Source organism: Hetaerina americana, unplaced genomic scaffold (assembly GCF_022747635.1).
Source record: "Hetaerina americana unplaced genomic scaffold, ioHetAmer1.1.p SCAF_10, whole genome shotgun sequence".
Classification (NCBI taxonomy): domain Eukaryota; kingdom Metazoa; phylum Arthropoda; class Insecta; order Odonata; family Calopterygidae; genus Hetaerina; species Hetaerina americana.
In genome coordinates, this window is record NW_027286070.1 from 73,356,641 (window position 1) to 73,478,536 (window position 121,896).

Sequence of the window (121,896 nt, forward strand, 5' to 3'; positions counted from 1 at the left end):
GTTTTAAATGCCATAATTTGTACTATACTCTAAAAACTACTCTTCTTGGGCTTATTACAACTTTGAATGTATACCCAAATTTCACTGCTCCCAGAGGTGTCAACTTTTAAATTATCAGGGACGAGCCATGCTCCCTTGGAAAAGCAGAGAATTAGAATGATACTAGATGGCACTAGCGCCAGCATGTATTGCCATTATGAATCTGTATTCTCTACATCCAACCTTACGCCCGACTTAAAATAGTACAAAGAAAATGCTTCACGATTTCAGCGAAATATTTTACTCAATATAACCTGAGGATTAGAATATTATCATCAGCGTTCTGATTCACTTATTAACCCGCTCTATTGAAGCCCGTATCTTAATCAATGAAATATTTTGCGTAGAATCATTCCTTAATCCGTGAGGAAGGAGTTCTACGAGGTCAACCCTAGTATCTTCAGATTGATTACTGTGGTGGTAGTTATTCATCCAAGAATTACTTACATTTGTGGAAATTTCGAAATCTTAATACTAGTTAATACTATTAATTTCTAAATCTTAATACTAGTTAATGCTACTAATTTCTAAATCTTAATACTACCAAGTAGCATCGCACTAAAGAACCCCGCATTCTCGCGATGACGCAATGGCGCCATCTTGCGATTGCCATATCCACATGATATTGCGCTCCGTAGAGAGATCTAGGATATTGTATTCCACTGGCACGCGATGGACTGCAATAGTAAGAAGTGACGCCGAAGATAGACAGAGGAAGGTGTCTCTAGGCGGAAGTTCTTTGTACCGAAGGAACAAAAAGGGTTGGTTCACTGCTGCGTCGTAAGATTCCTACGAGCGTTCAAAGTCACTTCCATGGAGAAGTGCTGGCCTATCGGTCTTTTCCATTTTCTACAGTTCAGAGCTAAATACACTGACGGCCGATTATCCTCATTGACAAGTAAAACTTTTGCACTCGGATGACAGAGACACTTAATAAGTTATTACGGTGAAATCAATAATTGCAAATGAAGTGAAAATGGAATAGGAATGATGGAGAGGGTATTTCGAGAATCGCACAAGCAAAAGAAGTATTTAAGGAGATAATCGATGACAGATAATGACAGTTCAGAGGGAAATAAATTATTAATGAAGACTTAAGAAATGTTTATAACTCTCTTTGATCGCGTAACGTTTGTACATCTTAACAACTTTATTACAACTTTTCAACACTCTTTGAATCTTAGCTACTTTGATCTTTACAGAAAGAGGAAGTGTAAATTGGAGCCCGAAGAAATGATGTACTTAATGATGCCTTCAAGGGTGAAATTAAATGCATATGCCTTGAGTGTTATTAAATGATTTTATGCTAACCATAAAGAGGTATGAAAGATCTGGTGCTTTCCCGGCGTATTAGTTGGGTGAATTCTTCTCGGGTCTTCCACCGGGTCAATGGCTCCATAGCTGCCGACGTTTCGATTCCCGACTCGGTCATCGTCATCAGGGCTGATTGCCGTTCCGCCGAAAAGTTTCAAATATATTTATTTATTTACCCGTCTCCACGGCTCAGGTGTCATCTGATTGGTCCCCAGACCCACCATTGTCGGGGCGCCTCGTGATTGGCCGAGCGTTCTGCCTTGTTTCCCTGATGAATTTTATAAAGAGGTATACCTTTATGCAAATGATTACAAATATGATTATTTCTTAGGTGGGTTAGGTAGGGACTTAAAGTTTATTTAAGGAGGAAAGCTTTCTTGGCGCTACAGGAAAGGCCACAGTTGGGTGCATTAAAGGCATCTTCGGTGGTGAGTAGATTGAAATATACAATGACACCGCGCCTATATTGTCTAATTAAAGCTGCTAAAGAATTATCACATCACGTTAAGCTGTATGCAAGCTCTCAGACCACCCAAATTGAGTACTAAAGAATACGATTACCCCGTAAAATGTTCATCTTTAAGGAGTGACCAGGAGGCAATGATTCAACCAAATTAAATGCTGAAATGTCCTTTCCTCCGCCCTCATCATCACCGTGCTTCCTTTCTTCTTTTAGCAAACGATTCCTATTAGCAACCGCGCTGAGACTACCGACAATTATTCCATGTTAGGACCACAGGTTTAAAGCTCGTATGATAGAGCAGAGGCGTCGCAGTATAGAGACTCACGGCAAAACGCGAGTGGCCCCAGAGGAGGGGAGTTTACGCGTTACTCCAGGAAATAATAATTTAACCTTTTTAAGGTCCCAGTGATATATTCCGTGAGCCTTCAGATTTTTTTAAGGTGACACACTCAATGAAAGCATAATTTTTACATAATGGGATGTCGTTCCTAGGCCGGGGAGGTAAACGTTTTTCAGTGATCCTGAGATTTCTTCTCGCTGCGAAGAATAGGTGGTTGAAAGATTCAAAGAAACTGCGGGAGATACTGCAGCAGTGATGTTTAACTTAGTCATCCGCTCGTGCGCATTGCAACTCAACAATTGAAAAGTGTGAAAAACCATTCGCTCGGCCAATGCAGTAATTTCCAGGGGCAAGAGTTTGGATATTTGGCAGAAAAAATGCTGAAGCACTATTCGCCACGAAAATTCAGTAATCGACGCATCGGATAAGGGATTAGGCCAATTAAATGCACGTAAATGGTTGCTAGGTGAGGTAATATTATTTTTAATGGACTATCTCGCTCAATATCACTCGTTAAATGTTTACGCTTATTTTACACACATATTCACAGATATCCGCACATATTCCTACTGGATTATTCGTCGGAGGAAATATTAGGAGAAGCGTCATTTTTTATGCTAAACGTTAAGCTTGACAAACCACGATGTTATACCTATTCATTCAAATCATTTTGTCATTAAATTTCATTCAATTGACCGCACAGCCAATCTTATCCCTCATCTCGATCTTATCCCCTCATACGACCCGCCTCCCCCTCGTACCTACACTGGTCGATTATGAGTTTGGAAACGAAAAGATAAACCCTCAAAGGGTGCTGAGCGGTGATACGGATCACCTCAAGCAAAGAACTGTTCGAAGCACGTATCGGTTCTTAATTTGACGAGGGATGACGGAATGAGTCCTTAACTGTACGGCAGTCGAATATATGGTGCTTGGACGTGTTGGTGCTCAGTTCATTCTCATTTGGAATGAATTGACCGACTATACCGACCGAGTCGTCTGAGCTTACTTTTTGAATGAGCATGGGTTACTTCTATGAGAGATCTCATCTCTGGTGTTGAAGAGCTTACATTTCTAATATTTCGATGCTTGAATATCCAATATAAAAAAGATTTTTATTTATTTAATATAAAAAATAATATAAAAACCATAAACACAGTAATCAACCCGAAGGTCGGTTTGGTAGGTGATGGTAGAGTTCACCCAGTACTAAGTCCTATACGGCGTGTGAAATTCACACATCAGGGCCAGATCCCTTTCCCTGTGCCGGTTATGGTTTCCCAGGAAGATCTGGTACCCGAAAAATCATACAGTTTGGGTGCACTTGAGGGTCTCCAGAGATTCGCCCGGGAATCGAACCCGGGACAAGTCACTGCAAGAACGTTCCGATAGGGATATTTGCTCGAGAGACATAAACGCAGCGAATCCATCGATTTTCTGTCATATCTCCACTTCCTTCCATAAGGAAAGTAATAAAAGTTAAAGGAAAGAATCAACGATGAGCAGATATTATCAGAGGTAAGGAAACGGCGATATTGCATGAACAAGGTATTTATTATAAGGGAGGAGGTGACAAAAAGAAGGAAATGCAAGAATCTGAACAAGGCGTTGCGATATAAATATACAGATATTCAAATTTAATTAAAATTAATTTACAAATAAAGTAAGTAGGGGCAATATTCAAACGGATGCTTATTATTCCCTCAACCTCTCATTTCAATCAATTGCTACGGAATTTATAATGAGGTTTCCGCAGTCATTGAAGTTTGTAAAAAGGTGCTTTTAATGGGGAAACTACTACTTCCTTTCCATTATTTGATATTTTTAATGACTTCATTTCGAACGGATTTTTGCACGTCCACAAAAGCCAGACGAGAAAAGGGCAAAAGAATTGAACTTTTTTTACTCGGTTCATGTTGGTCTTTCCGTTAATTAAAAACTTTCTTTTCAAACCAACTTCTTAACGACTTCATCGGAATTTCGACATGATTACCATTGCTGTGGTATTAATGCAGCCGACGCCCCCCCCCCCCCGCAATTGTACGACAAATGCGCACTTATATGTCCGTCAAGTATTAACTAACTGGCAATTTTCACGATCCCGAAGTTCTATTCCGCATGCTATGACTTCTGATTTAACTAATGCATGAAATATACATATGCTCGTAATTGCAAGTTGCAATTGGTATCCATTTGACGTGCATTACCTCATTATTTAAAAAAAAACACTTCCTAATGTTTTACGATCCTCGTATGATAAGCATAATTTCATATCTTAAATGCATTCTAAAGTCAGAAACTGTTGAACAAAAATTCCAGGACTTTCAGATGGCATGATGAATGGGAAATATTGATAATCCTTATTCATTTTGTCCAACTTTCATGTTCCAAATTAAAGCATAAAAGGACGATAAACACATCAACCGAAATTTCTTCCTTCTTTTTCGATTTTAATTAAATTTCATTATTATCTTGGTTTTTTACATTATACTATATGCTCCAATTAATCCATTTTTTTCTGCCATATTCTCGGTCAGTTTTGCGAGAACCATTGGCTCCACCTAAAACCTCACGTCCCATTCCAAAACGGAGATTCCATAGCAGGAGATGGAATTACCCTTTGAAGGGATATGGTGCTATGAATGATTGACAATATTATTTTTGTATTATACTCCAGAAGTCTTTCTGTCGTACGATAATCTTCTCAAGCATATTTACTTCGCTTCACAATTGTTTTTTCCATGTTTGCTTATTTTGGTTGCTTGACGATGACATTCATGACTTTGTTCAAATAATAATCATGTTTTCAACAGTGTTTATATGTTTTTCGAAGCACGAAAGCTGTTAAATAAATACGTTCATAGCAAATCTCATGTTATTGGTGGATCGTGTTCACAGTGTGAGAACACGATCACGAGAGCAATAACTTTAAAACGGTAAGACAATGATATACGTACCTATTTCGACTCTTTAACTAAAATAATTAACTGCACCAATGGCGAAACTAATCGAAGCGAAAAATAGTCAGCATTTACAGGTTATCGACCTGTATATCGACCGCGTAGTTGTTTAACACTTTGGTTAACAAAGTGAGAGAGAGGGAGGTGTTATTAACATGAGGTTAATGTAAGGTATCCGTATTAAACTATGAACATTCCAATCAATACAACAGAGAGCGCAAAAGGAGATCGTGTCTTTCACAGTACATCTTTCCCTCCGCGAATTCTTTCGCCGTACTCGGAAAAACTGATTTCTTTTTTATTCTACTTATTTTTTTAATGTTTAGATAAGTTTACATAATATCCGTTCTAATATTAGTGCGCGCCACCTTCCATATCCGAGCTAAACCTTAGAAGATCATAGTGAATGCTTAATGCAATATCACTCTAACAGCTAATAGTCGGAGGTGATGAGACTGTCAAGTAAAATAACCTATTGAACCATTGTGAAGATGTTCCCCACATTTTTCTTTTAAAGACATATCCTCTCCTGCATTCAATCATGTTCCATTTATCCCCGATTCCAAACTGATTTCGCATTCAAAAAAAAATAGAAGAATGCATTCATTAAACGAGAGTACAGCATTACAATTCTGCAATAATGGTGATTTATAACGCTCTATTTTATATTTACTATCATTCATAGTAAAAAAATCAGTATTTATAAAATGAAAGGTGAACCCCTTGATAATGACGGAACATAGAATTGGTGAAAATCATCTAAAACTAATGTGCATGAACTACAATGATAATTAAACATACTTCGAGAGCATATCTTCAGTGGTTAAATGAATGCTGTGTACTCATGACCAGATTTCATTTGAAGGCGCCCAAGAATACATTTCACGGCGGTGGAAATGGATTCAAAAAAACTCCAAAAGAAATGAACAGCTTGTGTAGGCAATATCAACCCTTATCATTGAGAAAGTATTTGCTACCTAATTTCTGATTTCACTGCTGGATATTATATAATTTTAGAAAATTCTCCTTCAACTGTATTTTTCCAATTAAATCCTACCACCGTTCCCATGGTTTTACTTCCTTGAAAAATGCCGACAGTATAGTCCTCTCAAATTAAAATTAAATCGAATCTGACTTCCCCAACGTGTATTCTTTGAAAAATTCCCATTCATTTGATAATTGTCCCGTTGACAACTCTGCCTTCGAAAACTGAATATTTCACTTCGGTGCGTTTGTTAAAATTATCGGGTAACGGTTTGCGCCAAATGTTTACCACTCAAACGATATTATTTTCGTCCCATGCCTTTTCATTTAGACCCTATAGACCACTCTAGGGACCCAAAAATGGCAATACAATGCATAGTAAATACATGCCTATTTCGTCATCAAAAAAAGGTTTAATCTCGGAATGAAAATGGGAACAGTTTTCTCCGGATAAAAAAAGCAATTTCCGCTGAAAGAAATATGTAAATCTTCAATAAATGTCCACTTATTGTCAAGAAGGAAAATAATAAAAACTCTATGAATAAAAGATAGCATGTATCTTTAACCAGAAAACATTATATGGGTTAGTTTTCATGGTAAAAATTGACAGCCATACAAGCGCACTGTTTTTCATGCCCGTCGCAGATTTTACGCTCCGCCTAGGTTCCAAACAAATTTGATCCGATATTCGTCCTTTGACGCGTTGAATGGGCATGATTCCTTCATCCATATGTATAGTAAACGATGTCAATGATTCATTCGGGTGATTCTCGCTTCAAGTGTTTCGAAGCGCCATCATCAATCATTTGCGTTCGGAGTTTCCATCGTCACCGTCAACCGAAGCGATTCGTGCGATAGATCCATCGAGTTAGATGGACGTGCGATGGATCCAGTAGATAGATCGATAGATGGTCCACATCAATGGATAGATTCGAGGACGTATGAGCGCTCGGACGCCGAGTCACGAAAGTTTTAAAGCGCGCTGATGATGGGGTCAGGGCGGTACGATGCTTCCGAGTTGTACGAAAGGAGAAATTACAAATACATTTAAACGAGCAAAGAGACAAATATATTTTTTTTTTAATATTATATTTCGTAAGGTTTATCATCGAAACACTCGATAGGCGTGTATTCATCTTAAGAAAAGTCGCATATTCCACTAATATACTGATATTTCGCAAGCTACGACAATTTTTCTCTCATATCTATACTTTATTTCTAACCTCTATCACCATCTCCTCCGTCGCATCGTGTTGAATACCTCCTTTATAATGAAAAATATGAAAACTTTGTAACGCGGTCAATTAAGATTTATTTACTGATTGGATGGCACTGTATTAAAATCTGAGAGAATATTATACATATATGTGTTTGATCTTTCTTTTTGACGCTTTCGGGTTTGGAACGGAAAATAATTATTAATATTTTCATGATGGACGATGGTGGGAAATGAACAGGGTAGAATAAGCATGGTGTATTTAATGATGACTTGTCGGTAGCAGAGAACAGTAGACATGCTTTGCGATGTGAGGGAAGTGGGAGGAAGTAGAAAAGGAAACACGAACCCGACCACGAGTACAAGTATTAGGAAAACATTTATTTAAGTGAAAAAGTAAGGGATGGTATACGTAAAATTGAGTGAAAGAGCTTACGTACAGTACAGAGAATGAAAGTAGGGGAGGAGTTGGCTGGGTTAGGGCGATTGAAGCATGATAGCACTCCATTAAGGCAATCATAAAAGAGTGGCGTGACTTTTAGCATTTTAAGGAGATACGCACGTGAATTCATATCATAATAAAACGAAAGTGATGACATTCTCGAAGGCCATGGTTATTAAGCTAATTTTTAAATGGATCAGAGCAAGTGGAAAGACTCGCGCACTTGGGGATCATCCGACGCAACTTCCACGACTTGGTTTAAAACAGTTGAGCTGGAGTGTGCTACGTAAAATGCTCTCGAAGAAAAGAAAATACGCATTGATTCGAATTTTTTGTTCGTGGATACGGAGAAAGATGAAAAGATAGAATGGAAATAAAACGTGGAGAATGAATCTTTTGAAAATAATGGGGAGTACAAAGAGAGAGTGAAGGCCAAATTACAAGGAAGGGCGGAATAGCGAGGAAAAAACAACAGGCATGCAAAGGATGCCACGTGTGGAAAGTAGTCAAAGATAAAAAAGTGGGGATTTATGTTATGCAAATTACGCATATGCGTGATCTTATGAACGATGGCCAAAAGACTTAGTTAGATAAGAATTGATGCCATCGCAAGAAAAGGGGAAACCAGTAGGGTGTGAGGACTACAAGTTTGATTCCACACGCGGGTGGTATACTTACGAGGTGCGTTACAAAGTAAGGCGATTTTATATTTTTATGAAAAATATTTATTCATTCTTCAACATCCAAGTTGTCCCCTTCAAAGTTATCCCCCCCCCCCCCGACACATGTTTACTCTCGTGAAAACGCTTTTTCCAAACCTCGAAGCAATTCTGATATGCACTTTTTGGTATATATTTTAACTCTTCCAGCGACGCGGTCTATATCTCCTCAATCGTTGCGAATCTCCATCCTTTCATAGGTCTCATCAGTTTCGGGACCAGGATAAAGTCGCAGGGGGTCAAATCCGGTGAATATGGTGGCTGAGGCATGACTGTGATGTTGTTTTTGGTCAAAAAATCTCTCACAAGCAAAGATGAGTGAGGTGTATTATGGTGATGCAAAAGCCATTAATTGTTTTTCCACAATTCCGGACGTTATTTTCGCATTGCTTCTTGCAAACGGCTCATAACTTCAAGGAAACACTCCGTATTGACCGTATAATCTTTTGGTAAGTACTCCTGATGCATAACGCCACGATAATCGAAGAAAAAAATGAGCAAAATCGTGCAATTGATTTCACTTGGTGCGCTTTTTTCGGTCTTGGTTCTCCTTGGTTCTTCCATTGGGACGATTGGGTTCTGTTTTCGACGTCATAGCCATGATTCGTCCCCAGTTATGATGCTTTTGAGCAGATCAGGATCATCCTTGACGTCATTCAACAGCTCCTGAGCGATGCTCACGCGGCGGTTCTTCTGGTCAAAATTAAGAAGTTTCGGAACGAACCCCGCTGACACACGTCTCATGCCCGAAATATCCGGAAAAATTGCGTGTAACGAGCCAACCGATATGAAAACATCCTCAGCAACTACTCTAATAGTGATTCAACGAAGTTTCTACACAATTTTCTTCACTGTGTCAACGTTTTCATCTGTAGTTTAAGTGCTGGGGCGTTCAGAGCGAGGTTCTCCATTGGCATCGTCTCGGCCATCTTGGAAGAGTTTGTGCCACTTATAAACTTTGGTTTACTCAGGGCAGACCCACCGCATGCCAATGTCAACATTTCAAGTGTTTTGGAGCACTTAATTTATTTTTTTACTCAGAGCAGGCTCAGCGTATGCCAATGTCAACATTTCAAATGTTTTGGAGCACTTAATTACATTTTTACGCAAAATTTGATACAAATTCTTTGATCCATTTTTTTATAGCAAAGAATCGCCGAGCAGACCTAAACACGTCTAACGGGTGTGTGTGAGATGTGCACATTTCTACCTGTCAATAACTAACTAAATATGCCATATCGCTGAAACTGTAATCAAATATTTGGGTCACGTGTACCAACACAATAAAATTTAAAAAATTGAATGCATGTTGCCCGCGAAATTTGAAAAGTCACCTTCCTTTTTGAAACCACCTCGAATGTGCATAAATAAAAAGTAAGAGGGCAAATCAGAGCTTAGGAGATAGTTTCTATTCGGATTTAGAAAGGAGATGGGTACGCGTGACGCCGTAACAATAATGAGTTAAATATGTAGCAGAAATGAGCATAGAATTCAACCTTCGATGTATTTGCATGTCATGTTGATTTTGAGAAAGAATTTGGCAGAGAAAACTGATCACAATTAATGAAAGTTTTGCTAAATAATGTATAAGGGTTGAGTGGAAAGATAAAATGGCATCCAGAACATGTGGGTCTCTGACAGGAGAAAGGGCGGAGAGTCGGGATGGGCCATGACATGACACTGAGGCGAAAGAGGGTCGAAGGACCACTATCGACTATACATGCGGAGAAAATGGCAGGGGAAACATGCAGACGACTGGAGGCTGGAATAAAAGGAGATGGCGAACTCTTCAAGTCAGATGACGGATTTTTAGCCAGTCAGCCAAACGGTCAAGACTATTAATTGGAGTCTCGAGGAATCAATGCGATAGGTATGGGATGAGCATTAAGCATAGCACAACGAAAGTGATGGGAAATAGAAAGGCTGAGATAAACGTTAAAGTCGGGTGGGACATAAACTTGAACAGGCAGAACAGAGTATCTCTTTAGGGAGTGTTTTAGAAGCTGGGCAAGTAGTGGGTGCATTCAAATGAACACTGATTTAGGTAAAGAAAGGTTTACAGAGAGGAGGGATTCAACGAGCACCTTAAGTAACTGCAAAGAAAGGAAATATCCAAATGAATCAATACTGAGCACTCGGTAACTTGGTCGTTGAGGCATAAGGGGAGAGAATAGATTGGAGGTTTTTCGGATTGTGTTGTGGAAGAGAAAATAGAAAATAAAAATGAAAAAGAAAGGAAAGCAAACTAAGTGGGTTGAGTATGGATGACATGCGAAGAAGGCAGGGTGAGTGGGTGCCGAGGGAGGGTCCCGATACACATGCAGAATGATGGGATTGAGGGAGGAAGGGAATACTCATTCTGGATTAAATTAAGGGGGGTAGAAAGTTTACAGAGCTATGCGGAGCAGAGTTATTTTAATATTTAGGATGAGTTACCAAGACATTTTTTGTTGTGTTAGTTAGGGCTCCAGAATAATGCCGGGGTCCCTCTAAAAAAATAGCCTAACCAGATATGCTTAAACTACGGCTTATAATAGATCAGAGCTTTTTAAATCCATTATGACGCTTAGCAGATTTCACAGACAATACAAATCCTGTTTACAATCGATAAATGAACTAAAATAGAATAATGTAACTTTAACAACTTACCGGCACAAGCCGAGCTCATGGATCAATAGCCTAGATTAAACTATCTAAGGGTAATCCCGTGATTTCGGCGAGAAGGAAAAGGGATCCTATTTCAAGTCTTTTTCGTAATCAGGTACGACGATTGGCAATCTCTTACAGAGTTGGGACGTGCTCATTAATTATCACTAATACTTTTACAGAGTTCGGACAACCCAAAAGTCAACGCGTAGCTCTCTACCAGTGTACTTCAGTAGAGTATATGATCATGCTATACGTTTAATTGACGCATATTTGAATGATAACGTATTATTTTTATTGCTTAACTAATAAGCGCGTGTTTCGTCTCATTGAGCCATTTACAAATCACTCAACTTCTCTTCAATTACTGTTCCAGTGATGTATTCAAATTTTCAAAAATTTATTTGCAACATTTATTTGACGCGGTGTACTGAAATATCTGACGATCTACTGTATACTTTTGACTGTAAATGCGCTCTTGTTAACCAAACACGCTCAGCAGAAAATTATGGGATTTTTTTTTCATTTAATAAGTGGAAATATTCCGCAAACTACGATCTGCAATTTGGCCTTGATGGTTTAGACGAATCTTGAAGGGGGCGCATAAACTACTATTCCAACACTGTCGACCACGCTCGGCACATTCACCGTGCTTATACGTGCTAAAACCAATGACATATAAAATCAAAATGCTGCGCTTCCGAGCACGACAATAAATTACAAATTGCCCATTTCCTTAATCCAGCATAGAAAAGTCCACTGTTCGCGTGATCGTATTGATTAAAAATTTAAAAAAGTTGAGCGGGTAAGATGAAACGGGCAGGAATGCAATATCCAAGGGTTGCATGGGGAAATAAGGCAATGGAAAAGGGTGTCTCTCAATGAACAAAGGCGTTCAAATTCCCGCGCTCAATATGTCGTCACCGTTCAAAGTATGATGCACGAGGGATCGGCAGGGGCATGAATGGCTTTCGTCATTCACTGCTATTGCGACACAAGTCACGGGCAAACCATTTAAGTCGTTTCCTTTCATAAATGTCATTAAAAAATCGCCGCATAAGAAAACAGATTCTGCCCACCCCATTCCTCCATTGGTTTACTCACAATTCGAGGGAAAAACGTTAGCTGTTTCACCTCAGTATAGTCTTCAATATGACGACGTCCAAAGAAGAGTTAATGACGTCATCATACGTCACCGAAAAACTCGCCGGAGCACGGCATTCGTTAGATTTGATTTCGCGGTCGAAATAAATTGGCTGCATAACAATTGAGGACCGCCGCGCGCCTCCTTCGACCGCCCGAGTTCCGGCGCCGCGAACGTGGTCGCGATAGAGATCGCTTGACCATAAAAGCCGTGGGACCATCTGCGCGCGACAGAGTAGAGAAGGGAGGGAAGAGAAGAAAAAAACCTTCCCGAGATCCCCCAAGAATTCAGGGAAGTTGTGAATGAGTGAGTGATGCATAAGTCGGCGGCAGGCTGTGAATAGAATTAACGCGAAACATCCTCTCGGGAGGAGATGACGTTATGAGAAGAGAGCTAGAGCGAAGCGCCGGCAAGCTAAGCAGAGGGCAGGTGGTTGCGTGGGTGGTGTGGGAGGGTCCGGGAAAAGGAAGCAGAATGAAGAGGGCAGAGAGAGGAGGTTGGTTCTGTCGCTCGTTCTCTCGATACACGTAAACAAACCACCGCCAGCCTGTTGCATTCCACCCTTGCCTCTGCCCTTCCCCACCTTTCGCCTCGATGAGGTCACCTGAGGAGCTCCCCGCTCAAGGTCAAACGGAGGGAGAGGGCATTGCGTAATTCCACTCGCCCCGGATTACGCGCGGCTCCCCCTCCATGCTCGCAGAGCCGATCCCTGGATCCCCACACCTCTTCCCATTCCCACCCCTACCCACCGTCCCCCCCCCTCCTCCGCATCTCCGCCTCCGTCACTTCCTTCCTCCAATCCCCGCCGATCCTCCTCATCCCCCATACGCCATTCTTACTCACCAGACTTCTGCATTAACGCCAACTCGCGCGACCGACCCGCCACCTCTCGCGGGGCCTAGGAACGATTGAGCGACTGGTATATTGGACACCCCATCCCCACGCTGCTCGTTTAGTCGACGGTTAACTGTTGAGGAAGTGCGAGTGCCTCTCTGTGGTCGGTCTCCCGAGTCATTCGACTGTATTTCAACGTCTGTTGGTTGCTCCTCTCCACTCTCAAGAATGTCGGCTCGTGCCTGTGGTGCGCCGCTGCTCCTTCTGTTTACCCTGGTGGCTTTGGCTGCGTCCTTTCCAAGCAGAGGTGAGTGCGATCTGGATTTATGTTTTTCCCCTTGACCATTCTCTTTGCAGGAATGTTATTCGAAGCTCTAACTTCACGCCACACGCGGTGTAACTGGCGGTTGCTATGCGAATGGTTGGAGGTAAACGTCGTGTGTTCTATTGTTAATTGTGAGGAAGGAATGGCGATTAGTTTTACGCATAAAATTTGATCAATAACTAATGGTACAAAATGTGCTGCGGTGTTAAGTATTTATTAATGACCGTAAACTGTTCCAGTGATCATGTGAACCTTCAAGTTTTAAAAAATGTGGAATTACCTGCTGTTTTTCAATGAGAAAAAATTTTGAGTTGCGACGTATAAATATATGCGATATATATTATATATAACTCTGTAACTCCAGCGATTAGATATCTACTTGATTGAATTTCGTAATATACTCATCATATTTTTTTAAGTAATTTTTTTTTCGTCACATAACGTAGCTGTCGTAAGAGTGTGTTCCTCCAAATCCAGGCGCGGGTTAAGATTCATGTTCCTTTAGCTGTCGTGCATAAATTTACTTGGACGTTACTTTTGCCACCAAAAGGATTGCGCTACCATATATTTTGCGTGACATGCGTTCTTTGGAATGCGTACTTTATATGTTTAGGCGATCTATTTCTATACGAATTTCATGATGTAAATGGCTGGGGAGTCGCGGCGTATTCGTATTTTCTCAATGAAATTTAGCATTGGGTAATTCTCGAGTATCGCGCATTTAATTTTCAACATTCACGAAAAGTTTCTTTCCTATTCCAAGGTCTCTCGCCTCTAAAATCGTAAACCCCGAATTAATGTTACCCATGGAAACGTATGGCGAGGCGTTGTAAAGATAATATTCACCGCTTCACGGCTGCCATATCAACACCAGATTCTTTAATGAATACCTTAGATTGTCTACACGCAGGAATAATCTCCGTGTACAGTTATGACTATGTATTCAATATAAAATTTATGATATATTCTAAAGGTGTGATTGTATTACGTTCCGTTTCACAAATCGGAGAGTGCAGATTATATTTCCGTGGGTCCTGCCGTTACCTCGTGTCACAGACCCCTGGTGTACGCAACGCTGGAATTTGACCAATCACACGGACTGCCCGCGTTCACGAGAGATTTATCCGCCGCTTGAACTCGACTGTTTGAAATAAAACGTTGGAGGACGGACAATGGCAAGGAAAAATAATCAGTGTTATTTCTTTGCAGGCTGTAAAAAGAAATGCGTTAAACCAATGGATATTATAATAATTTTCCATCTTTCGTAATAGTATTTATCCGGCTTTGGACGATGAATACCTTAATTTACAGGTCCCGGGGCAAATTTCAAAAAAATGTTGTATATTTTTCTTTTCGCGACTCCTCTGTACAATGAGATAAGTTAAAAGAAGAAAGCATTCTAACTTGTCGGAAATCCTTTTAGTTAGTAAGTTTCTATTAGCAAATTGGTTGTATGAGCACCGGCAAATGGTGTTCATTTTTAGAAGACATAACACACCACGTTGCATCATTAGATCGTCGGTACTTTGAAGCACAAATAATTATCAAAATTCAGTTTTAGTTTGACTCGGTGTAACTGATAAATAATGATCGGAAAAATATTATTTACTGCTAGCAGAAAAAATAATCTTGGGCAGTTTCGTTGTGGCATGTAATGTTGTGCCGTAACATTTCAATGTTGGTCATGGTTTCAACGAAAACGTGTGGCATGCCTGGACGGGTAAGATCTTCAGGTGGTTTCTAGTTCTATGGATATTTTTCAAGCGGCGACCTGAACCCTTGGCTTAAGAATTGGCTTAGCTCCAGGGTAGATAATGTCTTCATTCGCGCAAATAAGGGCACAGAGATGAATGTTTTTTTACAAAAGCAATGTTATGCTATGGAGAGCTCGGTTTGCGAGATAAAAGCCCTCGAGCACACACGCACATCAGTCATTCTAGATTTTTCCATTGCCTTGCTTTTGCGCCCAGCGCTACGTGGACGAGAAATTATAAAACGGTTGACAGTTGCGAAACGCCTTCATGCTCGTTCCCGCATAGCTTTCCTCGCTACTATATCGAAGGTCAAAAATTTCCTTGGGTCGTTTAATAATTCACTGATATGGAACATATTCCTCCGGCTTTTTCAATTCTCCGCATTTTTTTCGCTTGGCGACATCTTAGGCAATTATTTCCGTCGTTATAACTTCCTGACGTTGCAAAGCGACGATTTGAGAGACACGTTCTCTTTATATTATTGTTGTCAGTCGTCAAAAGATCAAAATTGGCTGACTAGGGCGGAAGTGGGTGACTGGCCAGAGGGTGCCGGTGGGGGAGGGGGGGGGAGACGAGTGAGACACCATTTAACACTTGCAAGCATCAACAAGTCGGCATCAGGGGAACACTCTTTTTCTGGGTTCCCATTCCGGGCCTTTTCCCGGTGAAGATGTCATTATTCTCCCTCATCGCTTCGCGAGTAATTGATATCTTACCATTACAATTGATACAATTCAAAGAAGTTATTCCACCTTCAGTTTCGATTTTTGCCAGGAACCTCGCGAGCCATGGTCATGACGAACGGATACCGCGACTGAAAGGAACATCGGTTCTCATCGACAATCAAATTATATTCCCGATGCGCGTATCACATTCCTTGGTTCTTCAATAGCAATTGCCCATTTTATCTTTTTTGTCCGGAATTTCCAAAAAGTAATTCTGTGATTCTTGACTTTTTCCCCGACCGGAGGACCACCCTCTTTCCTATGTTGACTCCCATTCGAATAATGTGATCAAGCAACAGTGGATATATAACATCAAACAATGTGATTCGATTATTATTTACTATTTTATAATAGTAACGGATCTTAGTAGGAAAGCAATTCGATTGTATAAAATCATTTGATAATTTTGAATGTAGAGATGATTCCAGAATCGAACTAAGCTAACATCTTGTGTGGGAAAAAACTTTTTAAAATCCTCGATACTTAATTTAGACTTTGCTTTCTTCGCGACATGGGTCGGAATTGGTCGTGATGAAACTTGTTTGGCATAGTTTCAGAACAAACAACAAAACTATTTGAGTTAGAAATCATAAAAAAAAGCCTGAGAATAATGGTAAACGCTCTCCGGAAAGACAACGAAACAATGCTCATCTGGCGCTAGTTAGAATCATTTCATTCAACGAGTCCTTCCATTCAATCATCTCAATGTAATACGACCAACTCGTACCAACCGTGACTGTGTGGGGACGCATTTCGAAAATGGGAAGGAGGGTGAAATGCGACGAAAGGGAAAAGCGTGTTTATTTGGATGGCACACACAGGGCATATATACCTGCTTTCCTTTAACTTAAATAGTTTCATTAGGCTTTTAAAGATGAATAAAAAGGGAGGAAAGCTATAGATGTCATGACTGAGCAAATGAGATGTGCTTATCAACGAATTGGACACACTGATTATTAAATCCAGAGGATAATCGGGTGGGGGGGGGGAATTAATTTCAATGGGTGAATTAACGGAAGTACTTGAAGTCGCCAATCATGTTCCATTCTCAGACCCATATTTCCGCTCATGCGTGCGTCCTTTGTCCTTATAGTACGTAACATTCATGGAATATGATGTCATTTGTCCAAGAGGTAAACTGATAACTGTACTTAAAGATATTTTTCATTTAATCTTCTTAACAGTCAATGTTGAAATCAAACTGGGGATATTTCCCTCCAAAGAAAACGTTCCCTAATTGTCTTACCTTCCCTCCTTGCGCATATATCGGCCAATTAAGGGCTACTGCTGAAGTCTTAACGTATGTCTCGCCTAAGAGAGGACTTAAACTGTCCAAAGAATATATTAATATTCGATCTATAGCCGAAAACTGTACTTCAAAGGAATGCACTGGGGTATAAGAGCCCCGGGGTCGCTTCTCGATTGTACCTCGCCACCTGTTGACCGCAGATTTCGCCTCCAACGTGAAGGTACGAGTGACAGCTGCGATTCCTAATAAGGTGTAAAATATCACTTCCATGTCAAAGAAATTCTTCCGTTTGGGGTCTTAAATTTGTCGATGAAACCTAGTCAAAATCGAGCTCTTTGACTTTTCCCCGACAGTTTCCCTTTATTCGCATGCGTAGGAAAATAGTCACGGTCGTCACACCATCTGCCGGGCACAGGCAAAGTAAAACCTGCTCTGTTCATTCAATTATGGAAAGTTATAAAAGAAGGACTCGACCAATTTCACCTAGACAATAAAACTCTTCCCACATTGTTTTGGCACCGTTTATTAAACTCCATTGTCCACGAACGGTATGGGCGTGCGCAAAAAGATGAATGCGATTCTCCGCGGTGTGCTCGTCTCGGAGCGATTATTCTCCGTGGCTCGCGCAAACAACCATTGCTGTTTGTTGAAAAATTATTTGTAGAGAAATAATTGTCTGAACAACATTTCCTAGGAAGAAGCAACCGTCGAGGTATAGCAAAGCTGCTTAGCGAGTAATGAGTGAAGGTACGGGAAGGATCCAGTCATATTAAGGAATGAAGATAGTGGCGTGGAACGAGATAGGTAGGAGGAGAGAGCAACAAACCATCACTTGGGTTTATTTAGCCCGAATGAATTTGGGTTTCCCGAGTCCCAAGGCATTGGGTTCATTGCAAAATATACCACACGAACGTTGGGGAGGCACAATTTCACTGAAAATATATACGGACTGTGATGAAAATATAAGAATTAAAGAGAATGTGAAGAATTACAAAAGAATCAGTGAGTGAAAAAATACGTTTTTCCATCGCACTGTATAGGATATGATGAAAATGGATAAAATGTATTGGCTGGCTTATTTGGCTATTGTGAGAATAAGGCCCTCCAGAAGCAACGAACGTGTCGGGTTTGAGGAACACGGGTTGTCGGATATCTCGAATCCGTATTAAGCGCTCTCGCCGGCATTAATCGCATTGCCTTCCGCAGTGGCTAGCAACACACCTATCGCCGAACAAATCCGATTCCTCCATTTGACGTCGAATGAATTCAGACTTAATTTAACATAGCCAAAGAGTCGAAGGGCTCGAAGCGCATCCTCTTGGAGGTCCACGGCGAGAGAACGGCTGTAAACGCAGAACATATGACTGAAAGCGTTGAGTAATTGTCTCCGTGAGTAATGGACTCTTTTTACGATGAGTAAGTGCTATAAATATAGTCGTATCCCGTGTCGTTTATCGGGAATCCTGCCTCTCGCCGTCTCTCTTCCACGAGGGCGTCACAGGTTAGCCGTTTACCTTGAATCGCATCCCCATTTGGTAACTTTGCAGCGGAAAATTTCCGCCTGCTGTTCTATTTGGTTGCGCATTAATGCTGTGGGCAATATTAATTAGACCCAAACTCAATTCAGAGCAAAGATATGGGGAGCTAAAGAAAAGATATTTTTTTAAATTTCAACTAACCTAAAATTTTCCAAAACGCATCAGTCACCAACCGCTTGACCAAAACTTTAGTAAGTGCACAGTGAAATATTCAATTCCGTTGAGTTGATAAGGTACCACTCAATTTTTCTGCCGTGTGTAGTTGACCAGCGTTGTTGACCAGTAAAAAATCTCACTCGGCTCACTCACGCATCGCTCCAATTGTTTGTTTGGAGACATTCTGCGTGAAACGAAGTTCATTTCACGCCGCGTCGCCTTGGAGACATTTTCAACCTCGGGAATGTTTGGTCTATCCATTCCTCTGGTGGTCGCACTCGGGAGAATGCGTTATCACTCTCGTAGATTCTAAGATCGAGTCAGATCAATCTTTCTCGTTCCCTGTTGCAGGCTAGCGTGTGCGGAAAAAAGTTATCGCCTGACCTGGCAAGAATTAATAGTAGCCGTATCAGTTGTACCCTCCACGGTCAGTGGGGAAAGCGAAAGAGGAACTCCCGCGATTGGAGTGGAGTTGAGACCGTCGAAATATGAGAGGCGTAAGGCGGGAGCGCAGATTCGTAGCGCGCGACCGTTGGCAAGCCCCTAGCGGATGTTTGAAATACTACGATGGAATTTATTAGTCTCATATTAGGACTTAAGATTCACGATGGCAATCGGAAACCCCTCGCAGTTTCCGCGCAATAAATGTTACGTTCTGAAAGTGAGATTAAGGCTTTATTGATCGAATGAAATCTCCTATCTACTAGTCGACGCTACAGGAAAGTGCTAACGGGTAGCTGCAGTCACTTTTTTTGCCGTAGCATAAGCAAGAATTTTGCTCCGATGAAATTAACATTCTCTCCAGAGAGGCTCCTCCACGGTCCGAGACAAAACACATTCGACTGACCTGACCTCGAGCTGTCGGGTTAACTATGCTGTCCCAGAAGTCGTTTTGAGTTTAGGTGGCCAATTCGTGAAAATATTCTTCCTTACTGCACCTCGTCGTTTAAGGGGTCAAGAGGGCGTAAGTACCGTAATAGCTTAAGTAAGGTCCTGAGGAGACATTTGAAAAATATCAAAGCGATCCAATGTGTGGAATTTCCCATTTTATTCAGCCTTGAAGTGAATAGAGTGAAACGATTAACTATTTTTTCCCTGCTTCCCATCGCTGGCAGACGAGTAAATCTCAGAAATTCCGCCATCTAATATGAAACGTTATCTTCTTGGCTTTCGACACCCAGGAAAAAGAGAGAAATGAAAAGATTTATGTCCCCCACGAAGTTCGGATTCTCCCAAGTATCAAGAAGCGATACGCATCCAAGCACACTTCGGAAATTCTCGATAGACGAGAGTGTATCGATTGTCAACTGTCTCCCTGTGCGCGTTAAGTTATTGATTAGTCGTGGACTCTCAAGTGCATGTCCACGTGTCACGATGTGGAAAACCATGGCTGTTCATTTCCCTTGGTCACCGTAAAAATCCCTAAGAACGCGGCCGTGTTTGGGCCGAGGTGTGGACTTCCGCGTACAAAATGTTGTACGAAATCTCTCGGGTAAAAAGCGTATGTTCAACCAATCTGATGGTTCCGAAGCCAACTCTTGACGGAGAGAAAGCGAAGGGGTTGGCACTCCTGTTCCACGGAGATGATAATGCTATTATTTCGGGCCTTGGTGTTCTTTTAATCTGCCGCTCCCCGGATTTATGGAATGACAGAATAATTCACGGCTTACACAACCCGATCACTCTCGCAAGTTTCGGTGCAATGGAATCAATTTTGAATGCCGAGTCATCCACGCGAATGAAGCGAATTGAATGGTGACAAAATTCCACAGAGCCATAGATGACTCAGAAAAGGCGTGTGAAGTTCCGGCATTCTACAGCGAATCCAGTGCCAACTTTACCTACAGGTCGCTCATATTTTTATTTTATTGGATGGTTCCTAAATAGAAATCAAATTTACTCTCTAGTGGGCAAGGGAGACGAAGAGAGTCCGTATTTTTTCTTTGGTAACCCCGTGAAATTAGTAACGCAATGAGGATTAGGACGAATGATATAATACTCATTTTTAGGTTTTGAATGGCCTTAATACCTCGGCACGTACAGCAGCCACTGCTTTAGACAAGGATCGGTCAATTATACATTGAAAATCAAAGTATTTCATAACTCGCCACTAGCAAAGTCGTAAGAAAAACGTAGCGTTTCTTCATAGAACAGTAACTTCGTTTGATTGCTGCAATAATCCCTTATATTCAGTCTCCTATTTTGCGTACTATTTGCTCGAGGCCATATCCTACTATTCTCTGACCTACCTATTATTTAGCATCCAAAAATATCGGTCATTTAAAGTCCCAAGATTGCGTAAAAGTATAAACACATGAATTCAACCCATATTATTTTCGGCATGAACTACTTTCCCCCCCCCCTCCCACCGCTTCCCTCAGTACTTCCCCGTTTGTCACGCGATCCACTTGTTTACCCTCTTTGCCCACCATATTCGACTGCTTCCGATGAACTTCTCTCTCTCAAGCATACCGACCGGCAAATCCGCGCCGCCGCTTTAGAAAAATGAATCCCCAGCAGGCGCCAGACCCCCGACCGGCGTGTGATAGTCGGCTGAGGGGAAATCGTTGTAGCGCCGCTTTCAAAGAGATTCCGCCTGTAAAAGGTTTCGACAAAATTGCCGACCTTTCTGGAACGGTTCCTCAAGAAGGGATGAGGCGGTCATTTCCGGCACTACCCGTTTCCCTCAATTTCGAAACGGACGGCGATATGTATTCACGTACGTCCAAAGCAACTTGGCGACGAAATAACCCCTGCCGCTCCGGCAGGAGCTGATGCGGTCAAGATGGGCAGTACGTGACCTATTTTGGTTGCTATGAACGAACTGTTAGGTGCATATTTCGATGAAAATGAGGTTTCGTCGTCAAATTTCACGCCTCGCGGCGATAAGATGAAGGAGCAGATCATTGTCAACGGTAAAATACGGCAGCGGGTGAATGGATATCACGTGATACCTCTGCCTTCAAAGACGCCCGCTGAAAGAGTAATAACGTGCAGAACAAATGTGGAATGCGATGATTTTTCGAAGTAACGGTCGTACATTTACAAGTTTTCATCACATGAAGCACAAATTGTCATTTTAAACTGACGTAGTAGAGGGGGAAAATAATTTAAGTCCTAAACATATTCGACGCATTAAATATTCGCCCATATGCATCGCATTTTTGGTCGGATTATGGTGTTAAAAAACTATACTGGGGAGGAAATGACATTGTATTGGTAACACATCAAATCGCCGTTTCTTCCAATTCAATTTCCTGAATATCTTTACGAAAAATAAGACTACGTAGGTTTGGGAAACTGTTGGGCTATCTCAGTATGGATTTCGCTGCACTCTTTTTCCTTTGATGGTAATCGTGCAATTATAATCTTCGGAGCCAACAGTTATAATAATCGGGAAATCTTTGGAGCCAGTAGTTGAGTTTTCGTATTTCATTAATTTTCTCATTCATTTCTATGAAAGTCGACCATTAGCTGCAATTTGACGCACACAGACGGTAACTGGTGTTGATACGCTTGATCCTTGAAAAAGTTATAGTCAACCATGTGTTATTCTTTATCCTACTTACGCTAAACCTTGAAAAGGTTGAAGGGTTGGCTAGAAGTTAGGGAAACGTTCTTTGAAACGCACATTCATCGGCGACGTGTGAAGCCTCGCCGCGAGGGTCAAGTCGGCGAGGTGTCCTTTGCGCAGATAATTAACTCGAGATGTTAATGACTTGCCCTTTCGTGCCCTTCACCCGACTCCCACGATCTCTCTCTCTCATATCCAGGGAATGAACAATCTAGGTTTCACGGACAGAGGGCCGATATGGGTTCACCGGGACGCTCTATCGCTCCATCGGGTAAACATTCAATTCGCCTTATTGTGTGTGAACCAAACCGGTATTCGAGTGGTAGCATAGAGGACGCAACCCACACCGGTTTTCCCCGGCAAAAATTAACCTGGATGCGCTGTTTTCAAAAGGGTTTGAACCGTAAATCATCCTTAGGATTACTGGCCGTGGGATGAACTTGCGATTTATTTTTATCCTAATTATTTGCAAAAATCTTTCGTGATCCTCGTTTGGTAACCACATGTTTTGGCTGTTTTCCACCCCATTGGTCTCCCACGTCAGCTATAAATATTTTGAAGGGGGAAGTGAAATGATATATTCGTGTGGCATTTAAAAGCGGCCGATGTAAGTATTCAAGAGTTCTCAAAGCTCAAGCTGACTTGGTGAGGCCTTCCCCAGTTCCAAATGTTAAGCAGTACCGTACGTAGTGGAACTGAAAATTGCGTAATTATTTTTGATTGCAGAATTACAGTAACGACCTATGCGTGCAAATAAGTGACATGTCCAATTACGTAGTATGGATAATGAATAATCTAAAACGGGCATTATGACAACACTTCCGGTTTAATGTGTGAAACGCTTATTTCATGCATCATCAGCAGAAATTAAGTCACTGACTTTATGAAACAACTAATAAACCCGGACTTTATGTCCAGTTTTCTCCGTTTAGCTCTTTCACGCGTGCATTTAAGAATGAGAACCGAGTCATTGCGTCGTTCGTTCTCTCGTTTTTCTTCGGACGGCGGTGATATTTTCGAAGACTTAAAAGGAAAGGTCGCGGAGGAGGTAGTGACTGATGACAGTCGTGGTCGGTCGCATTTTGAACCCCTGCCAAGTGCTTTTTTGGACGTCACCTGAAATATTTGCTTTTATCAGTAAAATAATATCCACTCGCCACCCAAAGCTTTACTCATAGAAGCAATAATACCTTCCCCATTGACTCCCGAACCGCAGACCATTGCCCGGAAGAGAGACGATGCTTTTGGCTACGTCAGCATTTCTCTGCCACTCCCTGGAAACACCACTTCTAATCTCACCTTGGTGCCGTCCAAAAAACATCCGGGACGGTCGCCAAGGTGGCCTCAGCAATTACCCTGGCTCATTGTCTTCGGAACAGGCGGCGGTACCCGCAGCATCGGGGGGAGTGCCCTAGCCCTAGGGTTGCGTGACTCGGGAAAGCGACTCCCGACGGGGTCGGGCGATAATGATAAAAACATCTCAAACTGGCATTTTTTTTAAGCATCGTCTTCTTTTCCATTAATAGAGGTGGCCTCATATTTCTATTTTTCGACCGTTAAATAAAATGGCACTCTTTGGCTTACGCTGCTGACATGCCGAAGAGTTGTAAAGAGGGCTCGTAATATCCTGATGGAAAAGTCAACACTGCTGTAGAATCAAGCCCTAGTCATGGAAGATAACTTATCTACTAGAAATATTTAAGGGAAGGTGTACGCGGCCATCTAAATGCATCAGTGGTGGTCGTCATTATGTTTCAATATTCGTCAGTTTACCTCTTTAACACAATAAAGTTCCAAGACACGCTTTCCAATTACTATGGAAGTTGTTACCTCAATTTCCAGCTAGAACATGTTTTGTAATAACAAGTTTCTGTCGTATATCTTTTCCAGCTTATTCGAGCTTAAAAATTTTTGTTTGTACTTCACGAAAAATTTTGTTTAATCGCTTAAATGCACTTCTAGATCAAAAGTTTTTTTTTTAATGAATAAATGTATCGCGGGGATTTATAACGAATACTGCGCTGTGCAAGTGCAGATTTCTCAAGTGTACCTAACGATTTATGGAGGAGGTCATCCCTGCCCTGCTCTAAATTCTTCCCCAGCCACAAAATTAATTTATAATCAGTTTTTTGTCCGGTTGCTATTGGCTAGAATGAAATTGTTTCTTGATTACATTCTCTTCGAAGTTAAATAACAGTATTTGGAAAAAATTGAGGTTCTTACATGTTCATGATAGAAGCAAAAATGTTGGTAGGCATTAATTTAGGTTCGCGGTATATTTTTTACATATATATATATATATATATATATATATATATATATATATGTATATATGTATAATAGACCCCGTCGGGCCCCTCCGCCCGCATGCGTCGACCGAGGATCGCGTGCCGATGTGGACCAAGGAGTGTTCGTTGCCCGTCGTTGGATTGGATGCAAATGAAAAACGCTGAACTGCTGGAAGGAAAAACGACGTGAGGCGAGAGGGTCGTGGTGGAAGGAGGGAAACAGGGCGAGGGGGGGGGGGCCGAGGGAGGTAGGGACGGACGACGACCTCGGGGGTAGAAGTGATGACGCACTACTTCTCCCCTGCCGGCCTGACCTCGCGCCTAGAGTTTGAAGGAATGGATGGCGCCGCCGATAAAATGTGCATTCCTAGAATCCCGAGATGTAAAGACGAAGCTGACCTGTTGCCTCTCAGGCAACCGTTGTATTCCTCGGGCGAGGGGGGGGGGGGGGCGGGAGAGCGGTGATTGGCTAACCTCTCAATCACTCTAGTCCAGTGAACGACGCGAATTCCTCCGACCCACATTTGCAATTGTCGCTCCGGACATGAAGTTGTAATTGCGCATCCCCGAAGGTGGTTCAGTTCAAGGGTTCGCATTTCTCACGCAGCTCTCAATGGACGTTAAACGAATTTTATGCGTCAAAACATTGTGATCGCTTCGTGAATGATTACAATTTCATTATGGTCTGAAATTCTTCAATATCGAGTTTTTGAATAATAGTGAAATCCACTTTAATCGAGACACAGGGGCTGATAATTGGAAATTATTTTCCTGATCACGTGGCAACGAATCAACAACAAGTTTTTTGGTGAATTGCAATAAAAAGTTATGAAGAATTTACTGAAATGTTGACAGCTGTTTACGGTGATAATACTCTGAAGAAAACGTCCTTTCTCAAGTGGATTAAATCAAACCAAGAAAATGCAGATCGAAAATCAAAGTCCTGGTTTTCTTTGATGTCAAAGATGTTGTTCATCATGAATTTCTTCTTGAAGGACAAACAGTAAATGTTGAGCTCTATTTTACAGTTCTCAAGCGTTTGAGAATTCGCGTGCGTCGTGTGAGGCCAAGTTTGACTCAAGTCGATGGATGCAGCCTTCACCATGGAAATGCACCTGCACATTCAGCATTGATTGTTCGCCAGTTTCTGGTAAAAAATTCAATCATCTCGATCCTCGATCATCCTCCTTATTCGCCAGATCTCGCCCCCCCCTGCGACTTTTCCCTACTCCCGAAATGCAAAAATGTGATGAGTGGACATCACTGGGAAGATGTGGACACAATAAAGTAAGACACGACGAGAAACCTAAAAAGCCTAACCACCGAGGGCTTCCAAGGGTACTTCATAAACAGTGAAAAAGAAGAAGATGGAATAAGTGTATAGCAACGAATGGAGAGTACTTTGATAGGTAAAAAATCGATGTAGGCTAAATTTTGCAAAATGAAGTTTTTATGGCCTCAGTTCGCGAATTTATTGGACATACCTCGTATATTATTTTAAATAAATGGGCTTGTGGCAAAACAGAATTGGGAAGTTTCATTGTTCATGCATAGACAACGGTTCAAGAGGAATTAAATGATATAAACTTTAAAGTTTTATAAGTTTGCTTTAGTTGTTGCATCTTGACACGCTCACATCGAGTGATTGAGGCTAGTTTAAAATAGTCCGACAGCCCCCGTGTTGACGTGGCCACCTTCAGTCCAAAGATTCCATTCCATTGCAAGTATTGAGGGCTTGATTTGCGAGGCCGAGCACTTTAGTCTGCTCGTGGTTTTGAGATCCTCGAATCGCCAGAGGCCGAAAGAAGGCACGCCAGAAGCGTGGCACATTTGGGCGGGAGGGGGGGCACGCCTTGACCTTGGCCTCAGCAGGCTATGGCTATCGAAATAGGGATTCCCAGTGACGCCAATATCGCTTAGATTGCCAGGAAAAAAATATGTCTCCGTGTGATTACTATTGGATTTTGTCCTCCCCGACGCGGACCAAAACGTACTTCAGCTGACGGATACACTCCCGAACGCTTTTGAGAATTCGGCAAGCCACAGAAGTTCTCCTCACATCCGCGAAACTTCCTGAAGAAGTTGCAGAAGAGAATTGAATGTCACCTGATGATCGCGTCCATCCAGAAGCGAGTTTGCAAAGTGAAAAGAATTGTGCCCTCATTAAAAAAATAATTCCCAAATTTACATGATCTATCATTTTTTCTGAGGAAATCAAATAGTCATCTCGCACGTACCAGAGACTGACGGCGTTCGATTTATTCAGGATACTTGGCTATTCTATCTTAGTCTTAAGTTCATGATGCTGACATAGGATTTAATTTAATCAAGACCTCTGGCAATTTACTGTGCGTTGAATGACAATGAGGCGTGCATTACATGGAAACTGGAAGTTTGTTCTTATGACCCCCCGAACTCCTGAATAACAAACTCTTAAGATTTCTAATTTGATTAATAAGTACCTGCTTGTTTTGTTTGGATTGGGTACACATCATGAGGCCAAATAAAATTTAATTACAAGGTTCAAAAATTTGTGTTGAAATGTAATCATCACTTTTGAGTGCATTGCGGACCACCGACATTTTGCACCAATTGACAAAAGACTAATCCATAACCTCCTCTCTTCTGTTTAATGGACTGCCAACTACAATCCTTCTTGCTTAATCTGGCACATTGTGCAAGTAAAACAGATCTTGCGAGAGAATATGCCCCCGTAGTTGACCATCAGTTCAGTCACAAGCACCCGATTGCTATAATCGTTACAAGACAAAAGCTTTGAAGCACGATCACTTTCGTGTAAATGGCAGCAATTATCTTGAGATAATTGCTCCTGTTTGAAAAAATATGAAAAAGTACCCTAGCCAAAGTGTGGATAAGGGGCAAAATGAATAAGGGTTCATTTTTCTTACAGACCAGCAGTGGTCAAGTCCTGCTCAAGATGATGTGATCATAGTGCCATTGGAGGGTGTGAAACCAAGGGGAGGAGAGGAAAGCGGTGAAGAGGACTTTGGCATAAGGAGAGCCACAGATGATGACTATGAATCACCATGGTCGAGTTCATTTTCTGGCTTCTTCCAGGGCATGCAAGGTAAGCGATCGGGAGTTATCTCGCTGCCTGATCTCATACCTATATTATTATTCCAAACCATTGATCACCTGACAATTGTCAAATGCAAAAACCATCAAATGTAATTGGTGAATCACCTTTCAAGATTTAACCATGGCTGGATAGGATATATTTGCCCTCCCAATCTCAGTTTGGTGGATTTTTCCTTGCTGAATTATTTTCTTTTCATTTATGCAAGTACTTCATAGTCATTACATTACTGTTGAAACAATATTAATCCAAGCAAGGGTTTTCATGTGATGCAAAGATTCCTTGCATAAACCCTGGATTATATCTTAACAAATTTTCACAACAGCAATAATAGAATATTTGATGGTAAAGATAAACAAGTGAGTGATTTCAATATTACTCTATGGTTATTTCAACAAGCCTTAGCTGCACAGCTGCTAGTATGAATAGTTGTAGACCCACTTAAGGCTAACATTTAATTGATATTCATTCACGTGGCATTTTAATTTTTTGTAAGAGTAAATGACCTCTGAAAATTTTCATATCCTATGACCTTTTGGGGATGATGATGAAACATGTGGAAGGCGACTGTGACTGCCAGCATTTGTCAATACACACTTAAGTGCACATTTAAAACAATGGCATCACTGGCATGTACTAGTTTTTCACATTAATTGCTTCATATTTTAGTGAGTTCTCCCTGATCCTATGACCTAATGAGCCAATCTAGGAAATGAAACGCAACCCTTGTCCCATGTCCTGGCAATGGTTGCACACTTTGAATTTGAATGTGCTCAGCCTCTTTCATACTGAAGATGCCTTGGTGTGTATTTCAGCTCAGTTCAATGACACCTTGGTCTTTTCACTACTAATAAACTTGATGTTATTATGATGAGGCCATTAATGAAAGATAGTTCACAACATTACCTGTTAATGCTTTGTAGTACAACAAGTCCAGTATTTCAATTATAATATTTTATATTTTTTTCATTCACCACTAACTCACTCATCTAAATTAATGTAGGGTATAACCCTGTTTTTAACAAGGTCTTGGATGATTAAATATAATGTTGAAATGCTATGATATTCCAAAAGCTGTGAAAATATGTAAATATTCTCTTATTATTGTTGCTTAAAATTTACTCTAGGTAAATATAACCATTCCTAGGGATTTATTTCACAGCATGTATCAGGAGATTACTCCACTTCATTGAATTTTAGCGTTCAGTAACAATTAAACTGTATTTCAGCTATGATGTGGCAGCTGAGAAACCAAATGCAAGAAGTCCTTCGCAGAATCCCTCAAGAAACCCTTGAGGGGTCGAATAGTTTTGACATTGGACAATCCTGGAATGGAATCCCCGGAAACACGACATCTACTACCAAGGTGAGGATATGTCTCAAAACTCAAGTGTAAACCTTCTGCTGTCCAAAAAGCATATTGCGGACCAAGTGAAACACTAGCATGTGTGCATTTATCAGTTACTAAATATGCAATAGACTTTTGAATTTTTCAATGGAAAATAAACAAAACAAGGCCAAGTTATGGATTGCTACCATGTATCTGCAGTAGCCAATGCTATTTTTACAGAGATAAGGTGCTACAAATTATTGCAAGTGCACCGCTTTTGATATCTTTGCTGGTCCACTCAACAAATACAGTTGTAATGGTAAAAAATGCAGCGATCTTTAGGGATAAGCATTTTCTGGCAGCCAGCCATAATGTCTCGAATATATCAGCAACCTAAGGCAATCAATTATTGAGGCCCAGCCTATATATCATAGAAGAATGTTAGCAAGTGCTTTGATAAATTTTAAATCAAGTGTACTCAGATGCAGGCATATGTGCATTCCATTTCACTTAATTAGCTGAAATCATCATGATAACAGTAATGATAATTATGAATGAGGCACCAAAGTGGTCCTACATAGAGAATATAATTATAATGCTAGTAATGACCGATTTCTACCAATTTCTCTGAAAAATATGAAGATAAAGGTTCTCAAGGCTTGCGATTGTTCTTTGTGTGAAGTGGAAAATCAAGAAATAAAATTGTTGAAGTAAAAACAAGAGTCAATACGCAAGATGAATTTTTTGTACTACTATTGAAAGTCAATGAATATTTTTATATTGAGTTCATTCTCATGGCCATCGGTAAAATTTGTTCCACATTTCATTCTTTGTCATAAAAGCTCACATGAACTCAATGTGTAAACCTGATGTCAATTTGTATGACAAGGACTTCAGGACAGTGAACACAAAGGCCGATTGTCTCTTTTGTAATGTGCAAGCCAATGTAGAAAAAGAGAGCAAAACTTGAATTTTCAAAAATAAACACATAAAAGATTTGTTGATAAGCTGATGGTTTGAAGACTTGTAATCAATCTCAAATTTCCTTTGAGTAAGTGGGTATCTATTTTTGAATTTTTCAAATTATCAAAACTTCATGGCAGCTAACCACCTTGATGAAAAGCTTTTCAAAACCAAGTCAAAAGTTTAGGAGCAAGGCACACTGTTTCACCACTCTTTGCCATGACAATAACATTTTGTGCACTGGTGGGCTATTTTTTTAATATTACATTTCGACCCTTAATTTTCTCATTTGCAGGTCATCAATGGGCATGTGGTCACGGTGAATGAAACAACTTACACCAGGGGAAATAATGGCTCATCGGCAGTTTTCCACATCAAAGTTGTGGACATTAAGCCACAGCAAAGTGCGACGGAGGGAGAGATAGAAGGCTCGAATGAAGAGGTGGGTGTGGTGGCGGAGAATCAAGGGCCATCAACTGAATCTGATGAAAAGAATTTTGTTGCTGATACCATATAGGCACTTAGCAACAATGATGGAACCAAACCACAGTTATTATTATTATTATTATGTAGAATTTCTGACGTAGAGCTGAACTACTTGAAGTTATTTTTGAATTAAAAGAGAACATATCTGCATAAAATTCAAATTGAGTTACTACATTAAAATATGTAATAAATAAGCATTGTGTTTTCAAATGCATTTGCTCAAAGCATCCTTGCATTTTGCAATGTCTCCAAAAATGCATGATGGTAATAGTTTTAGTGATAATTTTTGTGCTTTATTGGCAATGCAACATTAATGCTGATCCATTATTTTGATTTGAAATGACTGTAAATTTCATCAGTTTCGAACATTATAATTCTACTTAAATGAGGAATAGTTAAACATTAAAGTGAAAAAGACAATACGATATAATGACTGATGACATCAAAGTGGACACTTAATGAATATATTGCTAAAATACATTGTGACTTCTGCTTAATGATAACATTTGTTAATGATGCATTAATAAATATCATTCTGACGCATTAATTAATAACTCTATTGCTGCATGATGCTTCTCATTTTATATCATTATATTGTCACTCGGCCAAGTGGAAGACTTAATTAACTAGGTGTGCACTTCATGAATATGAATGCCATTCTTTTTTGTATATTGTAAGTTTTCTGCTTGAATAAAAAGCCCTAATCCTTTGGGAGGCAATCACTATTTTCACTTGTGAGCAATTATATTCCACGTTATGAGATTGAAGTCGTATATTCACAGTTTATGGCCATGATCCTGCATACGTGATTTTAATCGAATCCAGTGAATCTGAGCGAAGGACTATCACTAGCTACCCAACAAAAGAAATGTCTATATCCAACGGACAGAATCACAAAATGCCTAAATAGAATATTAATGCTTTCCCTTAAGCACAATTCAATTTAACAGAAAATGTCTAGGTATTCACAAAAGGCATAGTCTAGACTGACATTGTAATTCTGATCAGCTTGACTATGAATAAAAATAGTAGATCAACATTTTATAAGATGGTAAGAGCTACATTAATGAAGAAGTTTAGGGATAACTAGGTGATTATTTTGTATAAAAGACTCAATACAATACTGCATGATAGCATATTATCTTTGGTTACCGGATGGAAATTTTAGAAAAGATGATTTCTACATTCTTTAGTGTACCTTATCAACAAGAAACTGCACAATTATAGAAAAACTGTGTGAATATAGAGGACCTCTGGAAGACTAATGGGAGTGTGCATGACTGCTGACTGTCAAACTATGCGTAGAGATAAACTGCGAAATGTGCTTACTGAAAATATCTTCTGCCAGTCATTGCCTGGATCCAGCTGAAAAGAGTTGTCCAGGACTGAGATAACTGAAGTTAATTGATAATATTTGACTCCCTTGCTCTCTAATCTTGCCTGATTCTAGTACTATGCTTTCTTTCATTATAACCATTCTTCCCAAAGCATGAATACCTCGCCACTAGCAGGTTCTGATTAAGTGCTAATGATAATCTATTCTAATTATAGCTACCTTGTCACAACCCTATTATGAAATATTATTACAGTACCTAAATCCAATGATTATTTTCTCACATATGGGCACATTCAGTTCTTAACCAGCTTATTTCTTGTACATATCAATGTTGCACTTGATAACCCGATCAATGTGATTTCCTGCAGTCATAATTCTATATTTTGTTAGGGCCATTGGTGGTTTGGGATTAAATGAGCACCCAGCATCAAATTACACAAAACGTTTCCTTTTGGAATAAGGATTGGATTTCTCGCTCTCCTGTCCAAAAGAGGGAAGATGTCACGAGAATTAACCCAGTGAGGCAAAAGAATGAGATAACTCCTTTCAATATCAAGGATATGCAAATATGCTCAATTGTTGGACTTAATCTGTTACAAAGATTGAAAAATTGAGAATGAGCATGTATATTGTAGATGACCTTAATTTCAATTTTTTATTCTTCACACAAGGATACTACAATGGGAAATCATTCTATTTTAACAACCTATTCTGGAAACCTAAGATTTTTAAATTATGGCAACCTATCTGTTGACTTTATTAGGTTGAAAAAAATTAGAAAAATTTGAAACATATGCAGATTTATTTATGCTTATTACTCCTGCACATGTGTTAAATAACCAAGTATTTTATCTTTGGAGTAGAATGCTTAAAATCTTTGAATGTTTGCTTTATATATGAAGAGCATGTGTATGTTGTGGTGATGGCTATGAAATGTTGTTTGACTCTTTAAGTGTGCGCAATTCCTTATTATAACTCGAATAGTAATATGCTTGTAATGAAAACAACCAATTTTAAATTTAAGAATTTGACTTGTTCATACCATTAATTTTTTGGCACAAGTTTATTCATGCGGTCTTGTTAGAAGGGGCAGACCTGCTTAATTGTTATTTCAATTTCAATACGCATTCTGCTTTTTCAAATTCTCCATCTTATTACCTTTTGTAAGCTCGCTTTCATGTGCTGCTGCATTATCCAAAACCAGGTGGCAGAAGTTCAGTCATTCTTTCCAATTGTCATTTCAGTCATAACTTCTTGATAGAAATTTCAGATATGTGGGAACATTAAATTGAGAAATGATTATCTTATCCACATAAACTCTCTTGCCTCTCTGGGTGCATCAAATGTCCCCAGTGCTACTACCTATAAAATGGTACTTGAACAGTTTCAAAAAACAGACAAGAGGCAAACAAACTAGAGGCTATCCTCTTGAATCCCTATTATGCGAGAGTTGCAACAAGACGCATTACTGTTAGAATATTCTTAATATTACAATATGTAAATTTAGTAAGAATAATATGGGCTCATGAATTTTAAATTGCTTACTGGCGAGTACATTCTTGAAAACATAGTATGTACACAATATACCTTATGGAAGCAAGCTTAGTTAATTAGCAGTGGTTCTGTGGGGGATTGATTGGTGGCAGTAATTCTGTTTGATTTTTCTGGTATGGTGAATTCAAATGTACATGATTATAATCATCCATTAAAAATAAGAAAATTCCCTCTTGGAATTCTAAATTAACGTACAAAACATACGTATTAAGTGATTTCTGCCTTTTTTCTATCCTGAATGCAATTAGAAGTTAACACGATAGGCTGATACCCTCGTGCATGTTTAAAAATAGAAGAAAAAAAGTTCAAATAATCCCAGTACAGATTTAGCCATACTCTTTTGAGGAAATGTGCCCACTTTGAACTCTTGAATAGCTTTATTCTTGCAACATTTTTTTTGTTTAAGACTTTTTCAAGTCTTTTCTTGAATCATGTTTCCTGCTGTTCCCAACTAAAATGAATGACTTGTTGATCACACCTTTCATTAGAAAGTCCCTCGCAATGCTTATCACTTTCACTGCTTGCAGTCCTTGACTGAACTTATTCTCTTGTTTGACTATTTCTATAATAGTACATAACTGGCCGACTTATTTTGGCCAAAATTCATTCTTAATGCACACAACCAGTCTTTTATATGTTTTCTCTCTTCAAATTCCTTTTGTCTCTCCCTTTTTTTGTGGGTGGCTGCACTGCACGCAGACTGTGGAGGTGACGGATTCTGTGGGGTCACTCCCTCCTTCTATGAACTCAAAATCTTCAGAGGACTCTGATGAGCTCTCTTCGGCAATGACACGGTGGCTAAATGAAATGGCAAGGAGGCCTCTTTATGCCCCAAGGCAACCAAGCATCAAGCACATCCCTGCAAAGCCTGCTTTCCGAAGAGATTTTGCACCCGAATCATTCGAAGATGAAAACTCAGTCAACCGAGTGGACGAGGAAGTGGAAGAGTTTGAGAGGAGAAACGGAGAAGGGAGCAACAGCCCAGTCATTGACCTCAGCAGAGACACGTTGGTCAACCAGTTAATGTCTGACCAGCAGAGTAAGGGTGGGCTTGTTGCTGTGCATCCAGATGCAGAAATTTTGGAGGTGGAAGATGGGAAGGTCTTGGGCACTGTGGATGACATGATCCTTCAGCAAAAGGCGCCCAAACCCTCTTTTGTTAAGCCGCTTCATGAGAAGCTTTACTGGAGGCCTAAATATGAATTCAGAGGTTGAAGACTTCTTGAGTGAACATGCATGCACGAACATGAGGAGATCCTGATTTTTTTTTAGTCATAAGAAAGTTGGAATTACTCCGAATTCTCCTGACAGTCAGTAATGTCAGTGGCCATCCTGAACTTTAAGATAAATCCATTGTTTCTCGGAGCTCTATATAGTTATTCCAGCAAATAATATAGGTGAAGTAATTCGGTTATCCTTTCTTGATAGAATGATGCTTTTGTAGGAGACCAGCGTGTGTTTTAAGTGTGCGCCTATCCACCAAGTAAGAATGCCCAAGCAAACAGACGTGAAGTGCATCATTCAAGGCATTCATTGCCCCATCAAGTTTGGATTTACTCAAGTTTTGAATTCACTGACCAGGAAAATTAATCCATGTTCAATTCAGAAACCATATGTTGAAAAAATGACATAACTTGGAAAAGTGAAAAAAAAATAATATTTGGTCATAATATGCAGAGGATATTTTCATAATTGTCAGTATTTGGAGACTGGCCATGCCATATACTGCAGCTGCTATACTGTTAGGGGCTAATGTCAACCAACATCCATTTTAAAGTCACAAGAATGTCAATATCCATTTCAATGTCACGAGAGTGGTATTTTCAGCTAGTCTTCTACATTCAGTTTCAGATTAAAACTAAGCTGCTCAAAGAAAAATAATAATTTAGCTGCCATCATTGTTGCCATTCATAAGGACATGAGAAGTTGTCTCTCTGTATTCATGTATTTTTGTACATTCTATTTTTTATCAAATACATATATTTATTTGTTTTTATACTTTCCTTGTGCATTGATTTAGCCAGTGTTCATCATTATATCAGGATGCTTTGATCATAATTTTCATGGGCAATCATCTAGAATTTCGGGTGGTTTATTGGATTAGTTTCAAAAGTACTTTCCTACCTGCACACATTTTAAAATTGTGTCCAATAAGACCTTGTCCCACCAGAGGCAATGCAAGTCAATGCGTTATAAAAATATTGATAAAACTGCATGTGCAAATGAAAATGATACCAAAATGAATATGCTTGTTTCCTTATGAAAAGTAGAGGCAAATATTTGAGGGCCCATAGGTTGCTATAATTGAATTTTGAGATGCATGATTGTCATTCCGTGTTTCGTAAATATGTAATACAATGTCAGTGAAAGATGATGAAATGCACTATAAAACTTACAGATATTACATATTTTGCATCATATTTGCAATAGTGGGATGTCATTAATTTCCATTTTGTTATATGCTCATTTGAGTATTGTTTAACTGGCCGAATTATTTATGGTGCATTACATATGTCCTCTTTTTTTCTATTTGCACATTCATGTACCTACTGCAGTATCATTTCCGTAAGTTAGTAGGTATGCCTCGCTAGAACTATAAAAAAAAACAAAAAAAACGCATCGATGCAACTCGCAATGATTGGTTTTCAGTTTTCTTAGTAGCTGAAATGGTTTTAATAAAAATGGGCCCTGAAATCCAAAGTTAACCCAGTTATCCAAACAGGTTATCCCAGTAGGTAGTTCACTTGATTCATCCATCGCAATTTGAATTTATTTGAAGAATCCATCTCAATATAGATGGATTCCCCAAATAAATTCGAACAATCATTTATAAAAACAACCAAATTTTTTAACTGAGTTTAACCTGTTTAGGTTTGACCGTTTGATTTTTTGGAAAGTTCAACAAACATCACAGTAATACAGAGATAGGAACTTAATAAGACATCACAATGAAAGAATAAGTGCCATATATTTTGATCATTGAAAGGACATAGAAAAGCTCCAAGTAAGTATATCGTACTTTATGCTGCAGTAAGGCTACAATATAATATAGCAATGAGATTGTCCAAAGCTGTTTGAAGAAAAAGGCAGCCGCCCTACTAGGTTTGTATCCCTGGACGACATAACGAGGACAAAATTATACATGTAAATCAGTGAAATGAAAGAGACAGGTTTGTATGCCCCTTGCACATAAATCGGCATTCTAATGCAATATTAATTATTAAAACGAATGGCTCTTGAGTTCACCTATGGAAGCTCATAGGTCACCTAGTGAGGTGATGGACGGGTATTAACTCAAGCATAATTTCAAAATCTAGCAGCGATCGAAAGTTTCTATGATTTTTACCAATTTATAAAGTAATCCAGATTATAAATCACAATCTTAGCAGTTATATAAATGCCTTTGAATTTTTTTAAGAAATTGATAAAACACTTGCTCTCACCCAACATTGATGTTGTAGCACAACCACTGAAATATGTATCACACATTCACTTTGTAATGGCAACAAAAACATTTGCAGTCCAAGGTGGGTAAAACTATCGAAGCTGCATTTACTCTGGCCCTTCGATGATAACTAATTTTTAGCTAAAACCAGATAACCTTTTTTTAAACTTGCCTCAAACAGATTTTGCAAATTCTAAAGAATGCGGTGTTTAATAGAAACTCATCAGCACCTCTTTAAGACCGGAAAATGTTCTCCAGCGTTCTGTTCACCGTGATTTCTTAGATTTAGATATTATATTGTGAAATATTCATGCCAAGAAAGTGACTATTTATAAAATGCCATGGCACAGGAATCTCCGAGACTTGAACTTATTCAAAATTATTGGCGCTAAAAAAAGTAGAATAATGATCGGCCTCAATTCTCGAAAGCGAACTGCAATTTCATGAATTAACTTCTCTGTATTTCTGAATCTGTCACCCATCCACAAACAGTCCCATACATTGATATACAGGGGCCAGAGATGAAATTATCAGCATAGGCCATAATCTTGGCAATGTGCTGTGTTCAGGGAGAGATGATAATAATAATAATAATACTTTATTCATTTTAAAAATGGTACAACCATATTAAATGTCGTCAATCGTAATATTACTTAATATATAAACATAAGTTCTTAAATGTGATGAAGATTGTCACAAAAGAATTCATCCAATGAGTAAAGTGGGTGAGCAAGTAACCAGGTATATACCCTATTCTTGAAACTCTGGATACCATCTGATTTCAACTGAGTAGGCAGATAGTTATACAGTCGTATGTTCATATTGTGAAATGTGTTGTAAGTTGATGACAATCTACAATAAGTAGTATTTAGATTCGATTTACCTCTTGTGGAATAGTTATGGAGGTTGGATCTTAATTGGTAAGTTTCTAGATTAACTTTCACATGAATCAGAGCCTTAAAGATATACAAACAAAATACAGTCATGATTCTATACCTAATAAAAAAAGGTTTGCAGGAATCACGTGGTGGTATATTAGCAAGAGAGCGAATAGCTCTCTTTTGCAGTAGCAAAATTTGTTTAACATGAGGGGAATGACCCCATAACTCAACACCATAATTCAAATGACATTGAAAGAAGGCATGGTAAAGTGTTAAACGATGATATTCCAGACAAAGTAATTAAGTTTTCTATCCCCCCCAAATTTCTAAGCCCCTTGTGTATCTCTGTAACCTGTTTCTCTCTGAGTGTAATTTTCAGGTAGGTAATGGAGTCAAGCCAAATAAGTACGTGTAATTTTGAATATATAAAATTAGGAGAGAATATATGGACAACAAAACTGCATCAAATGTACGTTTCTTCACAATGCTGACAGGATTGTAGCAAACTCTGTGTTTCAATGACTTAAACAACGTTTTCTGCTAACTCTAACTGCTCATAGACTACTATTATGAAAACAAGAGGCCACAAGCAATCTTACATTTATGAACACATGTGAAGAAAGTAGCAGGCTCTTTATGGAAACAATTACTTAAATATTGACAAAAATAAAGGACATCCACATTCATTCTTTGTATATCATCGTATTTGTGGTTGAAAGAGAATGATTTCATTCACATGATTCGTATCGATGGAAAATGGCTTGCCGCACATTTGACATAGATCATAGTGATGCCCGATCACCACAGCAATCGCCCCAATGATTTTTAAAATGTAAGATGGGAAAGGCTGCCTCATAATAAACGCAGGAGCCCTAGGGAATGTGAAATGTACTCTAGTTCCTCACAAACTTCTGCAGTTCAGAATCTGCTAATTGATTTTGGGTCAAATTAGCCAGTCACCCAGGTCTGAAGCTAGTTTACAATATAAAGCCAAATGGTCTCCACCCAAGGCTAAACTTCTCTTGCTTGTCAACTTGGTTTTTTAAATTCCCAAGTAATTTGAAATTTCATACTAACTGCACACAACAATACTCGTTTCCTCACCTTCTTTTAGAGATTCCCAAGGGTATGGTCCTTTTCATTTGAACATAAAAATCTTCATATAGTCAGTAAAAACTGCACCATTCCGGTACTCAGAAATCAGCAGAAGGAAATTCCAGAGTCATTCCCAGGTAGCCAGCCTTTCCGGTCCAGTTCATGGCATTGCATTAAAGTCCACTTTATCGGCATGACTCCTTCATACCTTTCTTCCAGATTCATAATTTTTATTACATTTGATGTGGATAGTATCAGTTGCAGATTCAGTTTGCCACAGTACACTTCATCAAAAACTTTGGGAGTGTCGGTCACCAATGCTCCTACATATGCCTTGCTGTCCTTCCACCTCCTCCATCCCCTTTCCATGTCAAATATAGCACATTTCAGCCTTGAATAATATCAATATATGTGTAATTTAACCACAATAAATGCCATTAAAATGATTTGAATATCTTCAGTGAAGTGTACTAATTATTGAATACTATTAAGTACTATTATTTTGTACTATCAAGTGTACTAATATTTGCTCTAACAAATCCCTAAAGGAAGAGACATAACATAGAAGTAAAAATATGGTGGCATACACAAATGCTAAAATGCAAATGGATCCTTTCCTCACTTTTTGAAATCTCCATTGAAGAAAAAAGCCACATGTCTACTTTTCGGAGTACCTAGACATCCAAGTTTATAAAAGAATCTTCATATCCAAATCTCCCATTGTCATTAGGTGCTTGAAAAAAATATGTACATAAATTCAAGGGTTATTAAATTACAAGTTGTCAAATAAATGGTTTTCTTAAGTAATATTTATTTGCCAACACTTCATTGATATTCATATATACCTTATAAAATTTGCCTTTATAAAATATTAGGCTAGAAGAAATTTCATCTTAATTTTTTTCTTTAAAGCAACTCCAAAAACTTATGAACAATCTTAAACAATAGAGTTACATCCAATCACACAACTCATACTACTGAAAAGCCTTTGTTTTCAATTTTTTATTTTGATGTGAAAAAATACAAAATACCATTAAATAATATCACTGTAGAATTATTACTCCACAAGAGGTCATGCACAGCCTAAAATACTTCGATCCTTATTAACATTTTCATAACAATTCAGTCCACTCGAGGATTTTTCCAAAACAGAATTGCAGAAGCTGGATAAGAGAAAAACCCACTATCAGGCCTCTTTTTAACAGGTTCTGCAAACCACACTTCCTCAGGCAGACATTAAGAAATACCCATGGACACATTGCTGTTAACATTGTCTTAAAATGAAAACAAGTGAAAAGACTAATCTTACTTCACTATCAGATGCAATATTGATTTAATTTTCAAATATTTATACAAAAAGTGGACATCATTTTTTTCCTTGTAACATAATTAAATTACCTACCACTATTATGACTTAAATGTTGTAAATGTTTACATATGATAGCCTTTTCACTCTTCTCTGTCAACATAATATAATTCGATAATTTATTCGTTATAGCATTCACAATTCAATAAAAGTCCAATTCCAACTAATAAACTAAGGCACAAGGTATAAGGTTTTCTGAAGCTTATGATACCTTGTTGAATACTATTTGTCACTACACGATTATTAGGAAAATGCAACTTTTGAGTCATATAACAAAAAACATGCAAACAAGAGTTAAAATATATATGCATGGCAGAGTACGTAAAGAGCGACAGCTGGGTGAAAGGAGTCCAAAGGCAAATGGAGGAGTCAATGAAGACCGTGTCAAGTGGTTGACTATGCATGTGCAACTGGTATGATTACAGCTCTGCAACTTTCAATATTCATATAACTTGATAGGGGACTGCAGGAGAGTACTGAGGGGTGAAAAGTGGAGGACAATGATGAGGAAATACTACACCAACACCTCTTTATTCATAAGCACAGTGTCTACCAAGTAATTCTTCTGTTCATCTTTGATTTTCCATATGTTTTCTCATTTTTATATCAAAATGAAATTAGTATAAAAATAATGTTCGATAATACTCAAGCCTTAGAAATACTTTGGCACAAAAAGATAACTAGTTAGTTGTGCTACTTTTTTTATGTACTTTCCAGGTATTAGTTGATATTTTTTCACAACGGAATTAGTAAATGATACTTGAAAGTCTCAGTAGAAGTAAGGGGCTTACATTTGGATTAAGTGAACCTATTGCTACAAAAGTAAAAATGAAATACCTCCCATGCATGCAATGGTATTGAAAAATTTCGGTAATTTTACTAAAACAAATGTGACTAATATGATTTCCTCAAAAATTTAAATCCTCCATTACCATACATAGAGTCCGATTTTTGTACATTATATCAGATAGGTACTGCAAAAATATTTTTCAACGAAAATGCATTACAGCAGAAACTAAGTAATATTCACATAATAAATAAAAAATTGTGCTTCAATGCAAAATTATATACTGCGAAATGGTACGTAAATTTTAATTAATTTTCACCAAGGCAACAAGAGTGAGCTGAATTGGAATTGAATTTTTACTCATGTTACCAGTAACCCATAAATCATATAAGTTTTGATAATTATTCCCAACAATGTGGACTATTGAATTTAAGGACACTAGAAGGTGAATTCAAGTTCTAAGCGGAAAAGAAAATACTAGTTCATACTCCATTCCATACGACCGTTCTATTCATCAAAAGTTCTAAGGAGACATTTTTTCTGATAAACTACTCACACCAGAAAATGGAAACCTTTCTAACGTTTTAACATAATCTCCGAGCAGATAAACACATTTTTCACCCTACCAATGACAAGATTTCATGGCCATGGATAATGATTTTGTAGGTTTTTTTGCCTGCTGGGAAAACTGGCTGGTCCAGGCCTGAGGCTTGTTTCTTGGGTTTGCTGGCATATGGTCTTTTCAACGGTCACACACACACACAAATGCACATTTCTTGAATCCATAACACCATCAATGCAGGCCTCACTCAATTGAGGATGAATTTCAATGGTTTTTTTTCCATTGAAGAGAAATTGGATGATCAAACTATTCCTTTACACTAAGCAATGCCATTTTAAGCATTGAAAATACTCTTACTCTTGCAGCAGCCATACAAATCCTGTGCACGCAATGTTACAGCCATCAACTTCTTGTAATTATTAAGAGACTCGCATGTTTTCAACCAGAGCTTTATATCTACTCACAGTCCCAAGAAAAAAATTACACAGCCTTAGAACTTGAACACGTCTAGTAATTAATAATCATAATTCTTAGATGGCATTGTTGGTTAATACAGCAGAAATGTCTGCGCACCTCCATAGGAAGAGGAAAGAGAGGGTGTAATTAGCTGAAAAGAGAGCATTGCACAGCAGGTACGTACATGATGCTACCAAATGCCCATTCACAGTTTGCTCTTCAAATTATGATGGAATTAATAGTTCATACAAATACCTCGCTGATAATTTCAGGAAGAAATAGCCTACCTACACAGGTCTTCATAAATTAATTGAGCATATGCCAAATGTTTTTAGTAACTCATCATGAGACCTTTGCTTATTGAAACAAAATATCACTATTCATTCTGAGAATTACAAAAGATAAATACAAAGCATTAGAGTTCATTTTCATAGCAAATCAGTACAAATTTCCCATAATTTTCACGGTGATAACATGTTGATTAGCAATAAAAAGAGACCTTTCAGGCGTGATATGGTGGAATATCAACATTAATTAAAAATTGGCAATTAGCCACCAAATAAAATTTAATGCGACCGGTTTCAATGAAACTACATCATCGTCAGGTCTATGATGATGATGTAGTCACATTGAAACCCTTCGCATTAATATTTATTCGGTGGAAAATTGTCAATTCTTAATTAATGTTGATTAGCAAGTTTTGATTACACTTTGGTACCATAATTTCAGTCACGAAAACCAATTTATTAAAAGACTCATGCTGTGGAAAATTGTAAAATTCTAACCAAATTAATTTTTTTCAAATATATCCACAAATCATTGACATCAACTTTTAAATTTATACATCATATTAAATCAGAAAAAGGAATTTCTATGCTAAAAAATTTCCTTCCGCCAATACTTGACTCCTTAGATTGAAAGTCTTTGTTTAAGTTATTAGTTTATACCATAAACCATATAAGGGTAACAGTGGTATAAATTCATAACAACATAAAATGGATTACTATGGTGCAACTTAAAACAGGTCAACTGTTATCGCTATTTTACTTACTCTTCAACAAAACAAATGGTTTCTTATTGAGAGTACTCTTAATATATGAGGAAGAGAAAATATTATATTGTAACACATGAACAGAGTGTAACCATGTAGAAAGTTTGGAAATCCACTACATATTTACACTTTTCTGGAGATGTTTCAGGAATACACTTCCAACTCTCAGAATTCACTGCAATGCCCATGAATACACGAGGGGGAAGCAAACAATGACTATGTCGTGATATGCTTCCAAAGAGTAAGATTAAGAAGCCATCAGAATTGACTGAATGCACGTAATTGCTTCAAAGTTTCCCAACCAAACACCCAATTATCTCTTATTATTAAAGAATGGTGAGCCATCAAAGGTGCATCGATCACCTTTGATCACCTTGACTGCTATTCATCCATTATATAATCATAATTTTTATACATCACTGCATTCAGAATAAATTACATAAATAAAGAACTCAAGGATAATACATTAAGGTTTGTCATAAGAATTATTCTTGCATATTTACAACTTAAAAAATCTCTGTGGAGGAACAGTGTAAACTGTAAAAGGGCTCACGAAATTCAATTGATTACATTAGAGATTCATTATTGAACAATCTTTTTCCATAAGCATAAGTGTAAACAATTGTTATAAATAAATTAAATCATACTTAAAGCATTACAGAAGCTTGATGGACACAAGCCACTAAATACAAATTTAAATATGGCCATATCAATGGGAAAAGGGTAGGCATAATTGGTAAGTCATTCACGTGAAAATGCACTGCAAGGGATTTTTTCCTCTGGATTAAGCCACCACCTCTCTAGGACTCATCTCATCTCCACATAAAATCGCGCTCAGTGAAAGACAAAAACTTGTTACAGTTTTAACAACATGCAAAAAAAAAATATCGCCTACCTCATCAATGGTGATGTCTTTTCAAAAATGAGAACAACAGAATATCTTACGAAAATTTTTCAAGGATGGCTGCTGAGTTTGGAAAAAAAAACTTTTCCAGGACTTACAATAAACAGTAAATTTCTGTAATTTTTTGCCTTTACCAATTATTGATGCAATATTGAAGATTCTAAAGTTAATATATACCTAGATATGCCACTACAAAATCGATTATCATGATGAGAGTATGTTATCAAGATAATATATTGAAATGAAATTTTCCAGTAGTTAATTGATTGCATGTTTCGTTTAGGCCTCTGGACACACTTATTCTTGAGATTCAAACTGTGATGCTTTTCTACTGCAGGGTACCAAAGAACTATTTAATGCGAGCAATACGTAGTGCACCAAAATTTGGCCGTGGAACCACGCCGGGAGAGGGGTGGTTATATTATATGTGATGAAGGGAGGAGGTTACCTGCAAAGTCGCTAACGGAAGGGCCTCGAGTCCCACTGAGTTCCCAGGAGTTCATGTGGGTAGAATTGCCGCCACTTTCACTTTGTAGGTCTTATAAAAAGGTTAAGCCAGGAGGTATGGAATCCCTCTAGATACTCAGGGCACCTGAAGTATTTCCCAGCCAAGTCCATTGGTGTGAAAGGGTTCAGAACTTTAATTGTTTAAAAATGATCCACAGATTTTTCCATGGCTTCCAGGATTTATTTAGGCCAGGGGTCAGTATGTTATAGAATTTTCAGAATTTAGAAGCAGTCAACAACCCAATTGTTCCCTGAGTTAAAAGACTTCAATGAAAACGATAATACCAATATTCAGGTATACTGCTCACACAAATTTACTTTTAAGCACTCTTTTTAAATCAATACAAAAATTACTAAATTATTCAAGAAGGCCTTTTTACGGAACAAAACAACATCAGTCATTCATAACAATTTTTAGGCATACATAAATGGAAGATCATAAAACGCCTTCATCCGATATCACACAGCTGTCAGCCTTATGACAGGAGCAAGTCAGCAAAAAGATATTTTATCACAGTCATTACGAGGTGTGTACTATGTCGTTTTATCCCAAAACAGTTCCAATGAAATTGAAAAATTGTTAAAATAAGAGCCTTACAATTTAATATTTTGAGTTGCTGTACTCTAATTATGAACCCAATTGGATTAAAATAGAATTAGATAATTTAGTTCATGGACAAGTGACAAGATATATTTTTTCACAAGGCAAATGATTTACAACAGATTAAGTATATAGTATAAGAACCACATCTTAGAACTAAATATTCCATTTTAATATTTAGCATTAAAATGTGATCAATTCCAAAATCACACAAGCAAAACATTTTACCCTTACCTTAATTCTTTGGATAACTAGTTTCCTTTCTGCTATGTTCTTTAACTCCAATTAAAACCACACTATGAAAAAATTTACCTCGATCACAGGCTCATTGAGGTGGAATTAGAGAGGTGGTAACTGCACCAAAGTCAATAATCCAGTTTAAAGATAAATTTACATGCATGCTCTGTGAAATACAATACCAAAGATCACAAGCAGTATGATAATATAAAAACGAAATAGCAACACTTGATTAATTCATCTTAATTTCAGGAGAGAATTATTTTAGAAAAGCAGCAGAAGCAAGGAGAGGAAAACAGGGATAGGGAACTCAAATAAATTACAGTTGAAATGACTCTCGATATGACATAATTTCTAAATTAGGCTTAACTGTGCATGACTTCTTTAACTAGTCCCCTATACTTTTTTATGGAATATTGATAACATAGCCACAAAAGTGAGCGTAAAAACAAAGTAGGATTTTCTTGTGTGAGACCTCAATTGCAATTTCCAAAAATATACGTAGAAGTCTGATGCAAAGGCAAAACAAGTGACAATTTACGTGGCATATACATATGTATATAATATTTGTAGATAAGCATAATAAAACATTGCATAAAAATATAAAATAAATTCAACAACAATCATTGAGAATGAAAGCATATTTCCAAACCCAGGAAGGCAAATGGATGGCTTATGATTGACCATTATAAAGAAAGAAGCACCAACTTATACCACAGAATCATGGTCTCTGTCTTGTAGACAACTGCACTCAAGGACAGCGTCATTAACAACAAGTCTAGGACAAAATCTGGGGAGCTTTTACTGGATAAAACTAAAGACACGATTCTGGAAAGAGAATATAACAAAAAAACAAATATTAATCATAAAATTCCATTATTACAATTATTATTAAGATTTAACTTAGCCATATATATTTTTTGTATAAATATGCACCAACATTAAATATTATATTGACTATATACATGTATAAATATGTATAAATATATATATATATATATATATATATATATATATATATATATATATATATATATATATATATATGTATGTATATGTATATATATATATATATATATATATATATATATATAATATTTATCCATAAATACAGCAATCAACCCGATAGGTCAGTTTGGTTGGTGATGGTAGAGTTCACCCAGTACTAAGCCCTATACGGCGTGTGAAAATACACACATCAGGGTACGGGGGCCAGTTCCTTTCCCTGTGCCGGTTATGGTTTCCTAGGATGACCTGGTACCCGAAAAAACACATAGCTTGGTGGAGCTGCTTTTGAGAGGCAATTAGCGTGGGAACGAGGTGAGGGGGCAACGAGGGGATGTAGGGAGAGGGGAGTAGGCATAATAAGAGGACAGGTTTTACATCGGGGGCGGTTGCAAGTTGGGGAAATATTGGGAAAATAAATATTACGCTGTCCTCTTATTATGCCTACTCCCCTCTCCCTACATCCCCTCGTTGCCCCCTCACCTCGTTCCCACGCTAATTGCCTCTCAAAAAATATTATTTATCTTTTGCCATGCAAACATTGCACTTCCTTTTAAATAGTCTAATGCATTACCCCCTTATCCATCCGAATGAATAATCACCAAGTTCCAATATTAACCATGAGAATTCCATACATGCAGTGAGCGATTATTATATGGACAGTGAGTTTTCGCAACTACAACAGTCCACTATGCAAGCAATGCATTTCTTATTTCAACTTTATGACTTCAAAGTGATGGAGATATTTTATCACTTACCAGATGCAAAATGTACAGAGTAGGCATAAGAAACATTTTATCCTTCACCACTCCCAAGGATATTTTTTTCAGCTGTTGCTTTGCTTCTTTCAAATATGTTCGTTCATGATTAAACCCTAAAAACATCCTCATTTGAGTCACAAGAGAGTGATTGCTGATGAATATGTCAACAAGCACATGAATAGTCCGCCCAAGAACAAAGTAAAAAACATTTGGTGGCACAACGAGGCTTAGAGCCCTTTCCATATCACACTTCGTACTGATGAAGAGTTCCGCCGGGCGAGGATGAAGAATTTCGAGAGGGGGATGGTGCGGACACACACGGTAAGAGCCAGAGCAGGGGATGACCTCGCCCACATACTTCCGCCATCAAGGTGTAGCGAGGACGTTTGGGACGACGTTCCATGAGCATTCCTTTCATACGCATCGACTGCACCTGCTCCACACCCGTCTCGTCAGTGAGGATTGCTTGAATCTGGTCAACCAGGATTGCACCAACAAATATGCCAAAGAGGGTGCTCTCCAGTACCAAAATGACAGAATGTAAACTGAAAAGGATCATATAAAGTAAGGATTAATTACAACCAAACAAATCAGCGTTGCATGGCGATTGACTCATCGCTGCACTGAGATCATCTCATTGAGATCACCCGAGAGCACTCATTGAGTCCTCATTTAATGCTAATTCAGAGTCTTCAAATTATTATTTCCATTCAATGCAATTAGGAAGGAAGGAACGAAGGGGCCATCCTATGACACAATTGGCACCCCATCTAATAAAGCTTTCAGAGGTTATCTCTTTCTCAATCTAATCATTCCGCTTTTCTCCAGCGGTGAAGAAAAATACACAAGACATTCCATCGTTTAGTTTTGTGACCCAAGACTTAAGTATCCCTCTAGCCTGAGGAGGGCAATGTAACAAATTAAAAACACTCCTCTCGTACGGGGTATCCTCAAACACTTCCTTTTAAGAGTTTCCCCACATGTACTTGCTTGTATGCTACACATTAACACCAATGTACAAGAAAAAGTGCATCCAAATGCCTCATCAAGGAATGTGACTTTCATCAAATGCAAGTCCAGGCACACCTAACTAAGCACAACAATTTGTTATAATAACATTTCAAAATCACCTCCGATATTCATTCAACCTCATACACACACCAATTCGTTACGTAGAAAATAAAATATGGTTAATTCCCTATTTATGCAATGACACATCTCAAATAAAAAATTCTTATTTTGCACATACAGGTATGCTTTTTATCTCAGTTGGGCATTTCATTCAAGTAAGAGAGTGACATGTAAATACACTATCAACGAACGCAACAGGACACTAATTTGATTACTTTTCTGAAGAAATCAATATTGATAGTAACAAATGGATAATGAATCTTGTAAACAACTGGAATTGGTCTATGCCGATCAGACTTTTGGCCAGGTGTTAGAATGTATAAGGTGTTAGAATTATATTAAGCACAGGGAGGTTAGAAAGAAATCAAGAGAGAATGGAGAAAGGAAGTACAGGTATGCTACAACAGTGTAATGTGGGACAGAGGGGATGATAATGACTTAGTAATTTACAGCAGGAGAAGGAGAATTGATGTGGAGTAGCCATAACACTCAAACGATTACTGTGGAGAGAAGTAAAAGGTAGCAGGGGAGTGATAATATTTTTCTGGTAAAAGAAAAAAACAGACAAACCATTCTAGTGGCAATTCAAATGTACACACTCACTGACAATTTGACAATGGCAGAAAGAAGAAGAGAGTTTTTACTATTAATTGGAAGAAACAATTGGGAACAGGTTCGGAAGGCAACACCTTATAATGATGGGGGATAGAATGCAGGATGTATGAGGGTGGGCCCATAAGTACCCGGCATGACATATAGACGGCAGTATTTGTTTGAAAAATATCACTGTATTAGAAAGTATGCAATCTATAAAGCATGTGCTTCAAGTCTGAAGACACTACGTTGTTTAGTATTTGTTTGGCAGTGAATGTTTTCAGTGAATTTGTGAAAATGGAGAAAATTGGTCATCGTTATGTGATACAATATTTTTATTTGAAAGGCCTCAGCCCAACCAATATAAAAGCTGAACTGGATTCTACTCTGGGTGAGTCTGCTCCTTTGTTTACAATAGTAAAATATTGGGTAGCAGAGTGTAAACGAGGCCGTATGAGCTGTCAAGATGAGCATCACATTGGTCGACCAAATGAGGTGACGACTCCAGAAACGGTGAAGAAAATCCACAAAGTGATGCTGGATGATCATCGAATGAAAGTGCACAAGCTAGCAAACATATTAGGCATTTCAAAAAGTGCGGTACATCGCATATGAACTGAAAATTTGCACATGAAAAAGCTGTGTGCAAGATGATTGCCACGTTTGCTCACACTCGAGCAAAACCAGTGTGGGGAAAATGTTTCAAATGAGTGTTTAGCAAAGTTTCACAGCAACAAAGCAGAATATTGTACATTCACAGCAACTTAGATGATCAAAAACCACAGTTATCAACCCTAAAAGGTTGGTTTGATAGGTAAGGGTAGAGCTATGCTAGAACTAATGGCTCGTGTGAGCCATTTCACAAATCAAAGTAGGAGGAGCAGCTCCTTTCCATGTGCTGCCGATGCTCTCCCAGGAAGATCTGGCACCTGAAAAATTGCACAGCTTGGGTGAAGCTAAGGGGGCTCAGAGGCATCACCCAGAACTGAAACCAGGCCCAAGTATCTATGTGCCCCAACCAGTCGAGTATGATGTCTGCAAACTGGAAGAAAAACACAGAAAAGCCATAATGGTTATTGTGATCACCACTAATTGTAAATGACAAAACTTGGTGGAGGAGGAAGCAAAATTCAGATTCGACAAATATAATCCAATCCTGAAATGTGGAAGAGAGATTGCTCTTTCCCACTCTGCATTGAGGGTCTAAATTTCTCTGAATCAAGGAATCTGGGGTCGTATTACTTCCCCAACCACACTCATACAAGGTCCTAGAGAGAGGAGGACTACCATGTAATGAGCAACACTGAAAAAGAATGAGCAGAGGACTATGAGAGAATTCCCAGGATGATGACGGAATTGCCAGGCATCTCCCAGATCGGTGGACACCCTGAATCAAGACCCAACCCTGTATCAAGACCCAACCCTGTATCAAGACCCAACCCTGTATCAACACCATGAAAAACACCACAATTTTCAGTTTATGAATTGGCATGAACCTTGGCATGCCTCAGACTGCACAGGTGCGAGGGGGGACAGAGAGTCCAGATGGGCAGTGTTGGGAGGAGGTGTAAGGCAGGGTTTTTTATCCCCTATCACCCACTATCACCTGTGCTCTTCAACGTACATGTGAAGGAAATGATTAAAGAGGCATGGGAAGAACTGAAGATAGGAATGAAAGTCGAAGGGGAATTCGAAAAAATCACTTAGGTTTGTTGATGACCAAGCTCTACTTTGTCAGTCAGCCAAGGGGATACAGGTATTGCTGAGTGAATTGCAAATTTGGTGCGATAGATATGGGATAAAATCAATATTAATAAAACAAAGGCTATGCAATTTTCCACTAAGAAAAAGGCTAAGCTTAACATTAAAATTGGAGGGCAAAAACTAGAGCAGGTAGAACAGTTTACGTATCTCGGTAGTACAAATTTGCAAAACAGACAGAGCAAGCATATATACCCTCAGGACAGAGTGGGGGCAGGGAGGGTTGGTCTGTTTTGCAAATTTGTACCTGATGATGCCGCAAGTCGGTGAAACGCGTCGTGCCGTATAATAAAATCTGTGGAAAAGTACGAGTCTTTCTTTCTATTTCAATAATGGATATCAATTACTTCCACGAAGTGAAGCCTGAAACAATAGAATATATTCGCAAAGCTAGTATGGCATTACAGGCGAAACTTTACTTAAAACTTTCGGTGAAATACAGCAGTGCATCTCTGAATATTCTCTTCAATAGCAGTTGCCTCAAAAACGGAGTGTTCCCAGCGTACGTCCAGGTTCGTGCCACTTCGTCGTCCACAACGGCCATCAGAGCGATACGCAAGGCGAAAATCCAGTGGTTAAGGGAGGAACTGAAACTGTGGTATGCAAGAAGGGATTCCTTTGCACATTATTTATTCTGTCTGCACGTAGAGCTTTGCTCTAAGTTACATTTTGCGGAATGGATTACATTTGTGGATGGTGTAAAAGAACTAGTGAGTAAAATCTCTTCTCGCAAATATGTAACCCAGGGGAAAAAACTGAGTGACCTTATTAATAGTCCACCTCAAAATTACCAGTGCACTACTAAAGAAAACAGTCCCCGCACAGTATCGAAATTTGTTCCGGCCGCAAGAGTTGTCAACCTTAGTCATCATACGTTCACTGAGGAGGAGAGTAATATCTTAAAGAAAGGGTTGAAGTTTGCTCCCTCTAAGAAAGTTTCCGAAGCCGACATTAAAAATCTAGCCGCAGATTGCGAGGTTGCCCTTCGGAACCAATCCCTGGCTACCAAACACCAAGTTGCTGAAATCATCATGTCCTCATTGAAGGAAGCAGTGCCAACAACAACCCGCTTTTCCAGCCTTCAGCAACATACATCCACCCTCCGACGCCTGAAGAAGACTATTGGCAAGGAAGACCTCATCATCCAGAAAGCTGACAAGGGATCTAGTGTTGTAGTGTTGGATAAACGAGTGTATGTGGAAAAGTGCCTTGAGTTCATCAACAACAATCCTATTACTTCGTTATCCAAAGACCCAACCGCGAGTTTCCAAAGTGAAGTGAAACGTGCCGTGTTCAAGTGTAAGTTTTTAAATGCTAGGGAAAAATTTAGTTTAATCCAAATGAACCCCTCCACCCCCAGGTTGTACGGACTCCCCAAATTACACAAAAAAGCCATACCTATTCGGCCTGTCATCTCAGCTGTGTCCGCCCCTTCACACCTTCTGGCATGAACATTAGACGTTTTGCTCCGAGATCTCACAGGTTTTAAACCTAAATATGGAGTTAAAAACTCCATAGAGCTAGCCCGAAAATTGAAAGATATTGATGTCCCGGAAAAAGCGAGGCTAGTCTCCTTCGACATTAGCAATTTATTTACTTGCGTACCAATATCGGAAACTTTGCTTAGGGTGGAAGAACTACTCAAGGATTCCACCATTGCCCAAAATATCTCAGACGAATTGGTCCCCCTCATCAAAATGACAGTTAACCAGAATTATTTTAGTTTCAACCACACCCTTTACAGCCAAACGGATGGGTTAGCTATGGGTTCCCCACTGTCCCCCTTCCTAGCCCAAGTCTTCCTCAATTCTGTAGAAGAACATCTTTTTAATGCTGACAATCAGCATAACAAAAACGTGGGCTATTGGTTTCGTTACGTGGACGATATACTATGCCTATGGACCGGAACCAACCGACAGTTAGACTCCTTCCTTAATTTCCTAAACACTCTTCATCGGAATATCTCCTTCTCCATGGAAAAAGACGTCAACGGCACCATCAACTTCCTCGACTTGACAATCACAATTAGGGATAATAGACACGAATTTGCAATTTATAGGAAACCCACATATACAGACCATATAATTTCTAATGATTCCGCACACCACTTTTCTCACAAACACGCAGCCCTCCACTCCATGATCCACCGCCTCCTACACATCCCCCTTTCCCCCAAAAACTTCAAAATTGAACTCGTGAATATCACTAATATAGCTACCAACAATGGTTTCAACCCCAAACTAGTTGACACATTACTACGGAAAAAACAAAAAGCAATGGCCATAAAAAGTATTTTCGTATCTCAGCCCGCAGTATCTAAAGATTTTAAGTGGTGCTCGATCCCGTTTCTGGGAGATCTTTCATATAGGATTTCCAACTGCCTACCCACCTCTCTCAAAGCAGCCTTCTACCCACCCATAACCCTCTCCAAACCTCTAGCCAATGGAAAAGACACCCAGGATAGCCTTCTCAAATCAGGCATTTATAAACTGAAATGCGAGGATTGCAACAGCGTTTATGTCGGTCAGACCGGCAGGAATATCAAGTTACGAGTCAAGGAACACGCAAGGTGTCACAAAAATCAGAATAACAACTCTCTCTTCGCCAAGCATTTACTAGAATTCAACCACAGCAGTGACTTTGTCCCAGAGATATTACACACACTCCCAAAAGGATTAAAAATGGACGCTCTCGAGCAATTAGAGATTAGAAGGCACTTGGTGAACCCCAACACGACACTTTGTAATGAGCAATTATTCCCATACCCCTCCCCACTCCTCTCCGAGAAATTAGCCTGGAAATGGTCAAAACAATCCATCAACGCACCTGCGAGCCCCCACCCCCCTCAAATCCTTCCAACCCTCCCCGCCCCCACTCTGTCCTGAGGGTATATATGCTTGCTCTGTCTGTTTTGCAAATTTGTACCTGATGATGCCGCAAGTCGGTGAAACGCGTCGTGCCGTATAATAAAATCTGTGGAAAAGTACGAGTCTTTCTTTCTATTTCAATAATGGTTATACAAAAATACTTTAGGATGGGAAGAAGAGGAGGTTACATTTATCAAGATTGTTCCATCAGAAAAGTAGGAGAGGAGATTCCATTCGTGAAAACATATGTGAAACTTATAATGGAAGTGTATCATAGTTGAATAATTATAATTGAAACCACTATTGTTATTAAAGCACACATCTACATGCAATTAGAGCTCACATTCGATTCTGCTTGACGAGAACTTCTTCACTGCAATGCGGACAATCACCCAGCCATGAGGATACAACCAGCAGAATGGCATAACCTGACAGCACACTCACGTATATCAGGAACTGAATGAAATACTTTTGGTTCTGCTCTCCAACACAGTTATTAATCCTGTTAAGAGTACAAGAAAAATTTTATGTGAATGATATTTTCACGTTTCAATTGTAACTTCTGGAGATCAAGCCTAGTAATCTCCTGTAACAGTCAATGCACCACCACAAAGTTTTCTGCTCCAATTTTCTCAGACTTTTGATTCACTCTCAGAGCCCCTGGTATGATAATACCCTACTTGTTTGAGCAAGGATGACAATTCATTAACATCATTGGCACTAATGGTTACTGAGTAACTTACCATGGGCAATGATGATCCATCTTCCGGATACATCTTTTACATATTCTACAGTGATGTGCCCTTGGAGGTCGGTATGTTTCACAACGCGTGCAAACTTCCCAGTCCTCAAGTTGTAGCGATACCTGCGAGCCTTAAGATTAAAAAGATAAGCATAAAAAGTGTAATCAGATGGACAGACAAGCACCCAATCTCTTACTCACCAGTATGGATATCAGAAAAATCCAATCTGCTTTGAGGTAATGGAACTATTCCAGGGTCGGAACAAACTGCCTTCATATGGGCCATTGCGAGAAGGAATATAATGGTATTAAATAGAACCACATTGAACGCCCCCCACAAACTGGAATGAATGCAAATGACAGTAAATACTTTTGCCAATACATAAAACATTTACCACTCGGTATCAAAAATGTTATCACAAACCTGTAACGCATTGTTTGCAAAACAACCCACTGTATGACGACATAGTCAGCATAAAATACAGAAATGTATGTTACCAAAATACAAAGAACACCGCATGGATCTTTAACACAGACTGGCATGTTAAGTTATACCATTAAAAATTAAACTATCAATTTGAATTTCATGAAAATTTAAATAAAGGTGGTAAATACTAAGCCGCTAATTAGAGCCTTTTTCACATCCCTCATCACATATTTTCCTTGGCATCTGAGCAAACTTCGCAACCGTAGATAAACCACAGCGCGCTTCTATTTACTTTTGTTGACAAGTGCCGCTTTTGCTGCGTTTGCTTTAGAGCTATTTTTTTACAGCGCGTTTTGCAAAATTGGTAAAATTATCAACGGTTATTTACTCTGAATTCTGAGCGTTGTCGTATCCTCTAAAATAATCAGTCATTTATAGCGAAAAATTAGAGAACTATTCAAAAATACTTCGCCACTTTTGAATTATTTAGACGCACTTAAGCCTTCTAATGAGTAGATTTTTTATTTTCTAAAGCCAACCTCGTCTGATTTAATTTCTTCACATTCGTTCCCCAGTCGGGAGCGAAATCTTTCTGCAAAACCTGGTTTTTATATCACATCTTCTTCTTCTAACGATACGCGCGGGGTCTCTTTAGGTGGGAAAGGGAAGTTGTTGCCATGGCAGCGATCGCCGTGTTTTCAGCATTGAGAGAAGTTGTGAAGGAGTCATATTTTAAGTTTGGGAACTTAAAGCTAACTCTGCAGTTTATTGGTGGTAATTCTAATGGGAGACGAGACAAAAAACATCATTGAAGACGTCTTGGAAGAACGGGAGGCAACTTCTGTAGAAGAAAGCACGGGCCCTCTGGATCTGATTGCCAAGCCCATTAAAAGTGAAGGATGTACAGTCCCAGAGAATGTTTTGGAATTTCAGTATCCTTGAACTTTGTTGCAATGCCTTCATAGTTTTAATTTAATTTTACGACAAAAAATTTATCTAGCATTTTATGCAAAATAATTCCGATTGGGTGGATCTTAGAGCAAATGCCGCAACGATAGCATTGTAAACAATATCAACACAATAATTAAATGAAGAATACAATGTATCTTTCCACTGTCCTTTATTCACCTACAACCGGTTTCAACGCTCAAGTGTCATCATCAGGTACCTGATGATGACGCTTGAGCGTTGAAACCGGTTGTACGTGAATAAAGGACAGTGGAAAGATACATTTTATTCTTCATTTAATTCAAATGAATTTCCTCAAGGTTGAGCCGGGAACAATTGAATAATCAACACAATAATTCAGGGATATATATCACAGCACTTATTTTTTGCGAGCATTGGTGAAAGTTTGTTAACTTTGGTAAATTATTATAATTTTATCAAATTGTTCGCAAGGCTTCATTCAGAAACACTAAATTTATTTCGCGCTCTTATAATGCATACTTTCCTCGTGTCATTATTGTGCACCAGGGTTTTTGGCAGAAAATGGAGGCAATATATAACCATATATAATGGTAATAAAGTAAATCTGCGAATGTATCACACATATATGACTTTCTTCAAAGTTAAAAGATTTTCCACGATTTTTTTGGAGAAAATAATCCAAACGTTTCCAAAAGACTTCAAATGATTATTTGTACATGTCTTTTTCGAGAATTTCTGGCAAATAAACAATGTTAAAAAACAAAATACCTGCTTCTTTAGCGGTAATTCCGCAATTAAGCAAATGTTTGATTTGGCATTATCTGAGAAGAATTCGGTGTGAATTACAAGGAAATAATATCCCAACAGATATCGAAGTACTTTGTTAGGATATTCGTCTCAGGAATTAGGTAATTATTGAAATCCAGATTTGTCTTGAAAATTTGTTAAGGCAATACTGGTTTCAGTTTAAGCAGGCATTTCTTGAAATTTTTGTGACATGTTGTGGCGTCAGAAGATTCTTATCTTTGCTGTCCATCAATTAGAATAGTTTTGTTGTTGAGCACATTGATAATTTGCCCTTTCCATTTGCCTGACTCAAGTGATTTATTTTATTAGTTCTAGATCTATCAATTAGATCCCAATGACTATGATTCATTTTTGGGACCAAAATAATGCTTCCAGTAGTCAAATCACTTCACTTAGTTTCAAAAGAAGCCCGTAACATATATATGAGGCTATTTGAATATTTACATTAGATTACTATCACTTTACACTAGATCTTGACCTGCACACGATATATGTTTAAATATTTAGCAAAGTAAGGATTTTTTTTAATGATTCAGAGGTATGCACAAAGGCAGTCATTTGACCTGGGAAAATTTGAACTCAGGGTGCCACCACTAAGTATATCGCTCCACTTCAACTATTCAACTCCGCTCGATTCAACTTTGTTGGAAATGCTGAATCCTTTGTGTGTGGTTCGCTAAAAACCAAAGGTGGATCTGTTTGACCATCCAGAAACAGAAGATGATGCTGCAAATTGAATTTTATCAGTATGTCACCACGAGGTGTTCTGCGAAGTTGAAGGTCCTGTGCATCACTTTTGTTTCCATCTGCGACTGTTCCAAGTCTGTTCTTTGATATTCTCTTACCCAATCCCACCATGGTCTACAACCTTAATGTGGTGGAAGGGCATGTGTGTTCCCATTTCACAAACAGTTGTTCTGATGGGAGCAATTATAATTGTTCCTAGGAAGCTCGCCCATGCTGGATAGGTCAAAGAGTAGGAGCCTGACAAAAGGAAGGCTCTGCAGCAGCTGTTCCTCAGTGAGGTCATGGAAAAGGCATGTGTTTCAGTGGATAATGTCAGCAGTGGGGTGGCCTTTTTTAGCGATGGTGTCACATTAAAAACACTATTGGGGAAGTCAATGTGCAATGCCCTCACTGATTTATCCCAAGAAAATATTATGTAACCAAACATGAAAATGAATTCCAGCAATATTGAAGCTCAACCCACAGGACATGTGCATGTTCAGCATAGGAGTAGGCAAGGCATCAGGTGTTCTCTTAGCATACAATCCTTACTCAGCCAATCAGATTTGCTATTTCGGTTCTTTATATTCCCCATATTTTCCCATCGTCTGTCTAAGATAGTCTCATTTATTCCTTCTATTTTTCTGCCGATAATTGGGGTGAACTCTTCTTTTGATTGCTTTTCCTCCAGTACCTTTGTGTTCCATTTGAGTTCCTGTTTCACTTTTGTCATCTTGTATCACAGTCAACTCTCCATGACCACCACTTGTGATCACCATTTATCTCTGCACCAAGTTAGCTCTTACATTGCTTAACTTGGTTCTTGTATCTTGCTCTGACTAGGATGTAGTCGAATTGGTATCTGCCCTGTCTCCTGGAATCTTCTTCTCTGATGTTGTTGAAATAGGATGTTTGCCACTACCATGTATTTTCTCATTGCAGAAGTCTATCAGTCTTTCTCTCATGGGGCTTGGTTTTCCCTCTCCAAAATATCCCATGCTGTTAAACTCTTGGCCTTGTCTGACCACAGTGTTCTAGTTTTCTGCCATGACTAGGTTCTCCTTCTCTTTTGCTTTCTTTAATCCTATTTCAGTTGTTCATATATTCCATTTCCTCTTCTTGATAGCTGGAGATTGGTATGTACTACACCTGCTTTACCATTGTGTCCTTAGGTTCTCCTTCTTTCTTTTTAATCAGAATCTTCTCATTTTATTACCAGGACAATTTAACTCTTCTTGTCCATTTATTCTAGAGTATGATGCCCACTCTTGCAGTGTTCTGGGTTTCTCCTGAAGCTATATCACCCTGTACCTGTGATTCCTAATGTAGTCAGCCCCTGCCAACTTAAACTTGCTCGCTCCCAGGATGTCTATCTCCAGGCTATCCATCTCCATTTCAGCATTTTCCAACTTTCCCAAGAACCTAACATTTTTCCACCATGGCTGATGTTCTCCTCCCAGTAGTCCCCAACCAGAGATATGATTTTAGGGACTATTTTACTTCCGGAATATTTTACTGAAAGCATTACCATGATATCATATTTGAATGCATGGCTGCATCTTCTAAGATTATTGATGTGGTTGTTTTCTGTTGCCTTCCATATCATAGTACTTCAGCCGATTCTTTGGCTTTTACTCTCGACCATAGCTGTGGCAATTAGTACCAACCAACCTCAGTATTGGTTCAATCCTAAGAAAGGATAAAAGTGGCATGTGAGGACTATAGGCTTGGTTTCAGGCATGACAAATATAGTACTTAGAATCGTCAACAATAGTATGGAAAGAGACGTAAGGAGTACCTTGATGAAGACCAATTTGGGTTTAGAAATTGGATGAGTATGCATTATGGTATACTAATAATCCTAGTAGGAGAAAACTAGATCAAAAATACATAAAGAGTACAACCAGAATATGTTTAGATGCTTCACAAATTTTTTGATAGAATTTGATGGAGTAAACTAGGCACAATTGATGAAAATTTTGAAGCAGGCAGAAGTAGACTGGAGAGATAGATGAATTATCCGGAACCTGTACATGTTTCAGACTGCACAAGTGCAGATAGATAATTGGGAGTTGGAATACAAAGTGATGGGCAGGGGAGTACTGCAAGGATGTCCATTAGTACTTGTTCTTTTCAATATATGTGCAGGTAAGAGAGGCATGAGAATTGCTGAAGAATGGAATGAAATTAGGTGAAGCACTTGTTTGTCAGTCAGCCAAAGGCTTACAATCATTACTTAGCACATGGCTGAATCAGTATAATAGATTATCTTTGGTTAGTTTGACTTTTCTTGGTGGGTTTTTGGATGGACACAGACCGTACACTCCTGCACTTCTTAGCCATGCCTAACAAGTCAAAGCCTTGCACCCTACGTCACCATAAACTGTCCTTCAATTTCACATTCGTTCTATGATATCTTTATTCTGTCTAACATCCACATCTCTCCCTAGCCCTATCCTGTTCTTTTCCTACCCCTACCTCACTTGCCTAACATCCTCTACACTCACAATCTTCAGTATTCCACGGGCAATCAAAATGCTCTACATCTTCTATAGATTTCTCTGAGTAACACTCTCTCTTCTCCCACAATGCTTAGTACTTGTTCATTTGATTTCCAGTTTGTCCATTTTATTTCCCTCCTCCTCCAAGCCCACCTCTCAAAAGCCTCCAATTTACACCTATCACCTTATCTTCAACAACCTATTTTTCAAAACCGACAAAAAAATGCTTCAGGAACAAGTATTCAGGGATATAAATGTAGAATGAAAATTATTCATTAAATAATTAAGGTAAGGAGATTCTTAAAAAATAAGAATGCTATGGTAATTATTAAATTTAGGGGACGTAGACTAGATGGGGTAGATCAATGTTTTAGTTGGGCAATTAGTACCTAAGTACATAAATTTTTTCTAAATAGAAGCATTGTATGAGATAAAAAAGCTTTTTCCAAGAGGCGGGAATCAATTTCTGATACCTAAATTAAAGACTCAAAGAAAAGACTAGTGAAAACTCTAATTTTGAGCATAGTTCTATGCTGCAGTTAGTTAGTCATTAAGGCGAGATGACAAGTGCTTTTGAGGTGTGGGTGTGGGAAAAGTGGGGAAAGCAAAATGGAGAGGAAGGAAAGCAAAGGATGAAGTTCTAGGTCTCTTAGAGAGTTGCGGCGTGTGTGGAGAAATTTGAAGAAGGTAAGATAAGTGGGTGCAGGAGATACTGAGAGGCAATGGGATGCTGAGGACAATCCTAAAGGGGAGAGTGCTGGAAAATCGAGGTAGAGGTAGGGGAAAAATAATCATTCTGGATTAAATTGAGGGAGATAGATAGTATACAGAGCTAAAAAGTGAGTTATTGTAATATCAATATGGGGTGTGATGATGTTTGGTTTCTCATTAGTTTGGGGCTTATGAGTAAAGTAGAGTGTAGTACAAGTTCCATAGTACATAAAAAACCTTCTTTAACCTAGTAGACTAATGATAATATGTTCATTATTTTAAGTATTACATTTAAATTAGTATTTTCAGTTTCCTCTTCTGTATACCTTCTACTGCCCTCAGCCATGGCTTCTTTCTCTCAAAGATATGACTGATCCAGTTTTATTTTCTCTTCTGGGTAGGTTTCAGTAATGTACCCTGGACCCTACCTTTTTAGCACCTCGTGAGTTCATTATTTGTCCGCCCACTCTCCATCCTCTCACATCTTGAAGGCATCAAAACTGTGCTTCTCTCTCCTTCCCAAGGCCCACGTTTCTCAGCTATGCATTAGAATGCTCTGCGCATATCATTTGGCCAGTCACTGCCTCAACTCTTTATTTTTTATTGTATGTAGCACAATGAGCTTTTATTTTTATTTATATCTTAGTTTCCCTTGGCCATTCTTGTTTTAATTTCTTCACAACTCTTCCAATTTTCCATTGGCATTATAGATCTGTTTGGTGCCTTTTCTACGGCTCCATTTTCCCCTCCATTGGACATGATTTTCATGCAATCCCTTTTGTAAAATCACTCATGTTTAACCAGCATCTATTTCCATCCCATACTCTTACTTTCCCTCCGTCAGTATTGTAATAATTCTTTGATGTACCTGATTGTTATGAACCAGTGTCACTATATTATCAGAAAATCAGATGCAGACTATCTGTCCGCCACAATTCTCATCCTGCTTTCTTCTTCTGGAATGATAAGAAGCATGTATCAAATATTTAAATCATATCAGTGATAGGCAGCACCACACATTTTACTATATCCAGTTATGTACACAATTACACAATTTACAATTTACCAATATATACAATTTACTATATCAATTCTGCTATATCCAATTTGTCAGGCTTCTGTTGAAATTGACGGCCGTCTTTCTTGTTATGTGACACATTTGCTCAGTTATTATTTTTAAATGTATTTTTGATTCCGGATACAAATTTCTGAACCTCTGTAATGGCTTAACTAAAACTCGAAAGAATGCTCCCATATAAAAAAAATGCTATTTTTAAACTTCTGAACCGTTTTACAAATGCTAATATTCAGATAGTTCCAAAGAAACTGCAGGAGATGCCGCAACAGTAACTTTTAACGGAGTCGTCCGCTAATGTGCATTTCAATGCAACAATGTCAGAGTGTAAAAATTATTCGCCGCAAATGATTTTTACACTCTGAAATTGTTGCATTGATTCATATAGCTATTTAACCATTATCCCACTGACTTCAAGAACACATTAAATATTCAGTTACAAATTAAAAGAAAATGGTTGATAATTAGTAAAGTGAAATCATTAGCCCATATATTAATGTCCTGATTTGGCTTTAAATCGATGCTACCATTTATGTATGTTAATTTTCTCGAAAAGTATATAGTTTTATACAAATATGTATACCTAAGAAATTCATTTAGTTTTCACTGATATTTGAAATGGTATTCTTATTATCTCATGATATGCTTTCTTAATTGAATGCAGACACTCTTATGGGTACAATTGCAAAAAGAAGTTTAATCTATGTATTGTTGGAGGCTCAACTATAATCTTCATAGCAGGGAATATATTGACCTTCCTTGACATTGAAACAAAAGAACTTTTATTCAAAAAGAGTGCTGTGGGTGGAGGAATAGGCTTTGTGTGCGTGAGTACAGAAATTGGGTTTTATAATCATTGTTCTGAAAACCAATTCACTGATCAATACTATTATCTATGTTTCATTTAAGGCAAACCCAGTGTCTGGGCATTTTGCTGTGGGTGAGAATGGAACTGCTCCCCCGATCATTGTATACGAGTGGCCATCATTAAATGCCGTGGCTATTCTTCAAAAGGGTACCAAGAGAGCTTACACCTACTTAACATTTAGGTGTGTTTTGAATGAGTGAATTGGATTTTATATATACATTTATCATGTTTGATAGTTGAAAAAAAAATGTAGTGGACAAAATTTAAAAAAAACCAAGTCTCATTTGTTGAAATCACCATTTTTTTCTTCATAAAAAATGCCTGATCTTGCTAGCACTGGTTTCATAGAAGGAGCATGGAAATTTTGGACCCCAAAAGTATGTTTATGGAGTTCTATCATGGTGTCCACAAACTTGAAAAACCTGGGAAAGTCAGAAGACTCTAGGAATTACAATCTTCTGCAAAACACATGAAATTAAGCAAGCGTTTTGGAAAAATCTGTGGCAAACACATTTCAAGCAGGAAATATTCCCATTTGTCATTTTGAGATGCTACTAGTTTGCTTCCACACATTTCTGATCTTCTCACATCACGGCCCTCTTACTGCTTGACTCCCCATCAAGGGAAATTGCAATGAGATTGCACAGATTGAGGTAGTGAGTGGATCATGTTCTATGCTCATGGAAATAGATTCATGAAAATAGAAGGATAGACCTTTGTTGTTGTCTAAATATTATTGTTTTGTATTCTATCAGTTTTATATTGTTCATTTTTAATGTGGTACCTGAATGAATATTCGTGAATTTTGTAGCAAATTTCTTGATTTTATTCATCTGCCATCTATTCATTTAGTTGTGACTTTATTAGGCTAGTGAGTTATTTAAGGTGACCTATTGTTCATTGAGAATGATAAATTTTCAATGTGATTGAAATGATGCTGTCCTTGCTGTCCATAGTTAGTTTCCTTTTTTAGGCTTTCAATTTTAGGGAGACAGTATGTTACTATTGTTTTAAGAATATTGGTGTCATATTTCACATAATCCATGTTCCTCTAAGGGAGGGTCCACTGTCAATACTTAGCAATTGCAAGTGAATTTATGGCCATAATGTTGTACTTATTGATTATCTTTCATGTATTCACATATACTTCCAGCACAGGTTGGACATGTAATGCATTCTTTATACAAATGAGATAATTATAATAGTTATTAAGCCTTATTCAGGAGAGATTGAGAGTGTGGCAGTCGGTGGGTTAAGATATAATAATCATCAAATGCATTCTAATATGTTAAATTTTAGGGCTAAATAATATAAAAAAGAATTAGGTAATGACAGTCAAAATACAATGAATGTGCATTAGTAAAAATATATGCATAATTGTGGGAAAATCTTAAGGAATAAGACTTTTAATCCTTGAAAAAAAAATCCACTGCCGGAAAACACTCACACTTGAAGGGGAGTGGGAGAAACATGTGAGAACCTACTGATAGATAATGCCAATGCTATAAATTTACTAAATTAAAAAAAATAAGAATTGAAAATAAATCGATGCATAAAAAATAAGAGAAGAAACAAAAGAACTGAAGAACTGACACATTTAAATGTGGAGAAAAATTATTTCAAATAAAATTGCTGATTAATACCATAGAGAAGTAAGAAATATTAAAGAAAATTTTTTTAAAAATGATCAACTATTCCTTGTCATTCCTTACATTCTAGTCAATAATTATTACCAGGATATTATGAACAATAATTGCTAAAACATAAACTTGTGTGATGATGTGGACCAAGATGGGAAGCTCAGGGAATTTCTTGCCCAGTTGAATAGTGGACACTGTGCTTTCTGGGTTTCAAGGACAACTGACATTTTAATTGGTCCAAAGTCACGTAATATCTGTGAAATTAATAAAGTTAGTAAAATAATGAGATGTATGTGCTAACATATGAAATGTTTTGGCATTCAGATAATGTGTTTACATTTAAGATTGAAAGAAAAAATTAGTAAAAAGTAATGCAATAATTATTCATTACAGAGCTGATATGGACAAATTACTTCCCAAGAAAATTAGCTGGAATTTTGTTTCTTTTGTACCATGTGCATTGGCAAATATCATTTTTGAAATAGGGCAGCCATTTCGTGACATTTTCATTCTTTGAGATTAATCACTGCTGCTAGTTTTGTAAACAATGCCAGTGTTTCTAATGGAGAATATGTATTTAACTTTTTTAAATCATTAATGGGGAATTCATTACACTGATCCCTTTTAATTTGATATATTGTACCATTCAAAGCGTAATCCCAACCAGAAGCTAAGGACTTTGCCACCTTTTTTATGGATACATTAAATACAGTAAATTTTGAAATTTTAATAAAATTTGAAGCTATTATCCAGTCTAACGACTAGCAAAATTATCATTTCTAAGTTTTCCCCGTGAAATTACAAGTTATTAAGTGTTTGCATATTGCCTAGCTAGGTATATTCATTAGAAAGCCATTTCATCTGTGATATTTATTTTCTTGCAAAAAACTCGGTCCCTTAAACCAAACTTTGTTCTGCTAGGTGAGTATCAAATGTGAAATAATATTGGATATGAAACAGATGGATGCAATATCATAGCAACAGACCAAAAATGACAAATGTATGTTTATGTGTTTGGTGCATAAGGCCATTGGATGAAAAACTTAATGCTGAGCCCCTCGGGGAGGGAAGAGAGCTCAGTGCCAGTTCTGTGCCAATCATGACAACTTGAAGTTCTGGTTTAACCATTTTATTCTCTCTGTTACTTTTTGTGCGGTCAACAAAATACAGGGTCTGTCCAAAAAAAAAGTAGTACTTTTCCTGTTGTCTTTTCCAATTCAAAAAGAATTATCAACAAAGAGTTTGTGCCTCAGGGACAGACAGTGGGCAGTAAGTTTTTATGTGGAAGTCCTTGAAAGGCCATGGAAAAGAGTGCAACATGTCAGGAAAGAGATATTTGCCAATTGAAGGCTGCACCACAACAGTGCACCAAAGAATAAAATGGAGCTTGCAAGGCAACCATTTTGGAATGCTGGATGATGTCAAAGAGCCATGATGAGGTGCCCAAACAAGTTTCCCATCAACACCTTCCAGGAAGCGTACCGCGGCTGGCAGAGACACTGGCATCAGTCTGTTGGTGCACAAGAGTACTATTTGGAAGAATTTTACTAATTTGTACTTTGATCTGCAATCATTTTTTCCTTGATTTATTCTTCGTATATTTTGGACGGATCATATAGTTAGGTAAAAGGGAAATCAAGGTTGAATCCTTCGAAACCCAGCTCTTAAGAGAGATGGAGAGTGGAAGAATTGGTAGTCTCTTGAGGTCTGAGAGGTCGAGTTTAACTCACAGATGATGAGTTGCAATGGAAACTGTTTGCAAGCAGTAACCATCACCTCTTCTCAAAGTAAACCTTGAAGTTCTTTGAGACACTCATCAAAATGCTTCCATAGGTATCCTGGGGCCTTATGGCAGTGATACTTTTCCTATGGTTCCACTATTGCTCTCTCCTGAGTGTATGAAATATGGGGAAAGAGGAGCACTACGATGACTTTGGTCCAAAGCTTGATCCTTATAACCCTTCTCTCAAGTCTGACAATGAATGATTAAGCATATGTCCCCAAGACAGAGAAGGAATGTGTTTAGCATATTCCTTAAAGCAAAAGAAATTGCACATAATTGAAAGTCCTCTGAGCATAGTACATAGTTGTGTTTTGACTCTTGAATGCCCCCAAAGTTAAATCCTTTTCAAATAATAGGTCACCTGCAAAATCCATATCATTCCAGCAAATCTTTCAGTACCTAGGCAGGTTTCCAGCTGATTAACCATTTTTGGTGAAATATGTTTAAATGTTCAAGTCATGACTGATCAATATTGGCTGGCATGCTTATAGCAGCAGTGGAAAATTATTCATCTTTTATTGAACTTCTCATATGGTTGAATTGTAATATTAACTAATGTTTTATGTTACATGCCTGACTGACAGAATAATATAACAAATAATAATAATAATGGTGGCTAATAGTTTTTACTTACTTTTATTGGTAATTTTTCTTATTATTGGCTGGGTTTTAATTAGATGATTATCGTATTCTTAATGAATTCACTGCCATCGATATAAAATTCTACACATCCATGATTCATGAAAAACTTTAGGATGGAGGTAAATGTAATTTATCATCAGAGGAGGAAGCAATAATATTGATTTGTGCAAATACAAGGGGCACAAATATATTGTAGACAGTACTAAAAGAAAGGTTAGTAAAAGCACTCGTTTAGAGTTGACACTAAAGAAGTTTCATTCTTTCTGTGATAAAGAAAAAGAATCTTGTCACAGCTCAAGAAGCAGGATTCACTTGACCCACTTCAGTACAGTCAAGAGTAGCTGAAGAAAAAGACAACTGAAGAAAATGTCATTTCAGCATCTGCTTTGGAAATAGTATTTCAATTGATTTTGTAGGCTTGGATGAAAGCCCATAGTTTGTTGATTAAAATGCATGAATAGACATTCATTCCTGTATTTTTTTATATATATATTTTGAACCCATATATTTTTAATTTAATTTTTTTCAGCCCCTTGAATTTCAAAATAAGGTTTCTTCTATGGTTAGTTGGCTAAGGGCTTCCCAATAGAAAATATAATAAATAAAAAGTTGGACTGTGTTTCAAAAAGGGGAGACTATGTATAACTTTCTTAAATGTTTAACCATGTAATACACAAAGATATATTTTGGCAATGCACTATACACGCAATGCAATTTTTCTTAATTAGTTACTGCGTGGTTTGTTCAATAGTTGATAAAACCTATTTATTCTTATTTTCTGGTCTGCATGCGATCTAGATTTCATTCCATATGGTCAATAAAAAAATGGGTTGCAGTAGTCCAGGGGTAGAGCATTGGACTACCAACCGGAGGGCCCGGGTTTCCATGCAAGCTTCTCCGGGCACCTGCAGCTCCACCCAATCAATGTGATTTTTTGGGTGCCAGATCTTCCTGGGAAACCAAAACCGGCACAGGGAAAGTAACTGGCCCCCCTCATTGCCCTAATGCGTGAATTTCACATGCCATATAGGACTTAGTACTGGGCAAACTCTACCATCACCTACCAAACTGACCTTTGGGTTGATTGCTGTGTTTATGGTTTCTTTTGTGTCTCATTAATCAATTAATTTATAGAGTTTTTTTCAATATTTTAAAGAAAATTCCTTTCTTTCTGTTTCAATTCTATACTCTAACCAAAAAATCCTAGTGCTACAAGGATTACGCAGACGTTGAAACATTATGATAATGTCAGTAGGTATATTCTTTTTATGTGCTGCATAATTGTTCAATACATATATGTTAGCTTTAAAATTAAAAGGATTTGTTTTCCTTGCAGGGCTAAGGAAAAGCACGCCCAGTCATTGCATTATTCTTGTGTAGGAAGTTTTAAGTTTAAGGGCCTACGTAGAAAATTAAATTTAAAAATTTCCACTTATAGTATGGTGCTAATGAGTCATTTCCTTGCAGTCCCGATGGAACACTATTGTGTTCACAAGGTGCTGGTCCAGATTTCACAATCACTATTTGGGAGTGGATGTCGGAGAAAATCATTCTACAGTGCAAATCATATGGCCAAGAGGTCACAAAGTGTATTTTTTCTCAGCACAAGGAAAATGTTCTAATATCTACTGGTAAGTGTATGCAAAGACTGCATAGCTAATAGTGATTGGTGAGTGGGTCCAAATGCACTCAGTCATATTCATTCACTCTATTTTGCCTCACAGGATATGGCCACATAAAGTTTTGGAAGATTGCACAAACATTCACTGGTCTCAAATTGGAGGGAGAACTCGGCATATTTGATAAGACTGCAGCTACTGAAATCATTGCCATCCTCCCCATGTCTAATGGAATGGTAACAACTCTTTCATTATAATATAATTGTGTGACAAAGGATCCTCCGCTAAATGAAATCGAGACTAATTTGAATGATTGCCAATAATTATGCATACTACCATGATTAATTTTGGTTAACATCACAAAGTTGTAATGCTTAAACCAAAAAAACTATGCTTCTGATTTGCATTCCCTTAACTCTCATGAGTATCACAGTGGAGATGCTGAAATGCTTTCGGTCTGAATCTTGTGATTTTAAATGGAACCATCATGGTCGTATCAAAACCATAGTCACATCCACCTTTGAAAGATTGTTATATTTTCCTCTAATAAATATAGAAACTAGAAAGACATCAAAATCACTTAATGGAATCCTTGGACAAAAATTTCAACTGGTACACAAATGGAAAATAAAATGCTCAGCAATATTAAGTCAATCCCTGATGCATCATCGACATGACCACCCAATGTCTGTGACTATTTTATCATTATGAAAGCTTTCTCCTTCTCCATTATTTGCCTTTCAAATGCATGAGTTTATGTTCTCCAACATATTCCAGTAATCCATCTCCATATTCTTAGATGCACAAAACTACCCAGTTTTCATCTGCTATTATAAAAATAACACATTGTGGGCCTAGCTTGGAGTGCCATGTACAAGTTCTGTCCCAAAAGTAGCATGACTTATTTTTCCTGTATAGATGGATGGATGGGTGGCAGTTCTTCTGGTTGGATTTGACGGAGGAGAGTCTCAGGAAGGGCTAGATAGTAGTGGAAACTGGGCAAAACTGGGTAAGAGACTCTTGACATGCTCAAGGCATCTTATGGTGATAACTCCACGGGTAGATTGGGTGTTTTGAGGAGCACAACTTGTTTCGGGAGTGTGGAGAAGGTGTTGAAGACATGGAACATTCAGGATACCCTTCAGCCTCGAAAAATGACGAAAATCTTGTAAGAGTGAAGGCTTGGTTGGACAAGGATCGCAGATTAAGTGTTTGCATGGTTTCTAATGAACTTGGCATCCCTAAAAGTGATATGCATTGACTTGGACTGAAAACATCGGCATGAGAAGGATGTTGTTATGAAGTTGGTCCCAGGAGAGCTAATTTTTAATTTAATTTTTGGACCCATTTGACCAATGGTTTCCTGGGTCCACTTTTATTTTACTTCACAGTTAGTTGGGGATTCCTTTGAATCTTAGTTCCCCTTTTTACAAACAATAATGATACATAAGGAAACAACATACATAACAAAACAGACAAAAAGACAAAAATAATCAGACAGAAGGAAAGTTTTTCTAAAATTTTAACATCTACAGGTGCTTATATATGTTGGGAGTTAAACTAATGATAAACAATTAAAGAAAAAAAAATCACTCAATAGACATATAGAATACATTGCTACATTTTACATAAAATTTCACACAACATATTTCCCAGTTAGTTTGCTTGTTGTGGTTCACTATTTGCTGGTTTTCTTATTGCAAATTTTCCGAGCAGGTTATTGTTGTTCTGTAGGCAGAATGTAATCATTTCCCTAAAGCTCGTTAGCTTCTCTTCCATATTGTTCCATAAGAGTTGCCGCTCTGTCTCATAGAAAACACAATCCTCCACTCTGTGTTCTGCTGTGTCTTCTTTTCCACAGTTACAAAGAGGGGTAAAACATTTCCCTATGAAGTTTAAGTAGGAGTTAAAGTTTCCATGTCCGGTTAACACTTGTGTGCTTGCTGATGTGTGTTTAATATTTAATTTAATCCGGTCATCTATGTTCGGAAATATACGGTGTGTTTTCCTTCCCTTTTCTGTTCTGTTCCATTCGTCGTTCCATTCTCTATGTGTTTCCTGTCTCAGTAGTCTTTTTAATTTTGATATTTGTACTGCATTTTCTGCATCTAACGAGAGGTTGAAATACTCTATATTTAATTTTTTCCTCGATTTGTTTATAGCAATTCTTTCCCAAATTCGGTATTTTCTCTGGGACAAACAAAAGGAAACTCTCACGCAGGCCTACCAAGAGCTTCTCGTCCATGTGAGTGGGGATCCATATTTGTTAGACAGTGCCCCACCAGACTTCCTCCTCTTCTCCCTCCCCCCTTCAAATCCATGCTGAAAGGATGCCACTATGGCTCGGTGGTAGTGTTACAACAGGCCATGATGAGGGAGCTTGGCATCATTCCGGGCACTGCCTTCCAGAAGGTGTACGTGGCGTGGAAAAGCCACTGGCAGTGGGGCGTAGATTTACAAGGGTGCTACTATGAAGTTAATGTATTAATTCTGGCAATACATTTTTTAATTGACTCAGTCCTGCTACATTTGGGACAGACCTTGTATCCTTACCTACTCTAGTCTCCAAAACCCTCTGCCCAGTGGCCAAATGCTTTCTTCAAAGCAAATATTCTTATCACTCCCAAGAGAATAATAAATAGTCCAAGTGTTATATGTTCCTAGTGGGAGTTCACTTTTGGCAAGGGTTAGCGGTATTTCCTCTAGGCAATAAGCATTTAGATCGCATGGTGGGTTTCACAGATTATTACCAGGCTCTTGATGTCTCTATCGATCTATGCTTACAATATGCATATGTGATCAGGCTAGTACCTTTACGTGGAACATGCTTTACTCAGAGCTTCCTGCATGGGTCATTCTGGTTGAGTAATCCTGTGTACACATTTTTGTTAACATTTTCATTGGTAAATTTAGCATGTCCAAATGGACTTAGCTACTGCAACTTTGATGACACTCCAAAATCCCTAATTGAATCTGAAAATAAGGAAAGTGTGACTAAATATCAGCATTTACGTCTTAACTAACACTGTGTGCTCTTTTTCTTCTACTGTTTCTAAGTGACCCCTCTTTTATTTCAGGTGCTGTCTGGCTCTGAATGGGGAAACATGCTACTTTGGAATGGAAATACCATTAAATATGAAATATCAAAAAGGATACCAAAAACTTGCCATGATGGTCCAATAACAATGATTATCTATGATGAAGAATCAGACCGGCTTTTATCAATGGGTTATAAATCAATACTACATCCTTTAAAAAAATTCTTGCACATCAAATAGAAATTATTTAAAAATTATACTCATTTTTATTTTATCAAATGGTTTTTTATTTGCTGGTTTTTGATAATTGGGTATCTATAATTTAATTTTTTTGGTTTTGTTGCCTTGTGATTCTACACTGTGTTTTGACCAGTATAATCCCCCAAAACTAATTACACACTGAGCTATTATTTAGCAAATTAATTAATTGGTTTATGGTAGTCAAAGGATAGAGCTTTGGACTACTGACCGAAGGGCCCGGGTTTGATTCCCAGGCAAACCTCTTTGGGCACCCTCAGCTCCACCCAAGCTGTGTGAATTTCCGGGAACCAGATCTTCCTGTGAAGCCAAAATGGTGCATGGGAAGAAACTGGCCCCCCACCCTAATGTGAAAATTTCACATGCAGTATAGCACTTAGCACTGGGTGAACTCTACCACCACCTATCAAACCAATACTTGGGTTTATCAATGTGTTTAAGTAATTGATTTATATCAGTTAAGAGATTGGTCAAAGGAAGTGTATGGATTTCATAGCTTGTAGATTTTGAAACCGATTCCCGCATACCTTTGAGGATGAACAAATTCACCCAAATAATATTATGTCATATTAGTTTGTGAGGTATCATGATTCAATTGAATTTGAAGCCTTTCCAGGTGTGAAGATAAACACTTATTGTATTCATTTAATCATGTATTTATTTCAAGAGTCAGTTTGGACATAAATAGTTGAGGTGGAGAAACTAATTCCCTTGATTCCATAGAATTCATAGAGGCTTCTAGGAATGAAAGTGGATGCGGGCACTAGTGAAGTTAATTATGGATATATAATTCTGGTGATAAAATATCAGACAAAAACACTGCAAAAATTTTTTTTTTTATTTTTTGGAATTCCATAGGGAAAATGATAAAATCCAGTATATGAGTACAGTATGCCACCCAAAGAGACAGTGTTTTAAATATATTACCCGTACAAAATGTTATTTATCATGCCACTGTTAACCTGGGAGATTCATGTTCATCATTTTGCCACTAAATTGAGTACATTTTGCCTTCAATTCAGTTTTTCAAAGCAAACCATTTATCAAGTTGTAATAAATACTATGGTGAATTTGAGGCACTTTGGTGAATATTATCCACAAATTACTATTGGTTCTCCTATCTGGGGTGCACATGATCTAAGAATTTTCAAGGCACAAAAAAGTGTTGCTAGAATTTTTGCAGAAATTTCTCCGTGATCATCTCCTTCAGCCCTTATAAGAATCATTCAAGGTTCTAGCCTTACCGTGCATAAAGAAAGTACTGATTCAAAGAGTTTTAGTAAGTTGTACTTTGATTTGCAATATAGTTTTTGCCCGATTTAGTCTACTTATTTTTTGGGACTGATCATGTGTACAATAGTATTAATCTGGGGAAACAATAATTCAATCCCTAAATATTTTGCAATCCATAATAACTCCATATGAAAGAAAAATGACATGCACCTGTGTCAAATTAATCTGAAAAGTACCTCCAGTGGACCAAAAGAGATGAGTATGAGACTTATAAACTTCCCAAGACTGTAAGATATGCTTGCATTATCACATGTAACTTGTAATGTAACTTGAAGAAACTCCTACTCTATTAGTGAATATCTAAATGATACTATATTGTGGTGACCATTGTATATGTAATGCATTGTGTATGTGTTTAGATCCATTTGTAAATTTTTGACCTATCATATTCTTGGTGGAGTTAATATTGGATGAATGAATACTCATTTTATTAATCTCAAGAAGAAACTCAAGTTATGCTGAATTGATGAAGTCAGTTAATTACATCCGTAGGTATGGATGGTTGTGTAAAGATATGGGCATATGGACCAGTCCATAAAACAGAGATGTCTGATGATATGTACACTGTTGGCTGTTTACCTATCGAAGAATTTGAAATGAGAAATAATTCTGCTGAATTTCTATCGGCTGAAAGACAATATCCAAGTGATCCAGAAAGTAAATCATGGATAGTCCAGGTAGTTATTGACTGGTTTACTACTGTGGTGAATAATTTTTCTATCAACTGACTCATCAGCGGTACGAGTGGTTTGAATATAAGGAGAAAATCAAGTGGATATGAATGCTAGATTATTTAGATTTTGAGAAAAAATATGCTCATTCTGCAAATAATCTTAATTTGGACTTTATGGAGAGAAATTTAAGTAAAATTCCTGAACTAAATCTAATTTACAGTATTCAAGGTTTGTCTTGGTGATGGCCTCTGTAGTTTGCTGAGTAACTTTGTCTAATTGTTTCCCAGCTTTATAATGTGTCAAACCCAACTATCCTTGGGAAAGTTGTGGTTAAGCTAAAAAGTAAAGTTAAAATTCAGGACATGTAGAGGACTTACTATTGCCAGCATGTATTATAATTTGTTTTATGCCCCATAATCATTCCTTAGTTTCCTATCAACCATCTTCCTCTTTGTTAACTTTGTATCCAGTCATGCTTTTCTTTTACCTTTAAGGTATCCAGTATTTATAAACATGTTCTTCCTCCTTGTCACTTTTCATCAACTCTCCCATTGAACATACATTTCATTAATCAATGAAATCCTGTATTTATATAATGCAATATGATTGTGAAAATCTATATTTATTAATTTAATTGATTAATGTTTTCATCATTGTATAGAGACCATTTATGTTCCCCCTATCCATTGATAATGCTTTTACGTTTTATTCTTCAGATTTACTCTTTATGCATAGAAGTCACTTGTGGATATGAATCAAGCTCTGCTTTTGTTTTGTGGTAATTTAAGTTTGTATTTAAAGCATTATTAAGTATTGCTTAGGTCCATGTGCAATAAACCCTATAGAGCCCACTGCAGACCTCTTTTTCAAAGCCTTGGCATCTTAACTGTCCCTAGTGTTTTTATTTATAATTCGATAATTTTTGTAAAAAAGAACATGCATCTATTCCCATCAAATAATGGCACACACGCCTATGGGACTAGGACAAGAAATCATCTGTGTGTAGTGACTGCTAGCATGACAATGATGTCCAAGGGACCTCGTTCTCTGTGCATCCAAATATTCAACAGGCTTCCCATTAGTTTAAAAAATGAGAAATCACTCTCTATATTTAAAAATAAGTTATATATGTACTTAAATGAAAAATGTTTTTACAGTGTGAACGACTACTTCAATTCTGGGTAATTCTAATTTTATATCGTGTAAATCCTTAACTACGAGTATATGTGTAGGTGTAATTTTATTTTATTCTCTGGCTAGTAATCCAGTTACTGTACTTCTTGACGTACCCTATACGATTACATAATTGTATGATATTTTGTACCATACTATGTACTTGTCAATTGGGGGAAAAAAAACTAACTAAAAAAACTAACATTAAAATATGGTTCCATGTTGCTTCTGGAAATTACCATGGCATAGGTTGACTTGTGGGGCAACAGTTTTTCCGCCAGTTCTGAAGGTATCTTCAGGTCAAAGTGATCTTTGTTGCAATTCGGCCGCTACATACAGGAGACTTTGAAGATCACTTCGACCTAAACACCCCTATAGGATTGGGGGCAAAACTGCCAACCTTTGCAACAGTAATTCCTGGAAGCAGCATGAAACATCCATCGGATAGAAGTCGAGGAAGCTTAAAGATTAATTTTCATTGAAATATTATTGTACTAGGCTGCTTGTGCTCATTTTCATTTTTGCAATTTGATGTTGTGTGATTGATCAACTTTTCATTTTGAAAAGTGTTTGAAAGCCTTTAAGTATTTATGTATCACTATTTGTTTCCTTAGGATAACTGCTGTTATTAATATTAAATTTAAGTATTTAATTAACAGAGGAATTAGGTAATTATTAAGAGTACAGACAACTTCAATCAAAATTAGAAATGACCACTGATTTAATAGTTGAATTTAATTGGGAACAAAGATTAAATTCCAGTTAATCTATCATTTGGAAATGATTTTGAAAGACAAGAGTGCTCACTTTTTTACAGTGGATCTTTTTGCATCTCCTTTGAACAGGATGCTAAAGGAGCCTTATGGAGAATGTTTCTTAGTTTCTCAGCCCGGTGTACCGCAAAAGAGTGTCTTTTCCGTGGTCCAGCTGGGAAAATAGTTGGAATGGCCTGCTCCCCCACTGGCAGTCTAATAGCTGTGCTCAGTGAGGAGGGTGGCCTGTATATATATGACTGGGTAGCTCGGCAGCTCCGTGGTTACAAAATGTTCCCCGGGAGAGGTTCTAGTTTACTGTGGATTCCTATGAAGGTATGACTTCCTATGGAGATAGAAACAAAACTTTGTCTGCCAGTCTCTTAAAACTGAATGAAAGCAATTGAAAACTCAATTTTTTTTTTTAATCAGAACAACTTTTTGTGCCCTCAGGTAGATTTAAGAGGTGGAACTCTAATCTTGGGATTTGCTAATGGCATTATTCGAGTTGTTTCCATCTGCTTGGAAATTCTTGGAAGTAAATCATCCAACCTGTACGGAAGCATGGAAACATTTACTGAGGAAATGAAGAAGAAATTGTCGGCATTGGAACAAAATAGAGAGATCATTGGCAGTGTCCAGAGCATTAGCAGTGTGGGAAGCAGTGAGGATATGGCTGGAAGAGTGAGGGGGAAAAGCTTTTGGGTTGGCCGATCCACAAAACTGATGTCATTGAAAGCAGCAGAAGTTGTCAAAGCTTTGGATGATGATGTCCATGATGTGCAGTATGGGTTGGAGAAAGTAGACTTTGTTGTATTGCAGATTGTTCGGCCCCATACCAAAGCTCTCACAGTTCTTTCGCACAACCCCAACTGCAGCTTACTAATGTCCGGAAGTCATGATAGGACAGTTTTTCTATTTGATTTTTCAAGGGTAGATAGAGTTATCAAAATGAATCCCATTGGATTTGTAAATGTTCCAAGTGAAGTGATGCACATCAGCTGGAAACCATGCATGGTAATTTTCATTATCGTCATGTATTCGTAATGATTTCCAACTGTATGGTACGTATTCTCATCGAGTGCTGTTGTATACCCGCTTATGTGGAGGACTTATTATTACAGCATATAGGTTTTTCACTTAAGAATTTCAATTATGCTGTGAATGAAAGACTCCTATACTGTAATACATAGGTTTCCAATTCCCATGATGCTGTAGTTTTTCAAATGCAGCCTAAAAGCTGTAATGAGTTGAATGTGTGGACACTGTAATTTTACAGATGTTGACTGTCGCCACGGTTGAGCATGAAATGAATATCTTCAATAACTTCATGAAATGAAGAACACAATGTATAATAGAAGTATATACTAATAGTTAATACGTGTTCCCTGTTTTCTTCTCTCCAATGGTTCCCCAAAATGATTCATTGTCAGCAAGAATCTTGCCTGTTAACTGGCGTGGAGAGTTATTACAGTACTACTAATTTCAATGCTTGGGTATCATCATCTGGTACAAATTCCTCAAGATGCAGTCTATTTATATACCATTCTTGTGATAGAAGAGTGGTGACTCTCATACTGGCACTCCATCCAGGCTTGGGTTTGAATCCTGGCTGTGTCTAATATTTTTCAGTGGTATCTCCATCCCTACTTGAGGTGCTTTGTGGAGGGCACTTTGAGTGAGTACGCTGTCCGTCAGATGGGACAGTTAAACTGCGGACCCCTTGGTGCCCTTCTTTAAGAGAAGGCTAATGCCGACGCCAGGTTTCTCTCCACCCTTCATCCTTTCCTGTCCATAATCCCTAATGGCGCCAATGACCTCAGCTGTCGGTCGCTTCCCCTGAAAACTGCTGCTAACTGTGGGAGAAGTGGTGGTTCCCCCCTCCCCTCCCTCTCTCACCCACTCCTTCCCCCACATGAATGGTATATAAATTGACCGCAACCTGAGTAATTTGTACCTGATGATGACGCCTAAGCATCGAAACTAGTAGAACCAAAATAAAGATCAGGCGAAAAATACATTTTGTTTTTCATGAAATGAACATGAACTTCCACAAAGTTGAGCGAGAAGTCATTGAATCTTGCTTAACTCATAAAATGCTTCACATGGACTATTATCCATTATTTCCTTATAATTGAGAGAAGTTCATGCAATTGTTTCATTATACCCTGTCAGGTGACTTCTATTTTAGTTGATACTCCACCATTGCTTACAACTTATTCCTTTCCCTGAGTATGGACATGTCTTTGATTGTAATTGCCTCATGAGGATTGGGTTTAATTCTATTTTCAGTGGATATAATGTGAACCAGGAATCTCCTTTCTTTAAGCCTGCTCTAATACTCATTTTATTTAATGTTATCTCCTCAGCAAAAGTCACCACAATATCACCAATCTCTCATCATACTATTCTATACTCTTGCCTCATCTCCTGTGCTAATACTTGCCATCAGCTCTCAAATAAGGAGTTTTCTTTTATCCCTCAGGGAAACAGCTTGTTGTTCACTGTAATATACCCTATTTAGGATAAAGATCAAAATAATTTCCTATTGGTATACCCTAATAGTTAATACGTGTTCCCTGTTTTCTCCTCTCCAATGGTTCCCCAAAATGATTCATTGTCAGCAAGAATCTTTCCAGTTAACTGACGTGGAGAGTTATCTTGTTTATTTTTCCCTTCCATTCCAGATTGGCTATCATTTCAACTTTTGAGTCTATCTTGAAGTCAAGCAAAGAGTGGTCTCAAAAACTTCTCTAGGCTTCATGCTTGCCATCAAATAGCTCCAATCAGTGAAGATGGAACCATGAGTATCAATCATTTAATCACAGCTGCTATGCTGTTCATAGAGTCATTTCATTGTGATGGTCTTTCTTCTCGCAGGCATTGCATTTCAAATTCTTAGTAGGGTATGTGGGAGAAACATTCCGTGGATTCTTTCACCCTGTCCACATCTCTGACTCGTGTTTCCTTGTTACGTACTGAGTGGTTTCACTGCATCTCATATATACTGCTAGGACTCTGCTCTTCCAGTGAATGCCTGTCTTATTTCAGTGTTTATTCAATTTGGTCCCCCACCTCTCTCAATGTCAGTTCTTGCTTTGTATTTCCTTTAATTATCACACATTTTGAAGAGCCATAGTCAGGGTCAAATCAAATATCATTTAAAGGATGCCTGGCAGATTAGGTTATTTTATTAATTTAATTAGATTATCACCCTTAAAATCATCAGTGGTTCAATCTCTGAGGTGTTCATCTTCTATAGATGCATATCGACAACTAAAACCCAATCTGCTTCCGTCTCCCTGCTGGACCTCTTTCATTTCATACATATGTAAATAAATGTAACTTAAATGTTAATATTAATTAACCTTCCCTAACGATAATCATCAAACTTAGTTTTCAGTAGTTGGAATTCTGATTGGTAGTTGCATGCTTTTCCTCCTAATCTAAAACTAATATATTTATCTTTTAAATTTATTTAATCTATTTAAAAATAATATATATATCTTTTATCACCGGTAATAGTGTGGTCAATTCTCCATTTTGAAAGAAAGCTGCACTGCTGCTGTTGGCGTTTCTGAGAAGGTCATATTATTGCCTTTAATGTATTATTCGATCAAACATTGGTGTACTATTTATCACCATATTGCTGCCATGTATAATAATAAAACTAGACATTGAAAGATTATGTTATTTTTACTTTAGGATATTTCGCGCATTCATTTCAAATATCTTAAGTAAAATAAAAAATTCATTTTTCAAATTACTAGATGCACATAAATAATGTGCTAGATAATACAGGAATGTGTTTGATTTCATGTTACATGTTGCAAGCCGCGGTGGGGGAACGTCCTGGTTGGCCAATCCAAGGGTTGTGGGTTCGATTCCCGCCTGGGTGGGTTTCCCCCCACATAGGGCTTGGGTGTTTGTAATTGTCTCCATTGTTCTCACTATCAATAGTTCAATGTAAAGGGCAAAAAGTGCTGTTTGCGGACTAATGCTAATTAAATAAATATATAAATAAATTGAAGAGTAAAATTCCTTTTTGAATTTTTAGGTGAGGAGTTTCATGAAGCGTGTGAATTAATTCCTCTTGGAGCAATAACCATTAGGTCAAAGGTATTAATTTAAATTCTGTTTTTTTTCCATAGTTCAATGAGGTGCTAGTTTGCTGCTCTAATGGCTTCTTCTTAGAGTTAAAACTGCCTCCCAGTGAGACCCATGACACAACGGTATCATATGAACTGACACAAGTTGAACAGAAATCATGTGTATTCAAAAGTGTCAAGTCTCAGATCCTTAGAGATCAATACTTAAAGAAAAGAGAAGAAGAGAAAGCAAGGAAGAGAGAGGCCAAGCAGGAAGAATTGGAAGGGATGCGTGAAAGGGGCAGATATGATGTAGACCCTGAAACATATTTGGGTAAGTACTCCTTGTGCTCTTTTTTTCACATTCGATTTCCACATAAATTAGCCTTTGGCAGCATTTATTCTTGTTTTTTTTTAATTGCACAAGCTTATTCTGGAGGCTCTCATTGGTCCTTTGTTTAAAATTGACAGGTTTTTAAGAATAAAAATTTTATTTATCTGGACACTTCTGATGCCCCTTCTATCCCTCAGACCCTAATGAGAGCTTCAAATCCGATTCCCTGAGTGCCAAACAACCATAGTTCACTCAGCACCCATGCCTAGGGTGGGATTTGAACTCATGCCCTTCATCGCCTGAGAATGGACAGCACACAACTATTTTTATGTCTTTTAATGGCTCATGTTTATGTCTTTTAATGCTCCTGCCGGCCTCAGTGGCGGTGGGGTAACGTCCTCGCCTAACAACCCAAAGGTCACGGGTTCGATTCCCGCCTAGGTGGATTTCCCTCCATCTAGGGCTTGGTTGTATGTGATTGTCTGCAATGTAATGTCTGTAATGTAGGGTTAGGTGGAAGAAGGGACTATTAGTCTCAACCTCGCCCAATTAAGTCGATAAATAAATAAATAAAATAAATAAATGTTTCAGTGTGCTGAACAATATGTCTCAAACCTGGGATCCTGTCCTGTTTATGTAATTATTCTAATTCACCTTCCTATATTTATTTGCACTTAATGGTTTGGCCTTTTACATGTAGGCTATTATCATTTGGTGGTCTACCATTTGAAGTAGGTTTTTATATAGAAAAAAAACTAAACACTCCTACATTTCTTAGTGTTTCCTAACAAAACACAACTGGTCACCACAGTTCTGCAATAAATCCTTCTTCATTCCATGTCCATTGCACCTCCCTTCATTCCTTCTTGAAACCTACAAATCAAAATAATACTCTGATTATATTTTATATTCCTCTTGAGCTACCTTGTACCTCCATGATCAAATTTTAGCAGTGAAATTTCATGAAAATTCCCCAGTAACGTTATTTTTTTAATGAATACATTATCATGTACTTTTAATTGTGCAATATGGCTTTTTTCATTATGTTTTCAGTTGACTCGGAAGAAGAGGAAGAACTGGAGCCATTGCACATCCCTGAAGAACCAAGTCCCATACTGTTTGGTTTCTACACGGAATCCGGCAGTGTTCTGTTATCTCTTGGGGGCTATGATGCTGGCTATCTTTATGAATATGATTTGGAGACTCCAGATCCTATTTCACACTCTGTCATAGAAGGTGATGAGGATTCAGAAGTACACTGTTATATTTTTTCGTGAGTGAAGTATATTTTCGTTGAGATTTGTTAGTGTTTTTTCCTGTGATTCAAGGGCATTTATCATCAATTCATCTTTCTGTCATCATTCTTAAGTTTCAGTGCCAGCATTTCCTTCTCACAACCTTCTTGATAGCTCTAAAGTTGTAGGCTATAGCCTTCAAATTGATAGAGTTGACTCCTGCAATAATTTTTGTCAAAGTAGTAGAGATTTAATATTGTTAAAAAAATCACTCTCTTGTTTATTAATTACTTTCATCAGTGACTTCTGGAATTGATACCTTACATATAAGTATGTATTCAACTAGGTGTTTGGTGTTGTAAAATCTAATGTTTTTTGTTATTTTTGTAAATTTATTTTCAAGGTTCCATTGATGTACATGGGACTATGAAAATTATAAATTTTTCAAGATAGGTAAAACATTGAAGAAAATGATAAAAGATTTAATAAATTAGGCCAAGGAATATTCTTTTGAAGAAATCAATCGCCATAAGTAATTATCAGTCCAGAGATTTATTTTCTCTAGCTCTTCGCTCCGTTCTCCCCTGAGCTGTTACAAATTTAAACTAAGGATCATTTAATTCAAACCCTTCCTCAGTATTACTGTTCTTTTATAATAAATGAATAATTTATTTCACAATGTGATACGCCAAAATATGAACGCCTAGGATAGTTTTATTTCTCAGGGTACCACTTAGAATGCATGTAAATTTGTTTATTTTTATCTAAATTCTTTTCAACTTTTGTTTCAGACCTGACCAAAAATACCTCTTATTTGGAATGGCGAATGGCATTATAAGGGTCAACCACGTTACATCAGCAAATCCAATGGATTTCTCAGATTATTTGCTCTTGCCCATGCATGATTCAGCCATGGGTACCATACGAAAGTTGTGCTTCAGTCCTGATGGAACAACGCTCTTTAGCTGCGGAGATGATGGAAATTTTTTTTCATATAATTTTAATTCATTCCAAGAGCCGGAGGGCAGGCGCAGAAGTGAAACGCTCACCAACCTTCATCTGTTTAAAAAACTGTCTTTTGTGGTAAGAAACTGCAGTAGACGGTTAACAGAATTGATTTGAATTCAATCAGCTTTTCCAAAAAGTAATGTGATCTCAAGAAAGTTTGTTACCCTATTGAGTGGAAAGTACATTTATCTCTTGAAATGTAATTGAATAATTGACTTTGTAATTCCACACACTTTTGTGTGGAATTACAAAGTCAATTATTTCATTACATTTCAATATGTTATGCAAATTCCACAAAGTTACACCTGAGACAACAAATTTTACATTTATCTCTTTGTTTGTTGAAAAGTCAACTCATTGCCAAATGAGTAAATCTATGTTTGATTTAATCAGTTTTTTTATCCTAATCATTTGGAATGTGAAGTTGATAAACAGGCAGGGTTGCTGAGAGTATACGTTATGTTATGAGCCATGATTCATTTTATCAACATGAATCACAAATTTCATGCTTTTCGTTTTCATCATTCTTTCTTTCTTGACCAATAATGGCATCACCACTGCCGGCCTTTGAGGGTGGCAATGGCACCGGGCATCCAGGGCCCTGCCGAGGCCTCATGGATGTCAATTACCAATATGTTATGAATCATGATCATGTGAGAGATTTTGTGACTTCGCGAGGGCCTCACAGAAAAAGCCATGGAATGCACGGCTAGGATTTCCGCTGATCACATTGTTACCGCTCCCGCAACATTATAACCACGTCAGGCCCCGCGCAGTGGCAGCTGCACAAGGCCCTGCTCACCAGTAAGGTTGCCTCTTACCACCCCTACCTTCTCTTCAATCCCTACCATGTCCCCTTGTGGTATTTCCATTAAGCACCTCAAAAGATTATTTACCGATATAATTTGTAGAAGTGTATTCTAATATTGATTTTTACTTGGTATATCTATTTTTACCCAGAATAACTTATTACTATCATATATCTCCCCAGAATAAGTTATTTTAAGATGGTCAGATAGATAGATAAGCATCTTTATTAGGGCAAAATTGAGACCACAAAGTCCCTTCTTCCATTAGCCCTTGTAGTTGAATTAAATAAGTTGAGTAAAGTGCCAAATAGCCATGGTATTTGAGGGCGGTTGATTGAAAAAGCTGAAAAATCAAATATATATAGGTGTATAAGTGATGGGGTACGGTGGCCTTGTTTTCAGAGGTACATTATATATGTCTCAAATTAATCCTTTGCTGAAGTCTCTTTGGTTTTCTTGCCATTTCATTGATCCATTCCATTTACCATTCTCAAGAATTGAAGGTAAAAGTTAAAAGTTGGTTCCTTGCACTTCTGATACCTCTTTTTATGCAGCCAAGTCAACAGTGAAGGTTTTTATGCACATGATCAGTTGCAAAATTTATGCCGATTCTGTTTCCTTGCCTCTTGGCATAGTTGGGGAGTAAGTGTTCAAAATTATTTATCAGAAATTATTGCTCCCATTGCATGAAATGCATAGATATATGAAGAGGAAAAACAGGCCCTCTGATTCTAACTTATATTCCGGACTAATTACAATTATGGGGTTCAGCACACACCTGTCTTTGGATGCTATCCACCACCACCACAGCTCCTTGCAGATAATAACCAATGGTGTACATGGTAGCTCGGAAGAACATCTGACTTTCATGAACAGTGAGTGGCATGTGGGCTGCTTGAGATGGCCTTTGAGAGGACCCAGTCGCCCCAACCTCTGTTCCTCCTTTTCTCACCTCCCAAAGAGTTAACAAATCAAGGTCACTGACCTCTACTACTCCCAAATATTCAGCGCTGATGGCTTCTCTTCACACCTTTGAACACTAAGTGTCTATTTAATGGGCATTCAGACAATGTTTGTAAATAATGTTTACAGCTAAATTAGGTTAGGACTCCAATTTTTAAAGAATCTTTGTGAAGGAAATGAAAATATTGGTATGATTGTCAGTAGGAAAGGCATGGACAGTTGCCGGCTCTGGTTGTACTAATATGGAGGCAATGTTTTGGGAGAATCATCATAGTGAAATTAAACAATGATAAGTTACTCAAGTAATGTACTTGAGTATGGCAGGGAAAACTTTTCTAATAGATTAGAGGCCTGCTGCTGCATACAATAAGTCAAGATGGGAAAGTATGTGAGTGATTAGGAGGGGAGAGAATTACTATTGCTGATGGTTAATCTGCCCACTGGATAACCTGGCATCACATAATTGGAATTTTATTGTATGTACTTCAAATTTTGATCCATCTCCAATTTAAATGTTCAAGCAAGATGAATTCAAAGGAAAACCTTCATATTCCTGGCCATATAATTTTAATGACATATGTTATTATGAGCCTTAAAATTTAACACCTTATTTATTACGTTCATTCACATATGAAAATTAGCCCAGGGTTCCCTCCTCTCATTTTGTAATCTGATTCCATCATCTTCATTTCTTCACGTTAGCCAGGCGTGGAAGATATTTTGGATGAGAATTTCTTTCCGAGCTTAGAGGAGTGTAAGCAAAAGGAGGAGGAGGAAAAAAGGAGAGAATCAATGGATAAACACAAAGTGGAAATGTTAGCAGTGGTCAACCAACTTCGGGGACATTTCAAGTCAATCAAAGAAAGGTAAGTAAATAGGATAGGTACGTATGCCTATTTCTTAAGATATTACATGCAAGCTGTAATTCTCCCTGGTACTCATGGATGAAATATTTGGCAAAAGTGAATGGATTATATATGAGTGGATTCTGATTCATAATGTATTGAATTCTTGAATTTTGATGACTAAGGCTTTTGAGACCTCATGTGAAGCATATACAGGCGAACATTTTCAGAAAAATAACCGTAAAAAACCTTCATTTGGTGGAATTTAACCGAAAATATTAAGCAGATGATTATGTAATAATAAATTTGATAATGAATTACATTAAAATAAATGCCCACTTTAGTCAATAGGCCATGTTTAAAAATGATTATGCTTAAGATATTTAAGATTTAGAGAATTGTACAATTTATGGTTTAAATGAATTTTGATTGCTATAAGCACAGGCACTTCTTGGACTGTTGTAATATATCTTATTATCTTTGATAAATTTTGAAATCTTTCTCAGGAAACATCCAATATTTGTATTTCAGAAATGCCACCCTGCCAAAGTCACAACAGTTTTCCCCTCTAGACTTTGAATTTCACCCAGAAGTAACAAAATTAGCCGAAAACTATAACAATGAGCAAATGGATATATTACATAGGAAGTATGCATGGGATATGGAAAAGAGTAGGCTTGCATGGGATAAAATTGCAAGCTGCTACAAAAATTGCTTGGCTTCATCTGATCTTAAAATAAGTGGATTTAGGTCAGTGTTTGAGATTTCAGTTATTTACTTGATCATTGATTTGAGTTAAAATGTTAAGATTTTCATAAGTGTTTGATGCTTTTGACAACAGGAATAACATTACATTGGAAGGATATCGGTATAAATCATTGACAAAAGACTTCCATGAAAGTCATGAACAAACCCTTCAGAAACTGGGTCAAGAACAACTGGATCTCAGGTAAGCTGATTGTGGAAAGAATATGTACTCACAATTTATCCATTTTTGTTGAATGGCAGGAGTAGGAATTTTAAAAAAACCTACTTGGCTGCTTATCTGAAATGGTATTTAAATTCTATACAAGTTTTAACCCTTTTTTGGGCTTTTATCCACTAATATTCTCACAGAAATAACTACCAAATTCCTCAATAGAACAATTGGTGATCTTTGACACTAATACAATACAATTAGGAGCCTCTTAAATAAATACTTTTGCCCTGAAATTCACTCTAATCTCAGACTTGGGAGGTCTTTCAAGAGCAAACCAGCAAAGTCCTTGGCTCGGCTCAAATTTTGTTTTTATCATTAGCTTGTGTGATTTGGCCTCTCCCTACCTTTCTTTGATTTCATATTTCCTATATTCTTCCACTTACTCTGAAAATGCTTCCTTACCAATCACTCTGTCAACTACAGTTCTCAATTCAAAGGTTGGTTTGAGAGGTGAGGACAGAGCCCTAAGGTTAGTGAAATCACACTTAAGGATAATGAGGCCATTTCCTTTCCCTGTGCTACCTGCCATTTCCCAAGAAGATCTGGTGCCAAAAAAAAAGAACAGCTTGGCTGAAGCTTGGATGTCTAAAGCTATTAAGAATTGAACTCAACCCCTCTGGTCAGGAGATGGATGCTTTAAATCATTCTTCAACCATCCCCCCCCCACCCAATCATTATTACGAGCCAATGTAGATGTTACATTATCCTGGCTGGTGTTGTTGGTTTGGTGGATAGTATCATAGAACAATGTTGTCCAAAATGCAGATCAAGGGTATGTTTTAGTTGGCATTTCAAGGGTTATTTGCCTTCTTTGATCAAAGATCTAAGAATCTCTAAATTCATCCTGCTTGTAACCTCTAAGATGGTTAGTAGATCTCCTCGTGACTTAAAATGCAAAGCACCTCATGAGCTAGTAAGCCCATCCCTGACCTTGTGAAATCAAATATGAATTTATAATTCTATGATAATGAGCTATTCAATGACAAATTAAGAATTGCAATTCAATTGCTGTGAGCTCACCGGCTGAAGGCCATAGGAAGGTTTTGTTGCATTATGCACTCAGTAGGTCGAGTACCTGAATGTTCGTGTAAGTACAGCTGTTGTATAGGGGCATACTCTGAGATTTTCATTGGATGGGTGCATTTAATGTTGAATGACCACAAAAAAGGTGTAGCAAAAAATAGTGTTGATTCTTATTTGGTTTAAAGATGCGTTTTCAGTAAAATCCGAATGAAGGTAATGTTGTCTCAGTGAAAATAACAAACCTGTTGAAGGTACAACTTCAATTACTGTTTTTTGATCATGTGTGCATGAAATTGTAAGGCATTCACAAATATTCTTTTTACTGACAAAATAATTTCATACAGAGAGTCTTAAGTTTTAGTTTAATTTTATTTTATTGCTGAAGTTATTTTTTTAAATTCTGCACCCAGTGTTTGCGGATAAGAACATTTATTCCTCCATAGATGAAGGATATTGTAGTGTAGCAATTGTAATTATTTATATTATGTAATTCTATCCAAAAAGAATGATTCACGTGGAAGTTTCATGGTGTCAAATGAAAAATGTTGCCACATAAGGAGATGACCACTAGGTGAAGGTGTTAATGGAGGCAGGCTGCACTGGTAGTATCTTAAGCTGGCTCCGTGTGTTTTCCTTTGGAGGGGTATGTTTGGCAGGAGTTATTTAGATGGAAGAGGGTGTAATATTGATGTTGCTTTCAATCATAGCATGCTGCCTCCCCAAATGCTGTTGTTGGAATTAACATGCATGATAGAACCATTTACTGGTATGACTGTACAGTGGGAAGCAACATAATAAACGTTTGATAACACTGTCAACTATGGAATTTGGCATAGTGGCTGGATGATGGCATCTCTTCAAAGAAGCAGTGCATGCCGCCATTCATGCTAAAAACATGGTCTCAAGTCCACTTAACACAGTTCCCTTAAAACAGCTCCCATGATGCTGAAACTGGCTGAGCATAGTGTGTGGTCCTTGTTTTGATAATCCCATTCCATGTGTTCAATTCATTAAATCAAATATTGGATATATAGATTTATTCACCATGGAACAATACATAATTGTATGGGCTTCATTAAGATTCAATTACATCTATAGTTGCATTAACATGCATACAAATTCATAGGAATAATAAAGTACCAGAAATATATGAGTATTAAAGATTAAAAAAACAGATTTGCCTGCATTGGGTCTTTCTATGTACTCTTGGACGCTTTAAAAAACATTATTTTCCAGGAAATTTTTCAACATTTTTTTAAAAATTTATTTTCTTGATATATATATATACAGGGAATAGTCATGATTTTCTGATATTTGAAATACTTCCTCAAGGATTGTGAATTTATAATACTTCTGAATTACAATAGTTAGCAAGATTTTTTAAAAGAAATAGGACTAAGCATAATTGTTTACTATATTATTCCATTTGGAACCTCCAGCTTAACTTGCTGTCTATTTATAAACCCAATAAGGTGGTATGTTCTAACTCAGAAATCAAGTAGTTTCCTATTTCTACAGAAATATTTGACTGAAGGTCTCTATTACTGAATATCAAGTAAACTCTTTTCATTGCATTTAGTTGTAAATTATTTACATTCAGCCATTGAGCGACTGAATTCACAATAGCATACATATCTATTTCCAATTGAGGTGATAAAGTATGTCCTGCTATTAGACTTATGTCATCTGTATAGAGCACCATGTTATTATTCTCTAGTGAGATATGGCTTTCTCAATGTCATTCACATACCTCAGCAAAAGCAAAGGCCCTAATACGGAACCTTGTGGAACACCACATTTAAGAGTTTTCATGGTTGATTTATAGGTAGCACCATTTTTTCTGACAATTTCTTCAAACTGTTTCCTGTTTTTCAAAAAAGATGTAAGTCAGAGATGAGCTACTTTTATGATACCATAATGTCCTAGTTTAGTTAAAAGAATGCTAGATTTTACAGAATCAATGGCTTAAGGGCTTTTGATAGATCCATATTTACCCCTATAACATGCTTTTTATAACTTATAGCTTCGGCAATTTCAGTTACATAATCACTGCATGCAGTTTCTACACTTTTATTTTTTTGCGAAACCATGCAGTGACTGAGAAAGAACCTAATTTTTTATGAGGAATTTTAATTTTCTTTCTTCCATCAATTTTTCTAGTATTTTTGTAATACATGAAGCTAGTGAGATTGATCTGTAATCATTCAGTTGGTCTTTGGCTCCCTTTTTATGTAGTGGAATAACTTTAGTTACTTTTAATTTTTCAGGAACTTTCCCAGTTAGAAACAATTCATAAGCTATATTTGTAATAGGTGAAGTGAAAGATTCTTGACAAAGTTTTATCAAATAATTTGATATGCCATCATATCCATTGGATTTTTTAGTTTCTTAATTCCTGATTATGTACCAAAAGGTCTCAAGAGAGAGATGCCACTCTTCCTAAAGCAGTAAAAAATCTAATGCCGACTTTTTCAACATTTGAATCGATAATGAGAGCATTCGCACCTCCGGGAAATATAGACTATACTAAAATGGGAATCAGAGCAATGCGAATAATGGAAAAATATGTGACTCACCAGCAGAAAATAGATCAGAGGAGCTTAGAGGTATGTATTGAACCCATTCTCCTAATCTTTTGGTGGTTACCATTGCCACCACTTCAATGAGGAAAAATGTTTAGCTTTCAACTTTTGAAACACTACTCTAATTTGTAATACTTTAAACAGTGGTCAAAAGTATTTCATAAGTCCACAGAAGTTTAGGACAATTTCTAAGAAAGTGATTTAAAAAATGCTTATTTATCCTAAATTATTTTTGTTGAAATTGTTCCATAAACCCTCTGGATATGTGAGGTGTGTTTGAAGGTAGATACCAAAAAACATGTCATGATAAATTTATTGAGAACAATAAACTTCAATCTCAACTTTATGCTTTTGTTGAAATTTAAGAATTTTTCTACTCAGCTGTTGAATTTTACTATGCATAATATTTTTTCCATGATAAATATTATAAGAAGATAATAATAATATTCTAAATATTCATTGAAATATTTACTTAAAGACTTCCATGGTGTAGATTCTACGATCTCTGCACTCTTAATCTATTTTTCACCATGCTCCTTGACTAGGGTGGATTTCATTCCCACCTGCCGGCTTCTTCAGGTTGAAAGTTCACCTTCCGAGTTTACTGGAAATGCCGGCAAAACTCCTTTAACTTCATTCATTTTGCATGTCATTGAATGCAGCAGTTTTAAATAAAATATTTGAATTATTCATGCAGTGGGATATTCTGCTGAAAAGCAAACCCAGTGAAAATGAAAATGACAAAGCAGACATGAAGTCAATTGCTGATGCCAAACTCACAATTGGCGACTACAGGTTGAAAACAAGCACTAATTATCGCGTACCATCCCACCTTCGGGTTACAGCCATAAAAAAGTATGACCAGATATTGAAAACTTATTTGGAGGTAATTATTTTGATTTTAATGGTTCCTTTTATGTTCATTATTACCCATATTTATTAATTATGTATGTTATTTCCTACAGATACATGAAACTAAGAAAAAGTTCAACGATGAAATACACAGGCTTCTTGAAGTGAAAGATTCATTGTGTTACTTCTTAAGGCATCTAATAACTCTCATTGAGGACTCGATGAAAGGAGTTGAAGACCCGTCGGAGAGTCAACAAAGTGATCTTTATTTTAAAGCAAGAGTTTTGAAGGTTAGTTCCTCATGACATACAAAGTTATCTCATACATCATACTTGTATACTACATCAGATTGAAAATGGATTGAGATTAACTTTGTTCAATAGCCCTCCCAGAAATTTGCCGAAAAATAACCATCTGCCTGCATATACCATATACATACTGAATGTTTGCTTAAGGTGCAAATTAATTCTTCAGAGGATCAGAGGAGAGAGTCCAAACTGAAATTTGCCAAAAACAGAATGCTATACACACTTCATAAAAAATCCATACGCCAATTATCATTTCTACCTTATTTAGTAGTAAACTTCTCCTCCTTAGGGGTTTGTCTCTTTTGGTTTAAGAAAATTCGCACTGATTTCTTGAAAGTAATAATAATAGTATATTTATCAAATGTACTAACCTGTCCAATAAACAAGCAAACTGAGGCCATAAAAACTTTATTTTACAAAATTCTACATTCTGAGTCTACATTGATTTTGTCCCCTTCAAAGTACTCTCCATAGGGTGCAATGCACTTATTCCATTTTCTTTTCCACTGTTTAAAGAACCCTTGGAAGTCCTCGGATGTTTGACTCTTTAGTTTTCTCGTCGTTCCTTGCTTTGTTGTGTCCACATCTTCCCAGTGATGTCCCCTCATCGAATTTTTGCATTTTGGGAATAGGAAAAAGTCACAGGGGACGAGATCTGGCAAATAAAGAAGATGATCTACGATCAAGGTGATTGAATTTTTTGTCAGAAACTGGCAAAGAATCAACTGGCCGCTTGGGCACGATTTTTGCACACTTTGTTTTAACCCAAATGTTTGGTTAAACTAGTGTACACTGTTGATTTTTCTTAATTCAGTTCATCAGATATCATTCAGGCAGTTTTTCGACGATCGTTAAGGACAAGGGAGCGCACACGACCAATGTTGTCGTCAAAAAAGGTGGTTGAAGGTCGTCCCGGCCTTGCATCATCCGTGACGTCCTGTCAGCCATCTTTGAAATACTTAATCCATTTGAAAACGATGTTTTCTTCAAAGCATTATCGCAGTAAACAGCTGTCGAAATTTCAGCAATTTTTTGATAACTTTTACCGCACTTCACCAAAAACTTGATGTTCATTTCTTGCTCTGTAATTTCGTCAATTTCCATTTTCGACCAACAGTAAAAACATTGACAACGGAAACTAACATAACTGACACCATTTGCACAGCTCAACAATCCGCCAAGCACAGACGTCTCGTTGGGCCTCAGACAACTAGCGCCGCTAGTGGGCTAAGGGGCTATACAGTGTGCGTCATTGATGCCAGATTGCACCAGTTTGCGTATATTTTGGGCAGACCATGTCTGAATATACATAATACCCTCAATATTGTGTTAAACTCATAGTTTCCATCGTAGGCATGTGCACTGGAGTGAAAGGCTCACAGAACATCATGCACACCCCATCTTGTAGAGCAAGAGCAAATGCACTTGTGGCTGACATACAGGCTTTCTTATTTGGGTTCCTTTGCTTCCTTTGTACAAATGACTCAATGGCAGGATAGTCGTATAAAATGACGGTGAATGTCGCTACCAGACTGAAAATCTTTGAATATGCATAATAAAAGGAAACAAAAAGAGCCAAGCGAAACATACTGTTCGATAAACATCCTGATAAGCCCACACATGGAAATTTATTTCAAAACATGGGAACACATTGGCTATCGAAGGAGCTGGCAATCGCCTTAGTGAGAGCCATGGGACTGAAGTATTAAGCCAATGTCTTAGCATGTCAATGCGGTGTTGTAAACACACTTGGACGCCTTGCTTCCAAGGGATGGGCACGAGCTACAGCTAGACTTAGTCTGATCGGCTTTAGCTGGAGACATTAGGTCATCTCCTATCTGACTTTGGCTATCATTCAAAATCCATGTACATTCATAGGTTTAACACAGCCTTGTGAGTTTTGTATAACTGCCTTTGACACCATAATGGCATAACGCTGCCCTCTGCTCCTGGAAAAATCGAGTCCTTTGATGGTGAACTATAAATATAAGATGTGGTGGAATAACTCATTTTCCTCCACCACAAGGCAGTTGAGAGTCAGTCAGACAAAGGGGAGGGGACCATATGATGCCATGGCAATTATGAGCGTTTTAATTGAAATAGTTGGGGATTTGGTTATCCCACCAAATCCATTGATTCAACATTTGAATCGAATCCTTAAATAAAACCTTCGGAACCCATTTTCTGACTTTGCTGGTTGGATACATCATGTGCTTACACAACCATGTTGTGTTGTAACAGCACACCTTAGTTGCATCTATTTTTGTTGACTGTTAACACATCTGTAAATTATTAAGAGAATAGGCATACATTGAAGAGTGTTATCAATCTATTGCTAAATTATTAAGCTAGGAAACTTTTGTCATCATATTCAGATTAGTAAATAAAAGACATGGGAGTGTGTGGCATCCATTCAAAAATCAATTCCTGAGAGTGCATTGGTTACATTAATATTTATGAACACTTATCAATCCATAACATTTATCCAAAATGCCATGCATCTAGGTACCTTTATTTTAGTTGCATGCTTATGCCGTATATTAGCATGTCCCTAATGATACTTAGTGGAGCTACTCAGCCTTTCTCTAACTGTCGGTTGGGTGGTTTACTGGCTAACACATGTTATTAGTTCAATATGCCGTTTAATTTTGTACTTCATAGTAATTTCAATATTATCATGTTTTTTTTTAATTCCTTTTAATGACTTCAACTCCTACTCAGCGCTCACAATTTGAATAACCCTTTGCAGTAAAATAATTTGGCAAATTATTTAATAAATGAGAAAATTCCACCTAAAGTTGAAAATATTATTTGGTCTTTAACGATACAAGTATCAGCATGTACCGAACAGGGTGGATGTAATCAATAATGATTATAATAAGTAAAATGGAGTGACCGTCATATAGTGATCCTTACAAAGTTTGTTTTGAATTTATAAATGATCACTGTTCGTGAAATGTCATTTACGTACGTGAAAATTAAAAGCCCTGTATAAAATGGTGCAATGTAAATACTGGTCGATATTAAGTGTAAATTGCTAGAGAAGGAAAGTCCACTCTAAAACATTTTTAATTACTCTAAAACATTTTTTTATCGTGAAAATATCAATTCTTTTCATTTCTCTAGGAAATATTGGATAAACAGGGAAAAAACCCTGAACAAACGAAAGAAGAATCTGATTACAAACATCAGGGACTGAGCAAAATGTTAGCCAGGCATGTGGACTGGGTCCATGACTGCAGAGGTGAGCTGTCGCTCAGTGCAGATGTGGTAGTTCTTACCAGAAAGGATCTTGAGAGTGCTGCTTCATCAAATACGATCAATACACCTTGGGAGGGAGACCTGCTGTTCATTAAAAGAATGACGTGAGTTTCCAATTGCACATCCTAGTTTCCAATCATGCTTAAGTGCAGTGCTTTAGTTTGGCTTTTACTGTGAGGGAGAATGCTAAAAATGATGAGCAATCATTTTGGAATATATATCGGATATTATTAATCAGCAGAAAAAAATTAGTCATGGTGAAAATCACAAAAACATAATTTAGGTAATCATGAAGTGCTTTGTAATTTGCCAGGAATATATATAATATTGGCATTATACTTGATACTGCCCATAAGGAGATTGATTTGTTTGATGCTGAAATTCAAGTATTGAACAATCAGAGAAGTGATTTGGACTTGAAATTAAAATATTTGGAGCAGTTTCTGATCACACTTTTGGAGGAACTTTTCATAATCAAGAACTTTGAAGCCATGGAAGAGCAGCTGGCTGAGAAAGTGCAGGATAAACTGCAGGAAAGAAATGAAATGCAGGAAAAGGTATGTATTTCTCTCTTGTGTTTTTCAGTTGCTCTGTTTTGAATTTAAGAGTTATTTACTCTCTGTCTTATGTCTTCTCCAACTCATCAAATTCACAATAAATACTCCTATACACGGCTGTGTTTGTATCAAATACATGTGGTGTCTCACATAGTGATGTCTTGACTTGCCAACATAACCATTATATTGCCAGCAGAACTTTTTTGTCTCCATTCTGCCAATCATTACTTTTCCTTCTCCTGTTTGTACTTTTCAACATACTCTGTTCAATCTTTCTGCAGTTTTTTCTTGAAAAACATTGCCAGGAATCATCTATTTCTGGTGTATTTTCCTTTTCTGCCAGATTTAAGTACAGTTTATCCTCAAACATGTATTCATACCAATTTGTGCTGAATTTTGTATTGAAGATTTTCAACATTACCGTATTTTCCCATCGATAATGCACACCCAAAACTTGGTGGTTATCATGAATTTCTATAGATACTGCACGCTCAGGGCTTCATAGTTATCTTGAATGAGTATAGAAGCCAAAATTTAAAAAAATCTATGTATAGACATTTTTACAACACACTATATATAATTTTTAGGGGCATATATATATATATATATATTCAAACACGAAATACCGCCTAACGGCGAATAAATACTCATATATACAGAAACAGATTTAAGGAAAAGGGATAGGAACACATATAAAGGACGAACACAATAGAGGTGGGGAATGCGGAATCGAACGGATCACAAGAGTAAAAATATTTCGTTGACCGGGACTCGAACCTCGGATCTTTCCACTTGCCGGGCGGATGCTCTTAACCACTTGAGCTATCGAGGAAACGTAATTTACCCTGAGATCCGTGGGTCTAATATGTCGCCAAGCCCCCCATTTCTTTAGCCAAGAGATGGCGTCAGGGATATATATATATATATATATATATATATATATATATATATATATATATATATATATATATATAATACACAGTAACACACAATATAGAAACACAAAAAAAGAAGAACACTCACACGTTATTTCTTGATATTTCGACGGAAACAATCCGTCTTCCTCTGAAGATATAGAAGTAATGATTACTTCTATATCTTCAGAGGAAGACGGATTGTTTCCGTCGAAATATCAAGAAATAACGTGTGAGTGTTCTTCTTTTTTTGTGTTTCTATATTGTGTGTTACTGTGTATTGTACTATTCGGCACTTCCGTGTTACGTCTACGAAAGCATATATATATATATATATATATATATATATATATATATATATATATATATATATATATATATATATATATATATATATATATATATATACACACACACACACATATACATATTTAATTATATATATATATATATATATATACACACACACACACACACATATACATATTTAATTATATATATATATATATACACACATATACATATTTAATTATATATATATATATGGGTTGTGGTAGTCCAGTGGGTAGAGCGTTGGACTGCTGACCGGAGGGTCCCGGGTTCAATTCCCGGGCAAGGCACTCTGGGCACCTGCAGCTCCACCCAAGCTAAAGTGAGTTTTCGGGTACCAGGTATTCCTGGGAAACCATAACTGGCACAGGGAAAGGAACTGGCCCCCCTACCCTGATGTGTGAATTTTCACACGCCGTCTATGGGAAAATCCGGTTGTTTCAATTATTTTTCTGCTATAATCTCTCTTGTTACTCATTTTACCCCAAATTTGCAGGCAAAAGTATCAATTAAGGTTCTGTTCTAGTATCAGTACCACTCATTGCACTTACATCTTTTACTAACTGCCTTCAATAGGGAGAGAAAATTAGAATGGCCATGCTCTGAAATCAGACCACAAAAATAAAATTGAAGACAAATACCAAAACAAATAAAGTTCTAGAATCCTTAATTTCCATTAAAAATATTAATCCTGCAACTTTAAATCACTCGGTCCTAATCCCATCCCTAAAATCCCTTGCCTAGATTCCAATGCATTTCCATTGGAGCTTCTCTGTTATGAATAAAATAAAGAAAAGGTAGTAACAATTTTTCACTAGATAAGTTTAATTTTGGATTGCCGTGTAGTGCATCATATTTGGGTCTGAAGATGATGTAATTCATCGAATTTCATTGTATACAAAGTCATATTACATCGTATCACATCATCTTCAGGTCTGAAGATGATGTATTACATCAAAACTCTGTCGTTAAAAGAAACTTATCTCTTGGAAAATTTTCACTCCCTGTTCTTTATTACATTTGAATTACACAAAATCACACCTGAAACTACTCAATTTGTTCTCTCTTCTGCTTATATAATCGTGAAAACTAATGATTCCTCTTTTTTTTTCAATCAGGCACAATATTTAATTATATATATATATATATATATATATATATATATATATATATATATATATATATATATATATATATATATATATATATATATATATATAATACCTTTAACTTACTTCCAAAGGTAGTCAACTGACATTTGAGAGAATTATATTTCTCAAGCATTAAATACTTTAAAAATACTGCTCTCTCTTTGCCTGCAGATAATCAGTTTAAGGAGCAAACTGGAAATGAGAAAAATCACTATTGAAAGCCTTCTTGAGGTGGAGAGGGATATAATATCAAAATTCCAAGCCGCCATCGAGAATAGTAGCTCTGCTGGAATCCTTAAGAAAATTTTCAAAAAGAAATTCAAACCAGCTAAAGTTAAAGCAGAAGATGAATGTAAGTGTTTTTGTAAACTTTCCTGGTGTATTCAGTGTCTCTTATTTCGTTCTCATATTCCACTCATTTTGGAATTACTTTGGTTTCATTAGCTAAAATTTACACATGTTGAATATTTTCATATTTGATGGAAAATCCAAATAATTTGCTGAACCTGCTTCATAGCTCTCTCTTACCCATGGAAAGACTTGTACGCTCTAAAAATACCATCAATATTTGTGCGTATAATCATCTTAAATGCATTGATAGATATGACAAGTCATGCCCAAGGAGCCATTGGAGCCTGTTGCGATTCTCCCGAGGTACTTATAAAAATATATTTCCCAACTTCCAAAAAATAGATAATGCAAAGTTACAAGGAACTCTAAACAATGAACTCTAAATACCAAAGTAATCCTGGATTAGGGCTGCTACTAGCTGCGATCGACCCTAATATATTTGCCGTCATCACTTCTCAACAGTCATCTTTCATATATTACTGTTTACTCCTACAGTAAACACACATTTGCGAGATGTTTGATTTAGCATAACATACGATTGGCATAACATTATCTGGATGAAACCAAAACTCCTGGCACTGAGTTGTGTGAGAGAGCAGGGAATGTAGTGGAAAGTAGGCATGGAAGAATGAAGGAAGAAGGGAAGATCATGGGAAATTAGAGGCAAATGGCCTGCAGGTACCCAAACCAGAGGAACACTAGCGGGGCCATGCTCTGATTCACTTCTCTTGTTGTGTGAGGTTTTTGTCCATGCAGTGTTCTCCCGATGTTCTCTGCTCCTGAACTATATGAGGCCACCTTTGCATCAGTTACAGAGGATCCACACTCACAAACCAGCCTTTCAACGATTAAAGTGGCTTGGGATCTTCCATCCAAAGGTTTAATAAGCAAGTATGCATTAAGATTATGCTTGAAAGTATTTGAAGGAGATGCTTTCAAATCTGGAGGAAGTGGGTTAAAAAATCTGGCTCCTTGGTGGTGTTGTCCCTCCCTTAGACGATCTTGCCCAAATGTGTATATCAAGCTTAGTGGGTGCATCATGTTGATGGATATTTTGGTTTTGTTGGTATATATGTATATTATTATTAAATGCCTATGTAATGTTAAGGAAAACCTTAGCTCTTTCGAGAAAAGGTCTAACTTCCATTCTCATAATACAAGGAACAGCGATACACTAGACATTCCCTATTGCAGATTAGCCAAGAACAGCAATTCTTTCAATATTCTAAAAATTCGTTTGTTTAATAGATTGCCCTCTGAGGCTAAAGTTGTGAGTGTGCCCGAGTTTAAGAAAGTTGTCCGGAACTGGCTGACTAAAAAAGCATTCTACTCAGTAAATGAGTTTTTTGATTCAAAAATTGTGTGGTCCATGATAGACATACAATCATTTGTCTCACCAAATGTATTTTGAGAAATTTGATATTTACCCGTTGTATCTAAATATGTGTTTATGTAACCATAATCTCTAAACTATGTATCTCTATGACGAAGACTATTGCAAAACTATTTTGTTTTATGTCCAATAAAATTATTATTATTATTATTATTGACAAATAAGACTAGATTGCATACATGTAGGGTAGCCAGTGGCTTCATTTGCAGTTCATGAAAATGAAGCCCACAGGAAAAGGTAAATTTTAGATAGCTCTTATTCTCATGGGTTATTAGCAAAACTAATTTTTGGATCATTTGTCTCGGTGATAATGGGCACACAGATATGTTTGGATTGATGGCATTTCAGGTTCTGACTATTATTCCTCGTACTGTCAATGGGAGTAAAAATGTAATTCTTAGATATGTACAGCTAGAAGGCCATAATCCTATGACCCTTCCGTAGGCCTTTCAGGGGTGAGAAATGATAGACATGTTGGGTTCTTCTGTTCATAAATGAGACAGGCATGGCTTGTATACCTCTGGCTAATATAAAGTTGTTTGTATTGTCCCATTTCTTAAAATTAAAAGAAATATCTGCAAATAATGTACAAATTCAGGATAGCACTAGAACCCATTCTTATTTTTCCAATGTGAATGCATGCCGGTATAAATATGAGTCTGTAATCATGCCAAGGTTTTTGTTCTAAAATAGGCATTTTATAGGAAAGCTATTGATCTACTTCCAGGGTATAAAAATGTTGATGGCTAGTCTTTCTAATCTATTTACCTATTAAAGTAACTGTTATAAATTACATATGTTGTCTTCCGAGCCCTCTCTTCATTAATATCTACTTCATTTTGTCATACTTTCAAGAATTCTTAATTTCATCAGGATTTTTCTGAATAATTACAATCCATATTATGTGTATTTACCTTGTGTACAGCTTCTGATGAAGAAAGTTCAAGTTCGGAATCTAGTTCCGACACTTCAGATGATGAAGATGAATTAGGACTTGCTCTGCCAGCTAGGATTGATGAGAATACATGCCCAGATGGATGCCCACCAGAATTATTTGATTTGACAATCAGTCTTCGAAATAAAAGGTTTGTAAATATATGCGTGTGTTTCTGTTGAACCCTGAATTAAAAAAAATAATCTTACTATCCTTCAATGAATAGAATGAACCAAAGTCATTGCTCTTTATTCATGTGTCAGCACTGAATTGATATGATCAGTTTGAGTTCCTGAGCTTCCCTAAAATTTTTGTACGATTATCAGAACAACATGCTTTGTTCATTAAACAAAAATTAGGTAGTTGTGATTACAGTGTTCTTGCTGAGTGCTTGGAGTTCAAACAGAACCAGAGAGAGGGAAGCCAGAAACTTTTGCCATGGAAGTGTGCATAGATTTAAGATTTGTTTCCAGGATATGAGTAATAAAGGCTGCTATCATCATAGTTTTTTAATGATAAATTTGTTTGCTTTATCAATAGATTATTTGTTATAATAAAGATTCATTTGTCCAGAGTTGGTATTTAGAATCTAAAAAAATCATTAACTAGTCCTTATTGCTTTACCAAACATATTTTCATCTTCCACAGTTGATTCAAATTCATGTTTGGTATGCATAATAAATGTTCCTATTTCAGTATCTAGAGCTTGAAATTGTCAACTTGTATTTCCTATGTTATTTTTTTACATTGATGCATTACCCAAATTAAAAAGATATAGGTAATTTCTTCCAATGTGGTCTTCAATTGTAGTTTTGGTGCAACACTTAGCCTTGTCTTTTTAATCATACTTAAGTTGTCATGAAATAAAGAAACTTTCATCTATTACAAAGTAGCAATACTCCTATTTTTATAGAAAGCATTAGGTCTCAGTAGAATCAATAATATGTTTCATAAAAGGTAACATCTTTTTATGGCTTCATGAATTTATTTATTATATATTGTGGAAAACACTACCTGGAAAAATTGCAAATTTTGCTATAGCAAACCAGTAAATGTGCTAATATTTCATCAGTAATTTTTTACAGACACCCTATAGATTCAAAGAGATAGACTCTAATGCAAAAAGAGGAAGCTTAAGTAAATATAAAGCATACTATACAATTACCTCGGGGTCAACCGTGGCTTCCTGGAGTTAAAGAAGGAATTACTGTGTTCAAATTTGTAATTAGGTATTCATGTAAAATTGATTTGTGTGCGCATGAAAGAGAAGAGGATGGGAACTATCTGGAATCACATGGAGCAGAAAGTCATTCTTGAAGCCAATGTATCATTTGGAACTTCATTATTCATTGACCTCTTTAACTGATATGATGTGATACAACCAAACAGTTATTTCATATACAGGCGAAAAATAATGAGCATCAATGTAGTTGATACATTTGCAATCACATATTAGCATGATTTGTGGTCTCAGGAATGAGGGTTGGTTAGTCACATGTCAGGGCAGTATTTGTCATAAATTTTTCTAATTGATTACATAGGACATTTCACATTCATACTTTTTTAATAACCTATATTGCCCACTTACCTGTATTTTAGGCAAACCTGGAATTAATATTATAAAGTATGGAAGCATGATTATCCTCTCAGTGTTATCGTCTCTTTGCAATGCCATAGTTTTGAAAGTTCCTCTTTATCTCTAATTTCTCAAATTCCCGTGAGAGAAAAACTACACCACATGTCTAGATTGTGAGGAGGCAATTTCCTCTTGCCTCCAATCATCTCTCAGCCATTTCTCCCCTAAAATAAATAATGAGTGTTATACAATTGAAAATGAGTTCTTTAATGCCCGAGCAGTCCTTTCCCAATGCGGTGGAATCTCTCATTCCATTTTTTTATATATTGAAAATCATAAAAGAACTTGAGCTCTACAGCCTTGTAAATTCATAAAATAAAAAGAAAACTCCTATAGCCATACTAAGTTAGCACAACTTGTCCGGCAATCAAAACATCTTTTTTTCTGTGATGGTTTGTGGGAAAAGAAATACCATAGCAGTGACCAACCTCTCAACCAGAACACCCTTCTGCAGTAGTTTGCAGGAATGTTACTATTGCTGTGACTAACTGCAGACCCAAGCACTCAAACTCAATTGGGATTATTGAAAGGGTTAAAGGGATTCTGTTAAGGATATCTAGGTTTATGAGCAGATATATACTATCTGTGACTGTTTACGGGAATAAGTTCTGCTCCAGGGACAAACACAGAGCTTACACACTTACAAGCACTCAGGAAAACAATCACTCACGCACTCAAAAAGGGGGCCTGCCTCACTACTGGGAGAATTTTACTCAAATTGAGTTAAGTGGGCAAAAAACAGGGAAAGATGACGCTCTGCAGAAGGGTGTTCTGATTGAGAACTTGTGCTTGGTCACTGCCATGGCATTTCTTTTCCCTCAAGCCATCACAGAAAAAAAAAGTTTTTGTTGCGGGACGAGTTGCACTAACTTATTATGGCTATAGGAGTTTTCTTTTCATTTTATTAATTGAATTTCATGTTCACATTGGTCCTGTATATAAATTAGTTGAGCATTTACAGGGCACCTATCACAATATACTCTGTATTTCATGTGCTAAATGGGAATTATATTGAACATAAGGATATGTGCCTGGGAATCTGGGCTCAACACACGTGTATTCTTCACTGCCCTTTATTAATATTGGCTGTCTGGAAAGAAGGTTTTATACTCTAAAATGTTAAAAATTAAGAGAAGTTCATGATCTGAATTTGGTATTTACTTACAAATCCCAGGGTAGCCCTGGAAGTGCAACATTGGCATCAGGAGCGTTGAGTGGGAATCAAAGATACTCGAGTATGAGGTGGAGTTCAACCCAATCGACCAAACTCTAAATGGTTTAATTGAATTATATTGCAGGCATGTCATAGAAAGAGACTTAATTGAAGAAAGGAAACAAATGGACTTTCTTAAAAAAGATATCGATTTGAATACTAAAAAGCTAAGAACCATAGAAAATGCCTACCATAAAAATGATGAGGACTTGGATGCTTATCAAGTAAGTATCTCCCCCTCTTGAGGTGTTTTTTGTTTTTCCAGGGCAGCATGCCGCACAGTGATGGCGGTAGAACTTCTCATTCAGCTTTGCACTTTTATTCTCCCTCCCACCCGAGCAGAGAACTTCATTTAAGGCTCCTTTGGTGCGTGTCTTGTTCTGGATGGTGCATGCAATTAGGATCTGGCCATTGCGTGATAAGTAAGAGAGAAAAGTTTACTGGCATATGTTGTGGATGAAGTACAGGGTTCGTCCGGAAAATAAGTGTACTGAGCTCAGGAAAAAAAATTTGTTACACTTTTACATATCTTAAGCTAATATTCCTCAAAATAGGACCCTTGTGAGTCGATACACTTGTTACAGTGGGGTTCCCATTCCTGGAACGCTCCCGCGAAGGCATCATCGGGAACCTCTCGAAGACTCGTCGTCGACCTCTTCTCTGCCCTCCACGAACATCTTGTGCCACCAAAAGATCATGTTTCTGGACATGGCTGACTCCCCGTAAGCCTGGTTAATCATACCGACAGTTTCGGTAGACGATTTCCCAAGCTTTACCGCAAATTTGATGGAATAATGCTGCTTCGGCATCGCATTCCGTGACGTGGGTCGAGCGTGGAGGTTCGCGTTAACAGAGCTCCTCACTACACCGGAGCTCAGAGCCGACTGCCTCTTTCAGCGTCGCTTGCCAACATACCCCCCTCCAATCGCAGCCCGTCAGAGCGGTGCTGGGCGCGCCTGGAGCGGCGCGCCCAGCCCAGGAGTCAGTACACTTATTTTCCGGACGAACGCTGTATGAACCGGATGGAGAAGTAGTACATCTGTGGGTGGGGAAGGGAAGTGAGGTAGATGAGATGCAGGTGAGGAAGTATATATGATGAGGGAAGTATACTAGGAAATTCTGAATTAAATGAAAGATGCCATCTCTCCCCAAGGATTGGTTTCTCTTTTCGGTGATTCTGATTGTGATACACATTTACAGAATGGTGCTACGAAAACAACGAACATATTTCCTGTTTATATCAATTTAAGTACAACTTTGGAACAATATTTAACTAAAAATAATCATTTTCATTACAAATAGATGTACCATAATAATATTTATCCCATTTTCCAATACTCATGGTAGGTCTATTCATATCAGTATTTAATTTTATAAATTTAATTTAATACTGTGAAAACCTACATCATGTACTACATGTTTCCCAAATGCCATGATACCGCAATGACTGAATAAGCCATTTATTATTGGATTTAGGTAGGGAAACTTTTTTGGCAGAAGAATGCTCACCATAATAGATACATCTGATGTCATGAAGGAAGCACACATGTCATTAAGGGTCCTGTGAAAGTACCTATAATTATTCCAAAAAACTTTATTCTAAAAACTGCGGAACATGCTGTAAGAGTAACTTTTAACGGAGTCATCCACTAATATGCATTTCAATGCAACAATTTCAGAGTGTAAAAATCATTCACCTTGACTGGGATGCGAACTCAAAATTTCAGAGTGTAAGAGGACACCTCGGCAACTGGAGTTAAAGCACTTGGCCGGACATCGAGGGATCCAGGTTCGAATCCCAGTCAAGGCGAATGATTTTTACACTCTGAAATCGTTGGATACCTATTATAATATTCACCACAGGCTGTGTGGAATGATTGACAGGAATGAAAGAAGAGGTGGCGCAGAACTTCATCCATTACATTAAGCTCTCGGTTTTTTTTTTGCTTGCCTCCATTCCTTTGTTCTGTCCTGCACTCCCATCTTCCTCTGCCACCCTCATTCACTCTCTCCCAGGTCATGTCCGAGGAATGCTAGCTCACACTCCTTTCAAGGTAGTATTCTTCAGCATCTTGGTCAATCTTCTTCCTCCTCTGGGCTCATGTCTTCGGCTGCCCATTCTCTTTTTTTCTCAAGCATTGCTCTTCAGCAGATGACCTTTGCCTCGACATTTCTTCCCTCAGTTTTTTTACGCATTACATCCACTTCACTGGAAAAAGTTCCCGTCTTTGTTAATTGGGCCCAGTTGGCACCTCCTCCCCACTAGCCTTCTCTATCTCAAATCCTTGAGATGCTCCCACAAATGGCCCAGCCAGGTAGAAGCCAATGGGCCTACGCCTCCCTACTGCCCAACTGACTGCCACAGTATTTGGTCAAGTCCACCATTGCATGACACCTTCACAGCTGTAGTCATATTTGGTAAGCCGCACCCGACCCATTTAGCTATAACACACCCATACTCTTCTAGGAAGAATACAGAAAGTCGGGAAAAAATGCACACAAAATTAAAAATTCATATGTTATTAGAAATGCTTAAATAAGAATTTTCAAAAGGAAAACGTCAATGAAATTCTTGATACCATGGACAAGAGCATCACTTTTCCACGATGATTCTTCCCACCACAATGTAATAAACGTTTCAGCCACGCATTAGGGAGACATTTCAGCAATATACCCAGAGCAGGTCTATGAAATGGTATTCATTGGAGATTGGAGTTCCTCTGGTACTGACATACCAAAAGTGGTTGGGCTTTTCTCAGGGCACATGCTCCATTCCAGGAAAGCCAAATACGAGATACTGGAAGAACTGGGCTTTCTAGGGCAATATTAACTGGGAGAAGACTGCCATCACATGTGGAGAAAGTAGCAGATGACATACATTGCATCTGATGACCCTGAGATTAAAGTTATTTCTCACCAGCATGTCATGTTTATTAATGGACCATTATTGATTGCCTAATGTCTAACTAAAATTTCGTTGATAAAAACTTTTTTTTAAATTTTAGCAGTTTCATAATTTACTATATACTACATAAGATAGCACTTTATGATATTTTGGAAAGCATACGTGAATTTTGAAACAAAAAACTTTAATATAAATAAAAGAAGAAAAAAATTTCTGTTCAATTTGATATTCTTTCTCTGCAATGTTTTCACACAGTATCACCTTCAAGTCAGAAGATCACTCTATAGTTACAGTAATCAACATAAGGGTTGTATTGATAGTTAAAACAACATACATATAAACAGAGTATTAGTTTATAAAACTTTAACACAAGCATGGGCACTCAAAAAAAAACCTATTTTGAGAGCATGTGTTTGATTCATGACATTAGCGCATGCTGTTGAAATTATTGAGAAGGAACCTGCAAATTGGAGAGATTCGTGAATGGATTTACTTCAAATTTGTCGATTCCAGTTTTTGTGGCATACACCAAAATGACAATCCAAGGGCTGAGACATTGCGAGACACATTGTTTCGATAACCACTAGCTGTTTCGGCAGATGCTCTAGGTGCCAAGACACTGGGGAAATTGGGCATGATATAATTTTACCGTGATGAAACCAAAATTTACCCTCTCTTGTCTATTCTCCCTCAATCATGTTTCTCTTTATGGAAGCAAGTTATCAGCAAACAATTCTTAAAAATATATTTTTGTATATAAATTTATCCTAAATATACTGTCTTGAAAAAGGGTTTTACGTGTACAAGAATGTTCAGAAATATTCCTTTTCTGATAATATCATGAATTGCAAGGAAATAGGTAGTCTTTTAATAAACTAATTATTTCATCCTGTTCACATAGGCATATATAAAATCTTACCTTAATCCTTTGTGGGAAAGTATGATTGTGGTCCGAAAAGACTTCTCAAAATCCAATATATATTCATGCTATAGATATTTCCGTGCTTGAGTGTTTTCTAATGAAAATGCCTACACATTTACAGAGACAGAAACAGAGTGAGCTAAATAATTTGGATGTGACTGTAGTGTTGAACTTGAGCCAGCTTCAGCACCTAAGCTCTCCCACTGATTTAGGAGCCATCTCAGAGAGCATCCTTTTCCGCAAGCCAAAATTGATTCGACTGTGTGGACGCAATCTTGAACTTGAAAAAGAAACAAAGGAACAAGGAAGTAGACTCAGGTGTGTATTCAAGTACCTTTAAAATGGGTCATTCATTCTTTTAGTAAATACCAACTTATCAAGAGCAGAGTGATCTGAGAGAGCAAGACGGAGCACTTGCCACCCTCAGCGTCCAGGGAATAATTAGGTCCACTCAATTGTATATATGTACTCTCACTGACCTCGAGTGTGTTTTGTTGTCAAAATTCTTTCCGCATGACCGCATTCAAATGCCATTAAATAACGCAGCGCTCTTTACAGTATTGCTTGCTCTGCCTTTTCCGTTTTTAAGATTCCCCTTCTATCCCTCATCTCTCTCGGTGTGGGGACCTACCTGCAGCGGTGGGTCACATCCCCTACCCCTGTGTCCTTGGGGGAGGAGACCATTGTACGTTGCATGTCCACGTGGGAGTGGAATTTTGCCTTCTTGCTTAACAAATTCTAGCTTGCACGTTATTGGATAAATTTCTTATTACATCCTAATGTGCATTAATTTGTTAGATGATAGTATGTGTATTTGCATGCGTGTAAAATAAGAGGATTTTTGCATGAACGTATGTGCCACTGTGGGTATGGGTTTGCATGTTTGTGTTGGTTTTGAATGTGGTTTTTTCCCTTTTATGGGTGGTGAGCTAACACCCCCGCCACACGCCCTTGCAGGGTATTATGTAGATGTAGATGAATGATATTCGATTGCCCTCAGTAACATTTTTCTCCCTAAATTACCATTTTAAAATGTTGCATCAATGAAACTTTTTTTGGCAAACTTTTATTCAGAGCTCTTCAAAAGCACATGAGTCGCCTTAAAACTGACTGTGAGTACATGGTCTCAAGAATAAAAAGCCTAAAAGACGATCTATCCACCCATATGACAAAGAAATTTGGTCGAGAAGTTTCCATTTTGAACGTTGAGCAAGCTGTTTTACGAAAACACATGATGGAATTCAGATCTCAGGTTCAAGATATTAGAATCGGTTATGACCAAGAAGTGGCCACTTTGCAGGTATGATCTTTTTACCTAATTTTGACTGATTCCATGACATACGAACATCATACTACGTACCTGCAATAATGCTCAAATTAGCAGAAAGATAACATTGTCACCAATTGCTAAACATGTTGTTTTCAATCCTTCTGATACTAATTAGGATTTAATGAAAAGTTTCAATTTTTTATCTATTAGAATCAGCTGTATGCAAAACAAAGCAAATACACAGATATAATCACTGCAAACACAGAGAAAGTGAGTTTATTGGCTGCTTTACAAGAAGAGAAAACAAAGTTGGATAGACTCTTGCAGCATCAAACCAAACTCCAAGTAAGTATACACCTGGTGTCTCCTTTTCAAGGGAATTTCTGAATTATATAGCTACTCCTTAAACATATGTGTACTAAAGTCACATAGGGCCACCCAGAAGTATTTTGGTGCTCTGGGTAGAGGAGCCTGAATAACTTTGATGCAGAAAGAATGATGGGTGAAGAAGGTACATCTCAAACGGAGCACAAGGTGTTTTCTTATTTATTATTTGAAGGGAGGAAACGTTTAACAAAGATCATCAATAATAAAAACCAAAGTAATAATGACACTACTCAAAAGATGAGCAAAATGTATTTGGGGGAGCACGTGAGGGGAACAAACTGTGGAATGTTTCAACATAAAGCCGTAGTTGTCCTAAACCGAGGTTTCCAGAGAAAAAGGACCATGTTCCAGTTCTAATGTGGGCATGGATTTGGCGATTATTGTGCCATGGTCTTTATTGGATGATTTTATGTAGAAAGCAAAATGACCCCATTGACCAAATGATCTTATCTCCCGTTACTAATGGATTCAGTTTAAATTTCTCATCAATTACTTTTATGCCACTAGGAATATGACATGGAGGAAAAGTTGGGGGCATATCACGCTGATATAGCTAAGCTTGAGGCAATAAAAAGACGCCAAGTACAACAGAGACAAGCTTTAAAGGAGGAAATCTCAAAGCTTAGCCGTAAAAGTAGACCTGGGGAGATACCACCACTGAAGTTTGGTACAAGTATGTCACCGCACTTGTCCAGCCATTGTGAATCTGACAAGTCAACTGAGAGACTGGTAATTATTCACGTAGCTTTCTATTTTAGTTCTTATGGAGACAACCACCATACTTCAGGCCCATTTTTGCGCTCGTCACGCAACATTTGCATACAATGAAACAGCAGGAAAATAATTTGAATATATAGTTGACAACATAGAATCAATGTAGTTCTAGTTCAACAAGGAGTGAGTCAAGCATTTTCATAATAGAAATGTAAACATTCTTTCTTCAACTACACTACCTTCATACAAAGTATTTGACATTTTGTCACAAGCTTCTTGACAGCTCCACAACAGCATTGATGAAATATCCATATGAAGGAGATCAACATCTCAAGATGTATCATATTTAATTAATTTAAAACATTATTTTCATAGTTAAGTTCATTGCACCAGAAGCACTCTTCAGTTAGCACCTTGGTAAGACCAGAGTACCATAAAAGAAATTTGTCACCTCTTAAGATCACCCCTAAACATATGAATTAGTTCACTTGCCCAATTCACTGTTACAGCTTCTACATCTGTTCACGCAATCATCGAACACAAATGAGCCTTTTCAGTATCCATGATTCTTATTTTCCTGCAATTGTTTGACTGATGAAATGGTTTTATTATGATGGGCAGTCAAATGAAAACCGAACACCCGCCATAACACACACAGTCTGCACAAAAGAGGGCAACACTGTTGTTATGCATAGATGCTGCGATTGCTGTGGTAGGAGAACTGCATTAATACAACTGACAAGTGCATGCAGTCGTTGGGTCCATGTTGGAACGCGGACTGGTGTCTGGTGTGTTCATCCAGCAGTAGGCAAGCAAAGAAGAGCAGAGAGGTGTGGTTCGTTTTCTGGTAGATGAGGGTGCCGATTCCTTTGCTCCCCTGGCTACTCCTGAAACTTTGACAGCACAAAACCAAACTGAAAAATTCCATCCTCCTCCTTTGCACCCCTCTCCTCCCCAATCCAACATCCCACCCATTTTCCTAAAGGAAATTAAGGAATGGTCCCTAAAAAACAGGGAAATCACTTCAGCTTGTGAAATCCCCCCCCCTAACCAGTCAGCAATTACATGTTAGCACTAATCAAAATCCAGTGCACCATGATTCCCGGCTTCAGAGCTCTCATACAAACTCTTCACTGAAAAAAAGTGGGAGTACTACACTAACCAATTAGAAGAGGACAAAAAGCCCTTCTTAGTCCTGTGAGGCCTTTTAAGAGAGACGTCAATTTCAGATTCGAGATGCCCTCCCAGCCCTAGGACTTGCCATTGAGGACATTGCCCAAACGAGAACCACCAAACCAATCCACTCCATGAAAATTTAGAGAGAGTCCTCATGAACAATCAGTTTCCTCAGCAGCTTACCCACCCCTCCCCAATGCCCCAGCAACTCATTCGCCCACCATAGTACAACCTCCATCTCCTAACGTCACTCCCTCCTCCCACCTAGACTAACTCAAAAAAATCCCTCCCTGGCACACCTCCTTAATGGCTAGGCTCCTAGCACCCAGACAGTCTACAATGGACATATCAGTAGACGCAATAATACAAGGAATCGCACTATTCATCAATGTGGGAACTATTCAAATCTGCGGACTTTGCATACTTCAGTCGAATACAAATAGCATGGTAAATAAGAGATGAGAGCTACTCCACCACACAAGCAGACATTTTCCTCCAACAAGAAACTTGGCTTACCCCGAACAAAAAAAACTTCATCCCTGGCTTCAAACAATATAGTCTCGACCGGCTAAACCAACCAAAATGGATGAGGAGTCATGACACCCATTAATTTATCCCTCCCTTCCAACCCACCGGATCAAATGAAGCTCTGGAAGCCATTGGGGCACAGGACAAAAAGACAATTGGCGACCTCTCCATCTGGTTAGCTTAGCATCCCCCAAAGCAGACACAAAGGCACTCCGCTCCCTGCGTATTGGCCACTCAGTCTTACACAGAGACTTTAATGCAAAACAGATTTGGGAGCACTGTCTTCCAACAACGCTGGAAAACGCCGCTTCTATCTCTGCAACAAAAAGGCCACTTTTCCATTATGGCACCTGGCGCACCCACTCACATCTCTGCTAAAGGTGCACACCCTGATGACATCCTCCACCTTTTCACATCCTCAAATCGATCTTCCGACCCCTCCCAATAGCTCTTGATTCCTCCTCAGCATCCAACCACCTTCTCCTTCTCCGTACCATTAACTGTGACCCTCAGTCCCGACTAGTTCCGCAAAAATCTGTCATAAATTACAAGAAATTCATATCCCAAACTGGAGAGGGGACTGGGGCCCTTGCTATTCTACCTCTGCGAACCAAAACGAATGCAGACTGCTCCTGCAACACACTTACTGCACCTATCCAAAACTTGGTCAAGTCAGCTTCCTTTGTTTCCCCCCCTTCCAGCCCATCAACCACATACCACCCCACCTCACGACATCCTAAATAACATGACACTCAGGAACATGGCTCGGAAGAGATGGCAACAAAGTAGATCAAGAACAGACTACAAACGATACTAGGCCCTTTGTAGGAGGGTAAAAATTCAAATACAAAATCACTGCAGCGCTGAATGGAACCATAAAATTAGTAATCTCTCTGTAAGAGGGTAATCCAGGAATTACCCAACCCAAAAAAGAAAACACAAAAATTTTGGAAAAAAATGTATTTATTTTTCAACATGATCTCCTTTCAGCTCATTACACTTTTCCCAGCGATGTTCAACAAGTTCAATACCGTTTATATAATAAGGTCTGTCTTGCTCCTCAAAATAGCCATTAACTGCCGAAATCACTTCTTCACGGTTAGAAAATCTTTGACCACCGAGCCATTGTTTCAAGTCTGGAAACAGGAAATAATCCGAGGGGCCTAAACCTGGCGAATAGGGTGCAAGAGGTAGCAATTCAAACTTTAATTCATGAATTTTGGCCAATGAAATAACGGATTTGTGAGTTGGTTCATTGTCTTGATGGAATAACACTTCCTTCTCAGCCAAATGTGGCCGCTTTTGCTTGATTTCTTCGTTCAAACGTTGCGATAAGTGTGCATAATACTCACTGTTGATAGTTTTTCCTTTTTCAAGATAGTCAATGAAAATTATCCCATGCCCATCCCTAAAAACTGACACCATGACCTTGAAAAATGGATAACTCCAATAGCCGTAAACATTTTACCTTTCGAAACAAAATACAAACGAGGTTATTTGGCTAACGCCACAAGTCAAAGGATGGGGTAATTGGTAAATAAGGAAAGGGATAAGAAAGGTGAATACGTACCATACCTTGACCTTGCCTACATATGAAACGGTCTTTGCCTTCTTTGGGGGCAGTTCTCCCTTTTGAATCCATTGTTTTGATTGTTCTTTTGTCTCGGGTGTGAAGTAATGGACCCATGTTTCATCCATGGTTACGAAACAGTGCAAAAATTTTGTTTTGTTGCCGTGGAAATTTGCTAAACACTTAATCGAAGCATCTTCACGACACTGGTTTTGCTGGCTGACACTGGCATGGTGAACACTGCATGTCCCTGTGGAGTGTTCACGAGTGGCATATGAGATTCCAAGAAGGGCGCACATAACCAAAAAAGACAATGCGCCCCTTCGACAGGCCCACTGAGCCATTGCTCCCGATGTGACAGGGATGGCCTCAATCCCGGAAAACCACTGAATCATGGAGGAAGAAATTCAAGTGCAGGTCAGCATTAGCCATGGATGGTTAGCCGTGCATGCCATCATCGTAGCTCACCCGGATATCCACAAAGTTTGCGCACAGTGGGTTCCACATCAGCTATTGAAGGGGCAAAAGATTGACAGAATGGCGTCATGTCTGAGTAATTTTCAGCGGTACTTTGAGGAAGAGCAAGTGCTTCTGTCACAGGAGACAAAACATTGTGCCACCATTTCAAACCCGAACAATGGAAACATCCCCATTCTCCCCTCCAAAGCTGTTCACACAAGTTCCGGTAAAGTTACAATGAGTGTCTTCTTTGACTGTGGGGCATATACCTTCCTTGAGTGTGGAACCACAATCAACGCACATCGCTATGTAGACACATCGCTATGTAGACACATCGCAGAAACTACGATGGACCACAAAGTCAAACACCCTTGAGTGCATGGTAATGCTCAACCACACACACACTCTGATCAAGGCTTGTGCTTCAGCAATTTGGTTGGGAAACACTTTTACATCCTCCGCACAGCCCATATCTTTCACCTGGTGATTTTCACACCTTTGGTGACACAAAGAAAGACATTCGTGGTCGTCGGTTAAATTTGGATGAGGAAGTGCAAGAGACAGTGTAGTTGTGGATCCACCACAACTCTCTCCACAAAACTGGAAGTGATCATCTCGTCTCTCAGTCGGATAAATGTATCAATGCTTTTGAACAAAACTATTCCACGGTCAGGTTGTAGTGGGTTTTCATTTGACTGCCCCTCATGCATAAATAAGAACATGATTGCAACAATTTCAGAGTGTAAAAATCATTCGCCTTGACTGGGATTCGAACCCAGATCCCTCAATATCCGGTCGAGTGCTTTAGCCACTTAACCTTAAATATTGAGGGATCTGGGTTCGAATCCCAGTCAAGGCGAATGATTTTTACACTCTGAAATTGTTGCATTGAAATGCACATTAGCGGATGACTCCGTTAAAAGTTACTGTTGCGGCATCTCCCGCAGTTTCTTTGGAATTTGTCAAAGAACATGATTGTTTAATATTCTTGCCCTACTCCTTGCCTCTCACGCAAATATGGCTCACAATAAAATCAAATCATCATAACGGAAAGAATAATGGCAACGCTGTCGAGTCCATCTTATGTTTTAATCTTGTTTTAATACATAGTATTAGCCTCAGACCTGAAAATGATATCTGTATTGAAGCCCAGTTCATAAGATTAATACAAGAAGTGGAATCAACAGAGATGTAATTATTTTTTACGCACTGGATAAGTTCCACAAGTCAAGTCTGAAATCACAGATTTTAAAATATTAGCTGTCATTATTAGTATTAAACCATTGATTCCATCGACAGGATTATACAAAAGACTGGAAGCTGACTACCTCCCGAACATCAAGCAAAGATTATGACAATGATGACAGCCCACTTTGAATTATCACATAGAAGAAGCCGATCATTCAACATACAGGAAAGGAAGAGGGTGCCATGTACCTGGATGCAAGAAAAGTATTTTTGACAATATAAAATTAAACAGATTGATCATCAAAAAGTTTTTTTATTAAACTTCTTCATTGTCACAAATAAATAATTTTTTTCTATACTTCTGGAACACACAAAGGGTGTTACATTACTACTTTTACTTTAGAATTGTTACGCTTAAGAATTTATAAAAATCAAGCATAAAAAATTATATTCAACCAAACAAATTGGCTTAACTTTTACTATAGATGTTCTTAGTAAATTATTGGCAAAGTACAATGAACATGATCTTGTGGAGGAGAAATGCTTATTTGGAATGTACTAATACAACAGACATCATTTAAGAACGCTAAATCATTTGTGAACAGAAAAACAAACTGGAGAAAATGCAATATATTGCTATATTATCAAAGATAACTTAAACATGATTGACTATGAAACAATAAAACGTAACCATCAAATTGTTGCAAGTCTAAAGGATAAAGAAAATAAAAACCAGGTCATTTTAATCAAGAAAAGATTCAATAAACATGATACTTTGTACTAACAACTGCAAAGAAAAACACCACAAATGAGATTCAAGGTCAGTTTTTCCAGCAAAACATTAGGGTCTAACACATCATTCAACTTCAATCCCATCACTGGCACAGAGAACTAAAGAAGAGGGCACTTAATAACAACCTCTTAGTCTTTTCCATAAATATTTACAAACCATTCACACTCATAATTACAAGTCTTACTGCTTTTTGAAACTCTTCAAAATTGGGTATATGTTGTCAAAAGCTTCATATATTTCTTGTCTCACTTTTGCACCTGAAAGGTTGAAAAAAAAACGCTGTACAAGGGCATTCAAAATAGTAAGTGGACTGATTCCAGCCACATAATTCAAAAGCCAGATTTGATCAATCTTATTCATGACACAACAATAGCTTAATATTTTAATGGAAGCGTAGCACTTTAGGAAATTTAACATTCAAGTGGAAAATAATTAAAAGCTGCTCAAATTTAACACTTCTCTGAAGTGACCACCTTATAATCAATTTTTTCATGCAAAAGACATGTTTCAAGGTAGATTTTGGCAATACTCTCAACAGAGTCCAACCTTTACCGATATAAGCCAGACAATAAATCTGTGACAGTTAACCTTGCAATTTGATAATGCCTGAAACTTTTATTAATTTGTTCATTATGACAAAGATCTGTTCATCTACGAGGGCGGTTCAATGAGTACCCGTGTTAGAAATGAAGATTAAAAACTTTTTTTTTTATTTTCCAAAGTAGTCCCCTTTTAGAGAGATACACTTCTCCCAACGTTCCGGCCATTTTTTAAACCCCTACAAAAAATAGGATTTGTCGAACTCTCCAAAATACGCTACTGTCTCGGCGATAACCTCCTCGTTTGAGCTAAATTTTTTTCCCGCGAGCCATTTATTCATGTTAGGGAATAAAAAAAAGTCACAGGCAGCCAGATCGGGTGAATACGGGGGGTGCGGCAGCAATTCATAACGTAGTTCATGCAGTTTGGCGGCGACAACTCTGGATCAGCTTGTTGTCCACCGTGAGCAACCGCGGCACCCATCGGGCCGACAATTTTTTCATCGCCAACTTATCATGTAAAATATTAATGGTCGTTCCGGTCGACACACCCACGGCCTCTGCTACTTGGCGCACTTTCGTTCGTCGATCAGCGAGAATCATGGCGTGGACTTTTTGAATTATTTCCTCGGTAATTAGGTCTGCCAGGCGTCCTGGTCGCTCCTCATCAAAAACAGATGCTCGCCCACGCTTAAATTTGTTGAACCAATATCTAACTGTGCTCATAGATGGAGAAGTGTCCCCATAAACAGACAGCATCCAACTTTGCTTTTATCTCCTCGCATTTCTTCCCATTCAAAAACAAAAAGCGAATCACCGAACGATACTGCTCTTTTTCCATCTTAGCGAAAATCACGAAACACGTCTGACTCGAATGGCTGCCAAATCCAAACTAACCTTTAAATCAGTCTGGAATTTGTTTCACCTTCATTTGATAGATGGCAGCACACGATGATAACATAAACTTCCCTCAGGAATGCCCTTTGTCGTCAAACACGGGTACTTATTGAACTGCCCTTGTACAAACATGGAATATGTTTCCGATGCTTCATATTTGTACGTAAAATTAATTATTATAGGTAATCAACTGGTTAAGGTAGGTTTTGGATGGACAAAGCTACCAAATAAATATTTTATGTCTCTCCTAACAAAACACAACCCAGCATTATCATCTGCAACAAGCCCCTCTTTATCTCTGGGAACTTACTTCCTCGCTTCATCCCACCCAACATCCCCCTATCCTATTTCTACACCTTCCTCGTTTTCCCAACAATCTCCCCTCTATCAAAGTCTTCAACATTCCATTTCCAGTCAATATTCTTTGCATCAATTTTTCCGCATTAATTGCTGCAGATGTAGACAAGAGAGAGGTTTAATGGATCCAGCCACAGTATTGCCACGTGAAAGGCTAACCAACACATTATTTTTTTCTAAAATATGTAGCCTTCCATTCAATAATATCACGTGTTCGTATTCTTTCCAATAAAATATTCCAGAGCATAACGTACAATCCTCACCACCATCGTATCTTGTTAAATAATTAGTCCGTTAAGGCGTTAGAACAAGCAACATTTTAACAATTTAAAAAGCTGAAACATATGAGCATTGATCAACTTTTAGTTATGATTGATTTTGTCTTAAAAGCTGTCAGTAAATGTACGTACATGGACTGATTTCATTTAAATATGGACAAAAATAAACTCATTTCTTTAAATATCATGATTTATAAGTTTATAGTTCATTACTGGATCAAAATGGCACAAACAAATAAGTTATTTTTAACTTGAAAAATTCTCACATACCTGTTAAAACAACTTTTCCAGAGACAAATATCAGAAGAACAATCCTTGGTTTCACCATCCGGTAAATTAATCCAGGGAAGAGTTCCGGTTCGTAGCTAAAATGGAATAAGTTTCATTACTCATTTCACTTCTGGGTTCTGAACACTCCATCACATTATACTCTAGGTGCTGAGCAGCTGGACTCAGATTTAGTATGAAACCATTGCGCAAAAAGGAACTGTGCACCACTTGGGCAGAATTGCATCAGAAACCTAAAACTATTATATGCATCAGATCTTAACAAATATGTATAGAATATATTAATATATAAAAAAAACAGCATTGACTCTCTTCCTTTACAATTGCCAATATTGCTCCATGACATCAGGGCACCAGATTTATAACTTAGCAATACCTTAAACCAGAGATATTTTGCATTTTCTCATGTGCCAAGTTCTGTAGTGCAACATTGTATGTCACGACCAAGCACATGTTAGTGAAAGCTACTCTGAATGTTTCATTGGATAGTTTTTCTTTTCACAAAATGAGCAGTCTAAAAACTACAGAGAATTAGTCACTGGATTGAATCATTTAGTATGAATTTAAGTTGACTTTTTCTGCTTCACACATTCATACTCTTTTCCAGACTTCTTTATCAATTAGTTTCTTTTGGTGTGATCAATAAATTGTTCAATGATTATTTTGAATGGTTGGCATAAATAAATTTATCTTGGAGTCATAACTCGCTTAATAATTAATTTTACTTCGTTAGCTTGTTCTCTCATCAACTGATAGGAGGGATCTCTTATAATTCTGAGGGGAAAGGGGGAGGGAAACTTGTAATTCAAGGTAAGAATGTTATTCTCTCCGTAACTTTTTGCAGGGGTAAACAATTACGGGGTCTATCTCAAAAATAAATAGTCCCTTTGACTCAAAAGGTGTTATCCACTGAGATTTTGTGCCACAGGGAACAGTAAGTTACACGGGGAAGTCCTCGAAAAGCTGCAGAAAAGAGTGAAATGCATCAGGACAGAGATTTTGGCCAAGTAGAGGTCGAACCATGACAATACACCATTCCACAGCACTTTCCTCAAGTACTTGGCCAAGCAGGAGGTGGCAGCACTGTCCCAGACACCCCACAGCCCCGATGACGCACCGCCACACTCCAATTCATCCCCAAGATGAAGGTGCCAAAACAAGGGTCCCGTCAACACCTACCAAGTACTGCCAGTACGGTGACCAGCAGAAGTGCCAGCATTGGTGTGCCAAAGGGTCTATTTGAAGAATTTTAGTAATGTGTATTTTGATCTGCAATAAATATTTATCCAAGATTTATGCTTCTCATTAGAGTGACACCGTGTACATTTTATCATTCACTGTCAGTCATGACAGCAGGGTTCCAGGAATCAGGCTTTGGATCAAAGTCATGGCAGAGTTCCTCTCTCCCCACACTCCGTACACTCGAGAAATAAGAATGGGAGAAGTACACATGAAAAATATCACTGAACATCCCTGAATACAAATGAAAACATTTTGGTGAGTGCCTCAAAGAGCTTCGAGCTTTACTTGGAGAAGAGGTAACATTTACCATTGTTATACCATCCATTGTTAACTCATCTTCTGGGGGCCATACTCCACTTCCCACCTCAAGAGACTACCAATGCAGCTTCAACCGTCCACTCTCCCTCCCTCTGATAGCTACGCTTCAATGGATGTGATCCGGACCACTCTTTTGCTTAGCAATCCCACTGACCATTCAAAACTCACCAAGAGAATAATCTGCTTTCACCACATTTATAACTAACCATGAGTGGCAATGGCTCCAAGCTGCCTCTTACCCTCTAAGGGCCCAGTCGCTCAACCTACGGCATTAAGCACCAAATGCAAATACACACATTTACCATGGGTCTATTCGTTAAACGTTGAGATGGTGCATCAATCTGTATTATATTCAATATTATTTCACATTAGCCACTCAATCTGTAATGAATTCTTTTTCCCATATGCATCCTACTTCTTTTAGGGACAGACCATGCGTTGTGGTGTCATTCTCAAAATGCAAAAGCAAGGCACCATTCACTGTTGCCTTGTACAGCAAAACAAAATGGCCAAGGGTAGGTTTTGCTTCTGGAATGTAAAATAACAGAATTTTGAAGTCAACTGGACTACATGGTGGAATTTTGGAAGGGTTTTTGCAATGGCACATTGACTGCTAACAAGGCTCTTGATGCCCTACATCCCAAATGTTCAGTAGTTATTTCGCTCAGCTAAACTTAGACAATACACTTGATTATCACAAAATGAACTTGTTTCAATTTGGAAGCTTTCTCTTAAAGCGATTCATTCGATTTACAGAAAACAAAAAACGAATCAAAATAATTAATTTATTATTTATGATTAATTACTCATTCTTTTTCATTAGAAAGCTGTCAAGAGGCATTTATTATTGCAAGTTCTACAAAATTATGCTCACAAAAAGACTTTAAAAAAAAAGGGGGCTATCACAATTAAAGACTGACTTCGCAAAAAATTCTTCTTCGGCCATTAATGACCCTGGCGTCTACTAGATAAGGTCAGTTAAAACCACTTCCACCTATACACAAATGATTTTATCATTTACAGCTTGGCTTCGTAATTTCTATTAGTTCATCCATTTGAGAAGCAGCCACGCCACATCACTTAACTGTTGTGTAGATGATATTGTTGCCACTACCTTTGAAGCACCTACCTACAAAATCATGTCCTTTTTCTCGAGGATAGCGCCAATTGTTGAAGTCACTAATTGCATTTTTGTTAGATCAGTCATGCTCACAACTCTTTCTCACTTTTCCATGAATTTACTTTTCATTTCCACGGGTATTTTTATTCTCTTATGGCTTCCTTCTGGGGCTTTTTCTTCAGGGAAATTTTTGAAACTTTTCAAAAATATTTTTGTTCATTACGAGAAATACTCACAATGCGAGATTCTTGTTAAGTGAGGTTCCACTGTACAGTGTTTATAATATGTGCATATAATATTTTGTGGGGAGACAGTACGCTAAGCTACCTAGAATGTTATTTCTGTAGCCTTAAAGATTAATAAAAATAATCAAGCACACTCACCTGCTGAATTGTCCGTGGGTCAAGACCAGTCCTTCCAGCCTGATTGGGAATTTGACATCACAGCTCCCAACCATGTTTTGAATTTTGAAGTCAAGAAATTTTGCCTACAAGAGATTATTAGTACTTACTTTTTACTCTTAACAAAAGTAGAATATTAAAAATATAAACTATGGTTATTGCAACTTTTCATTGTGATAAATCCAATTTATTTTAAGAATGGAAGAAGAGACAGTTCATGATTACAACAATGCTTCATTACCCTTGATTTCCAAAAACGGTGATAATTTACCAATGTATAATACCTCATATCATCATCTGACTACATTAAGCATGTTCTGAAATATATCATACTATTTTGCTTTCTTTGAGCCTCTGAATATTTATAATCCCTCCGCCGAGCATTTTCATAATACATTAAGGCTTGACTACACTAATGATATTGACAGTTTTAGAAACCCCTTTGAGAGGATTTGGTTTCCATCAAACAATTATAAACTTCCATGAGGGCATAAAGGAGCATCTAGGCCAGTGTTGTAGCCAATCCCAAAATCGATGAGGGCCATTTTATTAAACCCAAAGAACGGTAAATCATAAAAGAAAGAATAAATTTTTGCAAGCACGTTAAGGAATATGTTAAAAGAGTATCGGGTTTAACCGAAATTTTAGCCGAAATATTACACCGAAAATTGGTTTCAATGGTACAAGGATTACATATTTTTTATCGATAGGGACTTTCACACAAACTGGCAGTTCCCTTCACCTGGTGAAGAGCTACGAATTGCCAGCTATTGATACAGTTTCCCGAGATGAAAAACTGACCCAAATATGTTCCATTAAAACTTTGAAAAATACAAAACATTGAGGATATCACCTTTTAATCCGAGCCAAGGAAAAAGTTTACGATGGCTACTTCGAAACTTAAACTTCCCAAGTTGTAAGTCCCAGGAGTATAAATTAACACTCACTTGAAATCCAAGTTTCTGTACAATACGAGCATATTTCCGAGCAGCAAGACGGGAATCCTCTTCGCTCTTGGCGCCTGTACAAACCATCTTTCCCGAACTAAAGATGAGAGCGGTGGTCCTAGGTTCCCGAATTCGCATGATGACTGCAGCAAAACGCTTGGGGTTATATTCTGCATTTCGAGCATGTAGAGCAATTTTCTTTAGGTCCAGTTTACAACCTAAATTCACAGTGCTAACAATATTCCTGCAATGATGATAATTAAACAACGTTAAACATCTTACTGAAGAATTTCACCCACAAATCAATGTCTTTGAAAGTCCTACTTCTGGTTAACATGCATAGATTTAAAGTGTCACAATAAAGGACAAGGCGTATCCCTATAATTGCATTAATGAAGGATGCTTACTGTAACTGTGGTACTATTCCAGGATCAGCTGAACTTGGAGTCATTGGTGTCATAGGTCCAGGGGTGGCTGGCCCCATACTTGGTGTGGGTGCTAACTGGCTAGATGGACCAACCATTGGTGACATTAAATTTTGCTGAAAGAAAAGGGTAATTTTCTCATAGACATTAGCCAAAGAGAAAAAAATACAGAACGTTCTAAAAATGTGAGCAACTTCCAAGCACGAAGATCTTACCGGAGTTTGAGGTTGCATTAAACTCTGAGGCGTCGCAAACCCCACCGAAGAATACGGCATGCTTTTGTGAGGGGCCATCATTAATGGAGCAGGAATGTGCGGCATTGCCGGCGACTGCTGTTGTTGTTGTTGAGCCTGAGGAAGAATCTGCTGATCCTCTTCGGGCTGATGAAGGGGAGTCCCTATGCTAGGGATACTAAATCCCGGGCTAGGAAGCATTTGATCCATTTCTACGGTTAGTTTATAACTGATTAATTGAAACAAAAACTACAGATTATATCCTATTGCAGCACTCATAATAGTCTAACGACCATTCTCAAATCTTGCGAGAGCTGATGATCCGCAGAAGTAGAACAATCGATAAAAACGCGGCTACACAACTAAACCCTACACAGCTAGTAGCTAACCACAACCATCAACCGCCATTGCTGATTTCTAAATCGCTACGCATCCCTGCGTGCATTTGTCTTAATTTATAACATGGGGCCTTGTTTGAAACAAAAGAGTTTCGTTTAAGTGGGGTGAACGATTGGCACAAATTTTGAATCGTTGATGAAGTACATTATTATTCAGGTAATGTTTCTGCAGTGCGGTATAATTTGGGTTCTTTTGTATGAGTAAATATATTTAAATGGTATGTCTAATAACTATTATTTTGAATGCAGTGATATTTTCTGTCAATTTTGGGACTCTTTATTAATTTGTTCTACTCGCATCTAGTTGCAACGCCTAATAAATAAATATAAGGAGATTGGACATTGCTCTTTAAACGATTGAAATTTGGTCCATACTGTTTACTAAAATTTCCAAATATTTTATCTATGTATGCAGTAAACCATGGTTAATCTATAATTCATGAAAGTGCTTATATACGTGCTATTTGTCTACATGGGATTGTCCGATAATTTAGAGGAAAATCTGTTAAAAACTATAAAGTTTTTATAAACCTTATATATGCAGTGCCTAAATATCAGATGTCTTAAAATGAAATCCCAGCCGTATCATTCAGGACATAGACCAAAAACAAGCCGTAAAAGTAGGTAAT

At 37.8% G+C, this 121,896-nt stretch overlaps 4 protein-coding genes across 4 annotated transcripts; 2 read left to right on the plus strand and 2 right to left on the minus strand.

Moving 5' to 3' along the window:
• Positions 1-13,197: 13,197 nt before the first annotated feature.
• Positions 13,198-35,474, plus strand: vir-1 (virus-induced RNA 1). The gene is made up of 5 exons (XM_071598866.1): positions 13,198-13,408; positions 27,622-27,798; positions 29,037-29,173; positions 30,396-30,542; positions 34,176-35,474. Exons 1-5 carry the CDS (start codon positions 13,330-13,332, stop codon positions 34,689-34,691), a joined length of 1,056 nt encoding a protein of 351 aa, XP_071454967.1. The 5' UTR covers positions 13,198-13,329; the 3' UTR covers positions 34,692-35,474.
• Positions 35,475-44,015: 8,541 nt separating this feature from the next.
• Dnz1 (DNZDHHC/NEW1 zinc finger protein 11) lies at positions 44,016-54,900 on the minus strand. The gene is made up of 6 exons (XM_071598867.1): positions 54,654-54,900; positions 54,431-54,570; positions 54,231-54,360; positions 53,831-53,989; positions 47,132-47,679; positions 44,016-46,196 (listed from the first exon to the last, which is right to left on the minus strand). The coding sequence occupies exons 1-5, from the start codon at positions 54,770-54,772 to the stop codon at positions 47,379-47,381; spliced, it is 849 nt and encodes a 282-aa protein (XP_071454968.1). The 5' UTR covers positions 54,773-54,900; the 3' UTR covers positions 44,016-46,196; positions 47,132-47,378.
• A 539-nt stretch (positions 54,901-55,439) lies between these two features.
• LOC139700368 (cilia- and flagella-associated protein 44) lies at positions 55,440-109,429 on the plus strand. The gene is made up of 28 exons (XM_071599008.1): positions 55,440-55,588; positions 62,071-62,233; positions 62,316-62,455; positions 67,807-67,970; positions 68,064-68,194; positions 71,036-71,186; positions 73,040-73,224; positions 75,240-75,482; positions 75,600-76,163; positions 79,298-79,568; positions 80,622-80,841; positions 81,595-81,886; positions 84,286-84,449; positions 84,960-85,178; positions 85,270-85,377; positions 88,844-89,036; positions 89,710-89,898; positions 89,978-90,154; positions 93,299-93,537; positions 93,747-93,990; positions 96,557-96,737; positions 99,055-99,214; positions 101,998-102,136; positions 105,861-106,057; positions 106,814-107,039; positions 107,220-107,354; positions 107,904-108,125; positions 109,340-109,429. Exons 1-28 carry the CDS (start codon positions 55,440-55,442, stop codon positions 109,427-109,429), a joined length of 5,556 nt encoding a protein of 1,851 aa, XP_071455109.1.
• Positions 109,430-113,328: 3,899 nt separating this feature from the next.
• On the minus strand, positions 113,329-121,273 carry Tbp (TATA binding protein). Its single transcript, XM_071598167.1, has 6 exons — positions 120,852-121,273; positions 120,619-120,752; positions 120,212-120,455; positions 119,247-119,350; positions 116,166-116,260; positions 113,329-114,081 (listed from the first exon to the last, which is right to left on the minus strand). Exons 1-6 carry the CDS (start codon positions 121,077-121,079, stop codon positions 114,005-114,007), a joined length of 882 nt encoding a protein of 293 aa, XP_071454268.1. The 5' UTR covers positions 121,080-121,273; the 3' UTR covers positions 113,329-114,004.
• Positions 121,274-121,896: the final 623 nt, after the last annotated feature.

Bases quoted from the DNA above. Each gene is read 5' to 3' on its own strand.
- vir-1 (XM_071598866.1), top strand. From the start codon at position 13,330: ATGTCGGCTCGTGCCTGTGGTGCGCCGCTGCTCCTTCTGTTTACCCTG. The intron at 29,174-30,395 runs GTGAGGATATGT...TCTCATTTGCAG, and splicing joins ACACGACATCTACTACCAAG to GTCATCAATGGGCATGTGGT. The intron at 30,543-34,175 runs GTGGGTGTGGTG...CACTGCACGCAG, and splicing joins TAGAAGGCTCGAATGAAGAG to ACTGTGGAGGTGACGGATTC.
- Dnz1 (XM_071598867.1), bottom strand. From the start codon at position 54,772: ATGCCAGTCTGTGTTAAAGATCCATGCGGTGTTCTTTGTATTTTGGTA. The intron at 54,361-54,430 runs GTGAGTAAGAGA...TTTAATCTTAAG, and splicing joins TTTTTCTGATATCCATACTG to GCTCGCAGGTATCGCTACAA. The intron at 53,990-54,230 runs GTAAGTTACTCA...TACTCTTAACAG, and splicing joins ATGGATCATCATTGCCCATG to GATTAATAACTGTGTTGGAG.
- LOC139700368 (XM_071599008.1), top strand. From the start codon at position 55,440: ATGGGAGACGAGACAAAAAACATCATTGAAGACGTCTTGGAAGAACGG. The intron at 73,225-75,239 runs GTAGTTATTGAC...TCCTTTGAACAG, and splicing joins GTAAATCATGGATAGTCCAG to GATGCTAAAGGAGCCTTATG. The intron at 81,887-84,285 runs GTAAGAAACTGC...TCTTCACGTTAG, and splicing joins TTAAAAAACTGTCTTTTGTG to CCAGGCGTGGAAGATATTTT.
- Tbp (XM_071598167.1), bottom strand. From the start codon at position 121,079: ATGGATCAAATGCTTCCTAGCCCGGGATTTAGTATCCCTAGCATAGGG. The intron at 119,351-120,211 runs GTGAGTGTTAAT...AATCTCTTGTAG, and splicing joins TACAGAAACTTGGATTTCAA to GCAAAATTTCTTGACTTCAA. The intron at 116,261-119,246 runs GTGAGTGTGCTT...ATTCCATTTTAG, and splicing joins ACCCACGGACAATTCAGCAG to CTACGAACCGGAACTCTTCC.